Raw genomic sequence first — 119,551 nt, forward strand, 5'->3', positions numbered from 1 at the left:
ATAATAAATTATAAATAACAATCCGCGTTTTCAAATAGCAAGATTATTGAAAACATTTTTAATTGAACTTCAAACAAACATATACACATAGCTACAACAGAAATAAATAAAAAAGAATAAATCACAAATAAAATAATAATAAAATACAAATATAACATTAAAATTGTTGCCATTCGACATGTGACAAATTAGACAACTAGATAATTTTATTGCATTTTTGTTTTTTAATAATTTCAGAGATTTGAAATATAAAATGATTTCTTTATAAATTGAAAATGGTTTGGTTTGTTTTTTGAAAATCTGCTCTTGTGAATGAAAAATGTCCCAGATATTAATAAAAAAGATTATTGAATTAATAGAGTATTGAAAATGACTTTGAATTATGGGTAAACAAAATCAAAATAAACTTCTATAGACGTGTTTTAACGAAAGTATTTCAGGTACTTATTTGGCATCACGCACTCTAAATACTTCATTAAAGTAACTAAATACTCAACATGAATATAATCTGCGTAAAAGTTTTGAAAAATAAACGGACTACATCGGATTCTGCGCGTGCGCAGCATCATAAAGCGTAGAAGGCGGACTAGTTAACGCGGTGGATGAATACATCAGGAGGTGCGGCGTTTAATCGAAAGTAAAACGAATAAGGAAATATAGACAACGGCTGGAAGCTGTGGATCCGCGTCCCAAATCTGAAGTCCTTATAATTTAAGTTTAATTTAGTTTATTTAAGATTGAACTGGAAATTTGCTGCGTCATGTCAAAGGCGGCAACCCTGAAGATTAAAAGCGCGAGCGCAGTCAAGGTGAGAATTCGAATCTTCTCTTTTCTTTACTGTTGACGTGATGAAAGGAGCCGCGGAAATCCCCCGCAGAATAGAAACCAAAAGATTTGATTCTTTGCTTTTGCAGGTGGAAAACTTCCGCCAAAGTCTGTATCACGAGGTTTGTGACTCTGAACATCTTGACCCGGAATGACCCGCAGACGCAGATGACGTGACTGACTGTCGTTGTGTTTGCAGGCAGGGAACCTGTTTTCCAACCTGATCCCGCAGAAGATCATCCAGCTGGACGCGCTGCTCAGGGTTCAGTACTGACTCCTCTGGAAGGTCCGGACCCCCCCGGCCCGACCTCCTCTCATGCTGATCTTTGTCTTCCAGGATGACGCCTTCATCCTCACAGACTCCCTCCAGGCTCCTCTGGACATCCCCATACCGGAGCCTCCTTCTCCAGAAGAGGAGGTGACCCGCTTTCCCTTCCTTCTTTATGGCTCAGACATGACTCAGCTCTAACATGTCCTTTTTCAGGACATGGAGACCGACAAGGACGAAGACGGCAAGAAGAAGAAGGGTGGGCGGGGTTTGTGGGTGAACTGTTGATGTGTGGTGGGAGTGGGCCACTCTTCAGCTGTTCTCTTTGCTCCCCCAGCTCCAAAATGTGGTTTCATCAAAGGTAACGAGAAGATCATGACTCTCCTGGAGCGCGTGAAGCCGGAGATTGTAGCCCTCAGAGAGACCATCATCACCGTAAGTGAACTCCAACGGTCACGGCCGCTGCAGCCGTCCGTCAATCTGAAGCCGTGGGTTTGAACTCCTGCAGGTGTCCTGCTGGATCCAGCACCTCATTCCAAAGATAGAAGACGGGAATGACTTTGGAGTCGCCATACAGGCGAGTTTCTCCTCCCGCTGGACGAATCGGCGCTCCCTGCACACGGACATTATCGAATGAGCTGAACTCTTGATTCTCAAACCGCAGGAGAAGATCTTGGAGCGGATCGCCGCCGTGAAGACCAAAGTTGATGGTTTCCAGACCAACATCAACAAGTAAAGTGGACGTTTGTGTGTCGCTCTTTCCTCGTGGAGAAAGTTACCCTGCTGAGGTTTTGTGTGACCATCTGTGCAGGTACTTCTCAGAGAGGGGAGATGCTGTCGCCAAAGCCTCCAAAGAGACGCATGTGGTGAGTGGACGCCGTCTCCTGGTTGATCGTGATTATGCAGGAACGCCATAAGAAAGTCCCACTATCTGTCAAACACCTAGGTGTGTTACATTTGTTCTCTGCATGTGACCCGTCCCCTGGGGGAGCGGTGAGCTGCAGACACAGCCATTTGGTGGTTTGACCCCCCAATCCAACCCCTTAATGCTGAGTGTCAAGCAGGGAGGCATTGGGTATGATCTCGCCCTGGATTTGTACTCACAACCACTCACAGGGTGGACACTCTACCACAAGGCCACTGAGCAGGCATTGGTTCACTGGCATCAGCACATCACACTAAATACGGATACAGAGGAATTCCTTTATTTACTCTGAAGCAAAGTTTTAAAAAAAAAAAGTGTCCACGTGTTCACTTCACCAATTCATCGTTATAAACGTTAGAAATATCAAATCAGGATCAGCTTAATGTGAAGGAAAACTTTAAAGTATTTATTGAAAACTTGAACATTAAAAATGTCTCATTTTAATAACCATAAACCTCAAACTGAGACCAAACGGATAATTTGAATTAGCATCAGATGCTGTTTGTAGTTTCCTTTTCCCTCTGCTTTCAATCTTCAGTTTTGGACTTTTTGCCTTTGTTTCTGGCTATCAGGACATGATTGACATCAGGTGATAGGCGTCACGGTGATGTCATTTCCGTTCCACAACAGCGTCTGTTGTTGGCGCCACCTTCTCTGATGTGGCGTGAAGCTCTCCCAGAATTTGGTACATCACAGGAGGGACGACACGACAACAGACGCTGCTCTGCAGCGGACATAGATTAAGATCAACTCTATCAGTCCCTGCAGGGAAAGGAAGTTCTAGTAGCAGCACAATCACATAAATACAAAGTAAACATACATGAAAACACATAGCAGCAGACAAATGAACCTAAAATACTCAGTTAGCACAACTGAAAGCTTGTAGAGCATCTGAGATGATGCGTTGGTCAGCACAGCTCCGACTCTGACGGCGGTCTCACAAACACTGCTCCACCTTCCACCTACATGGCGTCACTTTGACTTCTGTCAATCATGTCCCAGTAGCCAATGGGCTCGGACGTCCTGAAACACCTTTAACTGTCGTTGTGTTGCCCTCAGATGGACTACCGCTCACTGGTTCATGAGAAGGACAGAGCGCTCTTCTCTGACCTCAGGGTGATCCTCCTCGACATCCGCGGCTTCTACGTAAGACGACAAAGCTCCAGCCGCTAAATGCTTTGGATTCCAGACACTTTTGCTCACTTTTAGTTGGAGATTCTTGTAGCATAAATTGTTTGGTTTACAAAAAAAAGAAGTTACTTGGATTAAAACAAGTTCTTTTTAAATCTTCCTCCACTCAGATGTAGGATTTTAATGAAAGTATTTAAGGTTTTAACCAAAAAAAAGGTTAAATTCCTAGTTTTATATAAGAAAATGTGTTTTTAGGGGTGTTTTATAGCTAAAGTGTATTACCTTTTCATTCAAACAAGCTTCTCACTTCCTCAGGCCGAGCTGTACGACATCATCAACAAAAACCTGGAAAAGGTGACCAACCCAAAAGGAGAGGAGAAATCCTCCATGTACTGAGGCGGCAGCGGTACGCCGTTTTGGAGGAGCGCAACTTTAGATTTAGACTTCATGAACCGTGAGCTGTTATTACTGCTGTTGGATGCCAACACTTTTTAAAAACAGGAAAGAAAATTGCACTAAAGTGAACCTATGAATAATAAACTTGTAAATCAAACTGTGTTTAATCATCTGGTTTATTTATAACAAAAAGAGCTTTTCTGTCCTTGACGTGATTCATTCAAACCTTAAAGAATCAAAACTAAAAAATATTAAAAACAAAATGTCCAGTAAGAGAAATCCGCAAACTAACATCAATCCAGAACAACCAAAGATGTATGTACATTTAGAAAACTTGACATCTACACGTCTGGGCCTTCTCCACCTGGGATGAGCTGCAAAGAGAACCATTCTGATGAGAGATCCGGTCAGCGACACCCCCCCCATCCTTCCCACCGACTGCTTTCTCACCATGGTGATGTTGTTTCCATTCAGGAGGATCTGATCCAGCTTTGTTATCCTCCTGCCTTCCGGTGTGATTTCACTGGAAAAACAAAAACACATCAACAGCAAGCCCCAAGTACACAAAAAAAAAGAAAACAAGATACTTACAATTCTGTCACATCCTCCAGCACCATGTCTGACACAGAGTTAAGGAGCGGCTGTGGGCCAAACAGGGAAACAGCACAACACTGATACCAAAATATCGATGAAGGATACTGACAAAATCATCAAAACCTAACAAGGTTCCGACGATTTCTTTGTCTGTTTTCATGACGATGTGAATTCGAGAGCCGATGCATTTGTCCACAAGCTCTGAAGAAAGAAGAACAGTTATTTCAGTTTCATGCATGCAGTCTACAAACCACACTGATTTTATATTTTAACAGGTGTCTGTAACTTAACTTTTTGTTTAAAATAAAGTTTACGCAAGGCATCCAACATAAGGAAAACCATCTCTTAAGAGTAGTACATCCTAATAATATTAATGATAATGAATGACGAGGTGAAAACGTTTCCTTTTGGGCTAATTAGCAACACGGTCGCAAGGAGCGGCTAGCTGCAGCATTGCTATGCAATTCAAAAAGCGCGTCAACTACGAACCCTTTACGGCAGGACCATATTAATCGATGAATTAAATATATTACAATCAGACAAACACCCAAAGACTTAAAAAGTGTCATTCTTTAACGTAGTTTTAACAGCATGAGCGTTTCGATGCTAACGAACAATTAGCTGCTAACTCCTGCCCGCCATTGTCAGACCGTTCAAACCACGCAGCGGCCCCGGCTCTGACCCCCGCATGAACACTTCCCGGAGTTTTGCGTGAATCCCCGTCAGACCCCGGATAGAAAACGGGCTTAATTTAAAGCTTACGGACCGAGTGGGAGCAGCTGGGACGGGTTCGTGCCCTGGGTGGCTGCCATGTTTACTGACGAACACGCTTCCGCACAGGCCCGACCAATCGACAAATGAGCGCAGTCCAGCAGGCAAAAGCAATCGAACGTGGAGTATTTATTTGAACAGCAACGTTTGTTTAGGTGTAAGACAAAGGAGTTATAAAAACATTCTGGGAGGAATTCTGCTTTTGGTATTCTTCCAAAATTGCAATGCCAGTTCATTTACACGCAGAAAAATTTCTATTTGGTGTTCTTAATATCCAGATGTTGCAAGGAAAGTTTTATATACACAAAAATAAATATTTGAAGACCAAAACACTTTTTATAACATTTCATAAAGAGCTCTGTTTTTTACTTCAAATCACTTCATTATATGAAAAAGAAGAATGACTTGAAATTGCTTTGTTTTGTTCAGAAATACAAACTTCACGAGTACCCCTAACTAGTATTAGACTATTTAGATTGGATCTATGTTCTTTTATTTTATTTTTATTTTACTTATTCGTTTTTATTTATTTGTGTGTTATGTTCATTGTTTTTTTGTTTTTCTCTATTCTTTATTTTTTTGTTAATATGTTATGTTTGGCAATGGTGATTGATCTTCAAGGTAATGTTGATTACATGGTTATTGTTCGTTATTTAATGTATGATACCTCAATTGTCAATAAAGTTAAAAAAAAAGTGAAAGACAAAGAAAATGGGGTCTGAACATAATATAAAAACCCACCAATTTAAAAAAAGTTGTAACTGTTTTTTTTTTGTTTGGCCAACATGAGCAAGAGATTTAAAAGCCAACCAGAGTCCTTTTGTGTATCCTTTGATATAAGATCCAACAAAACATGTTTCCAGAATAAAACAAAACAAGAATCAATTTTGTCATGTATGAAATCACAAATCTTCTACCAAAGCACTTTAACTTGAGGACAATTCCAGAAAAGATGGATGTCTGTTTCAGGGGAATTGCAGCAAAAACTACAGATGTATCAATGTTTCATCTAATCTTTTTTGAATGAAAATTGTATCTGGGTAAATTCTGTGGATAATCCTAAAAGTAGCTTATTTTACTTAATTGGTGATCAAGCGTTTATTAGGGGTTTGCCAAACCTCCTTCCATGCAATATCATCAGCAAACATATTCCAATAAGACATGCTCTGAGGTAGAGATGCAATGTTAATTTGAAATAATGTTTCTTCTGGGATAACGGACAGACATATTTTCTCCACAGGAGTATTTATGGGAGAGAGCAGAAAAGGCTCGTCAACATGTTGAAATGTAAAAGCATGCCCAGCCTTCCACAATCTCACATCCATTTTTGTGTCAATTGTGGCAGAAAAAGCTGGAAGTTGCAGTATATATTTATATATGTATCTATTTATTTTTTATACTTTTTTGTGTGTAAAAGATAATTGTTGTTTTCTTCTTTCTCTTTGCACCAATGTGGGACAGTTTGCAATTTCGTTGTACTGTTGTACCAAGTGTGATTGTACAATGACAATAAAGCTTTATCTTATCTTATCTTATCTCAAAATCCTTCCTCTTAAAGATCAATCTTTGGAGAGCCACTGATTCACTTTCCTTTGTGTGTGTTTTTTTTCTATTATTGGGTTAAGGTTAAGAGAGCTTCTTGCATGTTGGTCTTTTGTTGTTAAAGCACCTATATATTTCACTTCAGTTTGAATTGGAAGATTATACAATGTGGAATTCTGATGTTTTTACATCAGTCCTTCCTGTATGTGACGTCATTCTTTGTACAGCTCCAGGTATTTTTTATTGTTAGAAAGTGTACATCAGTGTAAGGTAAAGTATTGCCTTACATTATGTAATATTATCCGCTCATAGCTTATTACGGAAATATCATAGGCTACATTAGTGTCTTAATTCAATGAACAAGTCAGCAACTGCTGCAATAATGACGTAATGACTACGGACGTGTCTCTGCATTATTGTTTAAATCTCTATTTAATGTTAGAGTATTGATTAGCAGTATGTGGAAGAGCCTGTAAATAGAATGAAACTACATATTTTATAATAAAAAAAAAAAAGAGTCACAAATCTCCCTTCGAAACAAACACGGAAGTGCGCTGCGGGGAAGCTTTAGCCCCGCCCCCGAACCTCCTGGTCAGTGCGGTAGTTCTATCGGGCCCCGCTGCCGATGTTGGACCCGGCGTCAGTCCTGGAACTCGGCTCTCGTGGTGGCGGTGTTCGTCCGAGCCCCGGGGGCAGCAGGCGGATGGAAAGTCACGGCAGAGACGACGAGAAAGGTCCGGTTCTGCACATCGTCGTGGTCGGATTTCACCACAAAAAGGGCTGCCAGGTAAGGGAGGAAGTATGCTAACCAAGCTAGCGGCTAACTGTCAGAAAGACGATTCCCGCGTCATTCTGGGGGGGTCACGGTTATTGATTAGTTAGTGTTTAGGATAGATGGACATTATTGGATGTTCCTGGTCACATCTGGGTCTTAATATCTGTGAAAGTCCTGGTTCTGGACCTGCTGCGGGGATCGATACCTAATAATCACATTTGTTTTTGTCGTTTTCTGAGATAAAATCAGTCAAAAGTGTCCAATCTGATGGATTAAAGAGCCAGATAATAAGAATAAAAGAAAAAGGCTTTGCTGCGTTGTAGGTTTCGTCTGCTGGTACCAGAACCGGCTGATGCTGAGGTTCCTCTTCTGAACCCACACTTCTAAGGAGAACCCATACAGTGATACATTTGTGGTCTTTTTCTATATTTATAGTCATTCCTGTCGATTATTCTGAGTTTTGCAGGACATGTATGGGGTTGAGTGTAAACACAACAATAAACAGCCTCTACAGACATTTAACTGCAGGTTTGAGGGTGAAGTTCACTCCTCATGTCTTCACTGTGTTTCTAAACATACAAATCTGAAGCTGCTGGAATGTAAAAACATGACAGTTTCTGCTTCAGGAAATATTTATTTATGCAGCTCACGTTTCATTTCATTTTCCTGGAAATCCTTGACAGTATTTGCATCCCTGAAGCAGCTGCTGTTCGAACCGAACCCTAAAAAAAAGCAGCTTTTCACGTCTGTCTGCCTGCAGCCTCACAAAGAGTACTGCGCTCCGTCTTGGTGGCGGTTATTTGATAGCGGTTAGCGATCTCCTCCTCTGAGTCTGGCAGGTGGCGGTTCATGGCTCTCCTTTCCGCCCGTCCCAACACACGGCAGCTTGAAAACGGCTTTGTCTTCTCGGATGGTGTCACACAGGAATATGAGGGAAAGCATTGTGTTCTGGACCACATCATTACACCTCCACTGCCATGCTTCATAGTTATCGTGGGAGGTTTGAGTTTCCTCTGTTTTTACACAAAAAAGGGAGGTTTCTTTTCGAATATTAAATGACAGCAGTCTTCTAAAAATGTCAAAGAATAGTCCAAACTTTATCTGCAAAACCAAGAAGTTGCCGGTGAAGCGGCGGCTCGCCCTGAAGAGGAGTGAGACACGCTTGTTGGGTGTGTGGCGTTCAGGACCAGCAGGTTACTCTCAGCAGGCTTTCCTGGAGCAGAAGCTGCTCGGGGGCAGGTGCACCGTCCTGTCGGTTTGTAGGACGCTCTAATCGACCGTAGTTCACTCGTTAACAGCAGTTTGAATCACTTCTGCATCCTTTAAAAAGGAAAAGAAAATATCCAAGTATTTGTGACACAGAAAATACACTCGGCGGGGCCACAAGCTCCCTGCTCCGCCCCTTCCTGATACAGACAGCCCCCTCAAGAACCAGAAGAAGAAGCAGCAGATGTCATTAATCCAGAGTTTGGATTAGAAGAAGGAACAAAAAAACCGACATCTTATTGAAGAATCGGCTGATGGATCTGAAGGATTCCCCTGAAGCTGTGCTGCTTTCAGGTTCTTCCACATTCCTGATCAGCTCATTTTCCTTAAATCCTTCTTCAGAAAATTCTCTTAGATGGAATTTGTGGGGATGGTCTCTGGGAACGAACTGTTCCTCCAGGCTCAGGAAGTCCGCTTCTGTCAGCATAAAGTCCTCCATGCTCAGTACAGGCCCATATCACCACACTCCCACCCTCATACCTGTTCTCTGTGAGTATTTGTGGGACCCAAAGCACCTTTCTCTGTTTTGCCTTCAGGTGGAGTTTTCGTACCCACCTCTGATGCCGGATGAAGGCCACGACAGCAGCCTGGTTCCGGAGGAGTGGAGGTACCTCCCGTTTCTAGCTCTCCCTGACGGGGCGCACAACTACCAGGAGGGTATGTCACACCTACGGGCCGGGAGGCTGCAGTTTGCTCCGTACATCTCTAAGCTTCTCTCCCTTATTCTCTGAGGTCAGCTGATCGGCTTCTCCTGGAGGAACAGAAGTTCATCTGATGTTCCCTGAACATCTTCACTGTCGGTTTTTGAAGCCCTCATTGGTAGTGAAACATCTGAGTCTGCACCAGTCTGCTGTTTTCACATTTGACTGCCATCAAATAAATGAAAATGACGTAGATTATGTTCAGGATCAGAATGCTGTTCCATTTTGGGCTGGAATGAGTTTCTTCCAAGTGCCAGTCAGCTGACCTTCTCCTGTGGTCACGTGACTCTGGAGGGTCCCACCCCGGACTGTCCTGACAACAGAGCCAAAGTGCAGCAGGCTGGCCAGAATCTGTCAGCTGATGTCGGAGCAGTGGATGAGATGTTCTGCTGCTGCTCTGCCAGCATGTGGAGAAGGCCTCATTCAGCGCAGTTTTAGTGAACAGCTCTATGCCACTGTAGAGGGAGGGGGCAGCCTTCACCTGCTGTTTCTGCAGCCTTCACCTGGTGTTTCTGCAGCCTTCACCTGCTGTTTCTGCAGCTTTCACCTGCTGTTTCTGCAGCCTTCACCTGGTGTTTCTGCAGCCTTCACCTGCTGTTTCTGCAGCTTTCACCTGCTGTTTCTGCAGCCTTCACCTGCTGTTTCTGCAGCTTTCACCTGCTGTTTCTGCAGCCTTCACCTGCTGTTTCTGCAGCCTTCACCTGCTGTTTCTGCAGCCTTCACCTGCTGTTTCTGCAGCCTTCACCTGCTGTTTCTGCAGCCTTCACCTGCTGTTTCTGCAGCCTTCACCTGCTGTTTCTGCAGCCTTCACCTGCTGTTTCTGCAGCCTTCACCTGCTGTTTCTGCAGCCTTCACCTGCTGTTTCTGCAGCCTTCACCTGCTGTTTCTGCAGCCTTCACCTGCTGTTTCTGCAGCTTTCACCTGCTGTTTCTGCAGCTTTCACCTGCTGTTTCTGCAGCCTTCACCTGCTGTTTCTGCAGCCTTCACCTGCTGTTTCTGCAGCTTTCACCTGCTGTTTCTGCAGCCTTCACCTGCTGTTTTGCAGCTTTCACCTGCTGTTTCTGCAGCCTTCACCTGCTGTTTCTGCAGCCCTCACCTGCTGTTTCTGCAGCTTTCACCTGCTGTTTCTGCAGCCTTCACCTGCTGTTTCTGCAGCTTTCACCTGCTGTTTCTGCAGCCTTCACCTGCTGTTTCTGCAGCTTTCACCTGCTGTTTCTGCAGCCTTCACCTGCTGTTTTTGCAGCCCTCACCTGCTGTTTCTGCAGCCCTCACCTGCTGTTTCTGCAGCCTTCACCTGCTGTTTCTGCAGCCTTCACCTGCTGTTTCTGCAGCCTTCACCTGCTGTTTCTGCAGCCTTCACCTGCTGTTTCTGCAGCCTTCACCTGCTGTTTCTGCAGCCTTCACCTGCTGTTTCTGCAGCCTTCACCTGCTGTTTCTGCAGCCTTCACCTGCTGTTTCTGCAGCCTTCACCTGCTGTTTCTGCAGCCTTCACCTGCTGTTTCTGCAGCTTTCACCTGCTGTTTCTGCAGCCTTCACCTGCTGTTTCTGCAGCCTTCACCTGCTGTTTCTGCAGCCTTCACCTGCTGTTTTGCAGCCTTCACCTGCTGTTTCTGCAGCCTTCACCTGCTGTTTCTGCAGCCTTCACCTGCTGTTTCTGCAGCCTTCACCTGCTGTTTCTGCAGCCTTCACCTGCTGTTTCTGCAGCCTTCACCTGCTGTTTCTGCAGCCTTCACCTGCTGTTTCTGCAGCTTTCACCTGCTGTTTCTGCAGCTTTCACCTGCTGTTTCTGCAGCCTTCACCTGCTGTTTCTGCAGCCTTCACCTGCTGTTTCTGCAGCCTTCACCTGCTGTTTCTGCAGCCTTCACCTGCTGTTTCTGCAGCCTTCACCTGCTGTTTCTGCAGCTTTCACCTGCTGTTTCTGCAGCCTTCACCTGCTGTTTCTGCAGCCTTCACCTGCTGTTTCTGCAGCCTTCACCTGCTGTTTTGCAGCCTTCACCTGCTGTTTCTGCAGCCTTCACCTGCTGTTTCTGCAGCCTTCACCTGCTGTTTCTGCAGCCTTCACCTGCTGTTTCTGCAGCCTTCACCTGCTGTTTCTGCAGCCTTCACCTGCTGTTTCTGCAGCCTTCACCTGCTGTTTCTGCAGCTTTCACCTGCTGTTTCTGCAGCTTTCACCTGCTGTTTCTGCAGCTTTCACCTGCTGTTTCTGCAGCTTTCACCTGCTGTTTCTGCAGCCTTCACCTGCTGTTTCTGCAGCCTTCACCTGCTGTTTCTGCAGCCTTCACCTGCTGTTTCTGCAGCCTTCACCTGCTGTTTCTGCAGCCTTCACCTGCTGTTTCTGCAGCCTTCACCTGCTGTTTCTGCAGCCTTCACCTGCTGTTTCTGCAGCTTTCACCTGCTGTTTCTGCAGCCTTCACCTGCTGTTTCTGCAGCCTTCACCTGCTGTTTCTGCAGCTTTCACCTGCTGTTTCTGCAGCCTTCACCTGCTGTTTTGCAGCTTTCACCTGCTGTTTCTGCAGCCTTCACCTGCTGTTTCTGCAGCCCTCACCTGCTGTTTCTGCAGCTTTCACCTGCTGTTTCTGCAGCCTTCACCTGCTGTTTCTGCAGCTTTCACCTGCTGTTTCTGCAGCCTTCACCTGCTGTTTCTGCAGCTTTCACCTGCTGTTTCTGCAGCCTTCACCTGCTGTTTTTGCAGCCCTCACCTGCTGTTTCTGCAGCCCTCACCTGCTGTTTCTGCAGCCTTCACCTGCTGTTTCTGCAGCCTTCACCTGCTGTTTCTGCAGCCTTCACCTGCTGTTTCTGCAGCCTTCACCTGCTGTTTCTGCAGCCTTCACCTGCTGTTTCTGCAGCCTTCACCTGCTGTTTCTGCAGCCTTCACCTGCTGTTTCTGCAGCCTTCACCTGCTGTTTCTGCAGCCTTCACCTGCTGTTTCTGCAGCCTTCACCTGCTGTTTCTGCAGCTTTCACCTGCTGTTTCTGCAGCTTTCACCTGCTGTTTCTGCAGCCTTCACCTGCTGTTTCTGCAGCCTTCACCTGCTGTTTCTGCAGCTTTCACCTGCTGTTTCTGCAGCCTTCACCTGCTGTTTCTGCAGCTTTCACCTGCTGTTTCTGCAGCCTTCACCTGCTGTTTCTGCAGCCCTCACCTGCTGTTTCTGCAGCTTTCACCTGCTGTTTCTGCAGCCTTCACCTGCTGTTTTTGCAGCCCTCACCTGCTGTTTCTGCAGCCCTCACCTGCTGTTTCTGCAGCCTTCACCTGCTGTTTCTGCAGCCCTCACCTGCTGTTTCTGCAGCCTTCCCCTGAAGCAGTGAGTGCTCAGAGCTGCTGCACATTCATGCGTCTGCAGGTCTGGTGGACCTAAATGTTTCTGTGAAAGTTGAAGCTCAGCAGCAGAACCTGGAGAACTCTGTAGTACCGGTCCCATTCTGTAGGAGATGTTCGCTAAACATTAACACTGTTGGTTCTCTCTGATCTGCAGACACGGTGTATTTTCATCTGCCCCCCCTCTCTGGAGACGGGAAGTGCGTCTATGGAGTTTCCTGTTATCGCCAGATAGAAGCTAAGGTCATTTTTTGGATTGATAATATTTTCAAATGAAGATTAGATTAATCAAATAAAGTAAAATAGTTTCCAGAATAACATTAAATCTGGTTGTTTAGCTTTAGGACAAAGACTTTTGTTTTAAGTCTTCTTTCATGTGCAAAAAAAACAATGAAATGCTTAAAGTAAAAACTCAAGGAGGGTCTTTTCTTTGCAGGCCCTGAAGGTCCGACAGGCCGACGTCACCAGGGAGACGGTTCAGAAGAGTGTTTGCGTTCTCAGTAGAGTGGTGAGTGCCCCCCCCGATGTGGCCCTGTTGGTTTGGGAAAATCTGTGAGATGTCATGATAACTGGAGCAGTGGGGGGGGCAGATCTATCATCTGCATCTACGTCTGATCAGAGTTGAGCTCTAAGCGACCGGGCTAGCAGGTCAGAACCCTGGACTTTTAAAACCGCCCTGCTGCATGTAAGACGGACCTCCTTCGTAAAGTCTGTCTTAAATCTGAAGCAAGAATAGTTTGAACTTAGAATAGAAGCGTCATCATGGCGAGCGGCGATGTGCGTCCTTCAGGCACGTGGGTTCTGGTCTGTGGGTGACGGGCTTCTTCTGTCTGCAGCCTCTTTATGGTCTCCTTCAAGCAAAGCTGCAGCTGATCACACACGCCTACTTCGAGGAGAAAGACTTCTCCCAGATCTCCATCCTGAAGGTGGGTGAAAACCGGGCCTGGGGCCGTCGGTGGGCGTGCTCTACTTGTCTCACCTCCTTTCTCCTCTGCAGGAGCTGTACGATCACATGAACGGCTCTCTGGGAGGATCAGCCCTGGACGGGTCCCAGGTTTACCTCGGTACGACTTCTTCTTTCCCGCTGTTAGAACGCGTTGTTCTTGTTTTATCTGCTGCTGCATGAAGAAGCTCCTCTGAGGAACAGCTTGTGATTCTTTTCAGGATTATCAGCCAGAGACCTGATTCTGCACTTCCGACACAAGGTCAGAAAGAAGACACGTCTGACATCGGGTGCAGAAGATCTGCGTCTTCTTCTTCTCTCTTTGTGACTCTGCTCTGATCTGTGCAGGTTCTCATCCTCTTCAAGCTCATCCTGCTGGAGAAGAAGGTGAGAGCTGAGGAGCCTTTTCCAGTTTCCTGCTGCTGAAGTTGTGGGTGTGACATCTGGATGTTTGCCTGCAGGTCCTGTTCTACATTTCTCCCGTCAGCAGACTGGTGGGAGCCCTCATGACGGTTCTGTCGCTGTTTCCCGGTGAGTGCTGCAGGAGGAGCACAGCAGCTTGCAGAAGGTCAGACCTGATCACGGCGTTTCCGTGCAGGAATGATGGAGCACGGCCTGGTGGACTCCTCCCACTACAAGCCCAGGAGCAGCGTGTCGGAGCAGCTGCCTCTGAAGGAGACCGTCTCCGGAGCAGAGGAGTTCGTGTCCGTGTCCGTCTCTGATGTTACAGACCCAAAGCAGGGCCTGGAGGGAGCGGCGCCCCCTGCAGGAGACTCTGTGTCCTCTGGTAACAGCACGGAGGGGGGGAACCACCTCCTCAAGCTTCCGGTGTCCGCCTCTCCGGTGTCCTCGGAAAGTGACTGGGAGACTCTGGACCCAGGCGTCTTGGACGAAGGCGGTCCCCGAGAGTCACCTGAGAAAGAGGAGGAGCTTCTGGATGCCTTTGACTCCCAGCCAGGTGTTCCCATCACTGTGCAGCCGCATGCGGTCAGCGGTCAGGGCGGGGTCACCCAGGGCCTGGTGTCAGGACTGGAGGAGGATCAGTATGGTCTCCCGCTCGCCATTTTCACAAAGGTGAGCTTCCCCACCCCCTCATCTCTTCTGTGGCCCTCAGGTGGGTGTGGCTTTCCAGCAGAGCAGCAACCTCTGCCGTCTCGTTGCCAGGGTTACCTGTGCCTGCCCTACATGGCGCTGCAGCAGCATCACCTCCTGTCAGACGTGGCTGTGCGAGGCTTCGTCGCCGGGGCAACCAACATCCTGTTTCGTCAGCAAAGGCACCTCAGTGATGCCGTCATCGAAGTAAGTCCCGCCCCCCCTCCACCGCCAGTCAGACAGATGACGCACTCTGAACGTTCTGCTGCCGCCGCGGCAGGTGGAGGACGCTCAGATCCAGATCCAGGATCCAGAGCTCAGGAAGACCCTGAGCCTGACCACGGCGGACCTGCGCTTTGCCGATTACCTGGTCAAACACGTGACGGACAACAGAGACGACGTGTTCCTGGACGGGACGGGCTGGGAGGGGGGGGACGAGTGGATCAGGGCGCAGTTCACCCTGTACCTGCACTCCTTACTGTCGTCCACGCTGCAGCCAGGTAAGAGTGCGGCGGTGCGGCCGTCTTTCGCCCTCTTTTAATGTCCTTCTATTGGGAGGGGGTCGATGCAGCAAAGTCAGCAGGGGGGGGGGGTTGATCCGGTTCTCCTTCCCCCCACCAGACAACGAGAGGCTGCTGGCCGATTTTGGAGCTCCTTTCATCACAGCGTGGAAGATCACCCACAGCTTCAGGGTTTGGTCCAGCAACAAGCACGTTGCCATGTCCACCATCACTCCTGGGTAGGTCCAAGCCCCGCCCCCTGGCAGGAACATCTTTTTCTATTAAAGTTATTCACCCGTTTCAGATTTTTCTTTACTTTTAGTTTTTCTTAAGTTTTTATCAGTGTTATTTAGTTTTCTAGTTTGATTCGTGTTTTCTGTTCCAGTCACCCATTCCATGGTCAGTACAGCGTGGCCGACGTCAAGCTCCGCCTCTCACAGTAAGCATCCGGTGTGCACTTCACTGACCGCCTAGTGTGAGGGAAATTCTAGTACAGCAGCTGATACACAGCAGTTACGGGCAGGACCTGTTTGCTGTAAAAGCCTAGCTTAAGTAAAAAACACGCTAGTTGTCGCCCTCTAGTGGTCAGTGTGAGCAGAACAGCTGCTGTGTTTCATTGATCCTGTAATTTAAATTTGTTTTGGTGTAACAAAAATAGGTTTTTGCTAATCATTTGCCCTTCTTCCCGCCTGTAGCTCAGTGCAGAACAGTGAGAGAGGGAAGAAGCTGGGGAACGCCATGATGACCACCAGCCGCAGCATGGTCCAGACAGGGAAGGCAGTGGGTAAGACCCCGCCCACTGAACCCCGAGACCGATCCTCACACACGCACGTCCAGATCTTAGAGGAATTAGAAACACGATGTGTGAATCTTTATTTCTGCCATTCTCCCAGGTCATACGGTGGGCGGAGCTTTGAACAGCGCGAAGTCCGCCATGTCCTCCTGGTTTTCCACACTGGCCCATCCTGCTCTGGTGACCGGACCAGAAGTTTCTGAACCCGCCACTGAGACCAAACCATGAGAGCAGCTGTCCCCCCTCTTAAGTCCCCATTTAGTCATTTGAACCTTCAAACTGGATCTCTGACCAAGCTGTAGCAGAACCCGAGAGCAAGTTCCAGCCTCCTTATGCCCCGCCCCCAAACAGGAATGGGAGGAGCTCCTGCCTCAGAGCTGATAATTCTTCTGCCGTGGAAAACCATCAGCAGATCCGTCTGAATTTGACGCTGTGATGCGTTCAGGAACGTTTTACTCTAAAGGTGGACCATCCAGTCCACCTGGACTCTTCAGGTGTTCACAGGATCTCCTCCCTCCAAGCAAAGTGCTCTTTGTTGACTACTTCCTGCTTTTTCTGTGTTGTGTGTTGTCTTTGGTGTTGAAAGAGGTTTTAGTTTTTTTATCCTGAAATCTTTTTATTTTGTATTTAAAGTCTGAATGTACCGAATATTTTCCTGACAGATACTTTAAATGAAGTGATATTTTATCGTATATTCTGGCCCTGGTGGTATGATGCTGTATGACGGATGATAAATAAAGAAATGCACTTTTTAAAAAACATTTCTCACCTTTTTCAGTGTTTTTTTTTTTTTTGGACAAACGGCAGAGCCAGATTCATGAGAGGAAAGATTTCAAAGAAAGATTTCATGTAATCCATGGACACCAGTGAAGATCACAAATCATTGAGGAAAAAAGGTTCAGAGCACTGTCTAGTGGGTCTAGATGACCCAACTCCCAATGGTAAAGTGCCTAGGATAGAACAAGGGTTACAGGACATTGTCCAAGTGTACGGCGTACGGATTTAATCTAAGTTTACGGGAATCACAAAGATGGAAGTAAGTTGTTCACCTGCCGCCCACAACATTGTCCTGATGTTCTTGTAAAGATAAGTTAAAAATTGTAGGAAAAAAACAAAATCTAATCGTTTGTTGAATAATTGCAAAATTGTGAAAAAAGTGTGCATTGTGACTAATCTTTCTGATGCTGGTTCTGATCAAACTCTCCAGACAAGTGTCCTCTAGCACAGTAAAAAAAAATATACATATATACATATTTTAATTGAAGTAAAAACATCTGCAGAAGGTTTGGTATGTATTTTAATAAATTAATGTTCATTCAAAATACAGTGCTGATGGAAAATAATGCAGCCAAACATGCTCGTAATGTTCGTCATGAAGCACCCGTGCTCATGTATTCTTAAAGGTAAGAGGAAACCCCCCCCCCACACACATACACACACAAACACCTTTGTATCCCCAGCAGTCCTAGTGCTGGGCTGGTTTCCATAGCAACACCCCAGGGTGGAGGTCAGCAGCAGTATTTATGGATATTCACTCCAGGAAAAAAACCAAAAAACAAAGCGAAGGGGTGGAACCAACAACCACACTACAGTAAAGTCTGATGTTAAACTTAAAAAGAAACAACAAATACAAAATCGAGTTGGTCCCCCCATCACTCAGAACAGCTGTCTTTACACATATGAAAATAGATATTTTTATAGATATTTCTAGATTTCAGCAGCTTACAAATAAAAACGCATGAGCCTGTGAGCAGATGGAGCTGCGGAGGTGGAGTCGGGGAGGAGGGTGGGGCAGAGAGGGAGGCTGGACCTGCAGCCGCCGTCGGTTCAAATCCCCCCCGCCCCACCTCACAACCTATCGGGGGTCGTTGAGGGGAACGCATGATCGGACGCGTAAAGAAGTACTCTGCACACAACCTGGAGACGGAGCAGCGGCTCGATCTGCTGAGCTCTGCAGCGTTTGTGGTCATGAAGGCCGTTTTTGAATAACCTTTATTGGAAGAAGCCGTTCGAACAGACATGAACAAACGAGCTCAGAGTTTTGCGTTGGTGTTTTTCAGAGCTGCGTGAACATCTCACACGCTAATGCAGAGTATTTCTTTACCAGTAAAAGAAGGGGGGGGGGGGGCATGCTCTTCATCACCACGTCTGTGTAGAGGATCGGACCCCCGAGTACAGGTGTTGGGGCGTTCTCCAACATCGGAAGGAGCATCCTTTTTCACCAACGCCCCCCCCCCCCCCGCCAAAAACAAACACAAAGCTATTGACCACGTGGGGAGAGGAAGCCCCTCCCCCTTTAATATTGGACTTCTGGTTCATTCAGTCAGGTGGAGGGGGGGGTGACAGCTATACGTGGGGGAAGGTCACCAGCTCCCCGTCCACCTCAAACTCATCTGCTCCGTCTGGGGAAAACAGGCAGGTGGGGGGTTTCCACGGCGACTCCTCCAGGCAGGAGGGGTAGAGCTTCCCCACGGCGCAGCGGAAGTCCTTTCCCAGGTCCCACAGCACGCGCTCAGACACCGGCTGCCGCAGGAACCAGCGGTCCAGCTCCACGTCGTACTGGTAGATGGCGTACTTGGCGCGCTCGTTCATGTGGGTTTCACGCATGAAGATGCACAGAGAGCCGAGCAGCACCACGGCGCGCACGCATGGGTCCGAGTAGCGCTTGGCGGGGATGTTGGCGGCGGCGCGCCACTCGTTCTTGTTGACGTCGTAGATCTCCACGGTGACGGAGGAGCCATCGATGGTGCTGGTGGGCATGCGGACGCCAGAGTTGCTGACCACGTGGAGCCCCCCGATGTAGAAAATGAGGTCGCCGAAGGCGGCGGCCGAGGCAAAGCAGCGGCTGGTCTTGCGCATGGCCATCTCCACCCAGGTGTCGGCGCGGGGGAAGTAGCAGTACGTCAGGTCGTGCGTCATCACGTAGATGCAGCCGTGCGCCACCACCGACGTGCTCCAGTTCCAGGCGAAGGGCAGGGGGCTCATCATGGTCCACTCGTCCTTCTCGCAGTCGTAGCGCTCCACCGTGCGCTTGTTCAGCTCCCCCCCCACGCTGTCCCCGCCGATCGCATAGATGCAGCCCTCGCAGTACACCAGGGAGGGCTTGATCCGGGCACAAAGCATGGGGGTCTTGGGGACCCAGGAGTTCTGCTGGGCGTCGAACCAGAAGAAGCTGTCGACGGAGCGGAAGACGGCCTGCAACCTGCTGCCTTTGCCGTGGTTGGCGATGGAGTTCTTCAGGGGGATCTGTCCGCCGGCGATGTACACGTCGTTGTCGGGGGTAACCAGGGTCCCCACCTTCTGCAGATCTCCTGGGGGGTTGTGGAGCTTGTACACCTTCTCCGCTTGGGGGCTGTAACACACTATGGCCGTCGGCACGGAGGTGGACATGACGTAGCCGTCGCCTTGCACCTCTGACATGGCCTCCATGAAGATGAGCATCTCCTCCTTGGTCATGCCCAGGCGGGGCTTGAAGAACTTGGGCATGGACTTGTAGAGGCCCTGCACCACCACAGACTTGTCGTTAGGGGGCAGACCCTGGAACCAGGCCCGCTGGGTCACCTCTGACAGCGCGTCGATGCGGATCTGACTGAGCACGGAGGACAGGTGCTGCGAGCGCGCCTCCATGTTGTACTCCAACCACAGCATGGCCGCCTCGCGCACCGCCTCCTCCTTCTCCACGTTGAGGTTGTCGCTGCTGAGGATGTCGATCAGGAGCTCGTGGGAGAGCTGCAGGAAGGCCTCCTGCCGGTACACCACCGGGAACTTGTGCTCCACCATCCGCTTGGCGCTCTGCTTCAACTCGCTGCAGCTAAAGAGGTCGCCGATGCTCAGCATGCGGACGCAGTTCTCTGCGTTGATCTTCTTCACCAGGTAGTCTCTGCACTGCAGCAAGACATCCTCCACCTGCGTGGGACAAACGCAGCGGTCGACGTTAGACGCGGAGAAGCAAAGCGGGGTTCTGTGCGGCACGCTCCCCTCACCTGGAGGAAGCAGGCGGTCTCGTAGAGCGGCTCCACCGTGCTGTCGCTGATGGCCAGATTCCCCGTGTAGGCGTAGGTGATGATGATCTGCAGCGTGGCCGGGTCCACGTTCCTCAGGCTCACATGCGTCTGCTTGCTCTCGCTCAGTCCACTCATGAACATGGCTCTGTGGGACAGACGGGACAGGTGAGCGCCGTTTAGCGTCCTGGTTCACGGGCACAAACGTCAAATTTCCCCCTTTTTCCCATCAGTTCTCATGTCAGTCTTTATGTCTCCAGAAGATCTACAGCTGGATGAGAAAAAGACCTTCAGGCCCTGAATCAAGAGTTTCCTCCAAAAACCAAAGTGATGTCAGAACTTCATCTGGAAGCCCAGAACCCTCTGATACAGTTTAACAAACGAGTGTTGAAGTTCTCCCACATCCTGGGGGTATTAGCTTAATTTCCTCTGCATGTTCTGACACACAGTGCATCAAAGATGCTCAACACTTATTGATCTGTAACATTGATTTAGAAAGAGCTCTACCAAACTTGATTGCATCTTCAACGTTGGGTTATGAACGTATCCTGAACTGACCTCTGCTCAGTTATCTAGAGAACGGACTCTGAACACAAACCTGGAACAGCTGAGAAGCTTCATGGCACTAACTCACAGCACGGTAGAGGCAGGGCCATGGTCTGGGCCTAAGGCCTATTCATGGAAAGACTTACTCAGACTTGGACCAATCACTGCTAACTGACATCGTCTGGCTCCAACATGGCGCCGTCCGTATTGTGAAAAAAATGGCGACTGAATTGACTTCATATGCTTGAAGCAGGAAGTAAACCATTTTCTATGGATGGCGTCCAACTCGGTCCAGTTCTCTGATACAGTCTTGTAGGTGACTGTTATGAGACTGTTATGTTATGAGACAGGTGGGTTGATGGTTCAACCTCCGGCTACGATCATTATTTTCTGTCTTCATGACTTCATTAAACAGAAAATGAATCTTTTGTAGCTTAAATAAGAAACATGTGGTTAATTCTAAATCATTTGCTGCAGATAAATACCATTTCTTTCTCTCTGGGTTTTAGGATGTCTGACCCCCCCCCCCCACCAACACCAAGAGTTAAGTGACCAGACTTCCTCCTACAACAAGGCATGCACGCAGAGAGGAGGCAAATGAAACAGAAGCAGAAGCAGGGGGGGCAGTTTGGCGGATGTGCCGCAACACCTCTAACCCTGTGTGTGTGTGTGTGTGTGTGTGTGTGTGTGTGTGTGTGGAGGGGAGGGGGGCAGACTCTAAATTTCTGTGTGTGTGTGGCCAAAAGGGAAGTGGGGTTGGACAGCGGTCGGAAGTGTTTTCAAAAGCCTGACTGTGAGGTCCAGATGGGGGGGGGTTAAAAAAGAGGAGCGCCGCTGACCTCCCCTCCGCAGAAGCACGTGTTATTCCACACTGCAGCAACGGCCCGACAACACTCACCTGAAATAGGAGCTACACGTGGCCAGGACCATCTTGTGACAGGGGAACTCTGAGCCCTCCACCAGCAGCACCACGTCGGTGAGCAGCTTCTGTTCATAGAAGAACTTGAGCTGCTCCAGCAGGGAGACGGCGTAGTCGGCGTTCACCGGCCTGCGCTCGCTAAGATCCGACATGGTTGCATCCCATGAGTTGCGCCCCAGTTTTGAAAACTAACACAGCCGGCCGGACCGGACCAAAAAAAAAAAAAAAAAAAAAAAAAGAACTTCCGTATGTTATTCCTAAAGAGTTCAGAGTAACTAGGGGAGGTTCCTGAACACCCCCAGCAGGGCAAGTATTCAGCCTCTCTGCAGAAAGTTTGATAGCTGCTCCTTTTGTGGAAGATGAGTTGAAAACTGAGCTGGGAAGGTGCTGGAAAAGTCTTCATCCATCATCTGAAGTCAGGAAGCGAAGAGCGCAGGGCTGCTGTCACAACACTGATGCACGGGAGCTGCAAAGGCAGAAGAGCAGGATGAGTCTGTGCTGTCATGGTACAGTCCATCCTGTTGCGTTCAAGAGCCATCTGAATTCCCATATTATAAAACCCACATATCAGGTAAATAAGAGCTTAAACCTCCATCCAGTGGGACAAAGCTGTATCAATAACAGCAGAAACACAGCCAGCATTTCATCGTGGGGCTAATGCTGCAGGCTCAGACTAAACAAACCGCAGCTTCTTTGAAAGAAGCCGCCCTGAGGGAGGTTTTTACCCGAAAGCCTCCGCAGGCCGCGGCTTCTGTCGCCCCGGAGATGCTAAAACACCCCGACTTTTCAGGGAGGACGTTTGAATCATGTGTTCATGTTAGCCAAGCCTGCTTCTCTTCAGAAAACCTAATCGGCATCGAGGCGCAGGGGGAAAAACGAGTTTGAACCCTGAAGTCTGTGAGCTGAAGTCAGCGCTGCTTTCAGGGAGGGTCGTAGTTTTCACGATGCTTGGTTGGTAGCTAGCTACAGCATCGTTCAGAACCAAACAACGGGAGTTTTCTTCGCAAAACCCCAAAAAGACTAACAGAAACGGGTTTAAATCTTTCGGAACTACTTTTCAGATAATATTACAGGATTTTGTCAGCGGGTAAAATCCGGATTGCTGATCATTCAGCTGCACATTTAGCCGAGTTAGCCGATGCTTGCTAGCCGCATTAGCCTCCTCTTCAAGCCAAACAGACGGTGTTTTCAGGCGCGGTACCGGAATCCAAACAGACAATGGCTTTAAAATCAGCCCCCCGGAGGAGAAACTCTCACCGAAAAGACGGAAGAAATGGCGGCAGCGGTCTGCAGAAGCTGCGGTCACGCTGGGACCCCATCAACTAAGCTAACAGCGGAAAAACAAACCCAGGTTAGCGACCTGGCTGACGGAGTCGCTTCTCTGGAAAACCGCTCCTGGGAGCCACATCCAAGGGTCCTAGTGGGCATCAAACCGTCAGAGCGGCCATCACCATCCCAAACAGCTGCCAAGGAAGGTCCACAGGCCGAACCAGTCGTTTGGAGCAGAAAGCAGCGGAGCGCCGAGACCAGGGGCCAAATGAGGATACTGCGCATGCACCTAAACCCAGTGACCCAGCCGGATGCAGAGAAACAGCGACCCCTGCAGGAGCAAGTGACGCATAGCAGCTGCGCCGCCGCTCACGCAGCTAATTCATGAATGTAAAATAATTCAATAGCTTTTGTTTTATACCTTATCTGTTTAGATATATTTTATTTCAGCGGTTCAGTGTGAAAACGTGGATTGTTTTCTTTGGCAGAAATGCTCTCAGAGCTGATTCGTGGGTCTGCAGACCCCAGCTGTCTCACATTTGACTGATTATTAGCGGAGGGCCAGGACTCCTTCAGTCAGACGACTAAAAATGTTGTCCGGACGCAGAATGAAGAGTTCTTACTTCTGTCTGGTTTAAGAGAAAAAGATGTTTTAAAAGACTCAATAACTGAACTAATAAGCTTAATTCTGAATTCAGGAGCCAAGGTTTTTCTTTTTCTGAGCAACAAAGTGAACCAAAATGGATGGTAAATCTTCTCCTTTAGATTAAATGTACATACGATGTGAAAGGTAAAATGTGTCTGTCTTACAGATTCAAGCAAGCAGCTGCCTTCGTTTGGGAATGGAGGACAGAGGAACCAGCCGTCCAGGCCTTTCTTCTTCGTCCAGCCTCCATCCCAGCCTTACTTCCTGTACCAGCACCTGCAGCTCAACAACCCATACGCCCAGTACGGCCTGCCTGGAGGTAAGAAGTCATTTGAACCTAAATCTGCCCAAGTGAACTGAATTGTTGGAGAAATGTGCCTTTATCTGCTTATAGGTTTTAATGTTGGTCGTCCCTGCATGCCCCCGTACTCCTATGTGCCATATCCTGGCTTTGTTTTACCACACGCTCCAATCTATCCAATGGATTACAGGCGTGTGTTTGAGCCCCGCTTCCACGCTCCCGCCTGGGGTGAGATGCCACGCCCGCATCCCCACGCCCAGCCTCCAAGGCGCCGAGAAACGGCCTGTTCAGAGGCTCAGACGGATCCCAGTGACGCCATCACCAAACTCATCGAATGCTTGGATAAGATCAGAGTGTCTGAGCTGCAGGGTGGCGACCGAGAGCTGGACTCTGGCGTCGCCTCGCACTCCTTTAGTATGTCTCCACCGGGAGAAGAGAAGAAAAGGGAGGAGCAGGATCACAGCACACCTTTAGAGGCTCGCGGATGCTGTTTGGAGTCTCCTACTGTGACTTTTGGGGAATCCAGTGTAGCTGTGGATGACAGCGAGTCCAGCCAGGCGGCCTTGGACACCCAGAGCTCCCAGGCATGCTGGTCAGGAGGACTGGAGGAGGAGCTGCCAATAGATAGCTCTTCTGTCCATGAAGACTGTGAGCACAGGCATCCAGCAACAGAGGAACGCTTCTTCTCTTTAGAGAGGGAGCAGGTCACAGATATCCAGTCAAATATCTCAGTGACTGACTCGAGCGTTCCCAGATGCGATCTTGAGAAACCCACGCAGCCGCCCCCCACCTCCTCCAGCCAGCCTGAGTCCAGAGAGGCTAAAAGCAGTGAGGTAGTTCCAGAGGCGGAGCATCCTGCTGATGAACTCGGTTGTCAGATCCTCAAACTGCCCTTTGATTGTGTTTTGGCACCTGGAGCTGCTGCCGGCGCTGCAGCCGGACACGTTTTATCTCCAGCTGCCCCTTACTACTACAACTACCTCTCCATGCAGGCCACACACGAGCGCATGAGCGTGCTCAGTCCGTCTTTGGATGAGCTCTCCTCCAGAGATGAGATGTTCTCCACAGATCTGGAGGACGTCGACCTCTTTCCCAAGCACGTGTACACAGGGAGGCGGCTCGCAGAGGTCATGGGCGGATCCCCTCACCGCAACGAGGTGTGGCTACCGGACACAAAGAGGTACATGTGTGCTTGTTGTGGGAAAAGTTTGAATAAAGGCTTGAGCAGGAGCAAAACCTCCAAGATTTACTGGGATGAAGGTGGAGACTCGGAGGAAGAGGAGGAGGAGGAAGGAAAGTTTGGGAGAAGCTGCGAGCAGCCAGTCAGAGTGGTTGTAAGGAAGCACATTTCGCCCCGAAAATCTTACATCCTCCCCGCAAGACATGCCCCAAAGTCTTGGTATAAAAGGGGACAATACAGAGAGGCGCCAGAACCAGCGGAGCAGGACCAAGAGGGTGAAGATGGAAAGCAGCAGCAGAAGGAGGCGGCGGAAGCAGAGGAGCAGCAGGACGGCAGCAAGTTGCAGTGCAGGACGTGTCAGGGTAAGTGGAGAACGGGTTCCTCTGTGTTCTGACCCTCCATGTCAGAAACCAGAGGTGAAGGTGTGGATCTGCTCTCAGACAGACCCTGCAGAGACGCTGGAACCACAGCGGATCAGTGGGCCGAGGAAGTGATTCCCAGGAGGAGACACGCGGCGCCTCCACAGAGACAAGGCGAGTCGTGCAGCTCCCAGCAGCCACTGCTCCTCTGAACGTCACCTCAACACAGCCCCAGGATGGGATGACGTTAGCTGAGGCGAACGCTCGGCTGTTTGGTGAACGACAGGTTTCTGAAGATTTTCAGGGGTTCAGCTCTTTTACCATAAGTAACAGAGCTGACCCTAAACTGGAATTGATGGCTAGATTTTGAAAGCTGCAGACAGATTTTAGTTATAAAAAAGATCAAATTTCACACTAAAAACAGCTTGGAGGGGGAAGTCTGCAGCAGGCTGAATTCTCTGAAGTCTGACGGTCATGTTGGACAAACGCGTTTCCGGGTTCTTCCAGTTCAAAGCAGCACTTTCCAAAGTGGGAATTTATTTCCTGGTTGACTTCAGCAGGAGAAGGTCTCAGATAAAACAGACAGAAGGATGCAATGAAGCTTTTATCTAAGCAGTGAAGGAAGGAAAAACCCCAGTAATGCTGCACAAGCGGATCGCCGTGCTCCTTTCTGATCATCTCTGTGAAGCTGAAGCATTTTTCTCTCCGCAGGCAGATCAGATCCCAGATGTTGACGGCCTTTCCCGACGTTTTGAAGAGTTGAACTGTAGGTGTTGGTCTCTCTCTGCGAACGCGCGCATGATCAGGTGTGCTGACGGCCTCTCTGCTCCCCAGGTCCCCCCCGAGAAGCTTAGTCACGGATGGTTGGGGAATTGAACACCCGGTGAAATGCACAGGAAGATTGGTTTGGTTAGAGAAGTTAAGAATGTCTGCAGTGACGCTGCCATGCACTTACAGGCGGATGGATTTCACAGATGCAGGGGAAGGTGTGTCACTGTTTGGGGTCAGTCCAATAAAATAATGTCAATCTTTAAGCTGCTTTAGTCCTTGTTCTGACATTTTCACATGATTCACTCTTTTTGAGGAGCAACAGTCAAAAATCAAGTGCAGGTATTGAAAGACTCTCCTATATGTGTGCAAAAAAATTCACTTTATTTTCGGCTGTTCAGTTTTTGCATCTTTGAGCAATATAATGTCATCTAAAGGTGGAGAGTGGGAACTCTTAAAAACTCTGACGTCTATTTTTAATTAAAAAATTTGACTAGATTTTCATAGTTTATTTTTATTTTCCTGAGCCGCATTACGGAGGTTAAAAACCTCTGAGCTGGTTTTCAATGGCGGAGCAGCAAATTCTAAATCCATCAGTTCCTGAAGATTCAGACTTAACGCCACGGATCTGGAAACTTTTCAGATGATTAAAAAAGTTATTCTCTCATCTGTGTGTGAAATTCATTTTCTGCATTCATGTACCCCTTCCAACCCCTTAAAGTCCCACTCTGATCATCTTTTCATCTATTTTCAAAGCGTTCCCAGTGGTCTTTCATGGTGATGCCGTTTTTAGACAAAATTTTTTAAAAAAAATCTGTTTTCTAGTTTCTGCAGAGCGTCAGGAGTTCGTTAGAAATTTGCCTCTTGGTTGTGGTGCAGAGTAAGCCCACTTCCCGGCATTCATCGGTTTGGATGCTTTCCCGCTAGCCTACAGCCCCTCGCACCACCCAATCTAGCATTAACGGTGCAACAAAAATGGTGAACAACATGGGAGTACAGTTCTGATCCAGGTTCCAGTTCAGAGGAAGTAGACGTCCATGGATCTATTTGTAAGTGGATGATCAGAATGGAGCAGAGCCAGAAGATTGTGACCCCACCCAGAGTATTTTCTACGTCACAAATATGACTTATTTTTTTTTCAAATAACATTTTTTTCGTCTGCTCCTGATTCACGATTTGAATAAAGGAATTCTCAGAAATGCTAATTTAAGTGCAACTTTCTTTATAAATGTCCTCTATTAGAAAACTGCTACAAGAACATGTTAAAAACATTATTTTAATCAGTGGGGCTTTAAAGGTTGATACTTTACCACTAGGTTTTTTTTAAAACTTCAAAGACCTCTTCATGGTTGTTTGCATCCTTAAAACACCATTCTATTGGAGTTTCAGCTGCAGGATTAATACTTTATTCATCTCTGAAAGGCTAAATACATGTTTGTTTCAGTCACCAGGTTTACACATGTACTGCAAAAACTGAAATAGTAAAAAATTCTTACCCCATTGGCAGATTTTTTTTTAGATGAGCAAAACAAATCCGCCAACAGGGTCAGAAAAATGGTTTTACCAGGAATTCTTACAAGGAATTGTAAACACCAAGACGTGTTTTCTCATCGTGAGATTATTTTGCTTTTAAATAACTGTCTTGGTGATTTTTCTTGCAAGACAGAAGGGCAATTTTCTTGAAACACGGGTCATCTTAACCTTCTTAAGATTCTGTTTTTACAGTGTACTTCATAAACGATACACACATAAAATCATTGTTCATGATACGGTTCATAAAGTAATGGTTCCCAGCCCAACAGCCACTGGGACAAAAGACAAGGACAAGTGACGCCGACCCCTCCTGCTTTTCAGTAAGTGTCCCGAGTGGAAGATGTTCTCTGTTGGAAAAGAGGACCTCCATCTTTCGTTTCATGACCCCGCCCTCCTCAGCAGTTTGTTCTGCTTCTGAACCATCCTTTAGTTTGGACACATGAGACATGGAGAGATGGACCTCTCAGAGAAGAAAGTCTCCATCCAAAAGGTGCAAACACTGGAGAAGCGACTTGAGGTGGAACTGTGTGTGAAAAGGAATTTAATTCATAATAAATTAACCAAATTATGCAAAGAATTGACTTGTATTTCATGAAATCAAGAAGAGACTCAGTGTTTAATGTTTTTGAAGTGATTTTAGACAAATCAAGTCTCTGTCATTCTTCTGTTTCTGTGGTCGGTCACATTCAGAGTTCCTCCCCTGCATCTCTACTGAGGGGGGGGGGTATTTTATGAGAGCTGACCTGTGGTTCATCACTTTATGTATTTGTAGTTTCTAAAGTTTCTCTAAATAAATTTAAAAAACGGTGAAGCTTTTTCAAACATTCCTGTGGGAAATCCGACCAGTCCGTTGGTCTGGTCATCCTCTCACGGTGAGAAAGGTCTTGCTTGTTCGTCCACGTTCACAGGATGCTGGACGAAATGTCACGTCCTACTCTGACCTCTGTCTACTTTGACATCACCTGCTCTGGACTAGGTGATGCTAAGAAAGTAGGCTGCTATGGTGACTTCAAAGATAGCTCAGGTTTAGAAACCTAAAGTTGAGGTTATCCACTAACTTAACCCTTAAACTTATCCGCTTATGTCACGTGACCTTCTCCCTGGAACACGCCTCAGGGGCCGGCGTGTCTGCATGTTCCAGCCCGATTACCTGCATCAGGCGTGTTCAGACAACACGTCACGGAAAACAAGCATGCAGATGGCGGTCAAAATGGATCAGAGCTGGAAAAGCCCAAATGTGTGACAAACTGCAGATCTGAGTCTTTGGAGTCAATCAGACTAATTATTTCAGAGTGAAGTGACTCCTCAGGTGAACTGAGTCACCTGCTGGAGGAGAGGCTTCTCCACTGGCTTTATTGGAGCTCATTAAGGCCTAATTGGACAATCTTCACCTGGACGTACGCCAGCCAATCAGAGCTGAAGCTGACAAGTGAGTCCACACCTTTGGTTCTCAGCCTGAAGTAGGTCGGAAAGCTTTACTGGCTTCTTTCTGGGTGACGTCTTTCTTCTGCCGAACGTTGCTTCAACATGAGTTTCTTCGTTTAGACATGGAAGCAGTCACCGCCACCCTGCAGCATTCATACACTCTGGGCCAACACGGTCCACCTAAAGCGCTTGGAGCCAAGCAGTCCCACGGATCCCCGCCGGGGCCTGGTCGTCCTGAGGAGCAGCAGCACCACAAACCTTTCTTCTACGTGCAGTCGTCGCAGCCGTGCTTCCCCATGCAGACTCTGCAGTGGCCCCTGCCTTACAACCCCTACTACAACTACCCCGGCTTGGGTAAGACCTGCAGATCTGTGTGTCCTGCTGCTCTGAGCGTCCAGCTCATCCACACAGTCTAAGACAGTAATTGTTTCAGAAATGAGTCTGATTTTATGTCTTCCAAGGAAAAGAAAATCTTCTCAGGGAAGTTTTCAATGGTGAAATAATCTTAGTTTAAGAAAACATGTCTTGGTGAGGATGTTTGTCTTAGAATAAGAATTTTTGGTTCGACCACTTCTTACCCCATTGGCAGATCAAGAATTTCTTTTTTTTTTTTGGGGGGGGGGGTCTGCTTTTGCAACACAGGATCTCTGGCTTTTCTTGAAGCCCCACCAAAGGTTTAGTTGTGACAAAGTTTGAGCTTATTTAAATTTTTTCGTCCCCTTCAGCTTTTTGATTAAATGACTTTTATTTGGTGTCAGAAACTGAAGTTTTGCAAGTAATTAAAGGTAGGACAGGTCTGTTTTCTGAATGTTGTTCTGCAGCCACTTTTGTTCAGTGTTCAGTGTCAGTGTTGGAGGATGAAAATTCAAGAATAAAATGCGACTATGTTCTAATCACAGCACAGTGGAAACAAAGTCTTGACACATTTCTGCTTTTTTTTTGAGTTTGGGTATTATCTGGCGCCCCTGATGGTTTGAACGTCTGTGTCTTTGTAAAGGGTTTGGGCTGCCAGTGATGCCCCACTATCAGATGAACCCCTACATGGAGCCTCCAGGCTTCATCGTGCCTCACACTCAGCTCCATTTGATGGACTACAGACGCATGCTCAGCCCTCAGTACTACCAGAACATGGCCTTCCACGCCCGCCGCTTCCGCTGCCAGCAGGCCTCTGCGTTCAGGGAAACCACCACCTCAGAGGTCCAGACCGAGCCGCTCACGGCCGTCCAGGGGACCCTCGCCGAGAGTGCGGTGAGTTTGAGTCCCGGTTCACCCGGAGGCCAACAAGACTGTCCTGCTGCACTCCAGCATTCGGCGTCCCTCTCCTCCACCGGGACGCCCTCCAAAAGCAGCTTGGTCATTCAGATGGAGGAGACTGAAGGTTGCTCCACACCCCCCAGGCTGCTATTGGTGCACGAGAAAACAAAAACCTGGTCACAGACCTCACCCCTCCAGGACAAAATGCCTCCTGCAGAGCAGTCCACGTCGGCTGTCCAGGTTTGTCCCGACATCCTGTTGGTTGGGACGCCAAACTCTGGTTCTGAGGAGCAGCAGACATCAGCGGCTGAGAACCTGAGCTCCAAGGAAACAGAGGAGTCTCCAGGAAGCCCCGACGATCGGAGTGTGACGCCAAGCTTTCATCTGCCGTTTGAACCCAAGTACCTGGATGAACTGAGGAAGATGGAGTCCATTGTCTGGTCGGCTAGGGAGACTTCAGTTTCTTCTGTTGAACCTCTGGTCCAAAACACCTCCACAATCGCAATGAATGAAAGCATGGATGGACTGGAGGAGTCTCTGAGGGCGGAGCCTGAGATGCCTCCTGTGGACAGCTTTGGAAATGATGCGGTACCTGAAGCAGATCTCTGCTTCGTGATGGAAGATCTTGCTTCAGAAGACTCTCAGAAGTCTGAGATGACGGGTAAAGCAGAGGACGCCCTGTTTTCCACTTTGCTGCTGGAGAGTTCACCTCTGCAGGTGCGGAAAGTTCCCCCCAGGAGAGAACTGGATCCCAGTGATCATCAGGACACCTCCTTCGAGTCGCTGCCTGCTTACCTTCCTTCAAGCAGCTGGCTGTCTGACTTTGAGAACATCTACTACAGCAGCAAGATGCTGCCAGCCTCCAGGAAGCCGAGCAGACCTCTGGGTGGCCGAGGCTTCAACACACACGGCAGAAGAAGAAAACCAGACCTGGAGTTCAAAGAACCGCCAAAACAGAGGTTCAAACTCCAGGAGAAGGTGGATCGACGCAGCCTCTCTGACCACGAGTGCTGCCTCAGCAGGAAGTTCAACGAAGACTCGTTCAACCCTCACGTGTCCAAGGCAGAGCGTCTCTGCTCCAGATGTCTGTCAAAACGCAGGATCTGCTCGTCTTCCAGTCCAGCCCGGGAAGGCCTGAGAGGCCTGAAGCGGAAAGCTGCTCCCTTCCAGCAGTGGAACGACGTCCTCTTACCCACATGCGACGCCTGCACGTCTCACGCTAAGATCCGGCTGAGAAAGGCCTCTGACCCCAACCTCCACATCCCCCACCGTGGACCTGACATGGAGGGAGAATCCGATGGGAACAGTTCCAGCCCCGCAGGTGTGAAATGGAAGTCAGCCGACGCCCCCAGGAAACTGGCTGGCGTTAAGAGGCCCCTGTCGTCCAAACAAAACGTGTGCGTAGCCGTTCATCCGAAGCCGAAGGACCGCTGTGTGTGCACGGAGCTGCACCCTCAGCTTGCTGCCTGGGGGAGGCTGCATCACCGTAACCATGGCAACGACATCCCAGAAACGGACGAGAACTGCTTCATTCCAGGGGCCCAGCAGGCCAAGCTGGGCGGCGGGGACCAGCCGTGTCAGGGACACGGGTGGCAAGCAGGTAAGCGAACGCCGTTTGAACCCCCCGATGTCGGGTTTTCATGAGGTGTTCACAACGAGGCGTTTCAGCAGAGAGGTCATGGAGGGACGCCATGCCCAACATGGACCACCACAGACCACAACACTCCAACAAGCACAAGGTGTCACAGCCACAAGGTGGGTCGCATCTTAGATTTCAAAAAGGATTATTGGGGGGGGGGCTCCACACAAAGAAAACGATGCTGTTAATCTGTTTGATGTGTAAATGGGATGGTATGGTCCATGCAGCCCAGGTTTGATCCTACTGTTAAAACAAATGTTAAACCAAAAAGCTACTAAAACAGAAGAAACCTTTAAAGTTTGAAGTTCAAGGGAAAAAAAATGATTTTAATCCCTTTTTTTTCTTTTTTCCAAAAAGGAGGAAAACTAAACAGCCCTAAAACCAAATATATACCTGCAAGCTAAATCATTTTAGTTCATTTAAATTCCATCCTTTGGTGTTGATGCCTCAGTGCTCCAGTATCAAACCTTCAGTAGATTATGAACTCACTCTTGTTTTCCAAAACAGCCCCCCCCCATTAAAATTCATTCAAATTTAAAATAAAGGTTTCAAAGTCTTTAGCTTTGACACTTTAAAATATAACGAGTTATGACACCTTATTGTGATGGAATATTGTAATTTCTTGAAGCTTTGAGAGGAGCATTGCCCTTTATTTATATTTCTCAGAAAAAAAATAATTTTAACCTCATCTTTGGTTTGTTTGCAGATTTATACCTTATTTTATTTTCCTGGTTCATTGTGGAATTATTGTGTGACCAAATATGCCTGTTTGAAAATAGAAGACAGGGCTGTATGGAATGCAATGCCACAAGTTTTAAATATAAATTAGAGGAAATTGTAAAGTATAAAAAAGGGCTGAACTTCTCATTTCTGTGGATGTCATTAGTCAAAGTAGATTTTTATTCTTAATTTTTAATCTAAACATTTTATCATTCTATCTGAAGAATAAAAACATACTATAACCAAACTAAATGTTTCTAATCAGACTGCTTCTTTAAAGCTTTTGTTTCATGCATGTTGGCATTTGTTGCTTTTCTTCAGTTTTTTAAAATCTCTTCCCTCTTGCAGGAAACCGCACAAAAGACACTCGATGCTGATTTGAACACGAGCACCATTCCACAAAACCTTTAAATGTGCACGTCATGTAACTGCTGTCCTTTCACTCACCTGTGTATGATATACCACAATGTTCACGTTCTGTTTTTAAATAAACACAACTTTGATAGTTTTGCAAATGTCCTGCCGTCTTGTGTCCACTAGATGGAGCCATTTCAGGCTTCTGTTCTGAGGTTTTCCAATCAGGACTGAGCTCCAGACTCATGGGTTGACAGGTTTTCATGCAATTGGTCTTTGTGGCAGTTTAATTTTTCTTCATGGTTCTTTTCATCATGATCCTCTATCATGTGATACAGAACTGAGACTTTAATGCCTCCTTTAGAACAGTGGCTGGTTTCCAGTGTTTGGGTGGAGCTGCTTTCCTTTCCAGCCTCCAAAAACAAACTTTGCCTGTTCCGTCGCTGAACAGTGGGGTTTTCCAGGAAGCATGTTTAAACTACCCTGACTTTAACCCTGAACTCTGGCTGAAGTCCGCCTGAACTTCCTCACTCTGGGTATGTCGGTTCCAAAAGACCGGATATGAGTTTGCGTAATAACAAAGACAAATAACAAACTGAGCTAAAAAAGAATATGTATTATAGTGTAAGATTTCAGAAAAAGGCTGCACACAGCCTTGCATCCAACTGATGGTTTTTTAACAATTTGTCTACATACACACAAGACCTGCAAACATGGAATAATTACAACTGCAGATACACAAATATGTAATCAAAAGAGAAATTTTATTTTAAGAAATTAAAAACTTTTATGCTCTCGCGGGCCACACAAAATGACATGGCGGGCCACATTTGGCCCCTGGACCTTGAGTTTGCCACATGCACTAAATCATCTTCAAATGGACACGCCATGCTGCTTCACCTCTCTGAAAACAAACTAACCTTTAACTAAACCTGCTCCAGACCAGGTTATGTTCAAAGCATGAGTTGCCATGGCAACTTGACATACCCTGAAACATAACTCTGTTTTTGGAACCAAAAGCAGGTCAAGTTGATGCAACACAAATGGTTCTGATCAAAGACGAACCAGTTTGTTTACTTATGGCTTGAATAAAGTTTGGTTTGGATTAAATAGAGAATGCAGCCGAATTTCTTCCTTCAAAGACCAAAGTGCTCTGGTCTCATTCTCATCCATTCATACACGGACAGACGGATGGAGGCAGGACTGCTGTAAGGAAGACGATCAGGCGTAACATGGGGTTCTCCCCTGGAGCAGTCTTCTTCCTCCTGCTTCGGAGTAGAAACTCGAAGGTTTGGGTTCCTGCGTCACCTGAAGGCACAGAAACCAGATCATCGCACACAAAACACAGAATCGAGATTGACAGAGTTCAAAGAGGAAATGCTGTCTGTTTTTGTGACTGTTGGCATTGCCTACCAGAGATGGTGACTTGGACTTGTGTCGTACTTTGAGTTCTGTTTACATTCTCTCCTGCTAGCCCACGATCCCCCCACAACCCCAACATAGCATTACCAGTAAAACAAAAATGGTGAGCAATATCAGAGCTATCCAGCTGTACAGTTTATGATTAGATTCCAGCTCAGACGAGGAAAACAGACGTTCATGGATCATTAGGCCTGAAAGGACCACAGGAGGGCGGGCTGTCTGTCAAACACTTGATTCAGATCAAATATTCACCAATTAACACTAAATGTGAGATCTGAATCTTTGAATCAGTTTATACATCTGAAGGATTTTATCTTCTCTCCACTAATCTGACTTTTTTAAGGATCTTTCAGAATTTGTCTCCTGAATTAGCTTCACTTCAGTGAAGAAAACTTGTTTCACAAACACCAGAAATGCTTTTTCAGAGCTTTGTTCTTCAGTCGTCGTTTTAAATTAACTCTGGCTTCCTAACGGAAAGTTGTTGCCGTGGAAACTTCAGCACTGGTTCCTGTTGATCCTGACGGTGGGAACAGATTCCTGCTGCAGCAGAGCTCTGCTTAAAGCATGCATGATTATGATGTTGATGATGATGATGCTGGTTTGCGTTTTTCTGCCAAAGAAGGAAGTAACCTCTGCCAACAGCAGCAATCAGGAAATGAACGCTGATGATGAGAACTTCAACTAGAAAGGCGAGGCTAACCAAAAAAAGAAATCGCTTCTTCAGAACATAGTTTCTGGAGAGCGGCAGGGGTTCATTAGAAATTCACCTCTAAGTTGTGGGCGGGACTGCTAGTAAGCCTGCCCTCACTTCCCATGATCCTTTTTGTTTACACTCTACCACTATTCTACTGTAGTTTAATACCCTCCTGGGGCCTGTTTCAGAAAGGAGGTTAAGTGTAAACTCTGAGTGCGTTAACCCTGAAATCAGGGAAACCCTGGGTTTTCTGTTTCAGAATGGGAGGTTTGTTAAACCAGAGAAAGCAGAGTAAGTCAAACCCGTTTCTGAAAGAGAGGTAACTTATACTCGGAGTCAGTGTCCATGGTTACTTATGCTGTGAACCTAACCTGGTCGGGAGCAGGTTTTATTCTCTAAACTCAAGGTTTCTGCCAGTCCCCTCCCCTTTTTAAAGACGAAGCAGTATGTTTCGCTTTAACCTTCATTGCCCAAATTTCCGTCACACAGACAGAGACGGTCTAAGTGACAAGAATGGCTTGTTCTTTTTTGGAGGACCCAATAGACGAGGAGGCTGCATTAATTCGTAGAGAATTATATTTACCTCGTACGAGGATTTTGAGAAGACTCAATATTTTGTCATTGCTCCATACGTTTTTGTTTGAGCGTTACCGTTTTTCGTTGCAGTCAATTACATATAAACAATGAAAACAACATTAGATATGTATTGCTATGCAGATGTTTCATATGTCAAATATTGTCAACAAAGCCTACATCCATGACATGCTCACATTTGACCGGATTGAATTATGTTTTATACTTCATTTTTAGCTGCTGCCATGTTCTTTTAATTCCTGCAGGATTGCATCTACATGAAAATGAAATCAGGGACATTGAATTAGATTAATGTAACAATTACTTTTTGGAAACACAATTTGCTAGCACTGCTTACTTTCTTAATCCCAAATAAACCTATACCACTTGATCAATACAAGGGTAGTGTTGCAGCGTGTGTGTGCTGAGCGGGGTGCGAGTGCAGGTGCAGATGGGGGGGGGGGGGGGGGGGGGGTGAGCACGGAGCGGAGGTGTGTGCGTGGTATATATTGTGTGTTCGGAGGACGGAGCACTTAGTTAAATAAAGAGAAGGTGTCATTCCCAGAATAACTGTTTTGGAGTCATTCTTATTCCGCTCTGGAGGTTGAGGGTTTCCAACGGGAAGTGAACCCCGAAGGAGAATTCCCTTCAGCCCTGAAGGAAATCTCCCCTGCGCTTCTGACCACGGTCGGTCGGAAAGACGAGAGAAAAGAAGGAAGTCTTTGCGCAGCGAAAGGTTCAACAGTAGACAAAAGTTCACTTTTAAAACACAATTGCATGTATTAATATTAAACTGACCAACGTTTGCAAGAGGGGAAGGTTAACAAAAAAGTCCTCTAAACATTACCGACGTTAAATGCATTTTCCCCCAGATTGGTTCTGTACACTATGCAGCATTTCATGCATTTACACCAGGAATAACACTTCAAAAGTACACCTAAATATCACCATTTTTATTTCACACCTTACGCTATTTAAAAAATTATTACAGTCAATATTTTATAACAATGATTTAAATGCAAACTTAGGCATTAAGTTGAGCAGCTATGTTTTCCACGCTAACTGTCTCTGTTTTGCAGATGCAGCGGTGTTGCTTTTCTTCTGGAATATGTTCTCATATTCACTGCAACTCTGCAGCAGCACGTCAAGTTCAGCTGGCGAAAAATACGCAGACCTCTTTGTTTTCACGGTTGCCATGGTGACTCGTGATATCTGCGCTCCATTGATAATGGCTTCTTATAGACGCGGTGCGCACGCTCACCTCCGAATCAGTCCACTCAGAGTTGATTGATCTAACGCGGATCAGCTGCTCTGAAACTGAAAACTCAGAGTTGTTAATCTCTCGATTGACCAACTCAGAGTTCAGGTTTGACCTCAGAGTTGGTTGAACCTCCTTTGTGAAACAGGCCCCAGCTGTTCTCATTAAAAAACAACCCCTGTGTCTGTCTGTGTGTGTGTGTGGGGGGGGGGGGGGGGTCGCCTTCACTAAACATTCAGTCACATAGAATAAAGATAAAAATGTTTAGTTTAACTCTAAAACATCTCCATGTCCTCAGTTTGCTTCATTTGTTGGGGTTTTGAAACATTAGTTGTGTAACTTCCAAGTCTGATAAGGTAAAACTTTATTTTTATTTTTGAAAAATATTGCTCTCTCTACTACAACAGGGGCCTGTTTCAGAAAGGAGGTTCAACCAACTCTGAGGTTAAACTTGAACTCTGAGTTGGTCAATCGGGGGATTAACAACTCTGAGTTTTCTGTTTCAGAGATGCTGATCGGAGTTAGGTCAATCAACTCTGAGTGGACTGATTCGGAGGTGAGCGTGAGCACCGCGACTATAAGAAGCCATTATCAATGGAGCGCAGATATCACGAGTCACCATGGCAACCGTGGAAAAAAAGAGGTCTGCGTATTTTTCGGCAGCTGAACTTGACGTGCTGCTGCAGAGTTACAGTGAATATGAGCACATATTCCAGAAGAAAAGCAACACCGCTGCATCTGCAAAACAGAGACAGTTAGCGTGGAAAACATAGCTGCTCAAGTTAATGCCTAAGTTTGCATTTAAATCATTGTTATAAAATATTGACTGTAATAATTTTTTAAATAGCGTAAGGTGTGAAATAAAAATGGTGATATTTAGGTGTACTTTTGAAGTGTTATTCCTGGTGTAAATGCATGAAATGCTGCATAGTGTACAGAACCAATCTGGGGGAAAATGCATTTAACGTCGGTAATGTTTAGAGGACTTTTTTGTTAACCTTCCCCTCTTGCAAACGTTGGTCAGTTTAATATTAATACATGCAATTGTGTTTTAAAAGTGAACTTTTGTCTACTGTTGAACCTTTCGCTGCGCAAAGACTTCCTTCTTTTCTCTCGTCTTTCCGACCGTGCGTGGTCAAAAGCGCAGGGGAGATTTCCTTCAGGGCCGAAGGGAATTCTCCTTCGGGGTTCACTTCCCGTTGGAAACCCTCAACCTCCAGAGCGGAATAAGAATGACTCCAAAACAGTTATTCTGGGAATGACACCTTCTCCGTCCTCCTCATCCGTGCTCAACCCCCCCCCCCCCCATCTGCACCTGCAATCGCCCCTCCCCTTGTCTCTCGTGGATTGCACCCCGCTCAGCACACACACGCTGCAACACTACCCCTGTATTGATCAAGTGGTATAGGTTTATATGGGATTAAGAAAGTAAGCAGTGCTAGAAAATTGTGTTTCCAAAAAGTAATTGTTACATTAATCTAATTCAATGTCCCTGATTTCATTTTCATGTAGATGCAATCCTGCAGGAATTAAAAGAACATGGCAGCAGCTAAAAATGAAGTATAAAAACATAATTCAATCAGGTCAAATGTGAGCATGTCATGGATGTAGGCTTTGTTGACAATATTTGACATATGAAACATCTGCATAGCAAGACCTAATGTTGTTTTCATTGTATATGTAATTGACTGCAACGAAAAACGGTAACGCTCAAACAAAAACGTATGGGGAAATGACAAAACATCGAGTCGAGGTCTCAAAATCCTCGTACGACGTAAATGTAATTCTCTACGAATTAATGCAGCCTCCTCGTCTATTGGGTCCTCCAAAAAAGGACAAGCCATTCTTGTCACTTAGATCGCGTGACGGAAATGTGGGCAATGAAGGTTGAAGCGATATATAGTGCTTCGTCTTTAAAAAGGGGAGGGGACCGGCAAAAACTTCGAGTTTGGAGAATAAAACCTGCTCCCGACCAGGTTAGGTTCACAGCATAAGTAACCATGGATACTGACTCCGAGTAAAAGTTAACTCTCTTTCAGAAACGGGTTTGACTTACTCTGCTTTCTCTGGTTTGACAAACCTCCGATTCTGAAACGGAAAACCCAGGGTTTCCCTGATTTCCGGGTTTATGAACTCAGAGTTTACACTTAACCTCCTTTGTGAAACAGGCCCCTGGTTGCTGTTAGTGTCTCTCTCCCTGTAAAACTCAGACATCATCTCCTGTCCAATCAAAGGCTTTCCTGCAGACTTATGTAGCACGTGCGTGCCGCCTTTAGGCTGGGAGGGGGCAGCGCAGCCCCGCTGCCTGCCTGCCGCCTGGTTCCGTCTGCAGCCTGAGGTGTTCACGCACGGCAGCCTCCTCCAGACCGTGACGGGGCGAGTTCGCTGTCGGTGAAAAAGGCGCTGCCGAGTGCGTCTGTGCGCACGCGCGCGCACGTGTGTGTGTTTTGATGAGAGGGGGGGGGGGTTTCTGAGGAAAACAGCAGGGATTCACGCACGCCGCCCTCACAGGAAGCAGGAGCGCACCGAGAGCGGAGCAGCGGACGCGCAAAGGAGCAGAGGTGAGCGCAGGGCGCAAAGCGGCGCGCGCCAGGCTTTGTCCTCACGTGCGCGTGAATCCTGGAGCTTCTTCAGAGAAAGATGCTGCAGAAGTCAAATGTGGCTTCTGAAGGACATTTGTCTCTGACACCTTTCTTCTCGCCAGCGCGCGCGCGCGCGTCTCTGGCAAAGCTGCTGTTTTTCCTGTTTGTGTTTAGCTGCTTCCTGCCGCGAACAGCAGCCTGAGAGGAGCACTGGTTTGATCCACCCTCTTCTCAAACTGCCGGCAGACTCCGTCATTCCTCCTCGTTCCCTGAAGTGTTGGATCTGCAGGATGAAGGTGTTCCTGTAGGTCTCACCTTCTCGCCGCGCGCGTAGTTTGGCTCAGCAGAGAGAGAATCGGAGCCTGTTGATGCTGTTCGTTCTTCTAATGCTCCATCTTTAAAAGAGAAGAGGTTGCAGATGAAGACAGACAGGGAGACTCTCGCTGTGATGTTACTGGACCCAGTCAGAAAACGTAACCAGTTTGATTTTTTTTTTTATTAAATCTGGACCCATAATGCATTTCTCTTAACACGTGTCTGATTTCTGTGCTAAAGTTTCTTTAAGGGGTCTTTTCTACTTTGGCTTTTCTGTAGAAAAATTCCTAAATGTTAGTTTATTTCCACCAATCAGAAACAATCTGTTTTATTAATGTCCTTGCTCTACAGGATCATTTGATTGAAGTTATCCCAGTGTTGTGGTTTATTCTCAAGACTTCAACAAAGATGGATTATTTTTTAAAAATTTGTATTTTTGGATTTAATCCGTTTTCACAAACTAGTAACTTTGTTTTAATGATTCTTCATCGTCTTTAAACTGTCTTTTTACTTTAGCTTTTTTGTTAACGTTTCCCTTGAAGACCGTCTCTAACAAACATTTTTGCTGTTTCTCAGATGTTCTTTTAGCATTTATCTAAGGGTGAGGCCACGTATATAAATAAAATTTAGATTAAAATGCCATTCCTGAGGGTTTCTTTATTCAAATCGTTGTGAATCCGGAGCAGAAAGAGAAAAAATGCCGTTTGAAAAATATCGTATTTGTGATGCAGAAAATAAACTGGGGGGGGGGGCAAAAGCTCCGCCCCTTTCTGATTATCCACCTGCAGACAGATCCATAAACGTCGTTGTTTTCCTCGTCTGAGCTGAAATCTGGATCTAAAATGTACGGCTGGACGGCTACGATGTTGGTCGCCATGCCTGCTCCGCACCAACAGCTCCGCCCACAATTCAGAGGTGAGTTTCTGATGACCTCCTGCCGCTCTGCAGAAACTATGCCCTAGAAAACGACACAGGTTTTTGGATTATGGCCAAAAACGGCATAATCATACTTAAAAGACCACCGGGAACGCTTTGGAAAGAGATCTTTAACAATCAAAGCAGAAGCTAAAAAACTGATGCTAACTTTAGCCAAGGCGTGACAGCAAAATAAAATGACAAAATTAAACAAAAGTTGGTATTTTCTAAATATAACAATGAACACAAATTCACCATTTATTCAACTTCAACAACAGCGTCTTTGTAACATCAGATAGTGAACAACTGTCACAATAAATCCAGTCGAAGGCTCTTTTCACGTTTTTTTCTCTGACTCTTGACTGCACAAAGGGAGTTTCCAAAAACGTTTTTTTTTTTTTTTGCTAACTCGGCTAGCGCGGGGATGCATTGTTTGATTATTTGATTCATAAGCATTTGGTCAATTAGAGAAGTTTACCTTCATACTTTGCAGTGTGACCCTGCTGTTAGTCACAGAGGTCAAAGGTTACCTGTTGGTCTTCAGCAGGTTCTCCCTTCAGCTGCAGTTCTGGTCCGTTCTTCATGGAGGTCTTGGTTGACGTTTTGGGGCTGTTGCTGGGAAACAGATCTTCTACTCCCTCCACAGAGTAAAGTAGAGTCGCTGTTGTTGCCATGGCGATGTGTTTGGGTACATTGTCCTGCTGGAAGATCCAGACCCGCTTAGTGATCTCACTGATGGAGGGAGATTTTTGCACGCTCCCATGCACCTTTTCCTTCAGGTATTGGAGTAAAGCAGCTCCGAACCATGATGTTTCCACCCCCGTGCTTCACAGTGAGTACGGGTTTTGGGATGAAAATCCTTTATCCTCCAAACCCGGCGAGTGGCGTCTGATAGTGTATCCAGGTGTTGTGATTGAACATGATCAAAGGGTGAAGAACATCAACAGACATGGAGGTTTTCTGAAACTGGATTTCAAAGATTAAGACTTTCTCTGGAAGCAAATGTTCTCTTTCAGCGCGGCTTAAGTAATTGTGAAGCTAACAGGCCCACTTTGATCCTATGAATTCTGTCTGTGAAGGATTACCTCCGTGTGAAGCTGAATTTAGACCTTCATGCTTGGGGTTTAGTTCACTGCTAAGGCTCCGGATCATCCAGACCCATAAAATTCTGCATGACTGCTGCTGACGTCTCTGGGGGAAGACGTCGCCTCGTATCACAGACGCTCGGCCGTGTTTGCTTTATCTCCCAGCTGCTTGCCTTCTGTGAGCAGTCGGGGAGAATGAAGGTGAGTTTTCTGAGCCGCGCAGCCTCAGATCATTGTGGTTGTCCTGTAAAGCTTTCTGTGCCTTAGCGCCTGATGCCAGCGGCTTTTCTGTCCCACAGTTTTGAATGGACTGGAGATATTTGACAGAAAGCTTCCTGATCTCTATAATCTGCAGCCAGCTCTACTTTGAAAAAAAAAAAAGGAAAATCATTGCAGTCTTTCCTGCAAACCAAACATTTCTTCCTGTTTTCTTGACCAGAATTTATCTTTAGACATATTGTTTACATTCAAAACTTTATAATTCTTCATACCTCACACTGATGGAAAGTTTAGTTTGGCTTCTATTTGTCTTAAAGTCTCACTTCGATCATCTTTTGATCTTTCGTCACCGTGTTCCCAGTGGTCTTTTAATTATGATTATACTATTTTTAGCCACAAACATTGTTTTCTAGGACATGGTTTCTGCAGGAATACATTAGAAATTCACCTCTGGGTTGTGGGCGGGACTGTTGGTGCAGAGCACCAGTGGTACGCCTTTACTCCATCACTTGTTTCTCCTCCTCATTCTGTGTGAATGAACAGACTGCTGAACAGACTCTAAAGCACTTCGGTCGTGCGCACCACTTTCCGTTTCACATCCTCCCTCCCCTCAGTTTCATTTGCATCCTGACTCCGCATCGGCGTTTTGGGGAGTCAGGTGGCTAATTGGTTCCCATCTGTTGGGTTCTGGAATTCATTTCAGTTAAAAATTAACGAATGAGTTTGTTTTTCCTCCCAAACTGTAGATTGAAATCATTCAGCTTCTTATTTTGGGCTCTTTTGTTGAGGAGAAACCATTTTCCTGGTTCTCCTTTCATCTTCCTCCATCAGAGCAGACGAGCGTCTCGCTCACTGCGTGTTGTTGTGAGACCTGTGTGCTCTTCATGCCTCTGCAGTCATTCCAGCAGCTGCTGCCTGCGTCTCTGCACACAGATTAAACCGTGAAGAGGAAGTGGTTTCATCTCGCTTTGGCCCAGTAAACCAAAACAGGAAGTGATGGAGACATTCAGAAGAAAGACGACCGAGCCGCTCTGCTTTTCTGAGGACCAAATGTGGAGCCGCATTTTTTTCTGCAGGAACCAAACGGTTTCAGAACCTCTTCTAGAAGCTTTTTATAGGCTGAGACAGAACATATTTTTAGTGATTGAAGAGATGGAAGAACAACTCAGCAGTGTTAGACCTCTACAGGCGTGTTTCCTCTTCAGGTCTGCATGTTTGTGCACGTTTGGTGAGCCATCAGTTTCCCCAAGGTGACGCCTCCATCCATCTGGTCTTAATGACAGTGGTTGGAGCTGAAGCTTTGCCAGGTTTCACAGCAGATCTATCAGTGTTCCTGTTGCTTCATGAGGTTCTTGTTGTTAATTATGCCGTTCTTTCTACAGTGACCAGAAGTAAAGACTCATTTTCAGTTGAAGGAGTTGTTTATCGTTATGCTTTGAGTGGAGAAGAGGAAGATTTGGAAGTTTATTTATATGAACACCGGGTTGTAGTTATAGCACTAAATCCAACAGAATGACAAACACTACAGACTGCAAAAACAGAAGCCAGAGACTCTGCAGCCTGCAGGAGCTCAATGTGACAGTGATCCTGTTTCTAATGTCCTCATTTTTCTATCATAAATTTTCTTTTTCTCTGCTTTTGCTGAGTCTATTTCCCCAGCATATAATCCACCAGTCTTGTGGTTGTTTTTTTTCAGGGTGAGGTTCTGTTTCGTTTACATTTCATCAAAGAACATAATTAATATTTTAGTAAAGGGAAGCATTCCTGAAACAAGAAGAGATGGTGGTTCTGGCTCGGATTATTCTTTTTTGTGTACATCAGAGTCTTTTTAATTGCAGGTTTTGGATTTTCAGATTGTTTTGATATTTTTACAATGAATCTGATCAGCAATCAGTTTATGACTTTATTCTGAAAGTTGAAACCAGAAAGAAAAACTGAAACAAACTACATCTCCCCTTTCTTTTTCTAGAGTTTACTGTCAACAAACTGAGTAAAAATTCTGCTGATTGAGACCCGGTTTGTCAAAAATGAATCGGAGAATAAAAGAAACCGTCAGAAACGGGGTTCAAAGCTTGACTGAAGACACGCTGAACGCCATTCCCGGACCTCTGGTGGACTCATGGATTCATGGCGGTCAAAGCAGAACCCTAACTTGGAGGGAAAAAAATGTTTATATGATCCACTTCAATCAATCAATAATCTTTATCAAGACTTTTTATTGAAAACCTTTACAACACAAAGTGCTGAGGATGCTCCAAGTACAATACACACTGAAGAGAGAACACAAAAACATTCAAAAAATAAAAGAAACAAGGAGAATTGAATGGAATAGTAGTAAATGTGTGACGGAGCGTTGGCGACGTGGAGACTCATGAAGACCTCGGATGCCTGCAGTGAGGCGCTGTGGTACTGATCCGAGTCAGGATGGACCCCTGAGGCAGATGAGGGTTGGCCTCATGGGGGTCCAGGCCCTGCAGCTTTCCCCTGAGTGTCTGCACAGCTCCTGAGGATCAGTCATTAGGCTGCAGAGGTGATTCAGACTCCGCCTCAGCCGGTGACCCTCTGGAGATGTGACCTACTTTTGTTGAATCGCTCAGAACCAGAAGCAGACGCCCCGACCCGCTTGCTTTTTATCTTTCGACCTGCTGGTGGAAGCAGCACAAACCTCAGGCCTGCCGCTGGTTTCCATGTCTCTGAGGCCTCGAACCAAGGCAGATGTTGGATTTAATCAGAAAGTAAAGCAGAAACTTCATCAAATCTGGATGTTTTTAGCGACTTCCTGAATGCATCTCTGACATTGGAATCAATGTCCAAATGTAGTTTTCTTGAAACTACGCAGTTTGTTCAGATCAAAAGAGACAAACAAAAATCGCAAAACATCAGCGATAACATATAAACAAATTCTCTTTAGGTTCAGTTTTTCTTCTATTTAGTTATTTACAGAGAAATAAATCAAACGTTTCCTTAAATCAAACGTTTCCTCCTGCTCAGATAGTCTCCCTGGATGGCATAAGTATAGCCCCTAATTCCACAGTTAGAAACCTTGGGGTTTTATTTGACCAGGATTTATCATTTAAGGCTCACATATCTCAGGCGTGTAGAACTGCCTTTTTCACCTGCGGAATATTGCTAAGATCAGAAATATACTTTCTAAGAGTGATGCTGAAAAACTCATCCATGCATTTGTTACATCGAGGCTGGATTACTGTAACTCCTTGTTAGCAGCGTGTCCTAAGAGTTCCTTAAGAAGTCTCCAGCTTGTTCAGAACGCAGCAGCTAGATTGTTAGCAGGAACTAGCAGAAGAGATCACATCACTCCTGTGTTAGTTTCACTCCATTGGCTCCCAGTTGATTCCAGAATCAAGTTCAAGATCCTCCTGTTAACCTATAAGGCCTTACATGGAATGGCCCCGTCCTATATTAAGGACCTCTTAGTCCCTTACCATCCAATAAGAACACTTCACTCGCAAAATGCAGGACTGCTTGTGGTTCCTAGAATTAGTAAAAGTACGGTTGGAGGTAGAGCGTTTAGCCACCAAGCCCCTGTTTTATGGAATAAACTCCCAGCTCATGTAAGAGAGGCCGACTCAGTTTCTACATTCAAAGTTAGACTGAAAACATTCCTCTGTGGACAGGCTTATTGTCAGACTAGTTAGTATTCAGAGATTATTTAACTTAATGTTAATTTGTTTAAATTAAACTCAATAGTAACTATTTGTTTTAAAAGGCTGCTAGAAGTTGAAGCTGGGGTAACTATGGTGCACTGGGGTTCTGTCCTCTTTTCTCATCTACTTCTACCCTTCCTCTCCTCTATTCTTGATCATTATTCATCATTTAGTTTTCCATGCCTCTGTTTGGTGCAGTGATTCATGTATTGTCCCTCTTTTCCTCTCCCCTCCTGGGGAGTGGGAGTGCTTCCAGACTCCTGTTGGCTCATCCGTGCTCCAGTTCCTGACCGTTTACCTCGTCTCTGCTCCTGCTCCTACACCTGGCTGTGGTTCCTGTCTCCGGCTCGACTCGCGCCCCCTGACTGCCCCCCCAACCACGGCTGGATGAAGCTCGTCTGCTGGACTTTAAATATGTAGTTGTAGATTTAGATAAGTTAATTCTTCTCTAAGAGTTCTGGTAAATCGCCTGTCTGTCCTGGGGGAGGATCCCTCCTTCATGTGGGCACCCCTGATGTTTCTTCGTTTTTCCGGAATCCGGTTTTTTGGAAGTTTTTCCTTACCGCGAAGGGGGGGTCTAAGGGCAGGGATGCCAGTATAGCTTAGTCAGTTTGTTAGTTCGTTTTAGTATTTTATTATTGCACTCTTTGTATTCACGATCCTTTTGAGTTCATGTTTCACTTCGAAGCCCATCGAGACGACTGTTGTTGTGATTTTGGGCTATACAAATAAAATTGAATTGAATTGAATCCAGAAGTCCTTCTAAAAGGTCCCATCTGCTATGAAAAGCTTTCAAAAGCAAAGAAAACGTTTCTGAATCTTTTGAAATTTGTTGTCTTTTAAAAAACCTGAGATGTTTTTGTTTTTTTATTAGTTTTAGTTTTTTAAGTTTAGTTTTTTTATTTCAAACACAAAACAAATGAAAAATCAACACAGTGGTTTAAAAAGACCTAAAACAATACAGTGTGCTTGAAAAAGAGTGGGTTGAAGAGAAATCTTTTCTGCTCCCACCCCTTTTTACAAAACATGATGATGTGCGTATTCAAGAGGAAAAATATACAAAGCATTCACGGTACAATTCTGCACGGCAACTGTGCTAAAGTGACTTTTTTGTTTAATTTATCGTTTCTGGCCTCATACAGAACTATTAGTGACTTCTTGTAGATTTTTTTGAATGCATGTAAACTTTTGGTTTGTTTTAAACCTTCATCCATTCCATAAATCCACACCACAATTAGATAAACATATTTTCTTTTTTGTTGTTCGAATGCTCTGCTTTCTGAAATTCAGTTTTTTTTCTTAGGTTGTAACTTCCGTCTCTATCTTTGAAGATTTGCTGTAAGTTTATTGGATGGAAGTACCGGTAAGTTGTTTCTGGCTTTGTACATGAGAGCTGTTTTCAGTTTCACTGGATCCCATATTTTCAGTAAACCCGACTTTAAAAATAGTGTTTGTATGTGTACAATAATCCACTCCATGAACTATTCAAACAGCTTTTTTTGTAAGATATATAAACACTGTAGATTTGTTTTCTAAGTATTTCCCAAACTTCTGCAATGTACTGTAAATATGGTAGTTTTATGGATGATTATATAAGTAAACGTGCTTTGTGAGTGTGTGATGCGTTTTTCCCAACTCTGCTTTGCTTTTAGCATGATTAGCTCTGACCTGCTTTATTTGTGGTTTCCAGCTTATTTTGTCGTCCAGAATTATTCAGAGGAACTCGATTTCAGACATTGTTTCCAGAACGTGATTATCAATGGCAACTTTTATTTCCAAATCTGCAGGAATGTGGCGATTTCCGAAAATCCTGAATTTAGTTTTGTTAACACTGAGTTAGTTTCCCTAATTCCGTATTTACTGTTTTTACAATTTCCCTGAGGCTCTCGCCTGTACACACTATACTTGTGTCGTCTGCATATAGAAAGTATTTGAGTGTATTTGATACCAAGCGTGTGTCATTGATGTAAAGGATGAACAGTATGGGACCTTATATTGACCCTTGTGGAACTCCACAGCTTAAATTTAGCAGGGATGATTTACAGTCATCCAGTTGGACAAACTGCTGCCTGTTATTAATGTAACTGTTTAACCATTTTAATGCTGGTCCTCGTATTCCATAGTTTTCCAGTTTGTTTACTAAAATGTTATGGTCAATAGAGTCAAAAGCCTTTTTCAGATCGATGAACACTCCTACTGCGAACTCTTTATTGTCTGTGCCATTTATAATTTCTTCGGTTAGTTGCGTAATCGCCATGGATGTTGATCTGTTTTTTCTGAAACCATATTGGTCGTCGGATAATAGTTTGTTTTTTTCTATAAAACTTTCCAGCCTTGTGAGGAACAGTAAAGTAAAGACACTGGTCTGTAATGTGTTAGTTGGTGTTTGTCCCCTGATTTGTGTAGTGGGATTACTTTGGCTATTTTCATTTTTTGTGGAAATGTTCCTGTTTGAAAGGATAAATTGCAAATATAGGTTAGCGGGTCAACAATGGAATCAATGACCTTTTTTATTTCCGTTACAGTCAGTAGATGTTTTGTTTTTGAATTCGTTGACGCTTTTAAGGACTTCTTTTGCTTCCACCGGTCTTAAATACATCGAGTTTGGATTTCTTTTTATGCCGTGTTCGACTGTGTCTTTTTCGGATATTTTTGAACATTTTATTTCTTTGGTTAGCTTTGGCCCTATTTTTTTACAAAATATTCATTAAACTTGTAGTTCTGCCGGGTTTGTTGATTAATGGATAAAAGCTTAAACTGTACATTGAATGCGTGAAATCTTCTGTTTTGGTGTGATTGTTTCGGTTCAGCAAATCTATGTTAAAATCGGCACAAAGAAATATGACCTTTTTGGAAATATTGGCAAACATGTTTTCAATGGCACTTATTTGATTTGATTGATTTGATTTGAAATGTTTTATTTCAAGCAATCAAATAAGAATAATACACAAAAACAATACAGTCAACAGTTATACATTCGTACAATTACTAATCATACTTGGGATAATTAGACATATTCATAAATATTGCTTGAAAGGGATGGAAGGAAGCAAACTTATAGAATCCCAGCCCTGTTCTTATGAAGGTTTCCATGTCTGATGCAGGGGCTCGATATACACAGCTGATTATGATGTCACTCTGTTTCTCCATACTAATCTCTACAGATAGATATTTCATGACATCATCAATACAGCCCGACATTGTCTCCACAACTTTGTGTTTAAGACTGTTGTGTATATAAAGAGCCACCCCCCCACCTTGCTTAATTGTCCTGTTCACATAGTGAAAGTCATAGCTTTCCAGCTGGAAGCCCTTTTCTGCCTTTAGCCAGGTTTCTGAAATTGCAATTATTTTGAAAGGTTTGTTAAATTGCTGTAAGTTTTCTTCAATGGTTTGCTGATTCGCGTCTAAACTTCTCCTGTTCAAATGTATGATTAGGATTTGTGTTTTCTATTCTATTCTTCTTCTGTGTAATAACTGCAGTGGTTCTTTACAAAGTCAAAGAAATTGGCATCTGGGTCAATGTCTACGTTCATAGTTGTGTATTATTTTTTTTTTCGTGTTAAAGAGGACTTTTCTTTTGCCGTTTTCTATCAAAATGGATCCAGTTCTTCCATTTCTCTGATTGCAATTACTTTTAACTGAGCATTTTGACAAAAACATTGCATATTTTTTGTTAGAATTTGACCCCATAAACTGAACAAAACTGATCCTAATTAAGATCCCTGAGGACTACCTGGTTGGAAAACACAATTTCACTTAGAAAACTGAAATCTTATTAAATTGTTTTATTTAGTTTATTTTTTTTTTAAATGTGTGCCATTTCAGATGTCCCATCTCTGTGTTTCACGTTTGGAGTCAGACGTTTGAGCGTTTCATTTGAGATCATTTTTAGTGAATGAAACAAATAAAACCACGCCACGCCGCCGCCCTGCATCCTCTGCGGCAGGAGAGCTGATTGGATTGATGGAAACACACTCGGAGCCCACCCGCCGAAAAGGTGGACCCCTTCCAGCATCAGTCGGAGTGTTTGTCCTTCATCCGTCCTGCAGCAGATTTTCTTTTGCATTGAACAAAACGAGGACTTCAACAAAACTGACTTGACTAGAAATTTGGAGTAAAATCTGGTTGTACGGGGAACTGTTGGTCACGTAAGTTCATTAAGCAACAGTTAAACTTGGTGAAGCTAGCTGGTTTTTTCTTCTCTGACAGTGAAGAGGGAAAGTTTCTCTTTCTCATCAAAAAGTTGATTTAGATTTCAATTTAGGTACCAGATGGGGGGGGGGGGGGGGTGAAGGCTGAGGGGGATTGAAAATGGCACTTTTATTTAATAGGAATATGAATGAGTTGATGCCGCAGGTTACTTTGGTGAACCCATTACTGCAAAGGATTACTCAACAAGGACCTTTAATTTATGTTGTTCTCAAAGGCTCTCCTGCCTAAACCCCTCAGGAAGGCGTGAAGCCCTCACATGTGGACTTTGTGGGGACCGACAGCTGAACTGAGATCATGGCAAACCCGGCTAAAAAAGCACCACGTCCGCATCAGGATGGGACGGCCTGTTCCTGCTGCTGCTCACCAGTGGGGGTGGGTGGGGGTGGACCAGAGTCCACATTACTACAGACACAGTGATGCTGTTGGCGGATCTCGTGCTCCTTTCTTTCTCGTTACCAGAATTCCCGGATACTTTAACTTCCTCTGAGCATCTGGAAAGATTCTAGCACAGTCTTCATTGATTCATAGAAAAAACGGTTATGGATTCCTAAAATCCTTTTTCTGCTGCTTGTTGTTGTTTTTAGTGGAAACACGGTTTTCCTTCCAGCATTTATGTGAAGCACGGTTCACATGCAGGTCAAAGTCAGCAGCTGCTCAGAAATTTGCCTCAGTGTTTGGTTGCTGCACGTCAGACAGCGTCCCGTCCCCCCCCCCCCCCCACCTCCATCTCTGCTTTGATGGACAGCCGCCGCCGTCTCCACCCCTTCTCTTATGATTGGACTGTTAATTGATCCCACTTTGGAGCAGAAACCCTGGAAGCTGAAAGTTTGCCTGCATGTGGAGTTTCAATCGGAAAACTAAATGTTATTTAAAGCTGCCCCCCGCGTCCCCCCGTGAAGGACGCGGTGTACCTGGTAATGAGAAAAAAGCCCCCTGGGCTTGTTGCACTGGCTGTGCACCAGTGTGGCATCATTCAGTAATTAACTGCCTTAGAGGCAGGATGCTGCAGTGCAGGTTTGGAGTTAAACAGAGACTTTCTGTTGGAAAGCTTCTGCATGAATTCAAACTGTGATGTTTTCAGAACGAGTCTCTGCAGAAGGATTACTGTTCTTCAGACATCCATTATGACTCAAGCTAACATTTAGATTTAAAAGCTATGTCTTTCAAATAAACTGGTTCTTTTTTTATTTTTTATTTTCATTTTAAAACCATGCTCTCTATCTTGTGTTCAGCCCTCCAACAGCTGAGTCCGTTTGAGCTTGAAGTTGGGCTGAGCACCAGCGCCTGTCTTTATTTAAAACGTTGATTTGTTGGAACGGAGATCAAACTTCTGCTGGAGGAGCCAGGTTTCCATCTTTGAAAGTTGGAGTCTCTGAGTAATGAGAGCATCACCGTTGTACGTTGACATCTGCAGGTCAAAGTCACAAACCCTTTGATTACGAAGAAAATTGAAGAAGAAGAAAAAAACTACATCTGACAAAGATCAACAGGAAAAAAAAAACTCCATTTGTTTTTTTGTGACAAAAATAAAAAACACTCCTTTGTTCCAAAAGAAACTTGAGGTAAAACTTCAGGTGACACAGATGCGTCCGTCTGTGGTTTTAACTCGGATCTGTTTGATGTTTCACAGGATTTTCCCTTCAGCTGCTCGTTGGCTGCAGGCTACATGAGGTTCCTTGTGAAACCTATGAAATCACTGCTGGTCCTCATCAGTCCTGCCCATGAATTTGCCCCCAGACTCCCCCGGGGCCCGGCACAAATGCCACGCTGGCGGTGTTCATGTTTGCCATTTCCCAGCATTCCCCTCTGCATCGTTGAGCATGAGATCAAGTCGTTCAGAAACTTGGATTCAGATCACGGAATCTTATTGGGATGAAGAAGAAAAAAAGAGAAAGAAAGCTGTTTACAAACATGTAAACACTGTCTTTAGAAAGGTGTCTCCTTCTAAATATGAACAATAAGCTGTATATAATGTGGCTGTAAACATCCCCTTTGCCTTTAAGGTGTCGGAGCTCTTGAGGCTAGAAAACAGCCCCCATAATCATGCTTACTCCTCCATGTTTAATTACTGAGCATTTTGTGTTCATTCTGCTTTTCCTCACATGAGGTGGTTTTGTTTGGGCAGATGAGAAGATTCACCTGATTTCTGGAATACAAACAACAGACTAACCAATCAGGATCTCTCGTTATAGAAACAAATCGCTGCAGATCAAACGCAAAGAAAGGGTGGATGATGATGGTGCTCCTTCCACCAGAGAAAACACCTAAAAGGTATGAATCCAGAAGGGGTAGAAAACACAGCTTTGGACTTTAGCATCCTGTCCAAATATACAAAGTGTATCCTGTTCCAGTTCCCTTCTCAGAGAAAAATGCTCTCCACTCATAGCCAGCCAAGATGCTCTTTTTGTTGCATCAGAGATTAGGTTTTGGGCTCTGGTGTGAACACGATCAGGGTTTTCTTCTGTCTGCATATGTAAAGCCTCACCAGTGAAAGATGGCGCTCTGTGTACAAACCAAGCTCTGCTAGCAGCACAGCTTTAGGCTTTCCTGGGGAAAATAACTTTTATGTCACCAGCTCTCACTAAACAGGAATGTTGTTGTTTTGAGGTTCATCTAAAGTCTGAAAGTCTCCAGCGTTGTTCTTCTGCCCTCTCAAGCTTTAAATGACCAAACGTATGGCCGTGGTTGGTCCACGGGCCCGTAAGCGCCTCCGTGTGTATCACAGAAAAAAACCCACAAAAGACATGAAGCTCACACAACAGAGCATCTGATGACAACACTGCAAGCAGCATTGTTCTGCTGGGACAGCCCTGCGTTAAGAAGTTATACATCGGCGCACTATGCGTCAATGAAACCACAGCCAAGGTGGATGAATTACAAGCTCAGACCTGTTTTCCTGGACAAACAGATGGACGAAAGATGAAAAATAATCTGGCTTAAACATGCAAGATGACTGTAAAAGCAGAAAGGTCTGTTTTTTCCTTCTTCGCGAAAGAATAAATGCTAAATCCATCCCTTTAGGGGTCACGGGGTCGCCAGAGCCTGTACAGAAACCTGCTGGGCGAAGGCGGGGGTGCACAGGTCGGCAGTCTGTTGCATGACAATTAGTGTTTTAAGATAGAAAAAAAATAATTATTTTACGTTGATTAAAAAATTAATGTTAAGAAAATTTGTTTGAATCATCAGATAGAAATCCAGTCCTTCAATAAATCAAAAAAGTAATGTCAGAAATGTAATTGTGCCATGGCTGAGCATGAAAAGTTTTATTCTTCTCCCTTAAGGGGGTGCCACAGCAAAACATCCACCTTCATCTAACCCAGTGCTTCTCAAATAGTGGGGGGCGCAATGCGATGCCAGGGGGGGCGCGCAGTAGACATAAACGATAATCCTAATTAAATAGCGCTGGGAACGCATTGAAAATGGATCAGGGGATGATGGGATTTCTCATTGACTACACCTTTTGGGTGGAGGCGTGTGGACTAAGAAGGCCATCAGGGTTTTTAAAACCATTCTGGGTCCTCTTCAGATGATAGATGATAGTGGACTTCAGGAAAGTCACAGCCCCCTCACCCCCTCTCATCCTGACAGACTGTCCCATCACCATAGTGGACTCGGTCCGTTTCCTCGGCACCACCATCACTCAGGACCTCAAGTTCGTCCATCAGCTCTCTGCTCAAAAAGGCCCAGCAGAGGATGTATTTCCTGCAGAAGTTGTAGAAAACCAGGCTGCCGGCCCAGATGATGGTGCCGTTCTACACAGACATCATAGAATCCATCATCACCTCCTCCATCACCGTGTGGTACGCCGGAGCTACAACCAGGGACATAAACAGACTGCAGTGTAGTGTGCGCTCAGCTGAGAAGGTGATTGGCTGCAGCCTTCCATCTGTCCAGGACCTATACGTCTCCAGAACCAGAGGACGTACAGGACGGATAGCAGCCGACCCTTCTCACCCTGGACATGGTCTACTTGAACTACTCCCTCCAGGCAGGAGGCTAAGGTCCATCAGGACCAGAACCTCACCACACAAAAACGGTTTCTTTCCCTCTGCAGTCCGACTCATGAACACTTTTTAACTCCTCCCCCCTCAAACTTATATTTCCAGTTACCAGTCCACTACCTGCACCTTGATCATCCCTTAGTTTGCACAATTAATTTCTATTTATTGTTCTGACCATTGTCATTTTTTTATTTTGCTTACTGTTGTTCATTTTTTCTATTCTTAAGTGTTTTATGTCGCACATTAGCACCACAGCAAATTCCTATTCTGTGAAACTGCTCTGTTCACTGAAAATGGCAATAAATACTCCTTGAATCCTTGAGATGAATCTGTTGATGTGATGATCTTTATGGAAGGTGTCTCCACTTTAAATTCATGAGGTCAGAAGGGACACGCCTCGTTCTCCAGGCCGTTTCCAAAACAAAGCGGTGAAATAGACTTTCCCGTTTTAACCTAAAGATGAGTTTTTATCTGCAGAAATGAAACATTTGCAGAGCGTGCTGCACCACCGTGTTGACATTTCAGCAGCTCCAAGCACCTGAGAGACCCCCCCCCCGTCCCCTCCACACCGCCTCCAGCTGGAGCCTCATGTCGGCATGTGGTGCTGAGCTCTGTGGTTATTTTTAATTCATCCTTCCCATTGTGAGTAGAGCTATCGTGAGCTCATTGCTACTCCGCTTTCCTCCTCGTCATCACACCTGGAAGGTTCTTCTGCAGTCCTTCATGCCAAAAGCAGAAACTGAAACTTTCCCAAACGCTGAAGTTACGAGATGATTTTCTTTGCTAATGTTCTGATGTTTATTAAAAAGGATTTTCATTTCTAATCTTCTTGTTGTCAGGATGCTTTCAGGATGAGCTGCACCTTTGCAAACTAAACATTTACATTTGGTAGAGGGGCTGTTGATCAGATTAGAGGGGCTTTTGAAAACTACTGCTGGTTGGGTAAACCTGCATCTCTGCAGTGATAGGATTTACTTTGACAGTTATCATCTTAGATTTTTCCTGAAACTCAGATTAAAGGTAATGACGTAAAAATGTTTCTTTTCTGGATTTTTCTGGATATTTAAAAAAAACAATTCATAGCTTTAATGTTGAATTATGTTTGCAGTGTTTCCATCGTTTGGCTTCAGTCCTCAGCATGAATAAACTGCAGGGACTGAGGCAGAACAGGAAAGAAAATAGAAAGATGAATTCATGCAGAGAACACAAACGACAACAGGAACATTTAGCTGTAAAGCACATTTGACCAAAATAATGCTCCTCTTTGGATCCTGCCCCCCCCCCCTTTCCCCTTGTTCATCTATCTTCTTCTCCACTTTCTACGGAACTGCAATAGGTTTTAATGCACCTTTTGCAGACTTTGACTGTGTAGGAAACTAGGTCAGCTGCAGAATGGGATTGAAGCGTCTGGTACAGGAGGGAACATTCGCCCCCCAGGGAGCTGCTGCTGAAAGCAGAGGATGAAGAACGACACAGGTCTGGATGGAGGAAGTGAAGCTGGACCACAGAGGCAGACTGGCTGGACATCTAAATGATGTTTTTAGTCGGATCTTTAGTCTAGAAGACTAAAGACTTTTCCTCCCTCTGTCAGAGAGTGCTCGCTCAGCCAGAAGCAGCTTTAGTGTCTTGTCACGTCATCACACTAAGAGCAGTCAGCTGACTCTTCCTCATAGTCCACTTGTGGCTGGTGTGCAACAATCTGGGGACAAATTTAGAAGTTTTGAGCGCCAAGAGTTTCTAGCATTTGTTATTTGTCGATGTGCGCAGACGTCCATCGAGGGTTTCGGCCCAATGGTCTTTACATGAATTCGTTTTTAGCTGTTCAGAATATTTGGTTGGTTGAAAATTACGGAGTTTATGCATAATTATTATGTAAATCTTTTGCAATTGTGTGTGATTTTTGCGAGATGCCTACTCAAATTTGTATCTTTCTATCTTTCCACGACCGTTCCGTGTTTGTCTAACGGACTTTTCACACATGAACCACCGATGTATAACTTTTATATCACGTATACAGGGCACATAACATGTTCAAATGACATAATTGACGCATGAATCATTTATGAATTGCATATAAACAGCCCAATAATGTCATGTGCTCGCGTTCTTTGCGTGGTTTATTTGTACTTCTCATTTCCCCCCTGTATTTTCACTTATGACCAGTTTTCCGACGTGTAATATGTATAAAGTGAGAATAGTGGCTGTGTGACACGGCCTTAAAAAGTTGTGTAACAGACTTTAATCTGAAGCATCACACAGACGAGGTAAAGTTGTCACAATCCTGTTTTTTCTACCTCTTTTGTAGGTGATACCTCTGCTCTGAGGTCACAGTGAAGCTGTGGGACATAAACAGAAAGCTGTGTTTTCCCGGTTCCGTTTCCTGTCAGTGAATGCACCTTTGCGACATGGAGACGCTGTCCCAGGACTCGAACCTGGAGTGCCAGATCTGCTTCAACTTCTACAGCCCCCGGCGGCGGCCCAAACTCCTGGACTGCCATCACACGTGCTGCTCCGTTTGTCTGAACCTAATGCGCAGCAGCCAGAAGGAGATCCGCTGCCCCTGGTGCCGCAGCGTGACCAAACTGGCCCCCGGCCTGTCCGTCTCCCAGCTGCCTGACGATCCGGACGTCGTCACTGTGATAGCTGTCCCTCACGTGTCTGAGCACACCCCCATCTTCATCCGCCTCCCCAGCAGTGGGTGCTACATGCTCCCCCTGCCCGCCAAGGAGCGGGGGTCCGGCCTGCAGGGGGAGCTGGGCTGTCGCTTTCTTCCAGGTGGGCCGCACAAAGGGGTGAGCGTGGTGACCGTGCCCGAGCGGCAGCCCCTGGACATAGCCATAGGGCTGGAGGCGGGCGATAGGGAGGGTGGGGTTACCGGCCCGGTGGGCGGGGTGAAAGGGTCCTCGTGGTCTGGTGTGTGCACGGTGATCCTGGTGGCGTGCGTGCTGCTTTTTCTGCTGGGCATCGTGCTGCACAACATGTCCTGCATCTCCAAACGCTTCACCGTCATCTCCTGCGGATGAGGGGCGGGGCCCAGGCTGCAGACCCTCCAGCACCTGAGGGACTGAACTCACATGACGGGATTTGGATCTCAAAAGTTTGGGGGGGGGGGGGGGACTGTAGAGTTCTTCAAATTCCTGGATGACAGCACAGATGAACCTCAAATTGGGGGTTGTGTAAATTTAAAGGACCCGAATGTTTCTGAAAGATGATTTTCCTTTATGATTGTGTTTTGACTCATTTCAGTTCTTCATGGAAAAAGGGGGGGAGGGGAGGGGGCATAAAGAGGGTCAAAGAGAAGGGGTATCAGGGGCATCATCTCATCAGTGAGGTTTAAATATCTTTACACCTGTTAAAGAAGAGGAGCTAACTTTTCTCTTGAAAATCCTTTTTTTTTTACTTTCAAAAATATTGTAAATAAAATTTTTACCACCTTTTTAAAAGAAGTGTTTTTGTGAGATTTTGCTCTTTATTGTTACTTTAATAAGCAGTAAAAATATAAAACCAGAACGTGGCATAAAATTTGTTTCCATTTCAAGCAATCGTCAAAAAGCAAAAATACTGTAGTGAAGAGAAATATTCCTGCTATAAATTTTCCCGTAATGTCAGGACGTTCTTGGTGGAGTTTGACGGTGATGCATTAAAGGAACGCACAAAAACATCGATTCTGGTCCGACGGAACAGAGTGAATCACTGACTTGACTGCAGCTGCAGGTTAAAGGAGAAGGTTGGTGCCTCCATTTTGTTTTTATTATTTTATGTCAGAATATCTGATTATAGACAAAAAACAAAAAAACTATTCATGCTTAAAAACTTTTCCCTTCAGCTCCAACCACAAGGTGGCTATGTACAAAGGGTGTGGCCTTCAAGTAAGCTCAGTCCTGACTGGTGGGTGTAGTTGCCATAGAAACGTTGACTCGGACCAATCGCTGCTCATGACGTCTGGCTCCAGTCGAGAAAAATGGCGACTGAAACGACTTCATCTGGCTGGACCTTAAATGTAATTGGGTGACGTCATACTCAGTCCAGTTCTCTGATACGGTCAATGCTGCAAACCCACCATCACTGGGGGTCACAGTGATGGTGGGTTTCACCTTTTAACGGGTTAAAATCTGTTCTGCCAAACCCAGAGTAGGAGGAGCTACAGCTTCATGTTTGGAATAAAGTACCAACCTGATGTGGAGGCTGAACCCGTTTCTCTCCATGTACACAAACATTTTTCCCGTTTTCTTAATCTATATGCCTATTGATCCAGAGTTTGCAGAGATGCACGACCCTGTGAAATCACTGCATCGTGCTGGAGTATTGACTGTGTTGTGTTGTCATCACACAGGCCTGCAGACCTGTTTCTGCAAGCAGAGCATTTTTACGGTCACAATCAAAAAAGCAGACAAGCAGAATTATGTAGGCGCACACCTGCATCCCTCGCACATGCACGCACGCACGCACGCACGCAAACACAAACAAAGTCTACACGTTTTCTTCACGCCCTGTTGAAATGAAGCATGCAGTCTGCAGAGAGAGACGAGCGGCTTTTTCCTTTACGGTGGTTCATCTAATCCATCAGATGTGTTGAGAAAACGCCGGGTCAGCATTTTGCCAACCAAATCCTGCTCTGTCAAAGTTCTCTGTCTCTCTAGAGTCCTTCTGGATGTACTTCAGCTTTAAGAAGATGAAGAGCGGAAAACCTTTTTGTAATTTTAATGGTATTCGTTGTTTTGATGAATCCAGTCATAAATGGTTTCCTGATGAAATAGTTTTGAACCTGGATCCTCAGCCTCTGTGTCCTCTAGGGAGGAGGGTTTTTGGTTGGTCACCTGTGCTGTTTGGTTCTCCTCAGCCTTCCTTATGCACTAGTCCTAACTGTCAAACCTGCATAGGGTCTGCTTCCTTCGTGGGTCGCGGACCCAGGTGCGGGGCGAACGCTGCGTCCAGCGAGGTCTCCTTCCTCTGTGCACATTTCGCACACATTTGCAGGTGTGCATGTGTGTGTGTTCTGCAGGTGTGCATGGGCCTCCTGTCACTGCGGCTCAGCAGTCTTGAGTTTCATCTTCATCGTATCAGGTCCATGCAAAGACAGGATGAACGATGATGGGGGGTTGGAAATGGCCCCCACAGTCTGGGTTTCATCCTGTCTGGTTCTGTCAGGTTCTATCTGGTTCTGTCAGCAATCTGCTGACCTGGAAGCTCTCAGCTTCAAGCCGTCTGCTGTGGATGTTGTTACCACGCCGACCGCTGAGGAACCCCTCATCCCGCAGGAGTGCAGTCTGAGTTCATCATCAACACCAAAGCGGGTCCCGGGTCTCTGGCAGTGACCATTGAGGGTCCGTCCAAAGTGAAGATTGACTGTCAGTAGGTCCCGGAGGGCTACAAGGTGCAGTACACCCCCATGGCCCCCAGAAACTACCATATCAGCATCAAATACGGAGGACCCAACCACATCAGCGGCAGTCCCTTCAAGGCCCGGGTCACAGGTGAGGAGAGGTGGGTTCTGAAAAACCTACAGAACCAACGTCAAAAACTTAGCTTTTTGCAGTTTCATGTAAAATCATAAAAAATTCACTTGAAAATCCTGCTGAGTTTATTTCAAAGTAAAACACACTTTTTTCCCATTTCTGTGACTCGACGGCTCCATGTTCTACTCAAAACCAACCAAATTATTTTCATGTTAAAATGTTTTCTGGAAATATAGTTAACTCGCTGACGTTTTTTGTTTTCCTTAAGCTAAAATCCAAAAATGTAACTTAAAAAAAAATGTAATTCGGCATAAATTTATCTGCAAGGGGGCGGGTTCTTTTGACTGAAAATGGCCTCCATGTCAGACATGATGGGCGCTATTCCTGCCTGTGAGAGCCTGAAACCCAAAAACTCAACCTCCGTAACACCAAACACGCAGTGTAGCGCGGTAATGCGGACCCAGGCGCGGGGCGACCGCTGCATCCAGCTCCCTGAACAGTATGAAGAGCAGCACGCAGACCAGCGTTGCCACGATGACCGGCAGCGTGAGGCCGACGCTCTGGTCCTCGATGGGACTGAGCGCGAAAAGCTTCAGTGATTCCTTATAGTACAGAATCGCTGTCAGTCAAAAGTAGATGCAGTCTTTTGACACAGACCCTCCAATCATCACGCAGAAGATTGGAGTCCGGGCCAGCCCACTCCCCATTGACCCCCAGAGACGCTGAGCGTCCGTGGGCGGGTCATAATCGCAGCGTTTATCCAATGACCGTCTAGTTTCGAAGCGCTGAAAAAAACGTTTAAAGCAGCCCCATTGAAGTCAACGGACGCTGGGCTTCAATAGGGAAATGCACTGTGATGCTGCGGGAATGTATGAGAAGGAAATGGAGTCAGCCAACCTGCTATATGTAACTGATTCTGAACGAACTCGTCTTTGAGATGAATGCTTTCTAACGCATTTTTAGTCAATAAAATGTTAATACAATACAATACAATAGTACATATTTGACCATTAATTTTGTGACATTATAAGGGAAGCCGAGCTTTCCTTGCAGTCTTAAAGAAATCGCCACTGATTGAGATACTCTGTCACATTTGAACGTTTATCAGAAGATTTATTGAAGCAGGAAGTCCATATCTGTGATTATCTTTCTAACTTTACCAAGTCCTACGAATCCTGCACTCTGATTGGTTGACTCCGCCCCCTCTAACCCTCCCTCCGGCCCGTGTTCCATTTTCGGACACAGATCAGTTTTGACACAAGTTTCTCGCGAGGAATGTGTCAGAATTCAGAGCGCAGTTGTAGCGCACTTGTGATTTGCACCAGCAGATTCACGCAGAAGCACATTTGAGCAGTTGGAATCACAGATTTGAAGTTGTAACTCTAAGTGAACACATGCAAATGGGAATTTGTCAGTTCACAGCAGAAGATTTTACACACACATGCAGATTTTTGGTGTGCAAGTTCTATATTACAAGTTCTCAGATCAAATCTACAAGTGGGGTCTTTTTGGAGCATACTTACCTTCATACATTGCTCCTGGTGGAAAACATGATGGAGGAGGGTTAGGAAGTGGAGACAGATAAACATCCATGAATTTAAGACATTGATGGTGATTGGCTGAGAAGAGAAGGTGGGATGTTTATCTATTGGTTCAGCATGGAGGTGTAATTTGCATGGGGAGTGAAGGGACAGCAGCACAGACGTGCAGAAGGTTTTCTCTTTTGAAATGGTGCCAAAGTTTGACATTAAGTCAGAACCGGGCTGCAGACAGGAACAAGAACTAAGAGATGTTATGTTTAAACTTTTTATTATGAAAAATACAAAAAGAGTCCACATTCAACAAAGACTGCTTCAATCCGGCTTTTCAAAATTCTTCTTTTGGTGTGTTTTGTTCCTTTCATATTTGTCCTTTTGACATTTGGCACTTGATTCTCTGAGTCTCTGCAGCCCACGATTGGAAGTTTAAGCCACATTTGTGAGGAGCAGCGCAGCAAGTCGATCTCCAGACTCCAGCACATCAGCAGAATCTGAAATTGAGCAGGTTTTTGCCCAATTTTGACCACAATGCTGCAGGTTTCCAGGTAAGAACCAGGTGTAAATCAATGTAAAATTCACTTTAAGAAGGTTAAAAAGGATTCAAATAAAGTCACAGTGGCTTGCAGCTTCTCCTCCACATGGTTTGGGTCATTTGGACCCCAGTCATATGACAATCTTTTAAAGCACAAGGTTTAAAGAAGCCAAATAAGTTAAACACAAACATGACATGAACTGGAATTGAACCCACTGCTCCCAACTTTCCAGCAAAAAATGGACAAAGTCTCGCTGCAGTTTGCATCACCTGCACGACTTTCTGAAATTCATTGAACCAAGGCCCCCCCACCTCTGGTGGTTCAGGCTGGGGGGTTGCGTCTGCCCCCCGCTGATTCTGTTGCAGGCCCTGCGGAGGATGGAGCTCCGCCAGGAGACTCATGGATGTGGAGAGCAGCTGTATTTGTTCTCCTTCCCTCAGACTGTGGAACGTTCTACCACACTGGGGGGCTGCTGGTCTCCACCACGCCGTACATCTCTGCCAGTTTTTTGAAGCGAGGCCCCCAGTCGTTTAGGTAGTCGTACTCGTGGTCAGCGTTGGAGTTCCCTGACTGGAGCGAGCTGAGCGACTCTGCGATGGACCCGTCGCCCTCATAGGCGTATGTCTGCAGCGAGTCGTACGGGGGGGCGCAGGGGTCCCCGTCAGCCTCCAGCAGCTTCGCCAGGACGTATCCGTGAACGTTCCCGTCCCCTCTGCCGCCCACCACGCAGGCTTGAGGCACATAGCGAGACAAGCTCTCGATCTCCGGCAGCATGTCCTGCCTGGTCTTTCCTCTGTGGTGCACCTCACGCGGGTTCCACATGGCGGCGATGTCAAAGGCCTCTGTGTCTTCCTCACCACCACCTTCATCGTCATAGCGAACAATGTTCTCGTGGATATTTTCTTCCTCATCGCACAGATACGGCTTCTTCCAGTGGCTCCGCAGGGAAAGCATGAGTAGAATCATCACTGATGCGGGGTAAACAAAGCGTGTTACCATGGAAACCATAGTTTAAGGTCAACATGTAGCAGGAGGTGGTGGCTCACCCAGCAGGACAAAGATGCAGGCTAGGATGGCGATGAGTGCCCCTCTGCTGAGGCTGGCGGGCAGGCTGTAGGCCTCTGCGTTACATGACATGGCGTTGCCCTCGTGGTCGCAGCTGCACACGCGCACCGTCAAGGTGCTGGTGCTGGTCTGCACCGGCTGCTCGTCGTCAGAGATGAAGATGGGCAAGTAGAAGACGGTCTGGTCCTTCTGCGACCAGCTGCTGCGACGCGTCAGGATCCACGCCGTGTTGTCTGAACGCAAAGAAAGGAAACGTTGGAAGAAGGCAAATGAGCACCAACCTGCCGTCATATCCCATGAATGCTGAATGACGACACAAACCAGTCGAACCTACGAACCAACTCGAGTGGCCATCTTCTGGGGCCACAAAATCTTATTTCTCTGATAGTAAAAGGGTCGTATTGGGTTCAGATGGTTCTCTGACTTTAACCAAGTGTCAATCCGACTGTCAAACCTCTACTATGATACAAATCACTGCTGCTACATTGGTTCCATTTTTGTGGATGCCATGAGTGTGCTATAGCTACGCTCAGCCACTAGGCAGCGTTGTACATTTCTTTTGGCAGAGCTGTAATTTAAATCAAACAGATGTACCTTCAGTTCGTCAGATTCTGTGTCATATTAAACTCATGAATGCCGTGTCGCTACATACATTTGCACATCTTCCACGAATGTAAGTTTGGTATTTCGTGGTTTATGTGTGATATACGTAATTTATAAGCTTTTTTTTTTTTTTTTCATTTGTCGATGTGCACAGATGTCCGTTGACGGTTTTGTCTGAATGTCCTAATTATTACGTAAATCTTAATCAATTGTTTGTGATTTTTGCGTGTTGCATACGCAAATTTGTGGCTTTCCAAGTGTGTTTACGTATGACTAAAAGACCTTTCATGTACGTACCCCTGATGTATAACTTTTATATTGAGTTAAAATTAAATAATTGACACACGAACCATTTATAAAGTGCATATTAACAGTGCAATAACCACGCACGGTTCATGTTCTTCATTGATTTACATGTTCTTTGCGTGGTTTAATCGTACTTCTTCTGAAGTTTTATCGTAGTTCGTTAGTGATACATCTGTGAAAACTTCACCACAACTTTTCTCGTTATTTGCACGTATATTCAGCTATGTCCAATTCTCATCCATGCAATATGTGCCAAATGTACGTAGTGGCTGTGTGACATGGCCTTGAAAACCGCAGCATCCATTCCACGGCTATCATCAGTGTTCTACCTTGGTTGTCTCTCAGGGTGAAGTTGGGGTTGTTGGCGGCTTCTGGGGCTAAGCTGTAGTGGAAGTGTTGTCCAGCTGGGGGCTCATCTGGATCCACTGCCGTCACCGTCTCGACCAGCTGGAAGGCAGCAGACGTACAGTATCGTATCATGTCTGCTGCTCTCAGACCACCTCAGCTTTATACTGGGGTTCAGCACTACAAAGCTGAAGGATTCATTATGTAGAGGGGGGTTTTTGGTGCAGGTGTTTTTGCGTGCATCTAAAGTCGTGCTAGTTATACTGGCATACGCTGTTGTCTTCACCTGTCCCGCTTTAGCGTTTTCACACACATACGTCTCTAAGTAGTGTGTTAAGGATGGGGGGTTGTCGTTGACGTCCAGGACCTTCACAGCCACGGACACGCTGGAAATCTGTGAGGGGTTATCTGCAAGAGCACAAACACAGAGCGCTCAGAGCCAGAAAACCTCCCAAGTTCTAAAGGCTAGAGATCTTCACATTTTTGCTTATTTGATGTCCCTCTCGAGCCATGAAGTGTCTTTCAGCTCCAGACCCTCTGTGTAAATGGCTGGAAAAGTTGTTGGTGACCAGCAACTTTCTCACGTTCCATCAGACAATCTGTCAGTCGACACTTTGGTTTTCAAAAGTTGGACTATGCTGCACACCGTAGAGGCTTTCACTCAGTTTTCTTTGGATTATGCAAGCTAGCACATTTTTCGAAGGAAGGCCAATTAGCTTCTTTACACACAGCTACACTCTCTAGGAAAAAAATCCACTGTAAATACAACAATCCTTAAAACACCCATTTCTACAGCGCCCCCACTGGTGTGGAGTGTGATTGCAGGACACACATTTGGACAAAAATAATTTTTTTAACATTGCTAATAGATTGTAGGTGTGCGTTTTCACAGGGCCGTTTTTAAAAATTTGAACAGCATTAAGATTATTGCATTAAAGAGAAAAAGTGGGCGGTATTAAACATTTTTTCGATTATGACATTGGATTTGCTGAGAAGGTTTTATTTAGACCTCGTTTCTACTAAGCAGCTCCAGTTTGGTGCTTTGCTGTGGACCTACAATCAACCAGGGCCCAAAAATGTTACGGTTTGATCTAGCTTAATAGGGCCATTTTGAAATGGAAATGCTCCAAATATTGCGCCATACCACTAAGTGGCTTTATTTTACATCAATTTCAGTTCCTGTAGACATCTGAATCACTGAATTGGGTTGAAAATGAAAAACAAGATTTGCTCCATATTTTTTCTTCTTAGAGACCATAAATGCACAGAGGTGGAACCCTTGATACAGTTGGATAACTGGAAAAAGTTAGAGGATCCTGAAGCCTGTAGACTAGCTGGTGATTTCTCCAGACATACTCATCTCCATGGCGAGGACAGTGATGTTGTGCCAGCTGATTTCCTCTCTGTCCAGTGAACGCACCGTCATCAATGACCCGGACGTCAGTTCGATGTAGAAGAATTTGTCTGGGTCGCTGGTCTTCTCGATGGAGTACCTAAGGATGTCAGATGGAACATGTGGACGTCAGTGTGGTTTGCAGGCCAGCTGTTTGGGTTGATTACGCCTGAAATTGGCGCATCATTAGGGGGCACGTCGTTCTTATTGATGGGTGGAGGGAAGCCATCATTGCTCACTTTACTCAAAAGGACCAGCTATTTTAGAGTTGCTGAAGTGGACGGAGCAATTTACAGTAAATATGTCTGACCCGCTTGGGCTTCATCTTTACCGTGTAGCTTTTTGTGGGTGAGGTCAGAGACGATCAATTCTACATGTGAGGCTGGAACTCATCAAACACGGAGATGCCTGAAGTGAATATGTAAAATTCTGTAGTTTGTGGTTGGTAACCTTGTAAACAGGCAGAGCTGTAAATCAACAACATGGATGTGATGGTCACTTCAACAGAGCAGTAGAGGAGCTGGCGCCTTCTGTACTAACGACATCAAAAACACGTTCAGAGGACTTTCAAAAAATGTCTTGCGTTGGAAAGGATATTGGGAAAACAGTCTTAGACAGTCACAATGATATATTTATTTCACGTTTTTTGTGTTCTTATAGCTGCAAATGTGGAAAACACATAAAGATAATTTTACTGCTTAAAGTAGGCTAATGTGCTAGCAAAATAGTTAAAACTTACAAGAATTTTTTTTTTAAAAACCCCCCAAAAAAAACCAAGATGTTGACAGAATTAAACGGCCTATACCAGCAAAATCAACTTTTTTGAGCTTTTAAGGCTATCATAATGTTCATTCCTTAGAAAAAACACTACAACTGCTCTATGATCACAATCCCATTACAAGTCTCAGAAACGACTGTGTCCACACCCTGTGACGTCACACAGTGGGGAACAGCCCCTTCAAGCACTGCCAGCACCGCCCCCAGGCCAACACCCTCTTTCTCTGTGGAGCTAGCGGTGATTGGTAAACGCTTTCATTTTATATGAACAATACGCTCATCCATCTCTGCAAACGTTTAGATGTTGTTTGTTTTCGTGAGAGAAACGCAGACAAGCTGCCGAGGCCGGCTCTAGGTTGACATCATAAAAGGGGCGGCACCCACAAGGAGCAAAAGGCGGGGCCTTTCCAGTCGCCTTATTTCTGTGTAGCAAAGTGACATGAGAAAGTAACTCAAATTTAATATAAAAATGATTCTTTAGTGTGCTAAAGGTAATATATTATCATAAATGAATATAGTTTACTCTGAAATGACCACACTTTCAGTTCATGTATAAAAACAAGTTAAAAAAGGAAACTAAGTAACTTAAAAAATAGACCACTATTCCTGTAACTTGTTATAATGCCGCCCCCTACTGGTGAGAACACGTCTCTGCTTAGAATAGATTATCCTAAGATTATCCTCACCCAAAGTTTTACTAAACAGATTTAAAAAAAACAATATATTTCTGAGCCTTCTGACTATACTTGAATGCACCATGTTCACAAAGGCCTTTACCAGGATGGACTTTTATTTTCAAACATTGTCTTCAGGATTAGACAGTTCTTGGACTGATAATTCTTGTGTGATGGCCTTTAAAATGGGAGAAAGAGAAGCAGTTTCCTCTGCAGTTCTTTCTCCAATCACGAGTGACCTGCATAACCTTCAGGTGTATAAAGGTGTGTTTAGGGTCTATTTTTTTGTTTCTCACCTCACGGTGTTGTTGGCAGCGTCCGGGTCTCGCGCTGTCACCGTCCTCACCACCGTTCCGATCTCTGCGTCTTCTGGCAGCTCCATGTAGTATGCTGCTGAGTCAAAAAGGGGGGGCTCGTCCACGTCCTCCACACTCACGTGCACGATAGTGACATCCTTGAAGGGCCCAGGGTTTTGGAAGGTCAGGTCCGGGTGGGTGTTGACTCCCTCTACCTTCAGGGTGTAGCTAGGCTTCTTCTCAAAGTCCAGCAGCTGCAGGGTCACAGTTTCCAGCATTGAAAACATTTTCTGATCAACCCCCCCCCCCCCATATGGAGAATCAGGTCCTGGGTGGGGCTCACTCGGTTACCTTCTTCACCATAATGATACCGAAGCGGTTGGTGGGGTCTGTGCTGATGTCAAAGGTGTCCCTCCCATCTCCATCGATGATCCTGTACTTCATCTCTGCGTTGACCCCCACGTCCCTGTCCTTGGCCCAGATCCGACCCACCACCGACCCCATGGGGGCCGATTCCAACACGCTCATCTGATACAGCCCTGAGAACATGGACCAAGAGTGTTACACGTTTCATCCTGTAGAGGGAGCCAGAACTCCTCCCATGACTGTGACCTCAGAGCAGGATAAGGGGGAGGAGCCTCACAATCAGGTTGTTAACTGTCTTCAGAGTTGAATTTCATCTGTTTAGCCAGGTTTAACCTGGAAGCTGCCTGATTTGATACGGTCCAACCTTATAGGATTCCAGGAGCTCTTTACAACCAAGAAAGTTCCCCTGAAGTGAAGACACTATATGGGGACGGACTGCTGATGAGGATCAGCAACAGGGTGGGGGCAAACAAGGGGGCAGCAGCTAAACCGGACCTGCTGATGGAATGTTAATAAAAAAGCGACTTTATGATGGTCTGGTTCAAATTCAGATGTGTTTTGTTTGACTTCTGTCATTTTTAACGTAGTAGACGGAGACGGACCTCATGTCTAACCTGGTGACACTGCGTTGGGGTTGTCCCCCCGCACCTGTCTGGTTTTCCTGCTAACATCAAATCTGTGGTTCCTCATGACTTTAGGGACACCAAAGCTGTTTCCCTCCAGAAGTCTAACCTGGTCCAGTCTGACCCTGTCATGTTCTGGAGTTTTCCCACATGGATTGTGTGCAGTGTGAACGTCCAGACTCTGCCGGGCCAAAGCAGTGAGGTGATCTGGACCAGAAGATCAGTGAATGTATCTGAATGGCCGGAATGAATCTCAGAGAAGTGTTTTCTAGATCCAGCATTAATCCCATTAATCATCAATGTATTATCCATCATTAAAAGTAGCGTGTAATCTGATCCACTTCAAAAAAAAAAATCCCTCTTTCTGCTTGCTGAGCACGGTTGGACCATCTGAAGATGTCTCCATGAAAGCTGTTGTCTTCCAGCTCCTCTGAGGATCTTTCTGCTCATCAGATCATTGGAGGGCATGAGCCCTCCTTAATCGAGGCGGGCGGCTGCTTACTCTGGTCAAACACGGGAGCATTGTCGTTGACGTCGCTGAGTGTGATGTTGATGGTGGTTGTGCCTGCGAGCCCCCCCAGTTGTCCGCCCATATCTTTGGCCTGGATCACCACGGTGTAGTTCTCCCTGGTCTCTCGATCCATGTCTGCCAAAGAAACCCGGACCATTCCTGAGGAAGAAGAGGAGATGAAGTGAAGAAGCTCACACAGTCCCACCAAAGCTTCTGTCTCAGAAGATTCCAGTCAGATGGACCAAAGCCAGATAATTCTCAAGTAAAATCCTCCTTTTTAGAATTTTACTTTTTGTAGCAAAATGTTTTTTTTTTTTGCTCCTTCATCCTCCAAAACATGACATTGACATGTTTTCCTGTGAGAGTGTCTATTCTGTATGTTCAGAACACCTTTGGGACTCGGCTGGATTTAGTCTTCAGAAGTCCTTGTTTCATCTCCAACCCATCAGTCAATCATCACTAACATTGATGGACTGAAAAGAAGCAGAAACGAGCAGCAGAGCTCAGCGAAGGTCAGGTGATCCTTTGAGCAGGAGGAGGAGATCGTGACCTGAACTGGTGAACAGGTGAACAGGTTAAAAACCCCATCCCTGTCCTGGGCTGCACACTGGAGTCCATCGAGGAGGTGGCGGACAGGAGGTCGTTGGCTAAGCTAACATCCATCATGGATAACCCCTCCCACCCCCTGCACCAAACCACTGACCAGCTCCTACAGCACAAGACTGTTACCCCCACAGTGCAAGAAGAAGCGCCACTGCAGGTCATTCCTCCCCACAACACAGTACTACAGTGACACACTACGTATGTACCAACACGGTATTTCATTTGTTGTTGCTGCTATTGTTTCCATTGTTTTGGTTCCTACAAGGTTGTTTGGTGAGTGTTTTTTATTTTAATCTATTTTTCCATGTAAGTTACATATGTTCTTCTGTTCTTTTACACTATTCTGAATGTCACTTTGATTTCTGAATGTCCCTTTGCTGCTGCAGACAAAAAAAATTCCCCATTAAGGGATAAATAAATTCTTATCTTATCTTATCTTTAAGTTCTTGTCTGCCCAGCTTTGGACGAATGTCCAGGTGAAGCAGCAGGGATGATAAACTCATCTAGAGTTTCTGCTCTGGTCTCTGAGACCAACAGCGTACCTGTTTTGGCGTCGACTGAGAAGTACGGCTGTCCCTCCAGGATGCTGTAGACCACACGAGCGCTGTTGCCATATGTGGGGTCGTCTGCATCCGTGGCTGTAAGTTGGATCACTGGCGTTCCTGGGAAAACCAGCCGATAAGGTGAGGAGGAAGTCACAATAGTGTTGCATGGAACCAAAACATCTATCTGAACTGGGATGTTTCTTCCTTACCGACTTTGGACATCTCTGGTACTGTTGCCTGGTATGGCCCATCCAGGAACTTGGGCTCATTGTCATTGATGTCCTGAATCTTGACGATGAACTCGGATTCGGGTTCCAGAGGCATGTCAGTCAGGCGGTTGCGAGCCTGGGCCCGAAGGACATACTGCGATTTCACCTCCCGGTCCAGTCTCTGGATGGCGTGGATGTCTCCGGTGCTGTCATCGATGGTGAAGGTGGTTCCAGCGCCCTCACCTGTCAGGATGTACCTGATCGATCCATCGCCTTTGTCCATGTCTGAGTGCAGCTGTGAGGTTAACAGAAGGGAAAACTGTCAATTTTCCTTCTGCTGCATTATATACAGTAGATATTCGGTTTATTTGAGATATTCACAATTTTGATTTCTTGAATTTTTTGTTGTACTTCCGTCACTGATTGCAGTAACATTTCAGTAAATATTTGGTTGATTTATGTCCTGAAAGCTGCTCACAGATGCTCAGAAACAAATCAGTGACATATGTTTAAAACACATCACTTTAGGTCTGAGAACGTCTCAGTCTGAGAACGTCTCAGTTTTAAAACAATACTGACCCAAACACTGCAACATGAGCTTAGCGGTCAAATCAAACAGACAATCTTTGACCAAGTCAACAATTTTTTTTTTCAAGAACTGAAGAGCATCCAGCTAGGAAAAACCTGGAAAACACCTGGAGCTGAGGTTTGATTTGAGTGGGAAATAATCAGGAGCTGTTTCCAAAACGGTTGGACACCCAATCCAACCAGCATGTTGCTGGAACAGCAGCTAATGAAGGATTTGGTGGGAAATGGCCTGGAAAAGCTGAACAGCAAATAGCAGACAGGATCTCATGAGGGACACAGACTTCAGGTCTGAGAACGTCGGAAAACTCAGCGTCTTCTGCAGAAACCTGGAATGACTTAGTTTAGGTTCAATGGATTAGGTCAGGACTAATGTATTAGTGTGGTGGTAGTACTGATACTTTGTGCAGTAATAGTAGTACTCATACTTTATGTTGTTGTGTAGTAGAAGAACTCATATTTTGTGTGGTAGTCGCACAGAAACATTGTGATGCAGTGTAGCAGTAGTCCTGATACTTTGCTTCATTGTGTTGTAGTAGTAGAGCCAATACTTTTTGTGGTAGTGTAGTAGTAGTATTAGTCATATTGATACTTTGTGTAGTAGTGTAATAGTAGGGTATTGGTTAGGGTAGTAGTGTAGTAGTAATTTTACTTTGTGTCATAGTGTAGTTGTAGTACTGTTACTTTGTGTAGTAGTAGTGATTATACATTGTGTAGTAGTTGTTGAACTGATACTTTGTATAGTAGTGTATTTTGTGTAGTAGTACCAATAAACTTTTGTGTAATAGTGTAGTAAAAAGAATGAAACTTGTGCAGCAGTGTAGTAAAAGTGCTGATACTTCTTGTAATAGTGTAGTAGTATTAATTTTTTGTGTAGTAGTGTTGTAGTAGTACTGATGCTTTTTGCAGTAGTAGCGGTGCTTAAAATTTGTGTATTAGTGTAGTAGTAGTGATGGTGCTTTGTGCAGTAATGTAGTAATAGTATTGATACTTGGTGTGGTAGTCTAGTAGTACAGATATTTTGTGCAGTAACGTAGTAGTAGTAGTGTAGTATTACTGATATGTTGTGTAGTGGTGTAGTAGTGTTGTAGTACTGATATGTTGTGTAGTAGTACTGATATGTTCAATTTCAATTTATTTGTTTAGAGGATAAGCCCCTTGAGATGTATCATCTCGTTTTCAAGGGGGTCCTCAAAATACAACAAAACAAGCAAATAAATAACCGACAGATACAGCTGAGTTTTACATATATCAAAACAAGACAAAAAGAACTTAAAATTTACAAGACAACAAACAGGCACACACCCACACACACACACAAACATAGGCATTTAATGCACCTACTAGTAATTAATAATTAATTTAAGGTAAGGAAAAAATAATAAATAAAAGGCAGAAAAGAAATCAAATCAAATTCAAAAATGTTGCGTAGTGGTGTAGTAGTACTGATATGTTGCGTAGTGGTGTAGTAGTACTGATATGTTGCGTCGGGGTCTAGTAGTACTGATATGTTGTGTAGTAGTACTGATATGTTGCGTAGGGGTGTAGTAGTACTGATATGTTGCGTAGTGGTGTAGTAGTACTGATATGTTGCGTCGGGGTCTAGTAGTACTGATATGTTGTGTAGTAGTACTGATATGTTGCGTGGTGGTGTAGTTGTACTGACTGCAGGGTCCACATAAACACCAGAAACATGTACTGGTTCTGGTGTTTATGTGGACCCTGCAGTCCAGTCTGTAGCCTTTAAGGCGGTGGCGCCGACCCGTTGACGTGTTGCCAGCCCTAACTCTGATCCAGGAGGGGGAGGGGCTCTCAACCATCACATGAGGGGCTAAATGAAATGCCCCCCCTGGCTCGGTTATGTAATCCACAGGTGAGTGGAGCGTTTCCTGAAAAAGACCATCGTTGTTTCAGTCTTTCATCACTAAACGTTGCCGTGGCTTTCAGGGGGCTAAAGACGCTTTCTTCTCAAGATTTTTTCACTTTTCTGCAACCAAAACACAGATCTCCCCATCTTCCCATAATCTCCCATCTCTGCAGCAAAAACCAGTTTAGCCTTGAAATGATTTATTTTATGTTACACGTCTGGCTGTAGCTCTTCCTTCACCTTTTCCCGCCTTAATCCGCCGCTCCCTCCAAGGCCTTTCAATTTAAACAGTCAGGCTATCGATGCCATGCTTCATGTCAGGCTGAAATCCCAAACCTTCAAGGTCTCGTAGCTCTGAATACTGAATTCCCCACAGAGAGGTGAACTAAAAAAAGGCGGCTGCAGCACATCTTTTTTTTCCTGCTTTGTCAAATCTTGCCGTGCCTTTTAGGCCTGAGTGGTTCTGGGTAGTAGCCCGGCCTGTCAGAATCACTTATTCCATTCAGCTTGCAAAAAAATTAGGTCGGAAAGAATCCATAAGAGACGCCGAATTGAAAAGGAGGATGAAAATGGAGGCAAATCCACCCTAGTCACTGCGAGGAATTTTGATAGCACATGTAGGGAAAAAGTCCCTGAGCTCTCAGAAGTGTCAGGCTGGATTAGGCTTTCAGGAATCCTTCAGCTTTCTGAGTGGAGGCAGCACATTTATCAAACTCTAATTGATTAAGTGATATCGTTCTCCGAGGGTTCTGGAGGTTCTGGAGACCTCGTGGGTTTTGGAAAGAAACCAGGAACAGTAAAGGAGTGCTCTGTCAGAGAAGGGTCCGATTCTTTCATTTTTAGAGATTTTATGGTGAACAGAAACCCCCCCCCAAAAAATGACCAAAATGCATGAAATTATACAGATTCAAATCATAACGAGGTTTCATATGTCACTGACATAAAAGAAATGAAGCTGCGCAGTTTAGATTTCATTATGAAAAGGTACAGCAATTGAGAATTGCATATTACTTATGACTATGGCTGAAAAAACGTCCATAAAAACACCATGGCAAATTAAAATGCCATAGATTTTAATTTACTTTAAAATCTATTTCAAACTAAAAATGTATTGAAATGTCATGTTTTGGTACTGAACTATACTCATTTGAATATGGCACCAAAACCCACGACAATTTAAAACGCAATTGATTTAGTTTTTATTCAAAAATGTTAAGCAGTTTAATTTAATTTTGTTTTAAATTGCTAGATTGATTTCCAACTTTTCATGTTGAGATCCAAATTGCAAAATGCATTTTCAAATTGCAAATTGAATTCTCAATTTAGAAAAGCAAATTACTTTGAGTTAGTGTTCAAAAAAACTTTTGTGGTCTGGATTTCAAATGTAATTCAGACACCATTTAATGAATGGTAAATATGACATCACAGATTTCCTGAGATAAAAGCCCAAGAAATATGAACATTTGACCAAGTCTACTTATGAATCCACTGTGTTCTGATGATGAAAACTTGGAGGATTTATTCAAATAAATTAAATAAACTTTTCACATGAAAAAAAGTTTAAACACAATGCATTGTGGTCTACAATTGCCATACTAGCAGAACTTTTGAGAAAAAACCTGCCAACAGAACAGAAACTGATGGTTTTATCAGAACAGTTTTTAAATGATTCCAGAAGAAGCAAAAATGAGGACTTTTGACCAAAAACAAAGAGCTCTTCAGTCCAAACTTAGTTTTTAAAAGGTTTTATATGATGTAAGAAAGAAAAAAAACCCTCAAAATTGAAGTGAATCATAAAAACGTAGCATAGAACCCAGACTCTGAGAAACTTTTTTAGATTTCTTTTCCGTTTTTGGTTCTCTCATCTAAATTCATGGATCAGGTATTTGAAGAACACTTAGCTCAACATTCCCGCCAAAGATCCCAAAGTAGTGTTTGAAGTAGTTGGAGGGAAAACTCTTTTACATCACTCACACTATTTCATGCAGCCCTGCCAACTGCAGTCACCAACCTTTCCGATGTACAGGGGTTCCAGTCCGGTGTACTCCTCCAGGACGAAGAACTGGTTCCACACCCAGCCTCGCTTCACCCTCTGCAGCAGGGCGGAGCCTCCAGGGTCTCCCTCTGCTGGCTCAGCCACAAAGCTGTGTGGCAGGACCATCAGAAGGGTCAGGGGGACCCACCTGCTCACAGCCAGCCGAAGGTCCAACTGGGTTCTCATGGTAGAACGCCAAGTTGTTTGGAAGTTCCAGGTCCCTTTGTTTGCTCGGCTGTAGGCGCTCTACAAGAAAAAAGGAGATGTTTGTGAAAAATGGATCCTTTGTGATCCATGTCCAGAAAGAAAAGATTCTTCTAGATCTGCAGGTGAGATCCAGAGGAGGAGAAGCTGGCAGCGTGGAGGTTTGTTAGTTCATCACTGCAAATCAAAGACATGGCAGACAAAGCAGCGGATTTTTGCATGACCAAATTATAGGAAGGTTGGTAAGAGTTTAAAGCAGTTTCCTTCTGAAGCAGGAACCCAGATGACAGACGTAAGAAACCTTCAGCCCAGCAAGGTGAACACCAATCATCTGACTCCGCCTCTGATCAATACGGTAGGGCTGGAGGTACTTTTGTGTAACATCTTTGATAAAGATGGACATCTGATTCAGGTTTGGTCTTCTCTGGTGGTCCTCTTGATTCATCAGGTGTGAAGGTTAACCTGAACTCTGGTTTGGATCAAAGAAGACGACTCTGGTCCTTCTGAGAATGAGGGTCTCTGTTCTCTTGCAGATGAACTCTGGTGCGGTTCACTTCAGTGCAGACAGACTTCCCAAAGGGGGGGGGGGGAACCAGAGAAGAAGAAAAACAGCCCCAGTTTGAATTTGAAGAAGCAGGAACCCTGAGGAAGTTTGGAAATGCATGCTGGGTAAAGGTGGTGCAGTGAGGAGCTGCAGGAACTCCTTCACACATGATGGTCGGAGTTTTATGTCTTGAGTTTTGCTTCATCTTCATTCCCTGGTCTGTTTCTGTGCTGGTTGGAGGCGTGTCTCCTGGAAGCTCCACCCCTTTCCTAGAATCTTTGGATTTACTCGGTGATTTATTTCTGTTGTGTTCCACAATTGTTGTGATTTTTTTTATCTTTTCTCTTTTTTTTTATCGTAAACTACCTTCAGGTTTCTTTTCTGGATCTCCTTGCCTCTGGGTTCCTGCTGGTTTCCGTCCTGGTCAGAGCTTGTTCCGTGCAACAGCGCCCCCAGATGAGTAGCGGTTGAACTGCTGGCAGTTTGATCCACTTTCGTCTTCGGTTTTCTCCTTAAGTTCGCGTTGTTTTTGGAACCAAAACAAACAAAATGTAAACGTAAAAAGATTAGGTAAATAGAACGCCGCCCCATTTTGTAGGCAGTCTGGTATAAATCTCGGCAAATAGAAGTTAAAATAATTTGTTGCTGAAAATTAAATCGGACTTCGACACGTGTGACTTTCCTGAATTTTCAACCAAAACAGAATATTTTTGTTTGCTGCAGATGATCAGGCGCTTAGTTTTGGAAATACATGAAGCCCATCCTTCCCCTCCACCTGTCATAGTGTGTGTGTATGTGTGTGTGTAAGGGGGGGGGGGGGGGTCCCTGCATACTGCCTGTAATTGGCCTGGGGGTGTGATGCTCTCAGCCTGCAGTGTCTGTCAACTCTCTACTTGTTCACTGTTCATGTTCACAAGCTCCCTTCAGCTCGGCAGCTCATTACCTGTTTTTTCTCAGTCCCCCCCCCCCCCCCCCCCCCTGAACTGCTTCAAGTAAGGGGGGGGGGTGTAATTCTGAGTATTTCTGAAGTGGCCGAGGTCAGACCATCCCAGTCTTACAGGAGATGTTTTTTTTAAAGTATTGATTACTTTGAATCAATCCCCTTTCAGATGCGGTGTGGAGCATATGCTGCCCATCTGCATCCTGGTTTATGGATCAGCTGCTTGAATTAACAAACGGGGGGGGGGGGGGGTAGATCAGTAAGGGAGGGGCAGAAAATGCACAAATAGTTGGACTCTTGACTCAATGAAGTTAAAGAAAGATGGAGCGTCATTCTGGTGCGCTTCATCATCACTGAATGGGCACAAAAGGTAGCGTGGGGCGTGGGGGCGTGGCCACATTGTCTGTGAAGGCCGGGCCGTTTGTGTGCTTGCATCATTGTTCAGAAAAACTCTGACCTGCCCGCTTCCCTCTTTTCAGCCCATTTAAACAGCCGGGCCCCTTTATGAAGTCAGTTTAGCTCCCAGGTCTTCAGCTCCGCCCCCCCCCTGAAAGTTCACAGGCCTGCTGGCTCCAGTTTGTTGGACCTGATAATGAGATGACAGGCGGTGGAGCCGCGTCCAAAACTGCTCACAAGTGTTAATGTGGTTTGTTAAAGACACAGCAGCTGCCCTTAAAATAGAATGGGGGGGCTTAAAGTCAACTTTAAAGCAAAGTCAGCTTTTCTTCTATCAAGAGAAAAAGCTCAGTTATCAGCAAACACTAATAGAGCATAGGAATGTCTAATTATTGTCATCATTCTATAAATTCTCCTGCCGCTCTGACCTGAAACTGCTCCTGCATGATGAACAGGAGGAGACTCGAACCAACGGAGGTTCCCATGCGTTAGACCAGACCACCCCAGACTGTCCTGTTCTTCTGCTTCTGTGTTCGTTCTCTCTGAACGATGCATTTTGCGTTTTCTTATCTCAACAACACTGAAAGATCTGCTGACCTTTCCTTCACAGAAACATCTACTTCTGCCACAGACTCCAGGAGCAGCAGCAGCTTCCAGGACGACATGAAGAAACGTCGTGACATCGTTTATCCAGAGGATTTCTGTTCTGCAGAGCATCTGGGCTAGGACTAACCCCTGGACTTTTATCTAGAAAAACGTCAATGAACTTCAAAGACCCAGCATGAAGAGTGAAGTCTGCGTTTGTGATCTGCATACTTGATTTAGCATCAGACACAACTTTCAGTTCTTCAAAATATGTTTGACGCAGTGCGTCAAAGATGACCCTGTTTGATCAAATTTAGTTTCATTTGTCAAACTGAGGGAAAATGTAAGAAGATGACAAATCAGAGGAGGTTTCAAAGGTTTCAACCTGCTCATTGATACTGACGTCAAGCACTTCTATGACCCAGAGAGCAAAAGCCCCAAGTTTTCTCAAAGCTAAAAAAGTATTTTTACATTCAGTTTTAGTGAAAAAAACACATTTTCCAGGATTTTTAATCCTACTTTGATCATATTCTTCTTAAAATGATTGAAAGCTTTACTAGACAGACCAGGGTTTCCAGCTGTAAAGGAGCCGCTGTGTGTGTTTGACACAGCGCTCCAACATCCACGCTCAGCTTAGCTGTGGCCCCTTCAAAAAGCCCCCCCATGCTGTGCAAAATGTCCGTAAAAAACGGGGCGGGTCCATGAAAACGGTCCCGCCCACCCCGGCAGGACAAATGTCACGGCCAATTTGTTAACCACAATTGATTTTGCATGGTGGGAAAATCTTCATGGGGGGGCTTAAATGCAGCATAAGATGCAAACGTCCTGGAAGGAGGATGCATTTCTTTCTAGACCCCCCCCCCCCCTCCACACACACACACTCAGTGTTCGACAAGCTTCATTTTTACTATTTGAAACAAAAGTTTAAATGGTCTGGAATAGAGCCTAAAACGGGACGATGCTGATTGCAATGGGGAAGGGGGGGGGGTATCCAATAGGACATTCAGTTTGAGCACAAGCGAACACACCTTTTCATTCATAACGGATAGAAAGTTCTCAGACCTGCCTGGAAAACCCAAAGAGAGCCACCATGGGGGTAACTGACCAGATAAGATCCTCAGGAAAAAGCCACAGAAAAGAGTCCAGAAGACGAAGGAAACTCGTCCCGAAGGTCCTCAAAGAGGCAGAAAAAGATGGAAAGAAGAGCAAGCTGCAGCTGAGTCACTAAAGGTCAGACACCTTGATTCAACAGTCAGGAAGAAACTTGTAGACCAAAATGGATTCATGGGAAAATTCAATGCAGAGAAACATCTGGATCATGCCCAAAACCTCCAGGAGGAACTTTCTGAAAGGAATGGATCCCCAAACGTCAGGATTCAACCCAACAGAGTCGGACATGGAGCTGGGAGTGTGATGGTATGGCAATATGCTGCCGTAATAAATTGTTCTTCAGCAGCAGAATGTTCTCCATCCCATCTAAGAAGGGAGTTTAGCAACAGAACAATGGTCCAAACCTAACAGAGGTCTGCCTCCAAATGGATCGGCCCAAAGTAGATCCACAGTAATTAGATGCTTTGGTTTTTGTTGTCGCTGATTCAACCACATTTAAAAAGGGCTCTTTGGTCAGAGCCTCCTATCTTCATCACAACAGGAATTTAGCCAGAAAAATCTATGATTAATAAATAAAGAGTGCATCACTCAACCTTTAAAAACAAGAAATCACAACATACTCATTTACAGCTAAATCAAAAGTCCATCAGTCATTAAAACGGAATTCACAAATAATAATAGTGTTACATTTGTGTTAAAACCAGAATAAATAATGAATGTATCTAAATTAAACATCAGTACAGTGATTTTTAAACATCCACTATTGCACAGCTCTGGCAGACTTATGTTTTTAATATTTTTAAGCAATGTTAAAACATTTATTGCAGTTTGAAACTGAAGAAGGAATTCCTCACCAGAGACGATCAGGAGTACAAAGATTGTTTATAGTGAGGACGGAAAACCAGAAATTTAACAATTAATTCACGTTAGTCCAGTTCTTTTTCTAGAAATACAATAAACTATACATATATTCTTTTCCAAAAACAGAATTGAGAAGCAGTAAAGGTGCAAAGGCGTTAGTTGACAGAAGGAAAGCCGGCCTCATACATAGATGTCTCACCACCAGAGATAAACCTGACGCTTGGGACTCGGTTCTGACCTGAAGCTGGACCTGTCCTCCTTCAGCCCCCCCGTTAATCTGCCCCCTCCCTTCAGTCATAGCTGACTTTCATCTGCAGTTGTCGGTTTAAAAACCAGCCGGTGAGGACACAAAACAGGTCCAGGTCTTACCTTTTTGTAACTTCCTGCTTCAAGTTCTCCTCTCCATCTGAAGCCACGAGCTCTGTCTGTTTAAAATGTCACCAACTTAGGGGCCAATCAAAGCAAAGCACCAATTCCAATCAGCAGGGATGCCCCGCCCTTTCAGCCCAGCCATCTCCCACCTCATGAAAAAGTGGTGGTGGGGTTTCAGGAGGATAAAGATGGAGTTACAGCTGTTGGAAACAGATCCAGAGGGACGACCAGGAAAGCCAGAATGCTGGTCACTGATTGGCTGTAAAATAAACGGGGGGATTTTTTTTAACCAAAGACAAGTCTTTGCAACTATTTCCCTTCTTTGACTCTTAATCCTTGTGACATGGGGGTTCGGGGGAGAGGGGGGCTCCCAAAGTCTGAGTTTGCTGCCCCCCCCTGCTTTTGTCTCCTTAAAGACCTGAATGGTCACTAATCTGTAAATGGTTGACTGCACTCCTGCAAAGGGCAGGAAAGAAGGGGGCCCCTCTTTGTTTTTGGAGGGGGGGTCTTTCACAATCAGGAAAAGCGCCTTCCATCACTGCTGCAGAGCAGCAGACCAAAGCTGGCTAAACAAATCAGACCTAAATGACCTAAAGGGGGGAGGCTGTGTCCGTTAAGTGAAGCAGGTCTCGAAACAAGTCCCTCTGGGCCCCCCCACAAAGACCTTAAGCCACCATAAAAATAGATTGGCTACAGTTGTGTTCTGCATGCTGCTGGACACTTGTTTTTACCTTTTGGGGACACGGTACGCCCCCTTTTGAAGAAAAATGACCCAAACCGTGACCTGCAACGACCTGCTGAGGGCGGCGGGGATGATAGAGTGGAGGTTTAAATCCCCCATAACTTCATTACACATCTCCTGTGGGGGGGTTGAAGCTGGAGAAGGTTCAGAGGAGTTTTAATAGTAGCCCTGCTTCTAGTCCTGCCTCGCTTTAATTGGGAAACATACAATTTGGCAGCAGGTTAGGGGGAGGAGTCTGACTGTCTGGCCCCTCCCACTTGTCCTTTCTTAGAGACTTTGTCGCCATTCCATGCTCTCATGTCTGAGCTCAGGGTTCTGGCTTTCACTCTGCAGTGTTAAACTCTGCCTCGAAAGCCCCCCCCAGGCAGTTTGATGCTCTGAGAACAGGCCGGAGGATGGGGGGGGGGCATGCTCTGGCTATGTGGACAGCAGACCTGTCTTTAATATTAACCCCCCACTCTGCTGTTAGTCATGAGTCCATCTCTGAGACGTTCGTGCGAGCTCGCTGCTGAGTCTGACATGAAGGCAGAGGGACTTCTGAAGCTGCACGGCGGCGTGCACGGCGCGTGCACGGCACGTGCACGGCGCGTGCATGCATGCGAGTGATGCAACAAACGGGGAGGAACCCGGAGTCTGAAATCTGGATCAAATCCGCTCAATTATCTACCAACAAATGCACAGAGACAAACCCGTTTGTTCTTCCAGTTTTTCCAGCACCCGTCTCTTATGATTGGGTTGGAACCCCCCCCCCCTAGATAAATAGATCAACCATATAAGGTGGGGGCACGCGCTCCATTACATGTTTGGTATGCTGGGGGGGTGTGCTAACCTGAGACTGAGTAAATATTTCCTTTCTTGGTGTCTGCATGTGGAGCTCCAGGCTAACCCTGATCAGAAGAAGGGTCGGGAGGGGGTCACCTGTGAAAACTATCCCATCAATGTGGGGGTAAAGAACAACAAAGTGTGAGTCATTTAAAAACTGCATGCATGAAAGCTTGTGCAGCAGAGGAAGGTCTCTTTGTCTCTGGAGAAATCAGACCGGCCTGGGACACCTGCTGCCAAAAGCACCAAGCGCACAAAAATCCTCTAAATACACAATGGGCCAAGATTTAATAAAAAAATTATGATGAAGGTTAATCTGAGCCTGAACTGAGTTGTCTCAATTCTGCAGTTTTCTGACTGGACCTGGACTAAGATTCTGTGAGAAAAACCCTGCGAACCTTGACTGTAACCCTTGTGCCATCTTAGATGACCCCCCCCTTTCCATTGACGTGTTCTCCCCATGACAAAGGTGGATAAAGGTGGAAAGATTTCATGTAATCCATGGACACCAGTGAAGATCACAAATCATTGAAGAAAAAAGGTTCAGAACACTGTCTAGTGGGTCTAGATGACCCCACTCCCAATGGTAAAGTGCCTAGGATAGCACAAGGGTTAAGTCCTAACTTGATGAAAATGTTCTTGTGCCATTTTCCTGATGACGGAGGACAAAAAAGAACCTGAAGCTCAAAATGAGTATATATTTAAAAAGCCGTTTGAAAACGACCATATTTCTGATGTTGAAAATACCACAGGCGGGGGCACAGGCTCCCAGATCCGCCCATTCTGATCATCACCTGCAGACAAAGTGATCCATGAACGTCTTTGTTTTCCTGGTCTGAGCTGGAATCTGCATCAGAACTGGACGGATGGAGGTCTCTGATGTTGCTTGCTTCGTGTTGCACCTGTAATGTTAGGTTGGGGATGTGAGGGGCTGTAAGCTAGTGGGAGAGCGTGTTAACAGATGCATGAAGGGATGTGGGGGCAGGTTAACTCCACCCCAACAGCCCCGCCCGCAACTCAGAGGTGAATTTCTAATAAATTCCTGCCGCTCTGCAGCAAACAACACATATCTTGGCTGAAAACAGTATCATCGTAATGAAGAGACAAATGGGAACACTTAGAAAATAGATCAAAAGATGATCGGAGTGAAACTTAAGTTCATTTTTTAAAAATCAACAACTTTGTTTTTTTGAATCTTCATCCTGTAAAATATATGCTGGAGTTTCAAACTTTCTTTTTGCGTTAGATTTTATGTAATTGTGGCAAATCCCCTTAAATTTTTCCTGAAATATTAAGGGAAAATGGAAGCTTTAAGACATTTGTTATCAACATTAGCGTCCCAAAGGCTGGGCTGCGAAATGTTGTCTGACATGAAACCGGTCTGGGGACGGCTGTTCTAAACCTTCTTTTTCTAATTCTGATGAAAGGGTTAAAGAAGAAAAACGAGAGCGACAGGAAATGAAGCAGAGCATGCAGCAAAGTGATCTGCCTTATCTGCAGCAAAAATTTGGCAGCTGTTTTTGACTTAATAATGCCTCTATTAATGCACCGCTGGGGCGGCAGCGCTGCAGCCGGTGGCAGACCTCTCCGAAATCATCTCTCCAACTGTGTTAATGACTGCTGCTGAGTCTGGAGGCGTTGGAGGAACGTCAGCATCACTTATCTCTAAAGGAAAGCCCTTTACGCTGCCAGTTAGACAAACGCTTCGTCAAAATACCTCATGTAAGGAGCTGACAACATTCATCTCAACTAAGGGAAACTCCGGTTCCTGATAACAACCCTCCAAAGTGAAAGTCGCTCCTCCTATCACAGCATTTCGGAGGATGCGACCTTTGGAGTGTGATCTGCAGGAAAATCCATCAAGAATTCCTCGCGCTTCCCAAAGGTGGGTCCAGATCAGGACGGAACCACAGCTCCAGTGGGCAGTCTTCACCCAGCTCCTACCAGCCCCCTGCATGTATGTCCATCAAAGTGTCTTTGAGCGAGACGTCAAATCCCTGCTCAACCACACTGAATAAATCACCAATGAGTTATGAAGAAAAGTCCTTATCTGCAGCTCTAATGTTCTAAACAGAAGAGCAGCTCTGTGCAGGAGGACACACTCTGCTGTTTTAAAGGAGGGAGGATGTGAGGATAGCCGCCCTCTGGACTCAGACCTCTGCCCTAACAGAGGGCAGCACCATGAGAGTTTACAGAAGAAGACGGAGCTTCTGCTGCATCTTTTATCAGGAGATCTGTTTGTCCTGTTTCAAAAAGGCTGTGCTGAGAGACACTCCTTTTTTGTGTTAAAAAAGAGGAGTGACTTCCAAATTCTTCTTCTGGAGCAAGGATATGTCAGTGCAAACGAACGAGGCGCTGCATAAGAGCGTGCTGCACACTAATCAGCCTCTCACAGGCACTGAGTGCAACCATCTTCAGAAGGAAACACCTGGGAGGCATGAACCTGTGAAAGCGGAGGCTGCAGAGGAGCCTGGCATGTGTAGGTGTGGGTGCTGCGCTCCTGTGTCAGAGGAGATGATCCACAGTGAATGTGAAGCTGTCCGCCCCATATAGCTTCAGTGGCAGAGTCAGCCTGCTGCTTCCCTGGAGACCTTCTGCATCCCTCAGAGTCCACTTAGTCAGGCTACAAGTCTGCCCTCGTTAGTGCTCACAGGTATTCAGTTGCACAGGAGTTTCAGTTCTCCACTTGAGCATCGGCAGGAACCTTCACTGAGACTAAATGGTTAAATGTGAGTCTGGGAATAACTGATTGTCGACTCAATTTCACCGTGTTTGCGGTGACGTTACAGGGAGCAGAGGTGCAGAAGGTGGAGGACTTTGAGTTCCTAGGGTCAACGGTCCAGTGGAGAGGCGTTTGTAGGCAGTTTGGAATGGGTGGAGGAAAGGGTCGGATGTGACGCGTGACAGGAGTGTCCGCAAGGAAAAAATGAGTTTGGAGGATCCAGAGGAGATGATTAGATGGAGACAGATGAGCTGCTGTACTCCCCCTACAACCCCTGGGTGGGCGCTATACCAAACCCGTAGGCCGCTGATAGAAAAAAAAAAGTACTAACTTCGATTAATTCCGTTTTGTTTATTTTATTTTGGATAATATTTCCGGATTCTGTTCACCACATGCGTCTGTCTCGACGCGTCACATGGTTTCAAGCAGCTGTTCCTAATGCTAAGTTAAAAGCCCAAAGCTAAAAAGCTTCTGAAAAAATACAAAAAAAAAACATATGTGGAAGGTCTCTTTGGGGAGAAAAGAGTCCCGGAGGAACCCGAATAAGAGTCTTCATCTTCAAAGAAAAAAAACTAGGAGTGAACCTCGACACAGATTTATTGGGACAGTTGTTCCCTCGTACCAGAAGCCGCTCTGCTCTGCCTCATATGTGTGACACACGCAGATAACAAGGTTGCAGATGCGATGGATTCACCTTTATCTTTATATTTAGAAAATACCAGTTTTACACTAAAGTTAGTTAATTTTTTACAAATCAGAAAATAATTCTACAAATCAACAATTTTACTTCACTGAATTATCACCTCAAAAAAAATTCGAAATGTTTTATTTGTAAACTTAATGTGTTTTTTAAAAGTCTCTACATTAAAATAAGCCTTTTAATGTGAAAAATAGTTTTTTCATAAACTGGAAGCTGAAAATATTACACGCCACCTTCGCCCCGTTCAGGAAAATATCATCCGAGCATGAAGAGGATGAGTCCGGCTGCTTTATTCCTTAAAATGTGTGAAAACTTCTTTTAGCACCCAACAGTTTGTGCGACACAAATACTAAATTTCCATTTCCAGGACTCACGGGGTGATAAACACAAAGAAATACGGATGTACTGAACGCCAAATAAAAGTCAACATTTTTGCTTGCAAAGCAATTTCACCAAAAAACAAATCACAGACTACTTTGAGGCTAAATTGGCCAAAAGTAGAGCATGGGGCAGGAAGTCCCCAGACATTCTTCTTTGTCCTACAAACAAAAGACTATTGATGACTACAGGTGGAGATATTGACGACTTCAACAGTCTAAAGCTCCGTCCACACTGACCTCAGCAACACGCATTAAAGTAACCACTTTCCATGAAAAGTCGATGTAAACGGGTGTTTCACACTGTAACCGGGTTAAAAACGTCTGCATTCACTCTTGTTTCTATAACCGTTTTTGGTCAACCATTGAACATGTATTGAATGTGAAACCAGGCTGCACTTTGACCAATCAGGGATTTGGTAGTTTTGTGCCTGGCTAGACTCTTTTATCTGGAGTCTTTTATATATTGGAATAAAGCTGTGAAAGAATAAGCCTGGAGCAAGATTCCCCAGATTTGCACCACTTTGACATTTCACACCAAGCCTCCTCCAAACTGTAGGTGGCGGACATGCGCTAGTCTAGAAAAGAAACAAAGAAGAAGCCCATCCCTGCTTGTTGAGTGTGAACACAGAGGACTCGTTCAAGAAAAAACAAATTCCAGAACAAGATCCCACATGTTTACCATCATTTGACACATTTGACTCAAACATACCTTGTAGACGGTCAGATTCATTTATTTTAGTTTGGAGTTCGTCCAACCTGGATCTTCATGTCTGCATGTTCAGGTCTCGTCAGGAAGGAGGTAAATGCTGAGGGTAATTGTTTCGACCCACAGTAAAAAGCCCAGCACACTTTGTTTAGAAAGCCAGGCTTTTTTAATTTACCTGAAAACATCGTTATGTGCAACATTTGCATAATGGCTGCGTGAGCCTAATTCCATGCGCTCCATCATGGACCCTATAGTAGAGAGGACTACCAGAGAAACAAGCAGGTGTGAATGCAAAACGCTGTGACTGTTTAAATCAGAGGTTAAAAGTTGGATTTGTGTCTGTTTTTGTAGAGTACAGTGTTTTTATATCTGTGCTTTCCTAGAGCACACATGTTTTTTACATCAGTATTTTCATAGAATCATATTTACATCATTATCTTTATCTTTAATGTTTATTTTGGAACATTGGACTTTGCTTTCATTCTGACTCATGGAAACTGTGGAAAGCGGCGTGTGAGCGGTTGACATACATGAATTTACTGACAGACTGAAGCATGTTTTTAGGATGTAAGAGCCAGATGTTGTGGCTTTGGTTTTAAGTAAATGAGTATGATGAGACATGGCTTGTGAAACTAACTGATTTTACATGAACCAGGCTAAAAAGTACTGAGGTGATGTTTCTTTGACCGGCAGGAGAAAGCACAGAGTGTGTGGGTGGCATTATCACAATATAGAAATAGAGAAACCAGCAGAGTACACCTCCCACTGATCCACTGTGTCCTTCCCTCACAGAGATGCTGCTGAACAAAGAAAAGCAACAAGCCGGCCCAAGCTTCAGGTTCATTTGGAGGCTTTATTCTGACATGAGCACAGAGAGCAGAAGGCAGTGAGTGTTTTAATCCCTGCTTTTCAGAAAACCTAATCTGCACTCAACAGCCAGGATCCCCCCCCAAAAAAAGGAAATTAATTACCAGCATTAAAGCTGAGCAACTGGCAGAGAAAGGTTGTAAAGTAATTACCTACTTTGAGACAGAAGCCTCTGAGTCTTATTTTATATTCAGCTTCTTCTCTTGATGAGCAGCATCAGTGACGGAAAACAAACTCACCACAGCCCATTACACAAATTACTCCAGGAAAATCTTCTGTGGAATAAAAAAAAAAAAAGACTTTTCAGATTACCTTTACCTTGTGTCTTGATCATAAAGGTAATAGGTCTGCAAATAAATGCCTGTTCATTATTATTTTTTCCAATCCTGTCAAAAGTTAAACCAATTACAGCAGAAAAAGATTTTTTTCTCTACAAGATGATTTGACTTTAATGTGATTTCTTTTTTCGTGTGGACAAACAGTAATTTATAGAATGCAGGTGTCTGAGGCAGCTAACCGATTCATTAGAGCCCTTGGCACAAAAATACAGGAACTTTGGTGTTCACACTCACAATGTGCATTTGGTTTGTTTAGGTTTCAACCTGCAGGGCTTAAAGAGCCACTCTGATCATCTATCAGCCTATGTTCAAAGTGTCCCAGTGGTCTTTTAAATAATATAAAAACCTGTGTCGTTTTCTAGGACTCACTTTCTGTAAAGCAGGAATTCATTCGACATGTATCTCCAAGTGATTGGTAGGGCCAACCCTGTCTCCCCTTCCCATCATCCATCTGTCTACACGCTTTCCCGCTAGCTTACAGCTCCTCCCACCCCTAATAATAATAAAAATTCATAAGCCTTTAATAGTAAACTATATTCATGTATATGATCATAAATTACCTTTGGCACACTAAAGAACACATTTTTGTTTAAATATTAGTTATTTTCCTGAATTATTTTGCTACCCGGAGGTAAGATGACTCGACCTCTGAGGCTCCGCCTTCCGCTTCTTGTGGGTGCCGCCCATTTTGTGACGTCAACCTAGAGCCGGCCTCAGCAGCGTGTCTGTGTTTCGCCCACAAAAACAAACATCAGAACTTTTGCGAAGATGGATGTGCATGTTGTGCAGTGAAAGTGAAAGCGTTTAGCCGATCACATAGCTCCACAGAGAAAGTGGGCGTGTGTGTTAGCCTGGGGGCGTCGCTGGCACCTCAGACTCTTCCTGGAAGGGGCGGTTCCCCACTTTATGACGTCACAATGTGAGAACGGATCAAAATACCGCTTTGGGGTTTCTTTTTGTGAGGAAGGAACATTATAAAACACTTAAAAGCTCAAATGTGGATTTTGCATAATTCAAAGAACAAAAAAAAACATTTTCAGTGAAGTGGATCTTTAAAGCAGATCACTCCTGCCCTGGTCCGTAGGATCTACCCCCCTTCCTGTTTCCCAGCTCTACCTGTGGTCTTTTTGCAGCTGATTACCTGGATCAGCTGTGTTCACTCAACAGATGAAAAGACACCTGAGTCAGTAAATCAGCAGAAAGAGAGAACAGGAAAAGGCTGGGAGATCTTGAGTAACATGGTTGGGCAGCGCTGGTTTAGAGGGAATTATGATTCTGGAAGGTTTTCTTCCATGTTCATTTTTCCCCCTTTGTGACTGATTTCAATCAACGCAAACAAATACAGTACTCCTTAGCTCTTATTTAGGAAAAGAAAACAGCCACAGGGTAAATCTGAACCATCAGGAATCAGGAAAATGTTTGCAGGTTAACGGTGGTGAAGCGCTTTAATTCTTTTCGCCTTTTTCCAGCTCTGGTCAGTGTTTTTTTTAGAGGAGAGCACCCCCAACTGATCAGCTGTTGGAACAGCAGGTTTTTCCGGTCTCCTCTGGGAACGCTGTGCGTGAAACCAAACCAGATTGTCATCCCTCCTGCCGATTCCAGACGAGTCCACGGGACTGTCCCAGAGAGGGGAGGGGGGCCTTAGAGATTAACTTCATCAATGGTGGGTATTGTGTCTGATCTAAATGCTGGATGTTCTTCATGACCTCAGACTCAAGAGCACTTTGGTTCTGCTGCAGCACACGGACAAAAACGTCATTGTGTGCTTCTCCTTCCACGCTGTGTTTTTGATTTATTGTTGGAATGAAAAGCTCCTTTATTATATTGATAGTGCGGCTTTAAAAAGAGCAACAGCCTAGTGCTCATGTGCAGAAATATTAGGACTTGAGGTTAGACCCAGTCCTTCAGTTTGGGACTTTCTTCCTGCTGCTCTTTGAGCGCTGCGAACACAAAACTTCTTCATCCTGCCAACAACTCCCCAGAGCGCAGGCCCCGGTTGTCATGGGCGACGGGATGTTGCAGCCCTGCAATGAAGGGCAGAAACATGACTCTGCCTTCGGCGGCCATTGTTCTGACTCCCCCCACCTTGCTCTGGGAGGTGTGTGGAGCGGAGCTGTGCTCTCCGGCTCAGTCACCTGCTCTGCTGCCTTCAGGCGGCCAGGATCTTCACAGACGAGCTGCTAATGCCCCCCCAACAGGTGTCTCTGGAGGAGATCAGATTTTCTGTGTTCAGAGCCTGGGGGGTTAATGTACACACACAAAGACCCGCTTCGCTTCGGTCGGTCATCATTTCTTACACTTCCTGATTGTCTCGTAAATAAAGAGCCGTCCTTTAAACTGAGGCTGTGAGTAACTGGCTGTAATGGGATTATTGTGACACCCAACACAATGAGATGAAAGCTGGTTATTGAATCGGCGACAAACAGAGAATCAGGCCTCAAAAGGAGCAGAGGGAAGCTGTGCATTAACCTGCAGGTGTGTGGGACACTCAATTCATTAGGTTTTATCACCTTTTAGCTGATTGAAGTCTACCTTATTCCCTGCAGACAGCTCATATTCCCCCCCCCCCAGTGCTCCTGTCTTTGCAGCAACTTCATTTCCACTGTTTGCTTTTGGCCTAAATTCATCTCATCAAACCCGGAGTTCTTCACCCTAATTATTTCTGAAAACAATTTCCGGTTTCCCTTCAGCGTCTGTCAGCGGACGAGAGGAAAACAAAACGATGTGTCTGTCAGGACAAGAAAACACTTTTGACGAGCTGTGGAGGTGATTCCTCTTCTGTGACGGCCCTCATGTCTGTGGATGTAACGCCACATTAAAGTCACGCTTCCTGTCAGCTGTAAATGAAAAAAAAAAACTTAAGCAGGTGACAACACCAATGCAAACTTCTCAAAACACACTGATGCTAAAGACTTGGTGCTTTAAGCAATTGGCTGATCACTGCTGGGGAGAAACGGCTTGCTGCTCTCCGTCGTCGACAATTAGCAAACCAGGTCAGAGATTGATGTAAGCGGTCGACCAGAGTTCAAGATGGACGTAAAAGGAAGTGTGCGGCTGTTGGGCTTGAAAGTGTGATGAGGAAAATTGTAGAGGAAGGTGGTGGAGGGTGCAGGAAGCCACCCTTTTGAAATGACACCTCCTTAACTCGGGATGATGGCTCCCAGGGCCCAAACAACAGACTCCTCCGCGTGCGTGTCACTGCTGTGCATGCTAATGTCTGAAATGTCGGTTCCTGCAAGAAGGTGTTTACAAAGCGCCGCTGGAGCCTGCGCCTCCATCTCGCTCTCTGCTTTCACCTCCTAACGTTTCCCCGTTAATGCGGCGGATCGCACTAAAACAAATTTCCGCCGTTATGAGCTGAATTCAGCAGAGCATCACAGGTCTGAGCGCCGACCACGACGGACGAAAACGGATCACAGAAGAGTCCAGACACTAGTCGCCTTCTTATGTCAGTGTAGACGTCAAACGCCCCCAAGGACGATCTGCACTCCCAACCGCAGCAGAGTGAGCCTTCAGGTGTCATCATGACGGTGGCATTTCCCATAGAAGGCCATGCAATCACGGTAGATGTTTGCACTGCAGTAAAAAGTGATTTAGAGCTTCTCTTGATCCTGACAGCATGCCGGAGAGCAGCTTCTTCTCATCCACCGTAAAAAGCCTTGACTGACTCACACCCCCACGCCCTCGGATGTCGGAACCCGGCCTTCGCAGAGCCCGTTGCTCCCTCAGATAAATACAGCTATAAATTGAGCAGAAAGCCCCCATCAACTCTGTTTACAGAGACGTCCCACCTTTCCCACACATGGTACTCTCCAGGAGTTTGGTTTGGGGCCACCAGCATGCCAAGTGTGGCTGCAGCTGTGGGGGGTGTTTGCAGACCAGATGCCCACCAAGCTTGTGCTGATGTTGGAGCACAATGTTGGCAGCTACATCCTTCATGGAGGACTTAGAGAAATCCAGACATGCTTCTCACCCTGAGGTCCTGCCTTCAAAGTCAGTGGAGGAGTGTTTAAATGTGTTCAGTTTGTCTGCAGGCTGTGAGAGCTGCAGCGTCAACCCTGGTTTTTTTTTGTTCCTGATTTTCAGGCACGACTCCTTCCTTCCATTTGCTTTTCCGACTTCAGCTGTTTAACCTTTGCAGAGGCGACCTCACCTTTCACCTCAAACACCCTGAAGATAAAGAGACAAATGACCGGAGGATGGTTTTAAAAAATGTTCAAAGGTTGTTACAGAATAACTCCTGAAAAGATTCACCTTCTGGAGCTCCAGACTTCGGCTGTCGAGTGCAGTCGCCATGCTGTCGAGATTTTATTTCTCATTTTTCAGACAGAAAAACAAAAAGGAGCCATGCGGCTTCTGGATTGTCACCTGTAGACTGATGCTAAAATGACAAAACTCCCAAATTTTTATGTGTTTAAGGAAGCCTTTTGTTGTTTCCGCAGTGACACCATGCAGACTATGAAGTAGGGACTTTCCTGCAGCATCTTCTGTCAAAAGCCCTCCCACCCCCACCCCCCGGTCAGGATATTTATCATCTATCATACTCTGTCTCTGCTGCCTGTCCCTAGCCTTCCACCTGATGTCAGTCTGTTATTCCTGATGATCTTCTCAGACACGAAAAGACGTCTGGGTTTTTTTTTTATAAAAAAACAGCATTTTGGGTTTTTGTACATGATTTGTTCACATTTGTGATCAGAGGTTTGTTCAGAAGAAAATTTGACTTTGATTTTTGATTCAGCGCTTCCTGCATGTTACGAAGGCAAAGAGACATCCGACATTTGTTCCCTTTGATGCACCCCGGGGCAGCATATCCATTAGCGTTATCAGCTCCATCACGGAAGGTGAAGGTGATTGTCTGGGGGTGTGGGGTGGGGTGGGGCGGGGAGGGTTTCCTCCTTCGAGCTTCAGAAAATCGAGACATGCTTCACCGAGAAACTCACTCAGCCACATTTGACAGACCAAATCCAAAACCACTGCCGGCCCATCCATCTCTCTCAGACAGCAATGGAGGCGGGGGCGGGCGGGGGGGGGGGGGGGTGTCTTTGTCCTCTAAAGGTAAATACGTGTCTCTGGATTTTGAGCTGTGCTGTTGAGACTTTTACCTTAGATTGTTAAGACACATACAGAATAGAGTTTGTATAGAAACAAAGGCGGAGGCCTTCGTCCCAGCTGTCCTTACTGTGGAGACGGGCTGTTTGCAGTCGAAAACCTGGCAAGCCTCTACGGGTGACCCACAACAAATATCCAAGTTCTAGACCCCCTTGGTAAACGTCATGCATATTTTTGGTGTAATGTGCAGTGATTGCTGCATTTTTTTAAAATCCCCTCCAAAGCCTGCGGTTGCTCAAGGAGCCTGTTTGTGCTGTTCACGTGATACGTGTGCAGCCTGACTGTTAGAAATGAGGAAGTTAAACATAAAATTGAGTTTTTGTGGACATGCTACAGGCACTTATGTATCCCACATTTGTGCCCAGTCAGTGAGGGGCCAGTACTTGCACCAAACTGACCACTAGAGTGCAGCGCATGGATAAGGAACGACAGCATTGACCTTCGTACGTCTAACTTCCATTAGCATTAAAAACACTTCAGGACATGACAATGGTACCTTCCATTTTCATTGCATCCTTTAAAGGGCCGATATCATACAAAACCCTCGTTTTGAGCTTCTCAGTGTATTATAATGTTCATACCTCACTTAAAACAACCCCGAAGCTGTATTCTTATCCATTCACACATTTCTGAGGATTCCTCTTAAAATCAGCGTTCTGAGCATCAGCCCCTCCCAATCCATGATAAAACAACCAGGTCCTCACATTTTGTCATCACAAAGTGATGGAAGAGTCTGCACTGCCAGCACCGCCCCCAGGTTAACGTACATTTCTCCGTGGAGCTAGCGGTGATCGGCTAAATGTTTCATTTATGAACTATATATACATCTTTGCAAAGTCTGGATGTTCTTTGTTTTTGTGGGCGAGACACAGACACGCTGCTGCCGGCTTTAAGTTGACATCATGAAATGGGCGGCATCCACAAGGAGCGAAAGGCGGAGCCTCAGAGATCGATTCGTCTTACTTCTGGTTAGAAAAAAGGGCTACAAAAATAAATTATACTGCAAAAATAAGTCATATTTCATTGAAAATGTGTTCTTTAGGGTGCCTAAAGGTAATATATTATCAAATACATGGATATAGTTTACAATGACAGGATTTAGAATAGCATGATAAAAGCCCTTTAAGGTGGCTATACAAGCCTAATGGGACTGATAGTCTGGTGCAAGCCTTCCCACACTTCCCATCATCCCTTTGTTTACATGCTCTCCTGCTAGCTTACAGTCCACACCCCCAGCCTAACATTACCTGTACCAAAACTATCCAGCCGTACAGTTTAGAGCCAGATTCCAGCTCAGGCGAGGGAAACAAAGACGATCATGGATCTAGTTGTCTGCAAGTTGATCTATCGGAATGGAGCTGATTCACAAGGATTTGAAAAGGCATTGACCTCCTTCAGACTCTCGTCCTCTTGCTATGAAGGAAAGACATCAGTTACACATTTCAAGAAGTTAGCACCTCTTCTGTTGACTTTCAATAGCTTTTTTGGAAAAGACTCCTGGGTTATTATAATTGCTCCTGTCATCAGTGCGGCGTTCTGTCCCGCTCATAAAGACAGTCAAATTAATCAAACTCTATTGGTTTTACTGAGCTATATAGGAGATCATTGGAGCAATAAGTGGTGTGCGCCTCAGAGAGAGACGCATGTCACCCGAACAGAGTTCCCACCCATCAAATGTTACGACACCTTCCCTCCATTAAAAGTGCAGATATTGCTGGTATTAGACTCCCAAAGTACTCGCAGCAGTTCATTCAGCGCTGTCATTTTCCCGTCTCTGATAATTGGAAGAAGGTCATAGATGAAAGAGAGGGGAACACAGAAAAATAGCTTCCTCAAAATGTGGCAGATTTAATTTGTCAGTGTGGATGAAAATTGGCCGGCGAGGAAAACAAAGGATGGTTACATGAGCTGACGGGAGCAATTCGTCAGTAGAAGATTGAGGAGCCAGTCTGGAGATAACTCACATCTCCATAAATCATGTTGACAATTGACTTGAACTGCGAGAAGAGGAGGTCTCTCATAAAGGCAGCCTGAACGGACGCTGATAGAGGACGTCTCTTTCCTAAGCCCTGAAATAGAAACGACAGCTTGATGCATTGGATATGGCCTGAGATGGCTCCATGAAGCTCCGCCTGCACTCTCTTAAAGTGGTCGTTTGTATTCCCCTCTTTAAAATCAGCTTTGACACCGTTAAGCACCGCGTTCGGATGAAACGTTCACATACGTCGTCGGACGCCTTTCACCGATAAAGGTTTTTGTCTCTTGGGTTGTGAGACTGGATTTATGAGGATGATGACCCATTCAGACGTAAAAATGGTGGATTTGTTAAACGACACGAGTCACATGACTGATGCGATCTGTCCACGCTCTGAAATACTCAGAGGAGCTTAGGAACCCATTTATTTTCTTTGTTGCCTTGAATCTGAATTTATAAACGGAGAAAGAGACGGATTTTTTCTGTACTAACCTGGGCTGAGAGGCACGTCTTTGATCTTGAACTTATGATTAGTTTTATACTGGATGATTTGATTCTAACTCACTATAAGTCTGTTTGTGAACCTTTTGTATCTGTCACCTGTTCTAAAGGAAGAAACTCCTGAAATGTGAGTGTATCTTCAGCTAAATTAATATTATTGTTCAACAGCTGAGTTAAAACCTTAAATCACAGCAAAGGTGTCTGTGAAAAAAGATCCGGTTTGCTCTGCATGAAAATATATTATTTTTAATGCGTTTCTAAATAAATAAAAAAGAATCCATAATACCTAAAGGTATTAATAAATAAAATAATGTGTGTTAAGCACCTGTGAGATGTTAAACTGTAAAGTAACGTTCCTGATCATTTTAATAAAGGTAAACTTTGAACATTTTTAACAAATTCACTGCTAATTTTGAATTAGGTCTTTTTTATTTAAGAAGAAAACTTTAATAAATCATATTTTTTGTCACATTAATATTAAATGAACATCACTACATTCATAAACAATAAAATATTTATGAACGGTTTTTTTTTCCAGAAAAGGTTAAATTATGTCACATTTAATTAGCCTGGAAGCCAAACTTCCTTGTTTTTCCGTGAAATCATTGGTTTAAAATGTGATTGACAGCTGGATCAACCTCTCAAAAAGTCAGGGCAATCTTGATAAAGAAAAAGAAAGCGCGTGACACCTGACGGCTGCAGAGGAGATGAGGGGGAATGCTTAAAGGCCCATAGTAGCGCACGCGCGTCCGTAGAGACGTTGTTTATTCAACCAATGGAGTTCTGGGACAGATGTGGAATTATGTGGACACATGGATCATTAGAGCAGAGAGTCAGTCAGCTGTGGATGCACAATAGCAAAGGTAAGGAGCTCCTGTGGTTTGTTTACACGAGAGTTTTGGAGACACGTGGAATGCGTGGGGTCTGCAGAGCTTCTGTGTCCATAAAGAATGAAGGTCAAAGCCTCTCTGTACTGTTTTGATTAGCTTCATGTGTTTAGATAGGATCCCAGTGTGTTTCAGTATAGATTTTATTTCTTTGGGGGGGGGGGGGGGGGGCATCGATGCTTGCGAGAGGCTTCAGCAAAGGGACAGTTACATGCGTGTCTTTATGATTAGCAGAGTTCCTGGTTTCTGTTCAGATTTGCCAGTTTGTAATTGTGTCATTTAAAATGTTACTAAAGCTTGTTTGGGAGTTTGTTGACATTTTTGAATTGTTGTCTAGAGTTCCGAAACAGCTTCTCTTTATAGACGACGATGCTTGTTACGGTCTGTAAACTACATTTATTTAATGTGCTTAGTGGCATTGAACTCTGAAAAGTTGATTTAATGGTCTCTTAAGTAAATGTTTCAGAGATTGGTATCAAAAAGGATCATGCATAATATTTTAGCAGAGTGTTGTGTTCCATATATGCATCATATTTTTTTTAGCTTTTAAATGTTTTATAATGTTAATTCCTCACTATAAACAACCTCAGAGTGGTATTTTGATCCATTCATGCATTTCCTCGAATATTCCTCGATATAGTGGATCCTTGCATTGTGACGTCACAAAGTGGGGAACCGGCCCTTCCAGGAAGAGTCTGCACTGCCAGCACCGCCCCCAGCCTAACACACACGCCCACTTTCTCTGTGGAGCTAGTGGTGATCGGCTAAAGTTTTCACTTTTATACGCACAATATGCACATCCATCTTTGGAAAAGTGTGGATGTTGTTTGTATTTTGTGGGCGAAACGCAGACACGCTGCTGAGGCCGACTCTAGGGTGATGTCATGAAATGGGCGGCATCCACAATATACAGTATAGTTTACTCTGAAAGGCGTAAGAATAGCATGATACAGACCCTTTAAAGGTGGGACATGACGTTTGTGAATAGATGTCACATATGAAGCAGAATCAGGTACGAAGACCTTCATGGACCTGAGAGAGTTGCAGTATGTTGCTCTGGATCACAGATCTGTACACACCAAGATCCTGAACTTTAATTCTCTTCCAAACAGCAACGTGCGACAGAACAGCAGGTTTTTAACAGTCACCTTCCGCTGTAGTCCAACTGAACAATCAGGACTGGTTTCCTGTTCTATTTTGTGAGGACATGTGGCCCCCGCTGCGGGTTTGCAGCTGTGGGCCCCCAATGGGAACAGACTCTGCTCATGGACTTGAGCGGAGGTGTTGATGCCTTTAGACTGAAGCCAGTTCATGGAAATTCTTCCTTTTGAAGCGTTTTAACTGATTCAACCAGCTATGGTTTCATTTCATGTTGCATAGTTTTGGTGCTGGATGTTGGGCTGCTGCTTTCCAAGGCACGTTAACGTTGGCAGGGGGTCATCTGGACCCCACAAGACAATGCGCTGAACCTTTTTTCCCCCCAATAATTTCTGATTCACTGGTGCCCATAGAAGACATGAAGTCCTTTTTACCTTTATCCACCTTTGTCAATGTAGGGATAACACGTCAATGTAAGGGTGGGGTCATTTGGACCCCACAAGACAGCACAAGGGGTATTGGAAATGTTTAAACTCTAACCCACGAGCTCAGAGTTCTGATGCGATCATTTCCCATCCCTCGTCTAAAATGTTCTTCAGGACTCTCCTCTGCATCTTCTCATCTTTCTTTTGAGCTTCCACTTTTGTGCTCTTGTTGTGGGCGGGGCCTTCAAACCTAAGTGAATCAGACTCAAAGACGTGTAGGGTTTCATGGATATTTACAACGCTGTGTGTATGATACCAGCCAGGACCTGTCGATGGATGTGTAAATGTGATGTGGTGATACTATAATATCCAGCATTACTTCACTCTGAGAAACAGTAATAGAATACTGCAGGCGGGGCTCCATGATGCATCACTTCCAGCAGAATAGACTGTGTTGCCATGAAAACACTTGATCTTGGCTCGCCGCTGCGCTACCTGCAGGTGCTTCAAAACTTTGACACCCAGTTGAGTGTGTAAGCTTCCCCCTTTCCTGCCTTCCTGTCAGCACGGCTGTGTTTCTGCAACTCCCCCAGATGTGGATTCAGGCTCTGAACAGATGACTGACTCTGTGAGCAGCGATGGAGACAAATCCCCAGTCCAGCGCTCAGCAGGCCTCCATCTCTGTTTTTCTCCACTTTTTCATGTCAGACTCTCATTTCTTTACGATCTCAGTGGTAATGCAGTCTTTCATCCCCATGCGAGTGAAGACTGATCAGCAGGCAAAGCTGGGTTTTTAGCAAATTAAGTTAACTAATAGAGAAGTGGGAATCCGCCTGGGCTCAGAGACGAGATATGAACTGGTGCTAGTGGAACTGAAATGGTAAAAATCAACACTTTGTAGAACATCAATACTCTGACCAGTTGTCTCCTGCTTTACATCCCATAATGTAAAGCATGATTCAAGACAGATCACGAGCGGATCTTTTGTGGTTGATGAGTTGGATGTAGATTTGAGGAGGAGGGACAAAGGGAAGTATGATGTCCATTTTTAGCCAGTGGAAGAGTGTCCACCCAGAGACTGGAGGGTTGTGGGTTCAAATCTACAGTCCCGGTTCACTAAAGCCCAAAAAAATGGGACCCAAAGACTCCCTGCTTGACCCCTCAGCATTAAGGGGTTGGATCAGGGGGTTAAACCACCAAATGGTTCCTGAGGGTGGCTTTCTGCAGGGGATGGGTCAAATGTGGAGAACAAATTTGACCCGCTCTGCCAACTAATGGGATGTTGACTTTACCTGGAGACCCAGCTAGGACTTTCTCCTCCACTGAGTTGATCTTGAGCTCTAACTGTCTCAGGAGGCTGCGACAGCAACTTCCTGAATACTTTGTCCTGAGTTGTAGAACTTTGACAAAAATATAAATTGTGTTTCTGCTCAAAAAAAAAAGAAAAAGAAAGGACATGTGTCAAAGTCTGCCGATATCCAGATCTCCAACAGTCATCTGTTTGATTCTTTTGACAGCCCAGCGTTAGCGTTGCTACATGTAACATCTTCTCTGCCTTCATAAGTTATAAAGTTTAAGTCATAAACTGACCGATCAGATGACGCAATAAAACTAGGCGGTGCCTGCTGGTCCCAACAATCAACATTCCAAATTTTCTGACGGATTCTGTTTAGTTTCGAGTGATAGGGGCGTGGCCTTCCAACAAGCTCACTCCTGATTAGACAGACTCGGGCCAATCACTGCTCACTGATGTCATCTGGGTCCAACATGGCGGCGCGCGTATTGCAAAAAAAATGGCAACTGATTGGACCTAATTTGGTTGGAGCCAGAGGTGAACCATTTTTCATGGATGACGTCACGCTTGCTTACTGGAGTTTTCTGATACACTTCTGGGTAATGGTGTTCATGACAGAACTCAGTGTTCTCCTGGCTACAGTCACTGTTCAAGCAATGTTTTACTGTTTCAGTCTTTGGACTGGTTTTATTGACATGTTTCTATTGTTTTTTTCCTTGTTAGTGATTCTGCTCATCTTCTGTTTTAAAGCTTTGGTTGTTTTTAGCAGAGTGTTGTGTTCCAGCTCCATCCATTTGATCACAGGAGTTTCTGGGTAAATAGTGTTGAAATCCAGAGTGACCTGAATCTGCTGCGGCTCGGCCGTGACTGTTTGTAATCCAGCACTGAGCTCTTCTTCACAATTGTCTTTGAGACTCTGAGCAAAGCTGGCGCCCATCGTCTCAGATGACTCTGTTCCTGCAGACGCCGATAACAAACTCCGCTCTTTCACATTTCCCATTCCGTCTCATCTGGAAGTGCTCACAAAGAAGACACAGGTAATCTCATTTCAAACGAAAACGCACTGACACGGGGGGGTCCAGGTCTTTTCAGGGGAGGGGTTTGACGGCGGCTGATCTCTTTTGAACCTGGGTAGAGGAAGATCAAACGGCTCATCCTGGTTAGTGTGTGTGGGGGTGAAGGGTGCTCCACCCCTCCACTCCCACCCGCCACTGCAACCAGGCGTCGGTGGTGTGGCGCCATCAAACGGCTCCGGCTCTTCAGACCCGCCGGCGTTTGAGCGACGCGCTGCAGCTCAGGAGTCAGTTGGTGGAGAAGTCCCACCTTTCATTTAGGAGGGAGCCAACAAGATACATTAATTTATTTATGATTAATTATGTTTCATCTTCTAATACCTCATCTGTTTATTATTGAAGGTTTGAGTATTAAAGTGACCAAATGAATGAACTCTAACAAAACTGTTTTTTTTTTTTAAATTATCTTAAATAATAGGTTGTTTGAAGTTGACGTATAGGGTGTGTCCAAATTCGAGGGCTGTAACTATTTCCAACTCTGGGTCCCGCTTCACAGGCCGCCATTGTTGTCAAAAATCTCCTGGTTTGGCCGCAATGCATCTTGGGTTATGGACAGCTTAGAAGGAAACGCCACACCAATCCTTGAAATCGGGGAAAAGAGGAGCGTACTCGTTGGCCACATTTGAAGGAGTCGTTGAATTTGGACAGAACTTGTGGCGGCGCCGTGACGTAAGCAGCCTTCAAATGCAGCCAGTAAGAACGCAGCCCTTTAGTTTGGACACAGCCTTAGATGAGCACAATATTAAAAACAAGAATTATGGTTCTGTCCTGCAGCCGTCATGGACTGAAGGACCAGATTGGTTTTGAAATTCTTCTTTCTTACTGCACCTTTGAGCAAAAATGTCACTCCCACCACATAAAATGAAAGTCACCAAAATGTGCACGTGCCTGGTGAAAATGAATTCTGGGCTCAGTGAACGACTCCTTCCAGAAAACTGTGACATCACAGCGGAGAAACACTCAAAAAAAATGAATGGGGCCAAAATATTCTATGGGTTTTCACAAATAAAATTCCAACCGACGAAAACAAAACCCACATTGGGATATTTAAAGGAAGTATTATGGGATGGCCACAGGACCCACGGCTTTGTGGCAATTTTGTGGCAAAGTGTGAAATTTGACAATCTTTTTTTAGATTTTAATAAAGTTTGGGAGACAAGAACTTATTCAAGTGGTCTTCACAAAATTTCACACACAGGTTTTCTGCTAAAGTCTACAATCACCAATGGCGTTTCATTGACCTTTGACCTCGGGAAGAGGCCCACATCTTGAATATTCCATAAAGATCACCTTTACTACCTGCTAAAAATAACGAAAGCTTTTAGAACAGAGAATGAACACAAACAGAAACAAGGGAACGAATGGAGGAAAAAAAACATGGCAATACAAGCAGTCCAAAGATTGAAACAGTAAAACGTTTGAATTCTTTCTAGGGATTTTGATCTTTCACCTCCTAACTCCTCGAGCATCATTGAGAAGCTACTTTGGGGGGAAAATTGACTGGACATAAAGTTTGTAGATTTGAATGACGTTAGCGTGGCTACCCAGCAAAACTGGTGTTCCCCTGTTGCTTGCACACTTTTCACTAGAATATGGTGAAAAATCGAACACATGAATCATGGGCTAATGCTGAACAAAGCGATATGACACATGGAATGTGGGCGGGATTAACAAAAACCCTCTGTTGCCAAGAAAATCCAAAATTTTACTTTTGCAGATTCTTCTAAAAATTGTTAATTAACCCCAGGAGACCAACACATTAAATGGTTGCTGTTACGGCTGTGGCCGTATTTGGTTTTGGTTTGTTCTGTGTTTTGTGTATTATTGTGTATTATTTCTTTATCAGAGCGGGACTTCTGTGTTTTGTGGATCTTTGTTTGTATGTCTGATTATTTGCAGGTGTGGTGCATGAAGGTGTGGCCTCAATTTGGACAAGCTGGTGGAGGCAGCTTTAAAAGCACCATTTGGACATCCAGTCGGTGAGAAGGGTGCCTTGCAGCAAAAGCCTCCACTGCTGCTTGGCCCTCTTCTCCATTTTGTTTATGTCTTCTCCACTTGTTTTAGTTTGTGTTGCACTTTGTAGTTCTTTGTAGTTTGTAGTTTTGTCTGTGCCCACTTTGTTTAGTCCTTTGGTTTATGATTTTGTTTAAGTGAAGCTGTAGGGGTGAACCGCCATTTTGTTTAGTACATGTTTTCTCCTGGTTTTGTTAGGTTAGGGAGGTTAGCGTTCTGTCTTTGATTTCCCTTTTCTTTTGTTGCAGGTAAGATTACATGTTGCAGTTAGTTCGGGTTTTGTTTGTTGTTTTGGCCTGGGTTCACCCTGAAGCCTTTTAGCTTCACTTTTAGTTCTTGTTGGTTGTTGTTTGTAAATAAATTGGGTTATTTTATGGAGACATTCGTTTGGTGTTTTTTGTTACAGTCAACTTCAGTAGCCAAACCTTTACTTTTTATGTTATGCCGCCCCTAGCACCCCTAGACACAAAGGGGGCGTAACAGTTGCTATAGAGATAAAAACCAACAGAAAATTCGGCATAAGAAATTTTTCTTTTTTCTTTTTAATGAAAATGTCCTGATCAGGCTGGCAGAGGCAGACGGGGGGAGAGTGAGCCGTTCAGTCAGAAGGGGCTTTTTCTTCGATTGATGTGTTTCGTGACGGATCTGAGTTTGACCAAGATTGACATTTGTTGGGGGCGGGGATGTTGCCTCATTTGAATACATCTGGCTTCAGTGAAATGCCATCTGAGTTTTCATGCAAACATGAACCAGAGTCCACCTTTTAGAGCTCCTGAAACAACATTTCAGGAAAACAATTGAAATATTTCTGTGAACTTTACCTTATCTTGCTGTAAAATCACATCAGAACAACCGTCTGTCTGTGTGAAGCATCGCCGCCACCAGGCCGGCTACGCTTGCAGCTTGTTAGATTAGACGTGTTTGCGAACATCTGCCTAATGATATGTTCAACTCGCTCTGGTGTTTCTGACCATCTGCTCACTTTTCTCTTTTATTTATCTGTCTTCCTCCTCGTCCAGCTCTTTATCGACTGAACGGTCATTTACATTCACCTCCTGCCTTCATTCAATCCTCAGCGACCAAAAACACAGGAAAGCCCAGTAGATGTTATGTCATAGAACCACAAAGACCATAGGAGGTCTGCGCTGATCAGGGTGCAGCTGTGTGCTTGGTCAGAAGGGAAGAGATTTATTGTTTCACCTGGGATAAACAGCAGTCTCTGCCTCTCTGACCATGTTTTTGTGCCTGCGCCGCTCTAGCTTTATCGATCCGACGCCTCGGGACACGAAGCAAAGCAGTAGCTTCAGTTTAAACTGTGATCAGCTCGGGCGCTGCTCAGATTCTGCCCGCACTTCCCTTTCAGCTTCAGAGGCTTGTAGCTGCATGATGAGGCCCCTGTGAAATGCAGGAGCTGCTCTTTCATCCCCGTGGCAGGGTGACTCCGCCCCTATCATCTCCCACAAGACACCTGTTGGGTGGGGGGAATGTGATACCTGAAGATCAGGAGTCAGGGTTCAGGGAGGAGCTGGGGAACTTTTCCACAGGTCGTATTTCATGAACCAGACGGATGACACCCGTATGAAAAAGAAGAATGCTTTCAGTTTGACCTCTGTGTGGGAAGAACTGAGGAAAATGGCGGTCCAGGCGTGACGAGGCATGATGGTCTGTATGGACCATGGTTTGATGATTGTCACTTTTACTTCCACTGAAACATAAACACATTTTAAAAACTTTTTTAAAAGATGATCAGATTTTCCCTTTAGAAACTAGAAAAATTTTACTGGATATAAACATTTTTTATTGGTGGAGTTATTTCTTTCTTTTGATCCATTTCAAAGCGTTCCCAGTGATCTTTTAGTGTAGATTATGCTCTTTGTATACAAAAATAAAAAAACATTTTTTTCAAGGACATAGTTTCTGCAAAGTGGAGGGTGCTGAGCAGTCCCGCCCCCACTTCCCATCATCTTCCAATATTCCCATTATTTTCTACGTCCCAAATTGAAAAATGCCGTTTATAATCTTAATTTTCTATAAATTAATGTCCTCCATCTTTAGAAAAATACTACAAAATACTAAAAGAATATGGTAAAAAACACAAAAAACATGATTGAAACCTTTTTTTTTTTTTCATTCAACCTATTCTTTTTTATTAACTATCTTGTGCAGTGTTAATTTTTCATGTTTTAAATTTTGAATTTCCTGAAAATTTGCATCGTTTCAACCAATCAGGAAGTCCTTGGAAACGGCGTGGTCATCAGGTGGAGTCTGAAGCTCATCGTTGTCGTTTGTGGTCGTTCTGAACTTCATGATGTTTATGTATGGAGATGAGAACAAGAAGGACTTTGCTTGGAAAAGGATAAGCGCGGGTATCAGACCATCTGAAAGATCTGATGAACTTAGACACGGTGGCGTTCTCGCCGGCGCCTTTGTTGAGCTCTCCAAAACCAGAAAAACCTACTCTCCACATCGTCTACTCTCCACAGCCTGTAGCATCAACTACCCTGCCCCAAATATGCGTCAGGTGAATTCATTATGGGGTTTATGAGCAAAGCATGTGAATACAAGCAAATTTTCCATGTGGCCAAACCATAACCTTGTCAATGTCATTCCCTGAGAATACACCGTTCTCACATGGCCAAACTGAGACCATCATATCCTGCATTTGTTCCACAAAAACTGTTTGACTGCAGTTTCAGTTCTGCTTCATTTGACTGCATTTTGTTCCAAATTTGATCGAGACAATCATCTAATTCTTCTACAGTAACCTGGAACAGCCAGGACGTGATAAACAAAAACGAGGGAAACACCTGTCAGGCGAGATGTTAATCTGATTTACAGACGCTGCTGTTGAGCAGCAGAACGCTGTGGGTTCTGGTTCTTCCCGTAGGGTTGTTGGATGCTATGTTGTGGTTTGTGGTTCTCCTCTTTGCTTCAGTGGATCATTGAAGCTTTGAATGCACAGATGACTGACATACTGCTGCAGTTTTCTGTTCGACCCCCCCCTTTAGAAGGGGATCCAGTTTCAAACGGAGGGAAAGTCTTCTGCAGTAACTGAAGGCTCACATTTGCTTTGGGCTTCAGTGGAAGAGTGTTTCAGTGTTGACCAATGGTCACTTTGTTTACATTTCTTCCACTGATGAGATGCAGTCATTTGGTTGGATTTGGTGGTTCTGGATTGGCTTGACCAAAAATTCAGTAGCCCCTGTATGATTGTTTGATGCTGGTTTGTCATGAAATCCATTTCAGCGTCCTTAGATATTTGGTCTGTGAGTTCCTGACTGTCCGTTTTGGGGCCGAGTCGGAGTGAAAACGGAAAATCAATTGGAAAACATTTGCAGCTTTTCCTTAGTCCTGGTATAAGCAGCTCTGTTCCCTGAGGGTCATCGCTGAAAAGTGAATATTTTCTCAAAGGTGGTTGTGAGCAGCAGACCGGTGGATGGTCAGTCCCAAAGAACTGAAGGATTTCTCCAGGATGTGGCTTTGCAGGATTATTTGATCCAGAATTTTCTCAGTGCTGTTTTTTTTTTTTTTTTTTTACAAGATTCATTTCTATAAAAAAAAATACTTTCTTTTATTGAGTAATTCTCCTCCGTAAAACATCTGCAGCTGCTTTAAAGTTTTTTTTAACAACAGATTTTGTGTAGAACACATTTGAATGTAGTATATCTTTTACCTTAAGCATCAAACAGGAGGATTAAGGGAAAATTGTATGCCAACTTCAGCGACTAATAAAATTCAACATAAATGCAAAATGAATTGATACAGCAGTGAATAAAGCTGATACTTTCTAAATATAAATAACTCATTATTGATATGTTAGTTAATACAGTATATAAAAAATAATAAAATTATATGTGAACCCACCTTTGAAGCAACTTAATTAGCAGCATCTTCATAACAGTAGAGAGCGGTCACCGTGCATTATTGAAAACTGGTTTTGCCGTGTGGGAATGACACAATACATCCACATTTCTACTACTAGGATTCCTGGTATTGTCTCATAAATTCTGTTTCCTTTTTTTTGACGTTTTAACAGTGGCTCCTTTCCTTTTTTTCTAGAGAAATTTGTTTTTGTTTATTTATGTACTGGCGATATTACCGGCTGGGGGAGCCCGTTTAAGAACGTAGTGGACGTAGGCATGTGGCACACAAGGGTATTGATATTCAGCAAGAGGGACCCCTTTCACATCAGATGATATATAAAATAGAAAGTGTTCTTTTTCGTTTTTTCTGGGCGGTAGGTACCAAAAGATCCATGATCTGATCGGGGACTACAGGTAGCCCCAAAGTTGTTGTAGGAACTGTGAAAGGCTAGCATCAAGAAAACACCTCTGCCCCCCCCCCCCCCCCCCCCCCCCCACACCTGCCACCTTGTGATGATTGACACCTCATGGTTTCCCAGACATCCACAAAGCTGGCAGAGACCTGTTGTTGCTCGTTCTCAAAGGCGCCTTCTGCTAGATCATAAAGTCCTGCTCAGCCCTGCAGTCAGTCATTCCATTATGGAGATTGATTTCACCACAGCGTCTCACATCCTGGAAACAATGAGGGCCTCATAAAGCTCATTCCAGCCTTTTACCTAAAGAGGTGAGGACTTTGTCTGGAGTGTGGATGTGGGCATCAGAGCTGAACCGCTGGTTCCTGTGGAACAGAAACTCTGATGGCTCATCTGAGGCCGGAGATGCTGTCGTACCTCCACTCCGTCCAAACCACAGCTTCAGCTCCATCACTAGTCTTTCCAGGTTTCTGCGTGTCACAGCTCCTCTCATTTCTACCGTGACGTCAAAGGACATGTCCAGCGTAGCTTTAGGGAGGTGGATTTTAACGTCCATAGAGAAGCTCTGAACCTCCAGAAGGAAACAAGTGTGAAAACAAAAGTAACCGTTTTTTACCAAGTGACCGCTCACATTCACTACAGAATGTGTGGACGTGAAGATTAAGTCATTCAACTCACTTTGGACATTCTTATATTACGACTGTATTATTGACAGACCCCCCCCCCCCCCCCCCCATCTGCCCCATCTCTTACCTTCACTACAGAAATAAGATACTGTTTGCCTGTCGCCGCTGAATTAAGTTACTTTACTGACTTCCTCATTTCCTTTTATCTTCAATTTGAACAAATGAGGGAGGAACCGCTTGATTGACAGCTACCTGTTGAATCATCAGCTTCGTAACTGTCTCAAGTGTCATGTTTGACGGTCCCGCCCAACTGCCATTATTGGGGAAGGACTACGATCAATGATGTCACAGATGATGTCATGAACAATGGCACATAGTGTAATTCTACCTTGATTTAAGCCCCAAAGCCCCTTTACAGTCACATTCAGCCACACATAAACGCACATTTACACAGGGATGGGGTTAACCTCAACCCCTAGGAGCAAGGCGGGGTTTAGTGTCTTGCCCAAGGACACGTCAATCAACATATGTGCAGGCAAGGTGGGAATTGAACCTGCGATCTTCAATCTGAGGTTGGACACCCCAACAACGCTTCAGACGGTGACAACCAAAAAGAGGAAAAGACCAGCCTGAGTTCAGAGGTGAGGAGTCATGTGACCGTCATCCAATCACAGGTGATCTAAAATCCTCACCTTAGCTTTGAAGTAGCTGCAGTAAATGACCACAAACATCAGTTGCTGTGAGGAGAGGAAGCAAAAGCAGAAGATCCAACTGGACTGACACTGAAATGAAAACCAGGAGGACCGAGCCGGCAGAGTGGTGATGGGGGGGCACACACTAATGAATTGGGTCTCAGGTCTACACAAAGAAGTCTTTGTTTCTGGGGGACGGGGCGGGGGGACTTGGCAGGGCAGCGATGTGTCAAAGTCAGGCTGAAAAATAGAAATGCCGCTGTCCGTGGTTGGCTCTTCCTCATGTCAGCTGCTGTGGTTACGGCGTCCCCCCCCCCACCTCCTTCATCAGTCTTTCTCAGCCCAACTTTCCCCCGCTCTCCTGTTTTTCTAGCTCCCTTTCCTCAGATTCAGCTCTGACTCATCTCACCACATGTCATTCTGCTATTTTTTTAGTTTTTCTCACATCAAATAGTAAATAAAGTCAGTCTTACCTTTTTTTTTGCTGTTCTTGAAGCTCAGATCTGAATCTCCCCCCCCAAAACCAGCAGGTTCCTCACTTTTTCCTCTCTGATCACTTCCCCTTCTTTCCTGATGAATCTGGCCGTTTCCAACAGAGAAGTCCTCCTGATCGTGCCGAGAAGAAAAAGAGCCGGAGGTGACACCTCCCCTGATGGACTGGGCTTCAGGGTGAGGGAGGTGTGAGACGGTAATCTTCAGGTGAAGGCGGACCTCCTCCCTCGCTGTACCTCCTCAGAGCTGTGCAGACGAGTCAGACTGCAGCTCTGCCTCGTGTCTGAGCGCTGAGCTGCTCCATCCATTCAGCTTCCCTCTGTCGCTCTGCCCCCTCCAGGCTCATGAATGTTTAGACATGGAGATTGTAGCTGCAAGCCTCAGAATTAACCCGCAGGACTCTGAATTCTCCCTTTGGTCTCACTCACTTTCTCCAGTTTTTCTTCCGTGACCCCTCTCGCTGCATTTGAGACCCCCTTGAATGGTTCAATCAGACCTTTGAAGACCGAGCTGACAGTCCATTATGTTTGTAGAGTCTGCGCTTGGCAGGGCTGTGTCGGTAGACGGTGTGAAGCGTCCGTGACAAACGCGCCGCGGTCCTGCTCGCAAGATAACTCGCTCATGAAATAATCATGAACACACGGCGGGACCAGAGTGTATGCATGAAAACATCTCGTTCTTCATAAATAAATGTTTGCCTTCAACCTGCTTTATTATTTAGACTTCAGAGTTTCCTCCAAGCTGGTCTGCCAAACCCCCAAATATCCACTACTTGGATCATATTTGGTCAAATGACCTTAATGTCCCTCTTATTTGGTAAAAATAGATGCGCCCCTTCATACAGACGCCCCCTTACACACCCAGGTTACACATGCACGATCCTCACAGGAATGCAGACGCCCCACGTGAAAATTAATCTTATTTTCAGCAAACCCGTGGCTGGTAAAACTCTCTCTGATTGAAGTCATGACTTTGTCTCTGGTCTGAATCTATTCCGTGTGTTTTTTCTTCCATATTCCTGTTTTCCATGAAGGAGTTCCTTAAAAGTAAGCTTCACAATCACGGGTTTTCTTTCATCCGCCGTTGGTTTTTAACCGTGTTGGGGGTAACCGATTACATAGTAACGCTTTACAGTAATTTAATTACTTTTGTAAGTTCAAATATCTGTAATTTATTACACTCATTGCATCGTTACTTAGGTTTTCCAGGCTCTGACATTTCTTCTCAGTTGACTGAAACAAAACGGTGGTTAATTAAAAATAAAAAAGGGTGACTGGCGCACACGCATGCACGCTCAGATTGGGGATGGGTCAAAGTCCAGACTTGCCCTCATTGCTGCAGTCGCATTGCTGTCCAAACTGCCTTAAATATGGACTCTTCTCATCCCAGAGGAGCAGCAGGTGAACAGCAGAGCAAAGACCCGCCAGAGAATCTGTATATGAGAGGAAAACTGTAACGAGCAGTAGATTACTTTTTTAAACGAGTAATGAGTAAAGTAATTTAATTACAATTTCAATCCAGTAACTAAGTAAACAATCACTATTTAGAAGTTATTTACCCAACACTGTTTTTCATAAAGTCTTTTGTGACGAGGACCAGATCTGTTGTCCATCGGCTCTGGTTTCTCCTTTCTAAGTAACACAGACATATTTGTGAATTTCTGCAGGTTTCAAAGTGATGACCCGCCCTGCGGTGAGCTGCACTGCCCCCTTGTGGGTCAGAGCTTGACATTGTAAGACAGCATCCTCCAGAAAAAATGAGCTTAATCAAAACAGAGCAGGAAACTGTTTTTCATCTGTAGAAACATGTCAGTTAAATATGACCATATTTTGGAAAGATATTGGCTCGCGGGTCTCAGTTCACACAGACCTTGGCAGTGCACTGTGGGATTTGTAGTGCATCAGCAGAGGATGCAAGCCAAAGATAATTGCATTGTGGGCATGGTCTTTTTACATCTTTAACATTTGATCTAGAAACGTAGTTGTTTCTTTTTGTAGAATTGTATTATAAATATTAAAAAATAAACGTTCTTTTTTCTTTTAAAACTCATTTTTGATGGTAATTACAGGCTCTCGCGCTCCTCAGCTCACACATCAAACCCCACAAGGTTCCTTTCAAACCTGCATTATTACATGTCCACTCAGAAAGCTCAGACGTGTTAATTCTCCCTCTGCTTTCCCGCCGCGGCGCTGACAGAAGCGGACTATCTGCCTCCACTCAGCTCTGCAGAGGAAAGGTTTGCGTGTGTCTGTTGTTCCTGAACAGAAACGACGGGTAACTGCTGCACAATTCAGATTTATTTTCCAAGCGTTTGACTTCCCATCTTCTGTGTGGAAAGGAGGAGAACGAAGAACATTCAGCGATCTCATCTGACTTGTGATTGACAACAGGCAGGGAGTTAAATGATGTTCCAGAAGAACATGAAGCCAGGAGAAGCGTGTGAAGTTCTTCATCTGCTGGGATTGATGAAGAGGATTTTACATGCAGTCCACACCACATTTCATCTGCTGAGCCACACGGCTCCTTCTGCCTGCTATTGATCCGGATGCAGGCCATGATGGTACCACCGCTGCCTGCCTGGCTCCACACCAAAAGGTTTCTGCAGGATGAAGAACAAATGCTCTGCAGCGTAACTCCATCCTCTGAAAAGCTCCTCATCTGCTTCCGTCTGTGTCATACGGTCGATCAATAGGGACTCCCTGGAGCCTCAATAGAAGGCAAACTATTTAATAAGTGGGATTATTTGCCTGAGGGATCCATCTTCAAGTCCAGCTGTCGTCATGGGAACCAGTATGTTTGGCTGTCTATATTACAGTAGCATCAGTGTAGACTAAACCACATAGAGAACAATACCAAAGAAGAGCTGAAGAGGAGTCCTGCAATGATCTCAGGACGGTCCTACCACACTGAAATACGCTGGGCGGGGCCACAACCTCCCTGCTCTGCTCCATTCTGATGCGTCCACTGTCGGGCAAACATGAAGGTCTTTGTTTTCCTTGTCTGAGCTGGATTCTGAATCTAAACTGGACGGCTGGAAAACTCCAATATTGCTCGCCGTTTTTGTTGCATTGGTAATGTTAGGGTGGGGGTGTGAGGGGCTGTAAGATAGTGGAAAAGGGTGAAAACTGAGCTCCTAGCACTGGGAAAGGGGAAGCCCCCCCCAACAACTCCCCACTGGGAAAGCTTTGAAAATAAATCAAAAGATGATGGGATTGCAACTTTAAAGACTGAGGAAGTGATCACCATCCCATACTACAGCCTGATCTACAGAAAAATGACGAGAAATCCCCTAATTTTATTTCTATTTTTCTATTTCTCATGTGTTATACCGACCCTAAGATTGATTTCCATGTGCAGAATGAATCAGAATATTTTTCAAAATTGTCTCTCTATGCTGGGAAAGCGTGAGTCAGTTCAAATTGATTAAAACAAAGGTTTCTATAATAAACAGCAGCATTTCATGTTCCTCTGAAATCGCCCCGGAGGCTGTAATTGGAAATGGTTTCTGACAAAAGGGCACACGTATAAAAACCACGGTTGAATGATTCATCTATTGATGTACTGTCTTCAACCAACTGTTGATGCATGCAGCAATTAGTCTTAAAAAAAACCTCTTTGTTTTTGCACATTTTTAGAAGACCTTTGCATTTCTGAGTCGTTTATTTTCTTTCTTTTTTGAAGTGCAGCTGAATCAGACCATTCTTGAAAGGCTTTTTTGGTTTGAAACAGGAAGTGAGACCAGTTTAAGGTTTTTCCCTCTTTGCATCTCTGGTTTAATCCAGCTTGCCTTGGGTCATTTCTGCAGCTTTACGTTTGATGCCTCCACATGCAGCTACACCAAGAACCCTTTCTGTACCTGTCTTGCACACCTGTACATTGCTGAAATCACTGTGAGTTTGTGGTTGGCAGCCTGAGTTTGGCTTCATCTGCATGAATGTGTTTGATGCAGACGTCAAAGCTCACCTGAAGGCTTGTCTACCTGGTCGTTTTGTCCGTGAGGCGGTGAAAACAAACTACCCGATGGAGAACCAGAGAAACGGTGAGATCTGTGTGTTTGGAGCAGAAAAAGCAGCCTCAGCGTGAATCTGAAGAAGCAGGATTTATGAGGAAGTTTGGAAATGTGTGCTGGGTTTAGTGTGGAGGACCGTCCAAACTCTGAACTCCTTTGCTCTGGAGAAGGAATTTTCTTAGAACAAGGGACAATATTTTAGTCCTTTGCCAGTGAGACTCACTGAGAACGACTTTTATTAAAGTCCTTGGATGAGAACAGAATCATGTCGTTATGATCAGACTATAACTCAGGATCTGCATTCCGGGTTCTTCATCATAACTGTTGTTCCTTTTTGTCCGTTTGTGGTTTGTTGCAAGCAGGAAAGGCTTCAGCCAACTTCCTGCCACCCTTTGACCTCCTGACCTGCGTGTCGTCTGCTTTGATTTGACGCCTGTCGGCAGTAGTACATCGCCGTGCGGTGGAGGAGTGTGTACTCGGCTGATGAAGGGTGGCGGTGGAACGGCGGGGGCTCGTAATATTCAGGTCGTCCCTGCAGTGAGTGGAGCTGTCGGCAGCACTGAGGGTTTTTCTGGAGATGTGAAGCTCCCACTTCTCTATACGTTGGCTTGATATGAATAATTTGGGGGAAGAGCTGCTCAACTAAAGGCTCCTGCTGCTCTGGAGGTGATAGCTGGAAGGCATCTTAGCGTCTGATGGGACACGGGCGTCTTTGATTACGGCGCCGTTCTGCAGTTAGTCATCAGATGTTCCACTGTCAGCCCTACAAACCTGAAAAGGAGCAAGCTGTCAGCCGGCAAGCTTCAAGAAAAAAGGAGAATTGGCTTTTTGTTTGTGGGTGAGATCCTGTCAGTCTGCTCCACATCTCCCAGCATGACCCAGGGTGTCTGTGCTTCGCCGCCGCCTTGAATTTATTTATATCATGCAGGTGTGGGGATGCTGCCCCCCCCCGGGAGCGGTACTAATGCGCTGTGCTCACGAGGAGGGGAATCAAAGCCAGCATCCAGGGTTGAACAAAGGCTGTGCAGCTGATCCGACTCCTGCAGACGTGGAGAAGTCATCTCCTCTGTCTTCTGATTCTTCGGAGCATGGCGTGTTTGAGGCCAAACCCCCGCTGACCACAGGGGCGGAGCCAGACACATCTGGACATTCAAATATTACAACAATCTAAGATGCTGTCGTGGCGGTTTTAAGCAAAACTTTTAAACAGTCACATTTTTTTGGCAGTTTTTCTGCCTATGAGGGAAGATTTAAAGTCTTTTCTCACCGAATAAAAAAAATCAAAGCATTAATCTTATTAAACATTTTATTTACTACTGGGAGTTTTATCACAGTCATTCTTAGCTAAACTTTTTTTCTCACCTGTGTTTACTGCTGAACATATCATGATACTCACTCCTCCATGTTGCTCCAGCAGTGCAATATATTGCTGCACATCTTCAGTTTGGTATTACATACTATATCTCTATAGTTCTTTCATGTTCATATTTTATTTTCCAACATTTTCTTTAATTTCGTAAATATTTTTATATCCACTCTGAACCAAACTGCATAGAAAATGTTGTTTCTTCTGTGAATCTGATAAAGTCCATCTATTCCTAAGCTCCAGCTACAGATTCTTCTGTTGTCTGTGATTTCAAGAAATTTAAAGTCGGTTTATGTCATGAAGCTGACGGGTGGTGGACGTCTTTCCATGCATACTATAGAAACAGAGCTTTTTTAAGGAAACCACTCCTGAGCTCACATTGTTCAGTTATAGTGACATTTCTCAGCTGAAAGAAAAATCCTCTGACTGGTTTTTCAGTCTGAGATGTGAACCATTACCTGTTATCAAAGAGAAAAGTAAAAAATATTTTTTTTTAAAATGACAACGGGGCATCTGGATGACCTTCATCCTCTTCATCAAGGTTTAGCTCTGGGCAGATTTTCTTAAAAATCATTGAGCTTTTCTAAGAATTTTGTTATAAAGGAAAAAAAACAATAAAGAAGCTTCAGGAAAGATTATTTGAGGGCAGCTAACTTCCAAAAAAACGTCTTTTCTGTAATTAACCCCCCTGAGGGACCTGTGAGAATTTGAAAGAGCAGAGAGAAGTTTTTCTGCCTGTAATTTGTTGGAAAAAAAAAACCTTATTAGGAATCCCTGGTCTTTAGCAATTAAAATGGAGGAAAAACAAGCAGCTAATTTGAAACCTGAAAATATATTTATGGCCTGCAGCAGCAGCAGCAGCCGCCGCCTGCAAGAACTGTATTGTTTTCGCTCTTGGAAAATTCATTTCTGCATCTTAACAAAGGTTTGACCCCCGCTACATGTGCAAAAAGTCACCAAAATTTGTATTCCCCCAGAACCCGGCGAAAATACATTTTGGCCATAGTGAACGCCCCCCCCCCCCCCCCCCCCCAGCGGGCGAAACCGTAAAAAAATGAATGGGACGAAAATTGCTTATGGAGCCCCCCAAATTCCAGTACCGAAACCAAAACGCACGTGTCGGTGATATCCAAAGGAAGTTTTAGTTATTATGGGATGGCCAAAAGACCCACAGATTGGTGGCAAAGTTTGAGATTTGGAGAGGAAAACGACATTTTTTTTGTTCATGCAATTTACACGAAATTTCACACACATGCCCCAAGTTTACGTCCACAACAACCACAGAAGTTCCACTGACCTTTGACCTTGGGAAAAGGTCACCATCTTGAATTTAAAAAAAATAGCACCTTTGCCCTACAGAAAGAGAAGGGCAGTGGCTGCTCAGAAAGTGAGGTCAGGCCAAAGGTGGGTGGTGAGAGCGGCAGTGGCGCCTAGACCCGGTGGGTAAATGCAGACAGCGAGGGCGGGCGGGGAGGTAGAGCCTGGCGGCGAGGTAGCTGCTCGCGGCTTTATTTTTTTCTGTTTTTGGAAGGAAATGTTCAGGAGCAGGCTGTGGAGATCCAGTATTTTTAAACATGCATCATTAAGCAAAAAGGTGGAAACATGCTGAGCGCATTTCAGCGCTGCGCTCAGCGGGGAGCTGCATGAAACGCCACCTGTGTACATTTGTTTTATCCACCTTCCCAGCTGCAGTGCTCTTTCACTTTATCTGCAAACACACAATCAAGAAGCGACAAACTCCGTCTGCTCTGCATGCAGCCTGCAGAACCCTGCATCTTCCGCTGCCAGCAAAGCAGTCACCTTAGGAGGAAACACAACGACTGATGAAGACCAGACTCTGAAAACCTTCACCCCTCGTAACAAAAGCCTGGAGACGAGCTGCAGCCGCCGGCGCCTGACGGGAGTTTATCAGAGCAGAGATTATACAAACAAATGAAAAATCCAGAGCAAGCTGAGCTGCAGACATTTATCTTACATTCCTGAAACACGGGTGACCTTTCACTGCTCCTTCTTTTTGGATTCGCTGACATTTCATGGCAGCATTTAGATAAGTTTTCCAAATAAAAGCAAAGGGGGACATCTGCAGGGACCTTTTCACAAAGCTTTTCCATGTGCAAACAGGCGGAGCGTTGCGCCGGCACATTTCCACAGTTCACTGCAAGAACATGATCAGATGAGTGTTCCTGTAAAAGGAGCTGGAGAAGAGGCGGGCGGAAGACTGGGGCGCTCCTCTTCACTATGCTGCTGATGGGTGCGTGAGGAAAAACTGCAGTCTGACAGATAAAAGTGTTGGTCTGAAAACCAAAGTTCTCGGTATGAAGCAGATGTTTAAACCTATGGGAGGGGTTTTCATAGAGGCAGCTTTGACTAAGTGGATGCAGGTGAATCTGGCTTAGCTCCTGAAAATAATTTATGATCAAACGGAAAACTGGGCTTGAAAATGGCAAAAAGGCTTCTTTACTTTTTTTAACTGCAAACTCTACAAGATTTAAACATGGCGGGTCAACAATCAGATGTGGAGGTCATCATGACTCAGACTACCATTGATTTAGTTTTTTTTTATTGAGATTGATATATTTATTTCAAGCATTGTATTGGATGCAGCAAAAATAAGAATCACACAGATTTATCAAACTTGGAAATGATGAAATGAATTGATTAAAAAAAAAGACACAGTTAAGTCCCGTTTGCTTAATTATGGACGAGGGATCTTTAGAAATGACAGGTTCAGTGATTAAAAACTGTGTTTATGGGTTTTCTCAGCTATGATGGAGATTTAGGGTCACAAAAAAAGACTACACCTCTCAGCTGAAGATCTCAGCTGGACCGTCCCAGGGACGGTGTCGATCCAGGTCCTCCCCCTATGGGGGAGTGTCCAGCCACCCTACTGAGGATGCTGAGTCTGCTCAGCAGACTCAGCATCTTCAGCTGGGCTCTCATCTTCTTCTGGGACCGTTGAGTTTGTGTAACAGTTTCCTGCTCTGAAGCCCATCGCGTGTCTCACAAAGGACGAGCCTGTGGGAGGTGCTGTTTTAGCCTGGGGGGGTGGGGGTGATGGTGGGTTAAAGGAGAGCTGTGATGAGAGCTCCAGCGGATGAAGCCGGATTGCAGGAGACTCCTGGCCGGTGGGACGCATGCACTCCTTCACGGAGAACAGCGGGGCAAATGCGAGATGACGAGGTGTCTGCGCGGGAGCGCCGCCGTCTTGGACAGTGATTGGCTCTGTCAGCTTTCCAGGATACCTTTTAGTGAAGTTCCTGCGAGGAGCCGAGGAAGACAAACAGGCTCCGACTGTGCTGCCGTCTTCACTCACAAGCCTCCAAGAGAACATGAACTCTGACAGCAGCTGGGAGGCTGCAGAGGAGGACGCGTTTCCCAGAAAACCAAAAGAACCTGAAGTCACTTAATGAAACTGTTATGTCTGAACCTTGTGTGGTCTGACTCAGAGATTTCTGCTCATCTGGGATCACACCTTCATTAAAAAAAACATCCTCAGCAGTCAAAGTGTGAGGTTCAGTGTGAGAATGAGGATCAGGCAGAGAAGAGCAAATGAGACGATAAAGGAAACACTGGTCCTCCTCTCAGGGTTTACACATACATAGATTCTGAGACGTTAACAATGAAACGTAAAAAGAATTTTGTTCAAGTTATATATTCAAAAAACATAAGAAGTCAAAAAGAGTTTTGGTCACAATACTCTTGTTTTCAAGCATGAAGGGAAAAGCAGACCTGCTTTGTTCGGCTGCTGAAGGCCCTCAAGGTTCAGCGGTGCGATGCAGAGTCAGACGTATGAACACATCACTCTGTCTTTAGGAGTTTTCAGCGGCTGCGGCCAATTCAAGGACGTTTCTGCCTGAAAGGAAAAGAAAACCTTAAAAAAATCATTTCTAATTGCACTTTTATTAGGAAAAATGTCAAATACAGATCTTTCCAAATGAAAATGTAAAGATGTTGTTTGTGTCTGATGTGAAGCTGTGATCAGTAACAGAAAACCCGGCAAACTCAGGATCAGGCACCGGATCAGAACCAAACCAGAACACCAAAAAACGAAATAATTTTCTGTTGTTTTTCTTTTTAGCAGCAAAATGAAAAGTTGTTTAAGTTTAGGTCTTTAAGGCGCTGCAGGAACTCCAGTTCATCTTTTGTTCTTTTGTAGATTGTACTTCGTATATTGTGCTCTTCATTTTGTGAAATTATTTTATTTTATTTTTATATTACTGTGCGAGTTTACTTCTCTCTTGCATGTTTGCACTGAATGGTGAGCGGCTTTAATTTCACTGCATGTGTGTGTGATGCGAATTGTACATGTGTACAGTGACAATAAAGGCATTCTATTCTATTCTATCTACAGTTAGGTGTCTCTCACTGACAGAGCGCTGCATCTGCTCTTGAAGGGTCCATTTTGGCTCCAAACCTCTCGTTTCAGGGTTTGGGGGGAGCCCCTCACCGAGCTCTTCATCGCCCTTTCTGCTCATTTCAGGGTTTGGCAGGACCAGCTTCTCATGGCAGCCTGCTGAGCTGAAACATGGAGCTCTGGCCCTGAGATAATCCCAGTCCAAATGCCTCCCTTTTGTGCAACAAATCCTCCCAATAGGGCCAATTCAGAGCTTTGTTAAAAACCAGAGCCAGCAGATTTGTGACAGAGAGCTGGAGGGACATGAAAGCCTCGCCTGAATCCTTCCCTCTGCCCTCTTCCTTCCCACTCAAGTATGTTTCTTTTTGTTATTTAGAGTTCTGTGCAACTGTTTGTGCTTCAGTAAAAGACGAGCCTCCATTGTTGTCCAGACTTCTCATGAAACATCCGTCTTCCAAAGAAGCAGCAGTTTCAGGAAGACACCACCGTTCCTTAATATGCAGATCTGTTTTTAGATCGTCCTGATGCATAATCCATGTCTCAGTGTTGTGTTTCACTGTAAATGTTAAAGTAAACACAGAAAAGTGCAAATTTGAAGGGAAAATCTGTCAGCAGATTCCTGCAGAGATGGAGGTGTTTCCACCTCAGCTGTCCAGGCCGAACCCTCACCTGCACAGATGCCTTGCATCTCTGCAGCTCCGCCCACGGTGGATGAAAAAGTAATTGGACTTCAACAATAAGCCGGCGGTCCGGAGGGTCGGGATAGCCTGGTTGTTTATCCCCCTGTGCTGCGTGTTCTTAGCAGAGGCGGCAAAACAAAGTTCTCCTGATAATTACTGTCATTTGTTTGTGACTCATCTCCTCTGAATGCTGTTGATTCTTCGCTGCTTCCACACATTGGATTAAATCCCTGCTTTGGCATGCAGCTTACCAATTACTTCCAGGGTTAACCGTAATCAGTGCAGTCCTCTCGTGTGCTGCTGTGAAGTTGAAATGAGAAGCATGCTATTCTGAAAAGATAAAAGAAACAGCTGCTGTGATGTTTGTTTGCTGGTAAACCGGTAAGCTCACCTTTCTTCTGTCTAATTCTTCTCCCTTTGGCAGCAAGCGGTTCCTAACTGTTACCCACGAGTCCAAAGCATCAGAAATCCATCATTTTTATGTTTTTCTGATTATCAGGATCACATTATGTCAGTGTTTATGCAAAGTAATGCTCCTGAGTTAGTTTGCAGAGGCTAATTTACCAATTAGGAGAACGGTGAGGTTTGGAATCAGCAGTGAAGATGTTTCTGGCTTTGAGAGTCCAAAGTGGTATGAATGCCAGTTTGTCTATACTTTTGCAGCGATTATTTCAGCTTGTCATGTTTGCAGAGGTAAATCTGCTGGTCTCTTTTATGTCTCATGTTACTATTTAGACCAGTGGTCCCCAACCCCCGGGGCGTGGACCGGTACAGTTCCGTGGGTCATTTGGTACCGGGCCGCACAGAAAGAATAAATAACTTGCATTACTTCCGTTTTATGTATTTCTTAATCTGAAATATGTTTTATTTTGAAAAATTGCCCGATTCTCTGGTACATCTGTCTATTCAGGGCTGCTCATTACGTCGATCGCGATCGACCGGTCGATCTTCAAGGACATGAGGGTAGATCGCAGGCCAGCAAAGATAGATAACAAACAAAAAAGTACTTCTAAACAATCCACCAGCAAATCAAAATCCTCACGAGAAGTACGGGACATGATTGACATGCAGAACGGCCAATCGGACATCCTCTAATACATACGTCACTGCACATGTGTGTTTAAATGCAGGGTGGGGGTGGCTGGCCCCTGCCTTGCTCCTCCCTGGACCAACCGTGGGCCGGGTGGGTGGCTGCCTGGAGCGTGGAGCAGGTCTCCCTTGGGGGGTCCTGGCTCGTACCTGGGGTTGGGGCGGGGGGATGCCCGGAACTCCTGGGTGGTGATGGGGTGCTCGTCTGGGGCTGTGGGTGCCCTTCTCGGGTGGGGCCCTGCGTTGGGCTCTTCCGGCGCGGCGGGGGGGGCTGCTCTCCTGGTTGGGCTGGGGCGGCGCTCTCTTTCCCTCCGTGCTTCCCTGCTCTCTGGCTCTGGGGGCCTCGCGGCGGTCCTGCTGGTCCTCGCCCGGGTGGCGGATTTGGTCGCCCGGGGGGCGGTTGTCCCCTGCCTGCTGCCGTGTGGCGTTGGGGGGTTCCGGCTGCCGCTGCTGCTGCGGCGGGGGTCTGGGTGTGGGAGTGGCTGGGCGCTCCTCCTCCTTCTTGTCACGTTCCACCATCCATTTTAGAAGAACATAAACACTCACCTGAGCACAGGTGTTAGCTCACCTTTGCACTAATAGTTTGCATGATTGAATGAATGAAAGATTTCACACTAGTTGGTTTAAAGGCATAGGTATGCGTTCGTGAACACTATCTGTTTTGTGTGCATGTTGACATGTGGACATTTTTGCGGCGGGGGGAAAAAAAAAAAGAAAAAAAAAAAAAAGAAGAGCTGGGAGTCAATGCAGCCCCCCACCCCCACCCCCATCGGCCATTGGCCTTGCAGATGCCCTTCCTGGAATTGTTTTTTTTTCTTCTTACTGTTTTTCCTGGAGCTGCTGGTCTCCAGACACGCTATCAGACGTTGGGATTTCAGGCCGACATGCAACCCCCTCTGCTGCAATCGCCGTGGTGCCAGGATGCTGGTACCAGAACCGGGCACCTCTTCCCGTGTGTACACAGAACATGCATTCACGGTTTTTTAATCCAGAAACAGTCAAAGCAGCTGGTCTGTCAGTGAGGGGGTGTTCAAACTAGAAAAATCCTTTGTCCTGAACCTGGCGTTTGGTCTGTGTTCAGACTGGCATCAAGCAGACCGTTCTGTTACGGACCAATGCTGGTAAACAAAACCATGTGACGAAAAATGTCTTCAGTCATTGGTCAGGAACTATGATGGCGGGTCAAAACAACAAGAGAATGACGGATATGTTACGCTTTACAATCTTTAACCGGACAGTTGACTTATTAGAACTTTATAGGTCGATTTCCAGTTTTGA

At 45.1% G+C, this 119,551-nt stretch overlaps 8 protein-coding genes and 2 long non-coding RNA genes across 19 annotated transcripts in view; 7 read left to right on the forward strand and 3 right to left on the reverse strand.

Moving 5' to 3' along the window:
* Positions 1-569: 569 nt before the first annotated feature.
* Positions 570-3,702, forward strand: psme2 (proteasome activator subunit 2). 2 transcript variants are annotated; one of them, XR_013652239.1, is made up of 12 exons: positions 570-808; positions 915-947; positions 1,025-1,087; positions 1,163-1,243; positions 1,310-1,352; positions 1,431-1,528; positions 1,602-1,670; positions 1,758-1,825; positions 1,905-1,959; positions 2,040-2,168; positions 3,078-3,164; positions 3,465-3,518. XR_013652239.1 is itself a non-coding variant. In XM_004081190.3 (11 exons), the coding sequence occupies exons 1-11, from the start codon at positions 761-763 to the stop codon at positions 3,543-3,545; spliced, it is 726 nt and encodes a 241-aa protein (XP_004081238.1). In that variant the 5' UTR covers positions 570-760; the 3' UTR covers positions 3,546-3,702. The 2 variants fall into 2 exon arrangements, 1 of the variants encoding a protein (XP_004081238.1); XM_004081190.3 differs by lacking the exon at positions 2,040-2,168 and having other exon boundaries at positions 3,465-3,702.
* A 1-nt stretch (position 3,703) lies between these two features.
* lsm5 (LSM5 homolog, U6 small nuclear RNA and mRNA degradation associated) lies at positions 3,704-5,063 on the reverse strand. 2 transcript variants are annotated; one of them, XM_004081191.4, is made up of 5 exons: positions 4,906-5,063; positions 4,245-4,340; positions 4,137-4,164; positions 3,996-4,068; positions 3,704-3,919 (listed from the first exon to the last, which is right to left on the reverse strand). In XM_004081191.4, the coding sequence occupies exons 1-5, from the start codon at positions 4,949-4,951 to the stop codon at positions 3,887-3,889; spliced, it is 276 nt and encodes a 91-aa protein (XP_004081239.1). In that variant the 5' UTR covers positions 4,952-5,063; the 3' UTR covers positions 3,704-3,886. The 2 variants fall into 2 exon arrangements, with proteins under 2 accessions (XP_004081239.1, XP_020568450.1); XM_020712791.1 differs by lacking the exon at positions 4,906-5,063 and adding an exon at positions 4,790-4,844.
* A 617-nt stretch (positions 5,064-5,680) lies between these two features.
* Positions 5,681-16,598, forward strand: avl9 (AVL9 homolog (S. cerevisiase)). Its single transcript, XM_023950265.2, has 16 exons — positions 5,681-7,239; positions 9,030-9,150; positions 12,667-12,752; positions 12,946-13,017; positions 13,346-13,435; positions 13,507-13,573; positions 13,674-13,714; positions 13,801-13,839; positions 13,914-13,983; positions 14,051-14,526; positions 14,617-14,751; positions 14,825-15,044; positions 15,166-15,283; positions 15,430-15,483; positions 15,740-15,828; positions 15,938-16,598. Exons 1-16 carry the CDS (start codon positions 7,078-7,080, stop codon positions 16,063-16,065), a joined length of 1,968 nt encoding a protein of 655 aa, XP_023806033.1. The 5' UTR covers positions 5,681-7,077; the 3' UTR covers positions 16,066-16,598.
* Positions 16,599-17,116: 518 nt separating this feature from the next.
* kbtbd2 (kelch repeat and BTB (POZ) domain containing 2) lies at positions 17,117-22,875 on the reverse strand. 2 transcript variants are annotated; one of them, XM_023950206.2, is made up of 4 exons: positions 22,664-22,875; positions 21,283-21,769; positions 19,821-19,986; positions 17,117-19,743 (listed from the first exon to the last, which is right to left on the reverse strand). In XM_023950206.2, exons 2-4 carry the CDS (start codon positions 21,453-21,455, stop codon positions 18,184-18,186), a joined length of 1,899 nt encoding a protein of 632 aa, XP_023805974.1. In that variant the 5' UTR covers positions 21,456-21,769; positions 22,664-22,875; the 3' UTR covers positions 17,117-18,183. The 2 variants fall into 2 exon arrangements, with proteins under 2 accessions (XP_023805974.1, XP_004081241.1); XM_004081193.5 differs by having other exon boundaries at positions 22,561-22,866.
* Positions 22,876-22,917: 42 nt separating this feature from the next.
* Positions 22,918-26,092, forward strand: buc (bucky ball). Of its 2 annotated transcripts, none has more exons than XM_078938678.1 (6): positions 22,918-23,319; positions 23,385-23,537; positions 23,613-25,061; positions 25,140-25,236; positions 25,774-25,824; positions 25,893-26,092. In XM_078938678.1, the coding sequence occupies exons 1-5, from the start codon at positions 23,313-23,315 to the stop codon at positions 25,790-25,792; spliced, it is 1,725 nt and encodes a 574-aa protein (XP_078794804.1). In that variant the 5' UTR covers positions 22,918-23,312; the 3' UTR covers positions 25,793-25,824; positions 25,893-26,092. The 2 variants fall into 2 exon arrangements, 1 of the variants encoding a protein (XP_078794804.1); XR_013652241.1 differs by having other exon boundaries at positions 23,099-23,319; positions 25,144-25,236.
* Positions 26,093-28,660: 2,568 nt separating this feature from the next.
* On the forward strand, positions 28,661-32,912 carry LOC101174543 (uncharacterized). Its single transcript, XM_011489116.3, has 5 exons — positions 28,661-28,788; positions 28,905-29,138; positions 29,782-31,638; positions 31,707-31,793; positions 32,746-32,912. The coding sequence occupies exons 2-5, from the start codon at positions 28,907-28,909 to the stop codon at positions 32,772-32,774; spliced, it is 2,205 nt and encodes a 734-aa protein (XP_011487418.1). The 5' UTR covers positions 28,661-28,788; positions 28,905-28,906; the 3' UTR covers positions 32,775-32,912.
* A 5,999-nt stretch (positions 32,913-38,911) lies between these two features.
* On the forward strand, positions 38,912-57,141 carry rnf152 (ring finger protein 152). Of its 3 annotated transcripts, none has more exons than XM_078938679.1 (3): positions 38,912-39,259; positions 43,784-51,965; positions 56,001-57,141. In XM_078938679.1, the coding sequence occupies exon 3, from the start codon at positions 56,086-56,088 to the stop codon at positions 56,716-56,718; it is 633 nt and encodes a 210-aa protein (XP_078794805.1). In that variant the 5' UTR covers positions 38,912-39,259; positions 43,784-51,965; positions 56,001-56,085; the 3' UTR covers positions 56,719-57,141. The 3 variants fall into 3 exon arrangements, with proteins under 3 accessions (XP_078794805.1, XP_020568244.1, XP_011487419.1); XM_020712585.3 differs by having other exon boundaries at positions 51,887-51,965; XM_011489117.4 differs by lacking the exon at positions 43,784-51,965 and having other exon boundaries at positions 38,913-39,259.
* Positions 57,142-60,943: 3,802 nt separating this feature from the next.
* LOC101174783 (cadherin-20) lies at positions 60,944-107,060 on the reverse strand. Of its 3 annotated transcripts, none has more exons than XM_023950280.2 (12): positions 106,757-107,060; positions 74,002-74,271; positions 69,539-69,833; positions 69,327-69,446; positions 68,173-68,340; positions 67,033-67,220; positions 66,682-66,935; positions 64,898-65,034; positions 63,828-63,949; positions 63,526-63,643; positions 62,269-62,520; positions 60,944-62,190 (listed from the first exon to the last, which is right to left on the reverse strand). In XM_023950280.2, the coding sequence occupies exons 2-12, from the start codon at positions 74,209-74,211 to the stop codon at positions 61,676-61,678; spliced, it is 2,379 nt and encodes a 792-aa protein (XP_023806048.1). In that variant the 5' UTR covers positions 74,212-74,271; positions 106,757-107,060; the 3' UTR covers positions 60,944-61,675. The 3 variants fall into 3 exon arrangements, with proteins under 3 accessions (XP_023806048.1, XP_023806049.1, XP_023806046.2); XM_023950281.2 differs by lacking the exon at positions 106,757-107,060 and adding an exon at positions 79,035-79,083; XM_023950278.2 differs by lacking the exon at positions 106,757-107,060 and adding an exon at positions 75,140-75,281.
* Positions 85,012-90,893, forward strand: LOC110013618 (uncharacterized). Its single transcript, XR_013652242.1, has 4 exons — positions 85,012-85,202; positions 85,902-85,995; positions 87,784-87,977; positions 90,757-90,893. It is a non-coding gene; the product is annotated as an uncharacterized LOC110013618 (long non-coding RNA).
* Positions 107,061-119,055: 11,995 nt separating the features above from the next.
* The window catches only part of LOC144988360 (uncharacterized), a 22,930-nt gene continuing 22,434 nt past the window's right edge, over positions 119,056-119,551 (forward strand). For both annotated transcript variants that reach the window (XR_013652244.1, XR_013652243.1), the window contains exon 1: positions 119,056-119,551. This exon is cut by the window's right edge and continues 4,324 nt beyond it. This is a non-coding gene — a long non-coding RNA (uncharacterized LOC144988360).

This window comes from Oryzias latipes, chromosome 20, assembly GCF_053564925.1.
Source record: "Oryzias latipes strain Hd-rR chromosome 20, Olatipes_Hd-rR_3.1".
Classification (NCBI taxonomy): Eukaryota; Metazoa; Chordata; class Actinopteri; order Beloniformes; family Adrianichthyidae; genus Oryzias; species Oryzias latipes.

What these genes read in the sequence shown, in the direction of transcription:
- psme2 (XM_004081190.3), top strand. Translation starts at nt 761, where the DNA reads ATGTCAAAGGCGGCAACCCTGAAGATTAAAAGCGCGAGCGCAGTCAAG. An exon ending in CTCCTTCTCCAGAAGAGGAG is followed by an intron (nt 1,244 to 1,309) that starts GTGACCCGCTTT and finishes GTCCTTTTTCAG; the next exon opens with GACATGGAGACCGACAAGGA. An exon ending in AGACGGCAAGAAGAAGAAGG is followed by an intron (nt 1,353 to 1,430) that starts GTGGGCGGGGTT and finishes TTGCTCCCCCAG; the next exon opens with CTCCAAAATGTGGTTTCATC.
- lsm5 (XM_004081191.4), bottom strand. Translation starts at nt 4,951, where the DNA reads ATGGCAGCCACCCAGGGCACGAACCCGTCCCAGCTGCTCCCACTCG. An exon ending in CTGGAGGATGTGACAGAATT is followed by an intron (nt 4,069 to 4,136) that starts GTAAGTATCTTG and finishes TTGTTTTTCCAG; the next exon opens with TGAAATCACACCGGAAGGCA. An exon ending in ATGGAAACAACATCACCATG is followed by an intron (nt 3,920 to 3,995) that starts GTGAGAAAGCAG and finishes TTCTCTTTGCAG; the next exon opens with CTCATCCCAGGTGGAGAAGG.
- avl9 (XM_023950265.2), top strand. Translation starts at nt 7,078, where the DNA reads ATGTTGGACCCGGCGTCAGTCCTGGAACTCGGCTCTCGTGGTGGCGGT. An exon ending in GGTTCTGTCGCTGTTTCCCG is followed by an intron (nt 13,984 to 14,050) that starts GTGAGTGCTGCA and finishes GTTTCCGTGCAG; the next exon opens with GAATGATGGAGCACGGCCTG. An exon ending in CGCTCGCCATTTTCACAAAG is followed by an intron (nt 14,527 to 14,616) that starts GTGAGCTTCCCC and finishes TCTCGTTGCCAG; the next exon opens with GGTTACCTGTGCCTGCCCTA.
- kbtbd2 (XM_023950206.2), bottom strand. Translation starts at nt 21,455, where the DNA reads ATGTCGGATCTTAGCGAGCGCAGGCCGGTGAACGCCGACTACGCCGTC. An exon ending in ACGTGTAGCTCCTATTTCAG is followed by an intron (nt 19,987 to 21,282) that starts GTGAGTGTTGTC and finishes TCTGTCCCACAG; the next exon opens with AGCCATGTTCATGAGTGGAC. An exon ending in AGACCGCCTGCTTCCTCCAG is followed by an intron (nt 19,744 to 19,820) that starts GTGAGGGGAGCG and finishes TGTCCCACGCAG; the next exon opens with GTGGAGGATGTCTTGCTGCA.
- buc (XM_078938678.1), top strand. An exon ending in CCAGTACGGCCTGCCTGGAG is followed by an intron (nt 23,538 to 23,612) that starts GTAAGAAGTCAT and finishes ATCTGCTTATAG; the next exon opens with GTTTTAATGTTGGTCGTCCC. An exon ending in GCAGTGCAGGACGTGTCAGG is followed by an intron (nt 25,062 to 25,139) that starts GTAAGTGGAGAA and finishes ATCTGCTCTCAG; the next exon opens with ACAGACCCTGCAGAGACGCT.
- LOC101174543 (XM_011489116.3), top strand. Translation starts at nt 28,907, where the DNA reads ATGGAAGCAGTCACCGCCACCCTGCAGCATTCATACACTCTGGGCCAA. An exon ending in GGGACACGGGTGGCAAGCAG is followed by an intron (nt 31,639 to 31,706) that starts GTAAGCGAACGC and finishes GAGGCGTTTCAG; the next exon opens with CAGAGAGGTCATGGAGGGAC. An exon ending in CAAGGTGTCACAGCCACAAG is followed by an intron (nt 31,794 to 32,745) that starts GTGGGTCGCATC and finishes TCCCTCTTGCAG; the next exon opens with GAAACCGCACAAAAGACACT.
- rnf152 (XM_078938679.1), top strand. Translation starts at nt 56,086, where the DNA reads ATGCACCTTTGCGACATGGAGACGCTGTCCCAGGACTCGAACCTGGAG.
- LOC101174783 (XM_023950280.2), bottom strand. Translation starts at nt 74,211, where the DNA reads ATGAGAACCCAGTTGGACCTTCGGCTGGCTGTGAGCAGGTGGGTCCCC. An exon ending in GCTGCCAACAACACCGTGAG is followed by an intron (nt 65,035 to 66,681) that starts GTGAGAAACAAA and finishes TGACATCCTTAG; the next exon opens with GTACTCCATCGAGAAGACCA. An exon ending in CACCCTGAGAGACAACCAAG is followed by an intron (nt 62,521 to 63,525) that starts GTAGAACACTGA and finishes CTTTGCGTTCAG; the next exon opens with ACAACACGGCGTGGATCCTG.